The sequence below is a fragment of the Pinus tabuliformis genome, chromosome 2_1 (assembly GCF_031772625.1).
Source record: "Pinus tabuliformis cultivar Carrire ecotype Pingquan chromosome 2_1, CPIR1, whole genome shotgun sequence".
Classification (NCBI taxonomy): Eukaryota; Viridiplantae; Streptophyta; class Pinopsida; order Pinales; family Pinaceae; genus Pinus; species Pinus tabuliformis.
In genome coordinates, this window is record NC_142299.1 from 791,725,942 (window position 1) to 791,870,120 (window position 144,179).

Consider the following 144,179-nt stretch of genomic DNA (forward strand, 5'->3'; position numbering starts at 1 on the left):
AGAATAACATTTTGTGGTTTATCATTGGTTCCTAGGTTTACTAATTCGTAGTTCAGAGTTGAACTATAGAGCTTAGAATTGGTAGACCTTTTAAACCGACTTTTCAAATCATATAAGTCTTCTAACTTAACCACCGATTTAGGTATAGCATTATCAGTGCTATTTTGTTGTATTTGTCGATCATGATGGTCTTCGTCAATTATTTGATTGGAGTAGGATCCTTCAGAAGTGAGGAAATTTACAATGTCAGGATCGTCATTGAATACTCTCTATTTTGTAATGTTGTCAGGGATGGACGGTCTAAAGATTAATTCTATTGAGAATATATCTGGACTAAAATATTCGGAGGGAATAAGTCTAGAGGCTACGTTAGCTAACAGGTCTCCACTCGCATTTTGGAGTCTTGGGATTGATGAAATATTGAATGCTATGAAATGTGCAGTCAGATCTTGTACTAAAGATTGATAGTGTTTCAAATGACCTGATAGGCAATGTATGGTGTTACGTACCTATTTGACGACAATATCAGAGTCTCCAAAGACTTGAAGGTACTTAACGTTCAACCCGATTGCTTTGTATAGGCCTTGCACCAAGGCCTCATATTCCGCTGTATTGTTTGTGCAATCGAATTCAAGTCCGCACGTAAGCATGGTCTTATTTCCCTCTTGGCTAATCAGAACGCATCTTGCTCCTGCTCCCTCGTTAGATTTAGAGCCATCAAAATATAATTTCCAAAACAAAGATGTATTTACAGGTTTATCTAAAAAATTAACACACTTTGAATTATCAGTTTGGGAAAAAAATTCGACTTGGGACAAAACTGAATTTTCTAAGTAAGGTGAGGTATGAGCATTGAAATTGCCGAGGAAAGAATCTACCGAGTAATTGCGTATGATACTACTGTTGTATGCTATTGCTTCATTTTATCCCTCCAATTCCGTTACTATGTACTTCTGGTGTAACTCTCATTCAACCTTTATTTGATTCGGTTTACAAATGTAGGGTAACCACATGTGCGACCAGTCGGTTGAGAAGTATCCATGTAGTTTTTCGGACGAATCCCTGCTAAGAATCAAGCCATAGAATTCTGGGATATCAGCTACTAGAATGTCAATAACCTGACATACCTTCGGGTTAGACGACAATCTTATGGTCACTTGATTAAGTTCACCAATCACTTCGACTTGAGATCGATCAAGCTGAACTATGCGTACTGCGGATTTTTGTGGTTGAACATTAAACTTGGCACATATTGATCTGGGTAAAATATTTGTTGAAGCACCAGAATCTACCAAACAATTATGCACATTTTTATTGAAAATTTCATAAGTGAGAAGAAAAGGGGGAGTGTGAGACCTTGATCTTCCTCCAATCAAGGCAATGTCATTTGGATCAACCTTATTGATCGTGTTGGTTGGAGGTCTTCCCATGTTGTGGGAAGCTACAGCTGTAGGCAAAGATGTAGTAGGCATGGCATGTAATTCTTTCATCATTATCTTCTGTTGATGTTTCAATTTGCTCAATTCATAAAGAGTGATATTAGCCCTAGTCTTTTTCATGTCATCAATAATATTGTACTCCATTTCATCTGACACAATCAGTGTTCTTGATGGAGGTGTTTGATCTGATTGGACTAGGCTAGATTGAGTCACTTTAGCGGTCGTTTTCTTTGTTGCGACTTTATCTTTTGCTGCAGGGCTTGCGCCCTTCTGCTTAGGGGTAGTTTGGGGAGGATCAAGTTGATTTTTTCTTCGTGTGCTAACCGGAAATGCTTCTTGATCTTCTTCTTGCGGGAGGATGAAATCCCACATTCCTTGTAGTTCCACAACTTCTTCGTCATCAGTCTGCACTTCAGTGGTATCTCTTCTTCTTCCTCTTCTTTGGATTCGACGTTTGAGATAGCATTGGGTGGTTTCACATACATTGAAGGACTTCTTCTAAAAGCTCTGTAGGGCTTTTTTGAAGACGTTTCTGCTACTTGTTTTTTTATGTCAATCATCTCATTGGACATGGTTTTTAACTCTTTTTGTAATCCTTCCAAATCGAAAGGGTCTTTCGTTTGTTTCTTCTTGGGGTCTTCCTTGAAGGAGACTTTCTTAGATTTGCGTTCCTCAATCGCAGATCTTTTTTCCAGGGCTATTATGCGTTTCTCTACTGCTATCGCCTCTGTCAAGTTTTCAACTAAGGTTGTCTTATTTGCCCTATCCACGAAGATTGCCAAGTTTGATGGTAACGCCGTAATATACCATTCACATCTTACTTCTTCGCTGGGTTGGGAAGCAGCGGGAATTTTGTTGAGGATTTTATTGAACCGTAAATTGAAATCTTTGATGGGTTCTCTAGCCTCGGCTTTAAGATTGGATAGGTCATTGATTAACGTCGCCGTTGATCTGTCATCACCAAACTTGGTAAGGAATTGACTTTGAAAAATGTCGCAACTTGTGATAGACCCGGAAGGTAATGAAAAGTACCATGACCCGGCTGTTCCTTGCATTGTATAGGGAAAAATCCGGACAACAACATCCTCGTTGGTAACTCCGTTGAGATTGACAGAAAGCATAAAATTATTAATATGCTCTTCAGCTAGCATGCCTGCTTCTAGATTGAATTTGGGTAGCCATTTCTCAGGATGGGCCGGTATTTGGCTCAGGGGTGGAGGCATTAAAACTGCCCCAGGATTGTTCCATGGAGACTGGGCCATCGTTGAGCTACTAGTAAATGAAAGTGCAGAGGATGATCCCTGAGGCTGGGAAGATGAAGATATTATGATCTTTGATGATTGAAGAGGAGGGGTTGTGGATGATGGATGAGTGGTTTGGAATGAAGATGTGGGTGGCTGACTTCGCGGTGAGGGAGTTGAAATGGATGACGTAGATGAAAGAGTCTCACTGTCAGACTCTGGAGGTGTTTTCCTTGCTCTATTCCTGGTGGGGAGAGGGAATTCAGTTGGCTGGATGCCAAATTTTTCACTCTTTAATCTGGTCAGGGGATGAGCAGGATTGTACTGCGAAGTCACGCTGCTTTGAGATTTATCAGACCTCTGTGTAAAAATAGAAAATCCCTAGAGTTTGCGAATCAGAGTTTGAACTTCAGGGGGTTCAATGGTAAATTGGTCTGAAATATTAGGGTATGTAGCAGCGGTTGATACTCGAGCGACTTCTGACTCTAGATTTAAACGTACTGGGGAAGTCGAGGGAGTTGATGAGGGCAATTTACTCTCAGAATGGTATTTAGATTTTGATTTAGGTGTCATTCATAGTTCGGCCCCTCCCTCTAGTGCCAAATATGTTGAAACCCCAAAAATCGGGTCGACAACAAGGGAGATACCCACCCGGTCCGGACCTTGGTTGGCAGCTCCTTATCCATTTGGTATAGCCGGTCCGACTGGGGATAATGGGACCAGTTTCCCAATATAGGGGTGTGTGTGTGTGTAGAGTTGGATGATGCTGATCTAGGAGTACTTAAAGCTAATTTAATTCAAACTTCTAAACTAACTCTATGCTATTGTAATCTAATGGGAAACAACACATCTAATCTACGCTAACCTGGGCTATATTTCTTCTATTATTCGATCTAAAGAGATTTCGAACAATAACTGGTAATAAAGATCATTCAGCTATCACAAGAATAGAAATCAATTAAGATAAACCACTTTGCATAAAAAGTTAAGCAAAACAGTTGTGAACAGCATATCACATAATAAGTTATTCATATATCAAACACAAATAAATGACTCCACCGTACAGAAGTGCCAAATGGTAACCCACACATTCATGCATTAACATATAAACAACTGAAAACTGCATATCACTTTAAGAATATAAGCAGAAATGGTCAAGAGATAAAAGTACCATTTATGACTGGTTCCACTCATAAGCTTCAAGCAACAACGATTTATCTCTACTTGTTCTAACATCTACTAAGAGTACAAAAGTGCAACATCAGTAGCAGATATCAAATGCAAACATTGATAAATCTCGATCCAACCATTCATCAAAAACCCCCTCCGAGGGTGCAGAAGTGCATGTTCTGAGGACAAGTTTTTTGACAAATTTCTGGACCCTTCTCCAAATGCCTGAGAAGGGTTTAAATACTGCTAACTAATTAATCTTAATTACATAAATTTAGGACACGGTTTTAAATGACCGCTCTTCTACTAAAGCAAAATTATTTCTAAAAATTGAATCTAATTCCTAACCGTTTCTGTATTTGCTCCTTAGTGCTGTAAGCATGCAACATTCGCCTGGGAAGAGTCGGTTGGTCGTCTTCTCCTTTTATTTGAACTACGAAAATAGAAATAACAAGCGCTAGCACAACTTTCTGGTAAACTAGAAGATATTTTCGAAAATCTTCCTCTGGCTTGGTGTATTCACTGTGTGTATACTTGGTAATAACCCAAATTTCTCTCAAACTGATTATGTTTTTGCTATTTCGGTTTTCGGCCTTGCGAATGACTGAATAAGTTAGGAACTTTGCTCTTTGAACAATTTTCTATATTGAAAACTGCCTCCGTTCTTTGTTCCGGGCTTTTCTGGTGCGTTTTCCCTCTTTAGCGCCTTCTTTCTTTTTGCTTTACCGGGCATAAGCTTCAGGATCTTTTGCAAACATGCTGCTTTTGTGTGCCTTTGATTCTGAGTTTTGGATGGCCTATTGACATCAGTATCGATTGAGTGATACTCTGGAATCTGTGGTCCTGTGGCATGCGGCATCCGTTTGTGAAGGCATCTCTTCTCTGTTCTCCGAGCATTGACGCTTTCCCCTTTTCCTTAGATGTTTCTTGCACATTGCTTTATGTTATTTGTTGTCTTACAGTTTATGCAAAGGAAAAGAGTAATGATGAAAAGATTGACATGAAAGCTTTAAGCTCTAATGAATGCATAATCATGACACCCATAATGAACTGACTCTTCGAAAAACACAACACAATCCTTCTTGGATACTTTGGCGTATAGTCATTAATTTCTTTTAAGGAGCGCGCCCAATTTTGATCTACAGACAGCTTTCCTTGAATACTGTGCTGAGGAAATTTTGCGATGGGTTATTTCTGGGAATCACATCACAGTATCGAGGATTGCGTCGTCAAGATGTGTCATCGCTGGAATTGATGATCGCATTCATCGCAGATCGCAACATCGCAGATCGCAACATCGCAGATCGCAACATCGCAAATCGTAATATTGCAGATCGCAACATCGCAGATCGCAACATCGCAGATCGCAACATCGCAGATCGCAACATCGCAGATCACAACATCGCAGATTGTGAATCACAGATCGCGAATCGCAGATCGTGAATCGCAAACCGCACTTAGTCATCCAATCATTGTGTGCTGCTTATGCGATGTTGTAATATGCGACGTCGCATATCGGCCGTCAGAGATTCCTTAAGTTTTTCATTTAAGAGTGCTTCATAATATATGCGATGCGATGAATTTCGCGTCACTTCTTCGCAGCTTATTATGCGCATAGGAAAATGTTTCACTCTCTTCTCGCGATGCGATATAGCTTTAGGGAGTTAAAATACAAAAAAAAATGATAAAATGTTTTTTTTGGATTTTTATTAAGGGTCCCCATTTGCTTGGTGTTATCGCTAATACCAAACAAAGAGGGGGGTTGTTGGTGGCCACAACAGGTTCCTATACCAATAGGAGTCATAATTTTGAATATCTAAGGTTAAGCCTTGTAATATTGTACATACCTTTTCTTTCTGCAAATGTTTTCCATATTATAAAAATTAAAAAATGTAAAGAGGGTATGCCTTAAAAGATAAATCAAAGGACAAAAAGAATAAAAGAAGGTAAAAAAAATGAAAATATATGAACCCTAAAAACAAAAATACCATGAGAGTGTGCAAGTCTAAATGCCACTACTATTTACTTTTATGCATAATAACGATTGTGTGCAACTTGTTATTCATGCCACAATCCATGGTAATCAAACTATTTAATCTTGGTTATTCCATGATTTGAATATTATGTTTATAGATTAGAGAGTAAAATCTGACCAAACAGTTTACTCTTTGCAGATCATAGTTAGGTAGAGAAAATAAAAGGAGCTCATAAGCTTAACCTGAGCCCTTGGATGATATAAGGTTAGAATTAGATAGATTTACTTTCCAAAAATAAAAATAGATGAATAAGGGTTTGCTAGCCTAAATACACCCTAAGAAATGAAGAAATATGTTAGAGGTAAGAAATGGGTAAGTAGAAGAAAGGTTGCTGAACTACAAAGTTACTTGGACCAAACAACATGCATCATTCTTAGATACATCTTTCAACGTGTATGATCAACTATGAAGGAAAAGGCAAAGATTTACTAGTTCATGTGATTAACTCCCCCTCATTCACTTTTCCCCTTTACTTACTAATTTCCTATCAACAATTATGTTCTAAGTACTTTTAACCCTACAAGTCAAAGGGGCTCAGAGCATTTCTTTGACTTTTGGAAGGACCGAACCCTTGGCTTAATGACTTATGGATGCAAGTATTAGAATCCCTTTCATAAACATGAATCCCCTTCATAAACACATTCCCCCTTCATAAAATCCATTTCCCTTCATTTCCCCAAAAAACCCCTTTTCCTAAGGTTAAACTCCATTTACCTAGGAAAAGTAATAAAAACCCCCATGTAAAACCCTTTCTTAAGGTTTAAAACCAATTTACCTAGGGAAAGTAATACCCCTCTCATGTAAAACCCTTTCACACAAAACCCACTAAAAATCCTTTTTTCCTAAGTTCAAATCCTAAATGCGCAATCACATGCTTTTTTCCCATTTACTTAGGAAAAAACCCATCCCCTGCCATTTCATTTAATATTAATTAACTAACATTATTATATAAATCCCGACATTTAACCCTTTTCCCGTATTAAACTAATTCCTTATAAAAATACCCCAAACCCTTAGTTTTAATAACAACTATAATAAACTACCCATATCCCACAATAACCCTACTTAGTCTACCTAACCCCAGTAGAACATGACTTAATCATGCATCCGGCTTCACCCGACTTCCCATTCACTCTTTAAGTCCATCCTGATCGATCTAAACTTGCAATTAAGCCTAAACTAATCCTAAACCACCAAGATTTAAATCCCTGGGCCCCCCTCAACTTCTGGTTATTCCCCCCACGCAACTCTCCTACCCGACTATCGTCTGATCGCCTCCCTGTAGATCTGACCTACATCAATATCGGTCGAACCCAATCACCTTCCTTTACCCACCTGATAAGGTGGTTTTGCATCGACCCACAATAGCTACATGTCACGCCCTAAAGTTCATCAAGCGACCCCTCTCGGAAACCATCCTTGCCTAAAAGCGATTTGACGACCACCTAAAACCACCTCCCCTCCATCCCGATAAACCGCCCATCCTTCAAAAATATAAAACTTTGCGCCATATTTCAAAAATCTGCACGTTAAAGATTTAAACTCCAAAAGCCCGTGTTTTCTCGCTTTTCGCCATTGTTACAATGTAAACCCTTGAAACCCTTCGTCACCACCCTAAGCCTCTGTCATGTGATTTCCCCTCTGTTTACATCCAAAACGCTTCCTTAAGACCTTTCCCAAGCATCCATGCACTAAAGAAGCTACCAATCACCTTCCATAGCCGACCAGAGTTTTCTTAATTATTATTGTATTTTTCAGGTTATCAGATGAGTCAGAGCTTGCATAAACAGTTCTAATACTAGTCAAAGAACCTGTTTACTCCAAGAATCAACCAAGAAACCTGTTAAAATACCAAATTCAAATGAAGAAGACTGATACACGAAGAATGAAGATGAAGACTAATAGACACAGAGCTAAGAGGAAGACAGTTATACAGAGCAGTGACAGTTCAGAATAGGGGAGAAATACCAGAGATGCAGTCAGAAGCCAAACAAACCAAACAAACTGAAACTTGATCAAAATCCACTTCCGATTGCTGATACACATTAAAAACATAAGAATTTACTGTTGGAAAACACAATAAAAGGTTAATTGTAACAGTAAAAGGAAGAAACACAGTGAAGGATAAAGATAGGTCATCAAAGTGAAAGAGTATCAGTGATAGAGAGTATCAGATGAAAGACATAAGTGAACACAACCTCTAGCGTAAATGATTAAAACAACTAGAGCATAAAGAGATAGAAATAAACCATAAAAGCCAACAACACCATAATAAAAGGGATAGCATGAAATCAGTTCATTGGATACCTCTATCTTCCTGGGAGAAGATATTTTCTATTTCCTAGATTAAATCTCAAATCAATTTGAGATATTTGTAATAACACCTTAGTATAAATACATCACATATTGAAGTATGTGCGGTGGATTCTTAGACATTTCTTTAGACTTCTTTATTGAAAGACTGTAAAATCTATTGGAACATTGACTGAGCCAGCAAGATGGATTGGTGAATAAAGAGAAGATATTTCAAAGGATTCATGTGTAGGGAAAAGTGTAGACAAGTATTTTCTCTCGTTATTGTTATCTCTTTAAGTTTTCATACTGTTCATCTAAATCTGGATGCCATAGATGGAAGTATTATATCAGAATTTGTTTAATTACGCTCTGCTATAACAGTTAGGCAAATCTTTGTTTTCTACAAATAATCTAAGTTATGGAATTCTTAATTGCTCCTTAGTTTAGGTTGTTTCTTTTAATCTATAGCAAAGGATTCTTAATTGCCCTTTGTTTCCGATTGCCCCCTGTTCTTCGTTTCAATCTCGGTTTGAGAATTTTTAATTGCTCTCTCACCTTGGTTAAAAACTTTTCCATCCCTCTGGCCTAAAGTCCTGCACTCTACTTTGCTATCTTTCCCTTTGAACATTCCCTTTAGTGATTTGATCCAGTTTTGTTGCCCTTATTTTGACTCCATATGCCCAATGGTCGAGAGACATCATTCTATCCATCTATTTAAAGATCCCCACCACCCAATTCCCAATACAAATAAAAAACCCCTTGAACCTTAGGAACTAGCCTAATATCCCAACAAACAAAGCTAAATCATATAGAGAGAGCCCTCTCTGGACTTAGGTTGGCTAGAGCCTAAGCCTAAAAGTTTGTTTGTGGTTACCTTGGTCATTTTCTTTCTTCTTATAACTTCAAGAGAGAATTTTGAGTGATAACATAGTGGCGACTCCACTGGGAAGCTAGCAATTCCTTAGTCCTAATAAAGCTCTAAGTAATTTATGATTTTGTATTTTAAGCCTCTTAAAGTCATTTGTTTGAAGTTATATTGAAAAGCCTTACCAAAAAAATTACAATTTTGAAATTCTGGCTTCTAGGAAGACTCATTTTACTAGGGCTAATCCAGATCCCAGTCCTCCTCTAGTAGTTGATAATCCCAACCTGATTTCAAGAAAATCCAAAAAGGAAGAAAGTTTAGCTAGTCACACACCTTTAGTTAAAGCTAATTCATGTCCTGATGAGTGGTTATTTTTAGAAGATCTTCCCTTTGATGAAAAATTTGGTCTAACATTATTTAAAGCAAGGTCTGAAAGTGAAATATATGATATTGTTCTAGAACCTGAGTTCATTGTAGACCTTGAAGTCCAACAGGCCAACAGATCCATTGATGAGTATATTTTGAAATCTCCACAATCATCCACTAATACCATTACTACCCGTGAGTTTTCTGAACATATCTCCACTACTTTGAGTTCACCATTATTCCCTTCGACTTCAGTACCTCCTGAATCCCATTCTGCACCACCATTTACACCTTCACTCCCTCACTAGCCTATCATTACATATTAACCACCTACTAGTCCCGATTCTTCATCCACTACTACATTAATCCCAATTATATCAACCCCACAACTTATCCCATCCCAATCAACAACAATGGCAAACAGATATGCTCCTCTTGTTTTACCTGCCCAACTTCATGCTATGCCTGTAGATTATCAGAGTAAAATTCCCTTGTTTGATGTTATTGGTCAGTACATTACCCAGCATGATGTAAACATGATGTCTGACTTCTTTGAACTACATGAATTAGATGAAGCCAATGTTCAGATGATACTTTTTGCTCAATCTTTGACTGGGGATGTCAAGAAGTGGTTTAAATCCTTCCCAACCAATCACATAACATACCTAGCAAACTTCCAAAGGTTGTTTATTGATAGGTGGGAAAAGAAAAAGAATCCTTTACAAATCCTTTCAGAATATGAGAATATTAAGAGAGGACCTAATGAAACAATTCAAGATTATTGCACTAAATTCAATGGCATATATAATGAAATCCTAGTTAACCTTAGACCCCCACCTGACTTAGCCTTAATAAAGTTCCCTAATGGTTTTGATAGTGATATGTCATACCAGCTTAGGGAAAGAAACCCCCCTACTTTAGAAGAAATGCAAAGTGTAGTTGTTAGTGTAGAAGCAAACTTGTTAGCTAAAAGGGCTAGTGTTAGAAATGAAGAAAGAAATGCTATGGAAGAAACTTCACCATCTGCTCTAAAAATAGATAACTTGGCTAAAAACATGGAAAGGAAACCCCAATGGGATAACCAACAACCACGTCCAATTAGAAACCCATATTTCAGAAATAACCAAAACACAGGGAAAAATGGACCAGATTAGAACATAAGGCCTCCTTTTCAAGAGAATTATGTAGAAACATCCAATCCAGAAAATCGAGAGCATGATACACAAATTAACCTAATTGGAGTAAATGATGAGGACACTATTTTTCTAACCCAAGATGAGTAGGAATTGTATATGTTGCAGCAACTATAGGTACAGTCTGGTGAATCATTTTATTACAAACAAGGGTATGACTATGCTATTTCGAAGTCCACAAGCAATACAATTTAAGAAGAAAAAGGAATTTGGATGTCCCTGACCAAACAAGGGAAACTGCCCAAAATCAGCCCAAGAAGATAAAAGAAGCCCCTGTTTCAAAGGTCCTTCAAATTCTCCCTAGGCAGAACCCAAATTCTTCTGGCCCCACAATTGTAGATATAACCCCTGACCAACCTTTTGATGATCAACCATCCACTTCAATTCCACTTTTAAATACAAAGAAAGAAATTCCCAATAAAGAAAAAGAAAACAATCCTACTCAAATCCCTGCTGCTAAGACTCAAAATCCTCAATCAGAATAAGCCTCTTTTCCTTTCAATTTGGGAGAAGAGATAACTAAGCTAGATATTCCAGTCCCTTCAACAAAACTAATCAAGAATGAACCTTACAAATCACAAATAAATCAGACATTAAACTTTGCTGAAAATGAAGATTCAGTTAATTTGTTTGATGATAAACCAGAACTTATATTTGGTCCTGATGTTAGTGGCAAACCATTAGAAGGAGGAGTTCCACCTTTTTATATAAGCCTTAATATCAATGACAAGATTTTACACAATGCAATGTTGGATTCTGGAGCCTCTCAAAATCTAATGCTCAAATCAGTAATGGAAAAGTTGAACCTAGACATAACTAGGCCCTACAAAGACGTTTTCTCTTTTGACTCTACTCAAGTAAAGTGTCTAGGATTAATCAAAGACCTGTGTGTTGCATTAATCCAATATCCTACCAAGAGCATCCTAATAGACATTGTAGTTGTTGACATCCCACTGAAGTATGGCATGCTTTTATCTAGATCATGGGGAGCCAAACTTCAAGGATCTCTTCAACTAGATATGTCTTATGCAACAATTTTTGTTTTTGGAAAACCTAAGAAACTATACCGAGAAACCTTAATGAAATATATGGTAATTAGCGAGGATTGGCCTCAAAACTTTCCCATATACTCTATACACTCAGATATTGATTCCTTTATTTTGTATAATGTTGATCAAACTCAAGAAACACTTTTAGACAGTATTGATACAAAACCAAAAGAAATTGCAGTTTCTACACAAGATGAGACTAATCAGACTATAGAGATATTCAATGAACAAGAAGGTCTAATTGCTATGAATGATGAAGAGTTTGTTCCACCAGATAGTGAAAAATATGATCATGAAATATTATGGCATTTAGAGTTTGATGGATTAGTAAATAGGTTAGGAGTAGGAGTAGGAGTGTGGATATATAACTTAGAGAATAATTATTCAGAAGGCCATGCATATAGACTAAATTTTAAATGTACAAATAATATAGCTGAATATGAAGCATTAATTTTAGGTCTTAAGTTAGTTAGGAATTTAGGAGCTAAAAGAGTTTCTATTATGGGAGACTCTGAATTAATTGTGAAACAAATAAATGTTGTATATATGACTAAAGACCCTATATTAAGCTGCTATAGAGATACTATTATATAAATTCTAAATGCTTTCTTAGAAATAAAGCATGCGACCATCCCTAGGAAACATAACATGTAAGACCATAGTTTAGCAATGTTTGCCAGCACTTGTAAATTACCCTTCGAACCTAACTATTATTACACTGCTGAAGTTAGGCACAGACCTCCAATTCCTAATAATTTGAGGAACTATCAAATATTCACTAATGATAAACAGATAAATAACTTTTTACTTTCAAAAGAAGAATTTGTAAATAATAACATAGATACTGATACTTCCATAGATCCTGACCCTAAGGATAAAATAGAAACGAACAAGTTAGAAGATGATAAAATAGATAGACTTAACCCAACTAAATTTAACAAATCAGATGTAGATAACTTAGAGCTAACGGAAATTGATGAAATGATCAACGAAGAAACTGAATTAATTGATCTTAAGGATAACTTCTTACCATAGGGATTAACTCCTTTGGAAGATTTATTTTATTCAAATAGTGTTCCTAAGAAACCTAAAATGGAACCATTAAGATTTGACATTGAGGAATGCAGCATAGGCACTAATGAAAGTCCAAAATTGATCAAGCTTTCAAAATCATTACCTCCTACTGAAAAAGTAAAGTACATTGAATTGTTGAAATAATTTAGGGATGTTTTTGCATGGAGTTATGAGGACCTCAAATGCTATGACACCAACATCATCCAGCACACTATTCCTATAAAAGAAAATCAAAAGCCTTTCAAACAAAAACTGAGAAGGATTAATCCTATCTTATTTCTTGCTATAGAAAAAGAAATCCAAAGGATGTATGATGCTAAAATAATTGCACAAATTAGATTCACTGATTGGGTATCAAACATAGTGCCAACAAGAAATAAAACAGGTGAGATCAGACTCTGTGTGGATCTTAGAAACCTCAATAAAGTATCACTGAAATACAATTACCCTCTCCCCAAGATGGATCACATTTTGCATAGAGTAGTTGGATAAACCAGAATCTCATTGTTGGATGGGTTTTCTAGTTATAATCAAATCTTAGTTCATCCTGATGACCAACCTAAGACTGCCTTTACTACTCCTTGGGGAACTTTTATGTATTTGAAAATGCCTTTTGGTCTAATGAATGCAGGAGCTACTTTCCAGAGGGCTATGGATATAGCCTTTACTAAAGAAATTCATGATTTCCTTGTGATATATCTAGATGATATTACTATGTTTTCAAAGTCAGACAATCAACATTTAGATCATCTAAGGCAAGTCTTTATAAAATGCAGGAAGTGTGGAATATCCTTGAACCCAAAAAAGTCCTTGTTTGGGTTAGAGGAAGGGAAGTTATTAGGTCATATAATCTCAAAAGATGGTATTAGAATAGCAGCAAGAATAGAAGCCATCTTATAAATAAGACACCCCAGGAACATTAGAGAATTACAAGCTTTCTTAGGAAAAATCAATTTTCTTAGAAGATTTATATATAACCTAGTAGAATTAATTAGATCACTTAACAATATGCTAAAAAAGGACTCCACAATAAAGTGGACTGTTGAGGTTATGAAATCCTTTGAAGACATCAAACTAGCCTTAACTAAAACACCAGTACTAGTAAGTCCCAAATTTTATAGAGATTTAATTTTATTTTCCTTTGCCTCAGAGCACACAATAGTTGCAGTCCTATTACAAAAACATGACCAGGTCTATGAACAACCCATTGCTTTTTTTAGCAAATCCTTGAGAGATGCCCCCTTGAAATACAATATAATGGAAAAAGAGGCTTTGGCTTTGGTCAAATCTATTAAATATTTCAGCATATACATCCTATATTCTCACATAGTAACCTACATTCCTAATTTAGTAGTAAAAGACATCCTAAGTCAGGATGGTCCAGATCGAAAGAGAGGGAAGTGGATTTCTACTATCTTAGAATATGATATAGAGATTAAACCAACAAAGTTAATCAAGAGCCAATGTTTAGCCAAGCTAATGGCTGAATCGAATTGTTAGGCCTTGGATATTAACTTTATTGCAACAATAGATAATGAAGAGGAGATGGCGACTCCACTAATCAGCCAGGCCTTTCTTGAATCACCATGGTATGGTGATATTTGTTATATTTTACTTAATTTACAAGCTCCTCCTGAATTATCTAGGACTAAAAGCAGGTTTTTAAAGATGAAATCCTTAAGGTTTTGTATATTAGACAAGGTTTTGTTTTAGAGAGACCATGAAGGTATTCTTCTCAATTTCTTATTAAAATAAGAAGCTAACAAAGTTTTACAAGAGTTTCAAGCAGGTGACTATGGAGGACACCTTTACTAGAAGACTACAATAGATAAAATCCTTAGAGTTGGTTTCTACTAGCCTACCTTGTTTGCTGATGTCAAGAAATATGTGACCTCCTGTCACAAATGTCAAATCTTTGAGGGAAAGAAAAAGCTCTTACCATTACCCCTCAAGCCAATCTCTGCTGAAATACCTTTTCAACAATGGGGTCTAGACTTCATTGGTGAAATTCACCCACCCTCCTCTGCCCAACATAAATGGATCCCTACTGCCACTGACTACTTTACAAAATGGATAGAGGCCATACCCTCAAGGAAAGCCACAAATATTGTTATCATTACCTTCCTTCAAACCAATATTCTATCTAGATTTGGATGTCCAACGAAGCTAATTACAGATAATGCAGCAGCCTTTAAATCCAAAAGAATGGTGGAATTATGCAATAAATACCATATCACCCTTGGCCACTCCATAGCATATTACCCTCAAGGTAATGGATAGGATGAATCCTTAAACAAAATACTAGTAAATATCATCAAGAAGTTACTAGAGGACAATAAGAAAACTTGGAATAGAAAGCTAGTCAATGCCTTATGGGCAGACAGATTGATTACTAAGAAATCAATTGGTACTTCTCCCTATCATCTAGTTTATGGAATGGAAGCTATCTTTCCATCCTCTTTGGGAGTGCCAGTAATGAACATACTTCAAGAAATATAGGTTGAACCAAATAGTATCCAAAGAAGAATCAACCAAGCTATAAATCTACAACAAACAAGAGAAGAGGTTTATGTCAAGTCCCAAGTTGTGCAAGAAAAGATAAAGAATATTTTTTATAAGAGAACTAAGGCTGATGATTTCTACATTGGTGACAAAGTGCTAAAGTGGGACTCAAGAAGGGAAGATAAAGGAAAACATGGGAAATTTTATTTCCTATGGAAAGGTCCCTATGTCATTTATGCTTATAGAGGAAGTAATGCTTTTTTTTTAAGAGAAATTGATGGTACAAATGCAGAAGGAGGGCCAGTGAATGGTCGAATGCTCAAACACTACTTTGAACCTAATTACTAATTTTCATTTGTATATATTCTATTTTCAAAAGTATAGTTTGTATTGGATAATGATCTTTGATGTTGAAGCCTGAACAGAAGGTCGTATGCTTCAAAAGAGTCACTATCATCAGTATCAATAATGCAGATTCACAGAAAGACACTTTACAAGGCAACATCAATGAAAATTCAAAGGCTACTAATCTACAAAGTTCTTGACATTTCACAAGGAAATTCCATCCCCAAGTGGATCCACTGTTAGGTTCCTATACCAATAGGAGTCATACTTTTGAATATCTAAGGTTAAGCCTTGTAATATTGTACATACCATTGCTTTCTGCAAATGTTTTCCATATTATAAAAATTAAAAAATGTAAAGAGGGTATGTCCTAAAAGATAAATCAAAGGAAGAAAAGAATAAAAGAAGGTAAAAAAAATGAAAATATATGAACCCCAAAAACAAAAAGACCATGAAAGTGTGCAAGTCTAAATGCCACTACTATTTACTTTTATGGATAATAATGATTCCGTGCAACTTGTTATTCATGCCACAATCCATGGTAATCAAACTATTTAATCTTTGTTATTCCATGACTTGAATTTTATGTTTATAGAATAGAGAATAAAATCTGACTAAACAGTTTAACCTTGGCAGATCATAGTTAGGTAGAGAAAATAAAAGGAGCTCATAAGCTTAACCTGAGCCGTTGGATGATATAAGGTTAGAATTATATAGATTTACTTTCAAAAAAGAAAAATAGATGAATAAGGGTTTGCTAGCCTAAATGCACCTAAGAAATGAAGAAAATATGTTAGAGGTAAGAAATGGGTAAGTAGAAGAAAGGTTGTTGAACTACAAAGTTACTTGGACCAAACAACATGCATCATGCTTAGGTACATCTTTCAACATGTATGGTCAACTATGAAGACAAAGGAAAAGATTTACAAGTTCATGTGATTAACTCCCCCTCTTTCATTTTTCCTCTTTACTTATTAATTTCCTATCAACGATTATGTTCTAAGTACTTTTAACCCTACAAGTCGAAGGAACTCATAGCATTTCTCTGACTTTTGGAGGGACCGGACCCTCGGCTTAATGAATAATGTATGTAAGTATTAGAATCCCCTTCATAAACATGAATCCCCTTCATAAACACATTCCCCCCTCATAAAATCCATTTCCCTTCATTTCCCCAAAAAACCCCTTTTCCTAAGGTTAAACTATATCTACCTAGGAAAAGTAATTAAACCCCCTATGTAAAACCCTTTCCTAAGGTTTAAACCCAATTTATCTAGGGAAAGTAATACCCCTCCCATGTAAGACCCTTTCGCACAAAACCCACTTAAAAACCCTTTTTCGTAAGTTCAAAGCCGAAATGCATAATTGCATGCTTTTTCCCATTTACTTAGGAAAACACCCATTCCCCACCATCGCATTTCATATTAATTAACTAAAATTATTATATAAATCCTGACATTTAACCCTTTTCCCATATTAAACTAATTCCTTATATAAATACCCCAACCCCTTAGTTTTAATAAAAACTATAATAAACTACCCATATCTCGCTATAACCCTACTTAGTCTACCTAATCCTGGTAGAACTTGAATTAATCCCACCTCGGGCCTCACCCGACTGCCCAATCACTCTTTAAGTCCAGCCCGATTGATAAAAACCTACAATTAAGCCTCAACTAATCCTAAACCGCCAAGGTTTAAACCCCTGGGACCCCCTCAACTTCCGGTTATTTCCCCCCGTGCAACTCTCCCACCCAACTACCATTTGATCACCTCTCTGCAGATCTAATGGCCTACATCAATATTGGCCAAACCTGATCACCTGCCTTTACTCGCCCAATAAGGGGGTTTTCCATCGACCCTCCATAGCTACGTGTCATGCCCTAAAGCTCATCGGGTGACCCCTCTCAAAAACTGCCCACACCTAAAAGCGGTGCGATGACCACTTAAAACTGCCTCCCCTCCATCCTGATAAACCATCAATCCTTCAAAAATATAAAACTTCGTGCCATATTTCAAAAATCTTCCCATTAAAGATTTAAACTCCAAAAGCCCGTGTTTTCTCACTTTTCGCCAGTGTTATAGTGTAAACCCTTGAAACCCTTCATCACCACCCTAAGCCTCTGTGATGTGATTTCCCTCTGTTTACGTCCAAAATGTTGCCCTGATACCTTTCCCAAGCATCCTTGTGCTAAAGAAGCTATCAATCACCTTCCATAGTAGACCAGAGTTTTCTTAATTATTATTGTATTTTTCAAGTTATCAGATGAATCAAAGCTTGGATAAATTGTTTTGATACTAGTCAAAGAACGTGTTTACTCCAAGACTCGACTAAAAAACCTATTAAAATACCAAATTCAAATGAAGAAGACCAATACACAAAGAACGAAGATGAATACTAATAGACACGAAGCCAAGAGGAAGACATTTATACAAAGCAGTGATAGTTTAGAACAAAGGAGAAAGACCAGAGATGTAGTCAGAAGCCAAACAAACCAAACACACTGAAACTTGATCAAAATCCACTTCTGATTGCTGATACACATTAAAAACATAAGAATTTACTGTTTAAAAACATAGTAAAAGGTTAATTGTAATAGTAAAAGGAAGAAACACAATGAAGGATAAAGACAGGTCATCAGAGAGAAAGAGTATCAGTGACAGAGAGTATCATATGAAAGACATAAGTGAACACAACCTCCAGCGTAAATGATTCAGACAGCCAGAGCATAAAGAGCTAGAAATAAACCATAAAAGCCAACAACACCACAATAAAAGGGACAACATGAAATCAGTTCATTAGCTCCCTTTATCTTCCTGCGAGAAGATATTTTCTATTTCCTAGATTAAATCTCAAATTAGTTTGAGATATTTGTAATAACACCTTAGTATAAATACTTCACAAATTGAAGTATGTAGGGTGGATTTTTAGACATTTCTTTAGACTACTTGATTGAAAGCCTGTAAAAGCTATTGGAGCATTCACTGAGCCAGCAAGCTGGATTGGTGAATAAAGACAAGATATTTCAAAGGATTCATATGCAGAGTGAAGTGTAGACAAGTATTTTCTCTCGTTATTGTTATCTCTTTAATTTTTCATACTGTTGATCTAAATCTGGATGCCATAACTAGAAGTATTATATCATAATTTTTTTAATTACACTCAGCTATAACAGTTAGGAAAATCTATGTTTTCTACAAATAATCTAAGTTAAGGAATTCTTAATTGCTCCTTAGTTTAGGTTGTTTCTTTTAATCTATAGCAAAGGATTCTTAATTTCCCTTTGTTTCCAATTGCCCCCCATTCTTCATTTCAATCTTGGCCTGAGAATTTTTAATTGCTCTCTCACCCTTGTTAAAACCTTTTCCATCCCTCTAGCCTAAAGTACTACACTCTACTTTGCTATCTTGCCCTTTGAACATTCCCTTTAGTGAGTTGATCCAGTTCTGCTACCCTTCTTTTGAATCCATGTGCCCAATGGTCTAGAGACATCATTCTATCCATCTGTTTAAAAATTCCCACCACCCAATTCCCAATACAAATCAAAAACCCCTTTAACCTTAAGAACTAGCCTAATATCCCAGCAAACAAAGCTAAATCATATAGAGAGAGCCCTCTCTGGACTTAGTTTGGTTGTAGCCTAAACCTAAAAGTTGGTTTGTGGTTACCTCAGTCATTTTCTTTCTTCTTATAACTTTAAGAGAAAATTATGAGTGATAACAAGAAGAAAACATGCAATTTAGTACATGTAGGAAAATATGATGTAGTTGTTGATATTGATGCCTTCTTGTGTTTTCCTACTCTTCATTTGCCTTCTTGCTCCAAAAATCCAAGCATGCCACACCCTCCAAGAGTACTGCAAGAAAACTCTATGTCTCCAAGAGTATGAGAGAGAGAGAGAGAGAATAATGAGAGAGCTAAAAAACTAAACTGACTAAATGTTACCAACTGATCGTCATAAGCCTTTTTATGAATGAGGCCTCTATTTTCTTCATTTTCCATTATTTTCCTTCAATTTCCCCCCCACGTGCAACCTTTGACCTTTCACCTTCATTTTCTCCTAATTTCCATTATTTTCATAAATAAATGTGCCAAAAATGTTGTTTTTCCTTTCCAAAGCCTTAGGCATTGCCTTTTCCAATTTCCTTAACCATAAACAATCACACATGATCCCCATCACTATGATTTTTCCCAACATTCAGCTTGGGACCCATCATCTGTGGTTATTATTTTTCTTCTATTCACTTTTATTACATGGAATTTTCACTAGGGTTGTTACAATACCTTCTCAAGTTGAGATCGAAACTGTTAATATTATAGGGTTATTTGCTGGTCAATGCATTTGAACCCTAGTTTTGAATCCCTATGCCAACATGAGGTTATGAGTAAGTTGTAAACTTTGCTACTATGTAACAAATTTATAATTGTTACATCAGACAATCCCTCTTGTGGACAAGAGAGATCTCCCTAGATCCTAAATGGAAACTAGAAACAACCATCACAATTGAGCTAACTCTTTCCCTAAGTTGAACTTGTTTGAATTATAAGAAGTATAGCTAATGGATGAGCCTATTACCTATTTCATGAAATTCTTGATCAAGATTCCTTGTTGTGACTTGATGCAGTTCTTCAATTCTTGATAAAACCTGCAAACATAAACCATAAAAGGATCAAAAGAACATGGGATATAATAATCCAAAAAACTTAGCCTAATTAGCGATTGAATTTTCCTTAATAAACATTATAAACAATTGTAAACCATTCATCATTCATATAAGACAAAATGAATGGGATAAAGTGTTCATTTGTATTATTCAGAAAATGAGAGGAGCCTTACAACCTTCGCCTTGACGTCATGAGGTCCCTCCCAAATGCCTTCAATCTCCTTCTTAGATTACAAGCTTTCCAATCTCAAACCAACAACACAAGTTTATATTCTCTTTATTCTGACCTCCTCAATCCCTTTACCCTCTAGTCATTTTATAGGCTAGGAGGAGGAAGTTTTAGATCCATGAGAGGAGGATGAGACTGCATTATTGAGGGATTAGGTTACCATGAGAAAAGGGATGGAGATTCATCTTCTGAGGGTTATGGTTTGAATAGTCATTGCCTAGAATCTTTTAGTTGGGAAATACTAGACCAACTATGTTTCTAGAATGTATTTTTTATTTTTACTTTCTAGAATTCACCTGCACGGGTTTATAGTCATAGATAGATCGCAACTCTATGATGTTTTCAGAGCCAATTTTAGCACATGCGCGAGAAACTCTAGAGAAAAAGGTGTAGGGGAGATTAACAAGGTGTGACAACTATTTGACTCAAATTTCTCATGTAATTAAACATATTTTGGGTTGTCTGACTTCTGAGGGAGCTAGTTCAAACATGTTCACGGATGGTAAAAATATCCATAAACTGATCAAGTGTCATGGGGACAAATTGACATCTGACAACACTTGAATACTCTTTTTTTTTTGGATGATTAGAAGAACTAGGTTATAGTTAAATGGTTTAAGATATAAAAATAATGAATTTCCATAATGAATACTGAGTGCTACCTATTGCAACAACGACCAAATTCTATGAAGACAAATCTTGTTCTGATCAAATTTGGTTTCCTTGATTAAACAAATTTGGAAATAGAATCGATGACACAAACTCCAAAAATTGTAGTTGAAAATTTCTCTAACAACATTTCACTATAATTGTATGTACATGGCACATGTGAAATGAATGTTCTGTATGGGAAGATATATTGTGGAAACTATGATAGAAGGTGTGCAAATGTGGGAATTATTAAGACATGATAACCCTATGGTATGCCATAATTGTCTTTCTAATGAGTTGTTCTATGTTTGACGAAGTTAGGGGATTCCTTGTCTTGGCATTTTGTATAGTCATACCTAGGTTAATGCATGAAGTGTAGCCAAGAAGACCCTACTAGATACCAACCCTTTCAACATCACCTACAAAACAAGTCAAGTCTCACCCGAGGCATCGATGGGGACCGTAGGAACTAGGATTCTGTAGTGAAAAAGGGAATTAGAATCAAATGTATATAAAAATTTTACAGCACTCAACCCATGATTTATATGCTAACTCATGTTGGATTAAGCAGTCCTAACCCAGGTTCAGAGTTAATTGTGCCAACGAACAAAACCCTAATTGTCAACCCTTTTGGTAACAACTCGCATAGCGTAGGTTGAAATCTCACTTGAAGCAGTATTGGGGGATGACAAAACTAGGTTTTTGCATCAAGAGGTTAGTGTGATGGGTTCTTGTGGTTTCTAGGGTTTCTTTCAGTCTTTGCAAACCCTAACCCTTAAAATATAAATAATTGCAGTAACTCGCAGAAACAGAATCTAAACCTTCAGGAAATTCTATAAACATTCATAACAATAAGTAAATAAACAGATCTTCTACTTTCGCACATTAATTAAGCATTACTTCATATAAATTAAGAATAACAGAGAGAATATATAGAAATTTCATAAGTAATGATAGATGCATAGATATAGAAGTATGGCTAAAAATAGTCTTTATTAGGTGTATTATTTCTATTACAATCTCTTCTTCCCTGTGCACATAGCTATAGGGGCCTGTGCACTCAGCATGTAGACTTACCAAGGTCTCCACGCACTCAGCAATAGGAGCCTTTCCCTTCACCTAAGTATAGGAAACAAACTTTCCTACCTTATTTTAATTACCCATACAATGATCTTCTATTCTATCAATTTTTCCTCCTATACTCGCTATGACTCCTTTATATATCTTTCTCTTTTAGAATACCATGTTCCGCAGATCATGAGAGGGTCACAAAACTCCCTATATTTTAACAAACTAAGGGACTAAAACCTCTTTTGACTCCTATGACCTTCGCGCTCTTCTCCCACAAAATGCGAAGACTTTATAATTATAACAAAATTAATGACAAAATTTACCCTAGGGACCCTATCCCAACAGGTCCCCAACACAATTTTTGTGACTCATCCTCAAGTCACTTTACTGGTGGCACCTCGATCTTCGCTTGTAGCTCACTGAAATCGATCGTTAAAGCTTGTAGGTCCTTTGTTTTTTGCGTAGTATCTTGTTTCACATCTTCGACCAACTTTTCACTAGTTGGGCCTTCAACTGCAAGGTCCATGGTCCTTTGAGTCTACTTCATGTCCTTGAGCTTACTCTACACTCATAGAGTCAAATGACTTACCTCATCTTTCCACGGCTATGTCCTTTAAGATATGATCACTTCCATGTGGTGCATCTTGTCAACCTTGTTCTGAGTCAACTTTCCTTCCTAGAGTCTAGCGAACCTTTGCACTAGGGCTAAGGTTTGCACTATTGATCTAATCTCATCAAACTAGCACTTATTTTCCCTGATGTCTACATCGATCCTTTGCAGAGTTGGATCCTCCTATAGTGAGATCCATAACCCCATGGCATACTCAAATAGCTCAGTGCAGCCCTTGACTGCATCTTCCAAGGTTGCCATGCCTGCTTTGATAGCAGCTCTGCACTACTCTCTAACTTCTAGAAGTCGTGGGCTACAGTTTAAGATGTAACTCTGATATCTGCAGCTCAAGCTCAAAGCAAACTCGATCGATTTCCTCATTGGACTCCTTCACGGTAGTGGCGAGTTTCTAAATATTCTCGACTGATGCTACGTCTGCTAGGATCTTGAGCTCTAAAATTGCATTGCAAGCCTATGCAATGGCCACTTCAAACTATTGGCTTCACGTGATGATATCCTCTTTTTCTTTAAGTGTTTGCGCCTTCTCTTCAAAAATATTTTGATTGTTTTTCTTGACTTTGTTGGTGCACTAAGATGTCTTTTTACAGGCAATCTTAATTCTTACATTAATTGTCAACCCAAGGTAATTCTTTTTATCTCAAGAGTGTCAGCACAATCTATCAATGAATTTAGAGGTTACCTAAAGGTAAATCATTGCAATCACTAATAACTATCTCTTCAACTTAATTCACACAACTCTTAAAGAAATAACTAAGGGAGAAATGACTCTGAAATAACTCTTAACACACTCTGCAATTTCGTCTACTTATTCCAAAATTAAATGAATCTAAATGTGAATGCAAAGAATCACGCTTGGCAATCTTCAAATAGAATTAAAGCTAACTCACTCGATCAAGAAAGAGAATTGTAACAACTAAACAACAATGTTAATCTATCACAAATCAGAATTGAACGGCAAATCCTAATTGAACGACAATCTCGATTGAACAACAATTCTCAATTGAACAACAATCTCGATTGAACGACAATTCTTAATTGAACGACAATCAAGCAAATACGATAAATGACTTCTAAACAACAACTGTTTTCTATCAGCAGATTATGGAAATTAATTGACACTATCTCTAAGATCTATGATATCATAACTCAAAAGGAACAACAATCTACTCTAAAACTAATATAACCAATCAAATCAAAGCATTATTCATATATGTCACACGACTAAGTATGAATCGAAATGAACAACAATATGAATTGGAATTGTCAATCCTTACAATAAGAGAAATAATATTAGTTGAACATTAATGATCAATAAAGATTCAAATGGAAAGATTATAACACAAGAAAGTAGTAGAACTTCTCTTGACCGGGCCCAAAGTCACCAGAAGTCTCTGCTAAGGAATACTCAGAATATAAGTGAAGATCAAACACAGTCTTTCATTAATATGAGTAACCAGATTACAAGATCATTCATATAACAGTAGCATATGTCTCAAAAAGAATAATTATAAATTACATAAGTCTGAACTGCACTTTGTTTGCCTTTCGGCCTTATATATAATAGTAAAAGAGTAAACTAGATAAAAGCGAATCCTTAGGATTAGGGGATCCTGAGGATTTCACAATACATAATCTGATTCTGTCATGAAATAGTATTGGTCTACCTGGTCTCTCACTACCTTTCCTGCTTCAGATGTTGTCTTTCCTTTACGACTTGGTGTTTCTCTGTCAAATGAATAGTGATTGACCAATCCACCTCTTCTGCACACAAGGATAGTAAAAACCCAGTTTACCATGCTAGATTTATCTAATTTGTTACAAAGTGCTTTCATCCAACTTTAAGTGTAATTTTCTTTATTTCAATTCATAAACAGAGATAATTGTGTAAGGATAAATACAAAATAAAGCAATTACTGAGGAGAAAATATAACTTTTTCTTGACCCAACATACTCCCTAGCTTACCTTGTTGCATGTCCTCATGCAATTAAATAGTTGATGTGTAGCTGAGTTAGGGAGTAGGCAGAATATACCTCCTCCTTATAATGTCTAAAGCCATTTTTCTTCTTTAATATATCAAAAGCCTAGGTCACATCTTGATCCTTCAAGGTGTAATCATAGCGATACTTATCTAGAGGATACCATATGATTAGAGTCCTATACCGACATCCTATCCATTCATGTCCCATAGTTAAAGTCATATTACTATATTTATAGAAACAAGAGGAGGTGGCTTTAATGTTCCAAAATCCAAATGATTCTTGATTTCTTACAGTAATGTTTGAGGCTTCCCACCTTTATCTAGATGCAGACAAGGTTTCCTCCTCAATCTCTTGGAAGTACTCCTTTCCAGCTTGTATAACATCTGTATAGAATGGCCCGAGTTGGCCTATAACAAAAAATCATTTCATGAATTGCTTGTGTTCACTCAAGGGTTGTAGGGGTTTGGTTGGTTCCCCTCTCATCCATAGGTCAATTCCTTCTTCATGCCTCCTAAAAGTATTGTGGGCCTTGGCCCACTTGAGTTTATTAGTAGCGAAAGAGAGAAATGCCTAGAGTTGTACATCCCCTATAAAGGGGCCAGTTTTGTTGTCCCTGTCATCCTCCAAAAAGAAATTGTGCATATAGATCTCATAAAGGAGGCATTGTACATGTTCGTTCTATTGTCTAAAGCATTTGACAAAATCGGGGTGGTTTTGATTTCCACATGCTTACCAGCCTTAGCAACTTTGATTTTCAGCAGGAGTAACCTTTCTAGGAGGTATAAGGCATAATTTGTAGTAGGGGCTCTACATGACAAGGTGTCTGAATAGAGAGAGTAGACAATTTCCAACTACTCTTTAGCCTTCTGTAATTTCTCCCATTCTTTCTTAACCTTTTTCTATTCAGCCCTGAACTGAGCAAAGGTTTCATCCTGAGTTATGGTTAATGTCCCAAACTTTTTCTTTAATTCTTGATGTATCTTTAGGGGCACTACCTCCTCCTTGTACTGGGCTAATTCCTACTGCACCTTCAGTAATTCATTTTGTATTCTGCTAATAAATGCTTCCCTGATTAGGGAATATCGAAAAGTGTTTCTTTGGTTTGGGTTTCTTCTTCCTGGGTCTCCATGGGATTGGTCTGAACAATAGCTTTAGCTGCCTCTCGAATCATGCAATGACCAATTGGAATGTCCTCTTCAGCATCTGTTTGAACAAAAGTATCCATGGTAGGGTGGTCTATTTGGGTCTCCCGTGAGAAAACACAGGGGTCCTTGGTTTGCATTTCAGTGTCTTGTACAAGGCACGGCTCTGTCTAAGTTTCCTTTGGATAAGTAAAAATATCCTTAGTTTGGGTCTCAATGTTACTTCCAGAATAATGTTCTGTCTGTGTGCCTGTGGTCCATTTTTCTACTTTCAAATTCGTGGCTCTAATGGCCTCCTTTAACCACTACCTTAGTTGCCCAATTATTCGCTTCTATTTCCTATATTTCTTAAAGTACTTTTCTAAGCCTGTCCCTGTAAGACTTCTTTATCTTGGGACTTCCAACCAGTGATGGGTTAACTGCATTATCCTCTAGTTCCTATATAGGTGGTAATGTGTTGGCATCAGGGAAGGTTCCATCTAGAACACTATCTCCTGAGGGAGCACCACCTTCTAACTCTACCTTATCAAGGATTTCTCTTTCAAGAGATCCCAATGCAACGATGTTTCCCAAACAATTATCATTCTCTAGGTTTTCTTCTGGGTAGGCCTCGTCCTCAGGGGACTTAGAAAAAATAGTGTTACCTGGTTGATTTTCATCTCCCAAGGTTTCATCTATAGGGCTTTCTTCCACTGGGGGGCCCACTGGACTGGTGTCTACTACCTGATTTTCTCCTTTAGTGACATCTTCTTCACGTATCTCCGCTTCAATGGGTTTTCCCACAGAAGGAATTGGTTCCCTCTACTCTTAAATAGAATCAGTGCATGGCAGGTTTTGCTCATGAATAGGGTTGTCAGCAAGGACAAACTGGTTGGGGGTGCAATTCTTTTCCTTAGAATTCCCGGATTGTTCTTCACCTTCTCCAAATATTCCCATGTTTTCTAATACCTTGGCCAGTTCCTCCTCATAATCTTGCAAAGGGGAATTTTTCGGACTTTCAGGTGGTGTGCGGGATGGTCCAGTATCATTTGCTTGAATTGGGATGCTTCGCTGGGCTCTCACTCGCACAGAGCGCCGACGTTTTGCTGGGTTCAGGGGCACAGAGGAATTATTTCTTTTTAGTGTCTTTCTCGGACCTAGGGTTCTTGGCCCTTGCTGCTCTGTTACTGTGTTTTTTGGCAGTGGAGCCAAAGTAGGATTTATAATATTATCCCAAGTTAACTACTGCTGGGCCAGTCCATTCATAATAATTAATTTAATCAATCAGTGATGACTGATTACTTTGTGTGGGTCCTTGGCTGTCCTAACTTGACAGGCAACATCATGTAATAGGGAATTCAAATAAAATGACAAATTAACTAAATTTTTCTCTTTTAAAATGGCTAGAAGTTTTAGTTGGCAGGGCTTTACCACATCGTGTCGACCGTCACAGGTAATGTATTTTTGCATGATGACGTCCAATTCTTGTCACGGCTGCCTTAACATTGTGGGATGGATCCACTTTCCTACTTGCACTAGTTTCTCTCCTGGATCCTGGAATACTTCAATCACATTGTGTAGAAGGACATGCTTTTCTGTCCATTTGGTTCCTTCAGTCAGAAGTCCAGTGAATTTGGCTATGACTGCTTCAAAAACTATTATACTTCTGCCTATGACTGTGGTTCTACCATTCTGCAAATTCTGTAGAAATTCCAACGTCAGCTCCTCATGATAATCCTGCAACCTATTTAGATATTGCAGCCATCTTGCGCGCTCAAAAATTTCACGAGCTTGATCTGATACCATAAGTACTGGAAGTTCATTTCAAATAGCTCTTCCTCCCATGGTTGTTGTACCTATAACTAGTTCGCTTGTATGTAATTGTTTTACACTTCCACAATTCAGAATAGCAACAGAAAACATTACAGGAATTAATAGAGAAATGATGATATTTTGGGAATTAATATCATATTTATTTAAGGCATTGGTCCCATCAACCATACTTAATGCAAGATCATGAGTCTACATGCCAACCATAATGGTTGCCATCCTTACCCCAATTAGAAATACTTGCTAATTATTACTCATTCATAATCATCATTGAGTCCTTCCCCCAAAGTTAATTCAAATGATTATCACACATTTTTTCTTAATTGTCACACATGTCGTGCGTACGTAGACCATCCCCACTCTGACGAGTAAAGGGCGTCCATGTACTTTCAACATGTGAAAAGCAAGCGAAATCATTAACAAGACATAAATTCCAGAAACCAATTCTAAAAACAGTGTGTTAATCAATAAAGCAATTAAAGCAATACACGTCATTGGATGTGAAATGGCCGAAAAGAAATTAAAATAGAGATTTTAATACATTATGTCAAAATATTTTCAGTGTAAGTGGTATTAATGACAAAGGCATAATCGGCAGTATATATTAATGATAGATGTAAAATGATTGGACAATTTGGAATATAATGAATATATGATATAAGTTTACCATGCAGATCGACTTGTAAGAGTGTTGTTCAAATGGAAAATTCCCTTTAGAAACAAATCCATAGGTGATAGGAGCTTAGAGAACATTTGGCAGTGTAAGATGATACCTCAATACCATAAGCAGAGTCATTGCTGCCAAAAGGCATTCATAACCTCGACAAGGTTGCTTTTTACCCCGAGAAATGAGCCAGAGTCCTCCTTTTAGAATGTAATTGGTTCTTCTTTTTCTTGTCATAAAGAGACCACTTTGTTGGCAAGGTGGCCAAATGACCATAGTGCCATTCACCAGGATATAACAAAGTGATAAGTCTGGCTTGTGATGAGACCCCCTGCCCTTCTGACAGTTTTAGGCATTAAGAAGGTCATTACCTAGGTTTGGTAGCCAAATTGGAATGTCACTTGTTAGATCCTGATGATCATGGTAGGCTAGCTCGTGCTGAGACCCCCTATCCTTTTTAAGACAATGTTTGATTGTTTTTCACATCTCATTATGTCCATTTTTCTAGTGGAAGTTTTATTTATTAAAGAAAGGGAGGCTCATTTTCTCCTTAAGAGTCAGGGATGGTGTAAGAAGTAAGAAGATGCCAATGAAAGTTTATACTCTTACCCCCATATCATCATGTCAATGAGATTTATCCAATTGATAGTGTAAAACATAAGCCAACATGGTTTGAAAATAATGAATCATTTTATGATGTTTCCAAAGAAGAGATGTTTAGTCAGTCATTATAAAGATACATCGTATCAGCTTTGGAACAAAGATAACCATCAAAAGGCTACATGAGTCATAATGGTATTGTCATTACTGTTTTTCTTCTTATATCAAGCACAAATCCATTCAAATGGTGTTTATTCACAATACAAAGGAGAAAGAAAGAAAATATGGCATCATGATCATTAAGAAAAAATCACAATTTATTCTATTAAAAAGACAAAAGGCGTTGTTCAATCGATTGAAACAAAAATGTTGTTCAATCGATTGAAAATCAATCGTTCAATCGTTTGAATAACAAAATTGCAAACAAAAGTGTTTTTCAATCGATTGAACAGAAATCATTCAATCATTTGAACAACAAAAATCACAAACAAAAGTATTGTTCAATTGATTGAACGACAATTGTTCAATCATTTGAACAGTAAAAATTCACAAACAAAAGTGTTGTTCAATCGATTGAATGACAATCGTTCAATAGTTTGAACAACAAAAATCACAAACAAAAGTGTTGTCCAATCGATTGAACAACAATCGTTCAATCATTTGAATAGGGAAAATTGCAAACAAAAGTGTTGTTCAATCAATTGAACAACAATTGTTCAATGGTTTGAACAAGAAAAATTGCAAACAAAAGCGTTGTTCAATCGATTGAACGACAATCGTTCAATCGTTTGAATAGCAAAAATAAAAAACAAAAGTGTTGTTCAATCGATTGAATAACAATCGTTCAATCATTTGAACAACAAAAATCGCAAACAAAGTGTTGTTCAATCGATTGAATGGAAATTGTTCAATCATTTGAACGACAAAAACAAGAAACAAAAATGTGTTATTCAATTGATTGAATGACAATCATTCAATTCGTTTGAACAACAAAATAAAAAATGAAAATGTGTTGTTCAATCGATTGAATGACAATTGTTCAATCGTTTGAACAACAAAATCAAAAAAAGAAAATGTGTTGTTCCATCAATTGAACGACAATCATTCAATCATTTGAATAGAAAAAAAAATAATAATAATAAATAAATAAATAAAAATAAAATAAAAAATAAAAAATAAAAAATTGTTCAATCGATTGAACGACAATCGTCTAATCATTTGAACAGTGAAATCAAAAAACGAAAATAAAATGAAAATGTGTTTTTTAGCCGATTGAACGACATTCGTTCAATCGTTTGAATGGAAAATTCAAAAACAAAAATGTGTTGTTCAATCAATTGAATGACAATCATTCAATCATTTGAACAGAAAAATCAAAAAATGAAAAAAAGCGAAAATGTGTTGTTCAGTCGATTGAAGGACAATAATTCAATCATTTGAACAACACTTATCAAGCACACAAAGCAATAAAAATTCTCATATTTACATGGTAATGTCTACTCTTAATTGCAACTAATCGAAAAGAGTATATACATTATTTATGATTTCTAGTGAGATCTCAATTTTTTGAAAGAAAAGTTGTTGGGTCCTTGCATACCTACTCACAGAAAGACTACTTAGTGAGTGGTTTGTGATAGAGACGTACTCGGTGTTCGTTCACCTTAAAATAATGGCCAGATCCGTCAATGGTAACCAAGGTAAGAGTACCATTATTATGCACTTCATTAATCTCATAAGGGCCAAGCCATCTTATGTGCAACTTGCTTGGGAAATCTTGGAATCTGGAATTGTAAAGCAGTACCCAATCGCCTTTTTGAAAGATTTTCTTCTTGATAAGGCTATCATGCCATTTTTCCCTCAGTTGTTGAATAATTTCAATCCATTGCAAATCAAGTAGTCGAGCCTCATCTAGTTCGTTAATCTGCTGGAGTCGCTTGGTCTGGGCTTTTGTTAGATCCAACCCTACTTCCTGGGCCGTCCTTAGAGTCTTTATTTCAAATTCGATCGGAAAAATAGGTTCTTTTCTGAACACGAGCTGGTATGGAGAGTATCCAGTAGTATTCCTCCAAGTCGTGTGATAGGCCCACAAGGCCTCTGGCAGTCTAGCAGCCCAGTCTTGTCGGTGTGTTGAGACTGTCTTGGTCATAATTGCTTCAATGACCTTATTGGTGCTTTTGACCTGCCCGTTTTCCTGTGGGTGATATGGGGAAGTGATCTTGTCTGTAATATGATGATTCCTTAGAGTGGCAGTAATCTTATGTCCTGTAAATTTCCCTCCCTCATCTATGATCACTTCTCACGGTAACCCATACAGCACAAATTTCCAATAAGGAAGTTAATCACGGCTTCCTCTATGGCTCTTAGTAAATCTATTGTTTCCACCCATTTTGTCAGATAATCCATGGCAACTAGTATGTAGGCCTTTTGATTGGATGGCAGATGGAATGGGCCAACGAATTTTAAAGCCCACCTTTCGAAGGGTTCTATGACTAACTGGGGTTGCAGAGCCATTTCATCAGATTGGCCAGGTCTGCCCATCCTTTGACAGCTATCACAAGCGTGGGCATATTTCTTAGTGTCCTTAAAAATAGTGGGCCAATAATAGCCCATCTGTAATACCTTATGCCTTGTCCTTCGATCTGCAAAATGTCCCCAGAAGGGATCATCATGGCAAGCTTTCAGTATGTCATGAATCTGATCCTTGAGAATGCATCTGTGTATACACATGTCGGCCCCTATGTGAAAAAGATATCCGCCTATCCAAGAGAATCAGGTGCTGCACTAAATGATCAGCTTCCTTTCTCTTGTTGTCAAATGCCTAGGTAGCTTCCCAACTGTCAAATAATTTTCCACATCTGCGTACCATGGAATCTTGACTACCACAACAAATAGATTTTCATCCAGAAATTGGTCGTCTACTGCCAGTGGATCATTCACCTTCGGAATTCGTGATAGAAAGTCAACAACCAGGTTTTCCTTCCCTAGATGATCCTTGATAGTAGTACTGAACTCCTACAAAAGAAATAGCCATCATGTTACTTGACCATTTGTGATAGGTTTATTAGCTATATACCGAATGTCAAAGTGATCAGTGTACAAAAAGACTGGGTAGCTAGTTATATAGTGTCTAAATTTGTTTACTGCATAGATAACAACTAAAAATTCTTTTTCTGTCACTGTATAATTAAGTTCTACAGAAGTGAGATTTTTTCTAATATAATATATAGCATAAGATTTCATTTCCTCCTCGTTGCCAAGGATAACACCTATAGCTACATCTAATGTGTCTGTGGATATGTGAAAAGGCAACTCCTAGTTTGGTCCACACAATACTGGTGTTGTTGAGACTAGTTCCTTTAAACCTATAAAAGTTGTGTCACATTTGTCAAACCAATTGAAATCAACATATCTAGTCAAAGCATATAGAGGCATAGCAATTTGTGAAAGGTTTTTAATAAACCTACAATAATAGCCTGCATAACCTAGTGTCGGGAACAGGATCCCCCAAGGATAGTTTTGGGGCTAAAATCCCATGTTTTGAGTCAAATTTTGTAATAAAATAGTAAAGAGTAAGATAGTCATATCTATGAAGTAAGAAGTCTAAGTTTCAGGTAGTAGCATAAGTAGAGGCTCTGCAGCTGAGTGCGCAGAGGCCTAGGGTGGAAGTCTGCAGCTAAGTGTGCGAACCCCTGCAGCTGTGTGAACAGGGTGGATAGAGTCTATAATCACTTGAAGATATCAATAAAGAGAGGTATTCTGCAAATTCTATGTCTCTGTTTCGATTAATGTATCTTGTCGCATTGTGTATGAACTTCAATTATAATGCTTATATGATGCGTGAATGTATGTAATTATGTTGTTTAAGTGAACGCAAGTAAGAACATATGTTTACTCGGTGCTAACTATACTTGTTTAATAAGATAAGTAAGACACTTAGACTAGTTTGGGAATCTCAACGGTATGCTACCCTAGTAGCGTGAAAGTACCTAAGCAGTAGGTTAAGGCTGCGCGAAGGTCAATCGTACCTTTTCGCGGAGGTACTGAAGGGCAGAATCGCTAGTCTGACAAGCCCTAAAGCTAAGTAACCTGCACGAAGGCAGGAATAGAAGGAATAATCTGACATCATGACCATCTCAGGGTGTGGAAACTTGGTTCCAACATCCCCCCATACTGCTTCAGGTGAAACTTCGGTCCGTGCTCCACGGGCTGATGTTGAAAGTGCCAGTAGTGTAGGGATTTGTTTGGCTAACTAATGCTAAACCTGGGTTAGGCCTCCTTAAGCCAACAAATGGTTTCATTGCTGGGAACGAAATCTGCATAAGAGATGTTTCATGTTGTGTCACTGGAATCTAACTAAGAAAGAGATTGGAGACTAGTTGGATAGGAAGATCCACGAATTAGTGGTGCAAGGGAACAGAAGTTCGCAACTAACAAAGGAATAGTGGCTAGACAGGTACCTATATACAAAAATACATGAGATTTTTTTCTATTCCTTTTTGGTTGAGCTATACAAGTGGATTGCAAAGCTAGCAGATAGCTAAGAAAGATGGAAACTTGACGGTCCTATTGCTTGGACCCTAGAGCTAGTACAGAATTTGGAAGCATCTAAGGATAAGATCACCCACGCTGTTGATCATTGGCTCAATCACATCATAGGAGGATTTGTGATTGAGTTCACAGTTGATACCTCAGTTATCTATAGTGAGGCAGATTAGCGTTTTTTAAAGGACTGAGAGGTAAGTACTTGAAATCTTTGAATACCTAGATTAAAATGTTATTGTGCGAAAAGAGGGTTATGAAGCTACCTTGATGTTGGGGGCTACGCGAAGTGGAAAAAAATTACTGGAACGAAGGAAAAAAGGGTCCTGAATATAGTCCATTAATTTCACCTCCGCGAGGTGACGAAGAGGGAGTAATGTAGGCTTCTCCACAAAGTGTTATTCAATTGATAAGATAAGGATTCCCCCGACTACCACCTCCACCCACACCGCCTCCAACTTCACAACCATCACCAGCAACTTCACCCATGTCACCTCTACCTCCACTGTAGTTCAATATGGAAAATTCAGTGAAGCTGCCTTTGTTCAAAGGCTTGGGAAATGAGGACCTGGACCAGTTCTGGTTCATCATGAAAGCTGTATGGGAAGCTCAGGGTGTTGCATACGATCACATGAAGAAGGTGACATTGGCTAGTGTTCTGTAGGATCACACGCTAACCTAGTACATCAAGTACTCTAATTATAACCCAAATGATGGAGTAGCGGATATCGAGACAACACTGAATAGAGAATTCAGTAGGCCTAAATCTGAGGCATAGTCTATTGTGGGGTTCAAAGAAATCATGATGCAACTAGGCGAAACACCTTGGGAACTCAATCAGAGGTTGAAGTGTAAAATTCACGAAGCTAACATGAACCTAATAGACGGAAAACATTGCGAATGGTTTGTGGCTTTGCTCTTGCCACACCTAAGGGTTGTGTTGTCACAACAAAAGATAACGACTCAGGCAAAGGCCTTAGAGATTGAAATGAGACTGTATGAAACACTGATACAAGATCCAAATCTGGTAGTCCAGTAGATCCACGTGCATTTTGTAACCCGAGAACCCACAGTAAAAACCATTTTGCTATCAACGTTTCAAACCCCAACAGGGATCCATCATCAGGACTCTTATTGAATAAGAGTCCTGATGATGGATCCCTGTTGGGGTTTGAAACGTTGACAGCAAAATGGTTTTTACTGTGGGTTCTTCGGTTACAAAGTTATAATATATTAACCACAGAAGTCTTAAATCCAAGATCCACGTGCAATTGAAAAATCTTTGCCTTGAGATGTAAACTTTGAAGCAGGACAGAACAATTTGACCAGAGGTACGCGAAGAGGTATGGTGCCTGAAATGCAAGGGTCAGGGGCATGACAAAGACCATTTCTCGGTCTTTGTGAACTACCTAGCAGGAGGAGGATTGATGCCTTCAAGGCTGAAAGCTCAGGTAGGACCAAGCGCGAGGCTTGCATTGTGGTGCGCTATATGTCAAGTAGCAGGAAAACATGCCACAGATAACTGTCATTTGTTGCAAAAGTTTGTACAGACACCGCAACAACTATTCTGTAACTTATGTAGGTTGATATGACATAATGAGCGTAATTGCAGAAGCTATGAATTGATGATGGGTAGAACTCCCACCTATAGAGTACAAGTAGAAATGTGGCCCCCTGACCAGAGCGCGGGGATGACGCAGACAGGCTTTTAGGGGCATAGATGAGGACGAGGTGGAGGAGGACCTAGTAGAGGTTGGAGATAGCTGATCTACTACAATTACAGAGGACCAGGACACTATGCCCTTGATTGCACTAACCCAACATGTCCGTCATGAAAGTATTTCACTCTGTTTGATCATGAAACAGAAGATTGTCCTACGCTGATAGCGATGATACGTGACAAAGGGGTGCTACCACCTTAGCCTACTTAGAACCTGTAGATAATGAGGTTTGAGCCATGTGAAGAGGATCTAAATGTGAATATAGTGCTGCAAAGTGGAATCACAACAGGAGATGACAAGGGGAAACAACCCTAAGATAGTACATGGGTTCGCAAAGCTCTAGCGAAGGAGGTTGAGTTTGACTTGGAGCGCGCACGCGAAAAATTCATGGAAGCAAAGAAGAGATTCGCTGAGGCCTCCACCTCAAGAAGCAAGGATAAACCTGATCAAGAGATGGACCCTTCTATGCTTACAACATTCCTGGAAAATTGTATGAAGTTACCGCATGATAGCAAGGCTGTGAAGGGCCTATAGGAGCTTATAAACAGATGCGCCAAAAACACCTCGAGTGAGCCGCACGTAGTACAAAATATTGGTAAGAATAAAACAAGGACGGGACCAGAGATGATACTGACCGTTCAGATAGGAGAGTATGAAATGGATCAGGTTATTTTGGACCTGGGGTTAGATGAGAACATCCTACCAAAGTAGACATGGGAATGGATGGGGAGACCTACGCTATAGTGGTCTCTGATTCATGTAAGGATGGAGAATCAATAGAAGATCATCCCCATGGGGCGACTGCAAGGGTTCACAGTAGATATTGAAGGCACAAGTGTGCTAGCTGACTTCAAAGTAATAGAAATTGTGGATGATAGCAACCCCTATCCTCCACTCCTGGGAATTGATTGGGCTACTAATATGAATGGGGTAATAAATCTAAAGAAGTGAAAGATTATATTTGAGAAGAAATTGCTCCACATAATAGTACCCCTAGATCATGTTGAAGGATCGCGCTATACTAAACTAGTATGCGATTATGAGAGCGATGAAGATCTAGATTGTATCTATAAGATAACAGTGCGAGACCAATATTGGGTGAATCCAATGGCAGATGGACAAATTACACGGGATCACGAGAGTTCCTACACCTTGGATTCTAATGAAGAATTAGAGCGTTGGAAGAATCAGTTACATGAAGTAACTACACTGAGTTGTAACATGATGACCAGGTCGCTGCGCTGCGTGTCATCAGAGGTAAGAAATATTCCCACTTATGATGGCCTGAATGATGTAGATATTTTTTTAATGCATTTGAGAGGGAGGTACCAGAGAAGCAGTGCTTCCAAGCATTGTACTGGGCACTACACACTACACCCGCAAGGTGGTGGGGTACACATAAGAGAAGCTTTGATGATTGGCATGAATGTAGGAGGATGATGAGAACACGCTTTGGGAAGTTGAAGGTATGAATGACACAGGCTGGTAGAGGATACTTAGACCATCCTATCGTGCTTGCAAGAAGAAGGTTATCCAAGGTGGAGAAGAACTATTCCACCACCAAGCACGAAGGGTTAGCTGTGGTATATGTGCTCTAGAAGTTTAGGCACTACTTGCTGGGAGGCCACTTTAAGATGTATACGGACCACTCTGCGCTGAAGTACCTGGTCAATAAGCCTGTGTGGGGGGGGGGAATCTACAAATGGCTATTATTGTTCCAGGAATATGATTTTGAATTTATTGTGAATCCTGGACAACTAAACGCAGGACCAAACCTTCTGTCACGCATCGAACCAGGGGAAGAGCCCACTAATTTGGAGGAAGCATTGCCTGACATGCAGCTATTTTTAGTGCGCATTGTGGATGATCATTTTGAGGATATAATACACTTCTTGATGATAGGAACTACCCTGGAGTGATACACCATGCAACAGAAGAAGGAGTTAGTGGTGCGCACGGCATATTTTTCTGTCATTGCTGGGAATCTATACAAAATGTGGTCTGATGAGATATTGTGATGATATGTACGGGAGTTTGAAAGAAGTAGCATCCTCGCGGACACTCATGGGGGTGTCGCGGGAGTACATTACATAGGGAGAGTGACTGCACAGAAGATTCTACATGCAGGGTTGTGGTGGCCAACCCTCCATTAGGATTCAAAATCTTACTACAAAGCGTGTGATGTGTGTTAAAGGACTAGTAGGCCATCATAGAGGAATGAGATGTCTTTGAATCCATAGACGACATTGCAACCCTTTGAGAAATGGGCAATAGATTTTGTGGGACCCATTCAACCCCAAGGAAAGACAGGAGCAAGGTACATTATCACCGCGACATTGTATTTAACTCATTGGGCAGAGGCATAGCCTATGAAGGATTGCCCAGACACAACTGTCGCAAAGTTCCTCTTTGAGGATGTACTGACATGTTTTGGTTGTCCAGAGATCTTGATGAGTGATCACGATACGCACTTTTTGAATGAGACGATTAACGCGCTAATGGAGGAATTTCATGTATATCACCAGAAGAGCACGTCTTATCACCCGCAGGCTAACATGACGGTGGAAGAATTCGATAAAGTGCTAGAGAACACGCTGACCAAGGTTTGCAATGGTTAGCAAAGTGATTGGGACCTACGCATACCTGCAGTACTATGGGCCTATCGGAAAACATGCAAGAAGTTGACTGGACAAACACCCTTTAGGCTTGTCTATGGTGTTGAAGTGGTAATGCCTATGGAATATATTGTGCCTAGTCTACGCATAGCGGTGCTCATGGGTATGACGGATTGCGGAGCCCTAGAGGAAAGGCTCACACAGCTGGATGAGCTTGAGGAAGAGAGATTTCTAGCTGGATCTCACCAACAGGTCCAAAAGCAATGCGAAAAAGCATGGCATGATCGACACATTAAGCTATGCACCTTTAAGGTAAATGACTTGGTTTTGTTATATGATAGCAAGTTTGATAAATTTCTAGGGAAATTCCGAATGCACTGGCTAGGGCCCTATGTCATTAACGAGATTACCGATGGAGGGGTGGTACAACTGGTCAAGTTGAATGGAGATCCCTTCCCAGGAAAGGTGAATGGCAGCTGATTGAAGCCATACACCGACGGTCCAGCCATGTGACTAAATGAAGGTAGCACAATCTTAGTGCTCCAGGCAGCTAAAAGGAGGAAGGGGACTATAAACTACACTACTTGAGTTGGGGCAATATGTGATTGGAGGATTGTGCGAAGCAAGGAAGTGTCATAGGGTTCACGAAAGCACGAAGGGAGCTATGCTACCCAGGGAGAAATCGCACAGGTCAGCCAGAAAGTGATCGTTAAAGTCACTGTTCATGATTTGATAGTAGAAATGTGGCCAAATGGAGTGGACGACTGACATTTAAGATGAAATTTATGGCTCAGATCCTTGAAAATTTGTTCCCAATCTAGCCTTAATGAACCGAATTTGGGGGGAACGGTCAGATTTGAATTCAAAATGCCCTATAAATTACAAGTGGCTGTCCAATGAAAAACACTTGGCATTTTGAGAATTGAGTTGTTGAGCTCTCAGGTGCACATGAATCGCGAGCACTACGAACTTCTGATAGCCAGTAAAGTATTTGAGACATTGTTAGAGGAGACACAGGAGTTCCTGTAGAAAACCACGTCGACGCCCATAGAAGCCTTAGATACTGAAGCGGAGGAGTCAGTGTAAAAAGTTGAGATGGAGGCAGAAGTAGCTACCCAGAGGTCACTGAAGTGCTAGTCGAAGTCCCTAAATCACTGAAAACACCGAGGCAAAAGCCGATCCCAACCAAATAGATCACTAAGGATAAAAAGGGCAAGTAGCATGTGATACTGATGTACGCATCGCCAAGGAGAAACCCACCAAAACCCACCTCATAAGAGAAAGAAAAGGCCATAAATTTGGATTCGGAGGAGTAAGACATTGAATAAATCTCGATGGATGATGAGGATGTGGGAGTTGAAGTGGACGACGTTGAAGCCTAGGCTGTAGACCCTATTACTCAATTGTATGAGTATGTCCCTGCATGAAAACCCAAGCCCAAGGTGATGAAAGACATTGATGAAAGCAAGATCCCCTTGCAAACCCCTCTACTGCTGGATGATATTATTTTTGATGGAATGCGCTTGGCATGAGTGCTGCTATTAAAACTTGAGGATTGGGACTTGGTTGATCACGAGAAGTTCCCACACCTAGCGATCGAGTAGCTGATGTGCCACATCATTGATAAGAATACGAGAATGACCGCATTGGAGCTACGGAGGTGGCTTAGAGGAGTAGACAAGGCAGGGTTTCTCAACCGGCCTTGGGTGTCGCACTACAACCGCACCCCGGTGACAATATTGGTCATCAAGCAGCTGTTATGCTTGGTGCATGATGGGTGTCTGTGGCTAGAGGAGCCAATACACATCACGGATAGATTAATTCATCAGATAATGTGACTTCCTTACACAGGAGAGAATCGAGCCATGATATTTGGTGGAAGAGGTGGTGAACAGGCTCTTGTGGAGTATATGAAGAAAAAACTTAAACGAGTGAAGAATTCATGTGGATATGCTATATCTAGCATCTACGACCCTGCTGTGAAGGTAGCCACACAGATCTTAGCAAGGAAGGTGATGGATTTAAAGCAAACTTCCATCATGTATCCATCAGGGAACAGAAGGACCCTATGAAGAAATGGTACGACTTGTATTATCTGGAAATAGATGACACCATTGATGCAGTACTTGATAAATTGCCATCAGAATGGCGCTTTACAACAGACTTGGCGAAGGGAGGAAGCAAGTCCATCGAGGAGAAAAAGGAGGAGGATGCAAAGCTTAAGATCACATAGCTAGTCGAAAAGAGGTAAAAGGAGGTTGTTTATAAGGCCCAAGTGAAGTGGAAGGCTGCGTAACAAACAACAAAATAGACAGGTGGGATAGAGCGAGGCTTTGACAAAGGTGCAAGGTCACCTTCACCTGAGACAGAGGAAGAGACAGATGAGCAGCATGGCGCAGACCCACAGGAGGCATCCGCCCGCATCAAGCGCCCAAGGGAGTCAGAGAAAGGAGGGTCCAGGAAGAAATCAAAGGCTACCAAGACATCATTTGACCCCATCACGCTAAAAAAGGTTGTTCTACATGATATCAGTGACACAGTGAGGGATGTCACCGCGAAGGCCCTGCAACAATTTGAGCAGTAGCAGCAGACAATCTTGGGGGCTATCCAGACAGGTTTTTGGAGCTGCAAACTCACGCATTGTAGGTTTGCATATTGTTTACCAACCTTTCTATTGACACTTCAGAGGCTACTGAGATGTTGTGCGCAAAGGCCTCCAGTGTGATAGTGTTGCCCGATGGAGCACTAACCATAGAAAATGAAGTTCACAGACCAATTGTCAGTGCCCTAAAGGGATTAGGGTTGAATCTAGTAGTGCTCCCACGTGAAGTTCTCCACCTCCTGCAGGATGGAGTGATTGTAGACCTAAGGGCCCATGAGCACCATGCCCTCCAAGTGATCAGTTAATAGCGGATCAACAATGAGAAAATGGCACTGCAACGAGATTCTTACATCACCGTTGAGACCAAGGCGACCAATCAGGGCAAGCACATTATGTAGGTCATTGAGGAGGAATGCCTAATGGTCCTAGAGTTGGCCATTCCTGAGGAGGAGCCAGTCGAGGTGCACATCCGCAAGCTGGCCACAAGGGTGCTGACACTCATACTGAGATGGTGGGGGTTCAGTTGGAGTTGAACTTGCAAATCACGAAATTACATTTGAAGGCCCAGCCTTCAACTCTTTTAGAAGTGAAGGAGCAGTGGGCGACCACTGTCACAGAAGCAGTAGTGGTGGTGGATAGTGTAGCAGGAGACTGCACACAAATTTTTTAGCAGTCCTTTGAGGTCATGACAAGCTTACAAGAGGACCCCAATGTCCAGCAATTAGAGATGGAATCACGTGAGCTACAACAACGCTATGCTGAGGTTAAAGGCACAGCGCAAACTATCACACTGACGCAAAGACTAGAAAAGTTGCAAGAGGCCAAGCTGTTGAAGGAACAGGTGGATGCAGCGTTGCACAAGGAAGCAATGCTAAAGGCAAGCCTGAAGCCCTGGCCAGATGAGGCTTACATGCTGAAAGGATCTATTGAAGGCTAGCTTGCCACTCTGCAAGTGACGTAGAAAAAGCTTCAGGCCGACAATTCAGGAGCAGTGAACAGGCAGATGTTCGAAGACGCGAAGTAGGCAGCAGCTCAATGCACTACCGAGGTTGCATTCATACGGGTTGAGCTAGAACGGCTTTGCTTAAATATCTCCACGCCTGTTGAGTGACTCAAGGGCGAGTCATGATTTTTGTGTTGAGGGCCTGTTGGGAACAAGATCCCCCAAGGAAAATTTTGGTGCTAAAACCCCATGTTTTGAGTCAAATTTTGTAATAAAATAGTAAAGTCTCCGCATTTTATGGTCATGGAGTGCAAAGGTGTCATGAGTCATAAAGGGTTGCCTACCCTTATTTTTGTAAAGTAAAGTTGGCTGTAAAAGATCTACCCATGGTCCGCGAACCATGGGATTGTATAAAAAGAGCTAAGCTCTAAGTAGTTTACAGTAATGACATGGAGATAAGAATAAGATAGTCATAGCTCTGAAGTAAGAAGTCTAAGTTTCAGGTCGTAGCGTAGGTAGAGGCTCTGTGGCTGAGTGTGCAGAGGCCTAGGGTGGAAGTCTGCAGCTGAGTGCATGGACCCCTGCAGCTATGTGTGCAAGGTGGATAGAGTTTGTAATCACTTGAAGATATCAATAAAGAGAAGTATTCTACAAATTCTGTGTCTCTGTTTCGATTAATGCATCTTTTCATATTGTGTATGAATTTTAATTATAATGCTTATATGATGCACGAATGTATGTAATTATGTTGGTTAAGTGAATGAAAGAAAGAGCATCCATTTACATGGTGCTAACTACACTTCTTTAATAAGATAAGTAAGACAATTACACTTGTTTGGGAATCTTCATGGTACACTATCCTAGCAGCGTGAAAGTACCTGAGCCGTAGGTTAGGGCTGCATGAAGGTCAATCATACCTTTTCGTGGAGGTACTGAAGTGCGGAATAGAGGGCTATTCTGGCAAGCCCTAGAGCTAAGTAACCTACTCGAAGGTAGGAATAGAGGGAATAATCTGACATCACGACCATCTCAAGGTGTGGAAACTTGGTTCCAGCATCCCCCCATACTGCTTCAGGTGAGACTTCGGTCCGCACTCCGCGGGCTGATGCTGAAAGGGCCGATAGTGTAGGGATTTATTTGGTTAAGTAACACTGAACCTCTGTTAGGTCCCCTCAAGCCAACAAATGGTTATGTTGCTAGGACTAGAATCTACACAAGAGATGTGTGTTGTCGTATCACTGGAATCCAACTAAGAAAGAGATTGGACACTGGTTGGATAGGAAGATCCATGAATTTGCAGTGTAAGAGAATAGAAGTCCACAATTGATAAAGGAACAGTGGATGGATAGGTACTTATATATTCTTCTAGTGTTTCATTATCTTTTGTAGTCATCTTAAAAATTTGATCTTTCAGCTCCCTAGTCTTACAAAAGTCCTAGTATCTTTTGAGGAAGGAGGTTTTCATCTTATCCTAAGAATTAATAGTTCGCCCACCTGGACCCAGGAACCATCTTAAAGCTGCTCCTTTCAGAGTGGAAGGGAACAACTTTATCATTTGGGGGTGATCTGATAATGAGATCTATGATAATAATAAGGTATTACAGACTTATGTGCGTGGATTAGTCTATGTCATTTTATGCAATGGATCGATAAGATTGTGAAATGCACAGACAATGAAACATTAAACAGAAAACATAATAGGCAACACATGACACAACAAAATTTAATAAGGATTTCACCCAATACTCCTGGGCTACATCTCCTGGTCCAGCCTTCAGTGGTGGCCTCTCTATTATGTCTTCAAGCAGAGTTCTTTTTACAACAGCGAGCTTGATTTGAGTCTCACACACAATAGATTACAATAACAAGAGCTTTACTTGATCCTCTCAAGTTTCTCTATGAGTACACAGACTCCCTCAGTTCTCTTTGTCTCTACATAAACTCTGTCTCGGCATTTTCCTGAAATACTCCCCCCTTGCTGTGCTCTTTGTTTGTGGCTTTAAAGCCAACGCTGCCTGTTCATTTTGGTTCCTATCTCCCAGTCTCCCCAGCCTCTGCACGCTTTGAATTCCTCTACCACTGTTATACCATCATTGCTTAACGCATGGAGAGGAGGTGGCCACCCATTCTAAAATGTAAAAGTGTCGTAGGCCTCTACAACTCCTGAAATGGTCGCGCTTTGTTTTCACAGTGAAAATGTAATTTCACAGAGAAATTCTGCCAAAACTCAATATCTCGGACTTTAAAAGTCCTCAACTATGATTCATTCCTCTTATCGGGTCCGCCTATAAGTTTCTATCATATATCAGAAGGCTCTGTCCCTTTATGTTTTGGAAATACAATGAAAATAACGAAAATACATTAAAAATGGCTCTGTTACGGACTTGAAATTATATAGAATAGCCTTAAGGTACTCTTTCGGGTCTAGCTTATTGCATCGATGCTTTCCTCTTCACTTCTCATTTGGCAAATGAAACTACGAAAACATATAAAATCACTGCAAAATCCTGCATACTAGACTTCAAAATATATACATTATCACTTAATTCCCCGTCGGGTCCAGTTCATCGGGTCACTCCGATTGTGATATTGCAATCGCTCATCGCAATACCCCCAGGCTGTTATAAGAACTCCTATGATTCCCCGATAGTGATCCTGCGATGTAATATGGGCCATCGATCTACGCGCTTGATCGACGGTCCATATTAACTCCGTCAATTGTCGTCACCATATGCTGATATTGCTTTTCGCCATCACAATTCTTAAGTGGGTTCCTTCAATAAGCACTGATAGCCACAGCTGATAGTGATCTACTGATCAGATTTGGACCATTGATTAGCCAGATCTGACGGCTACTGTGTATTTCCCCATTCCACCTCCAATAGCTTCATTTTCTCTGTTTTCACGGGTTTTGGGCCTCTCGATAGTGTTTCTCCGCCCTGCTAAGGGTGTCCCTTTTGTGATACTTTTGATCTTTCAAAGGATTTTTGGCATTGGGCATGATTTTTAAGGGGTTTATGAAGACTTAGAGAGTTCTCTCGGATCCATTTGGATCACACCTTCCCATTGAAAGAGGCTTTTGGACCACCAAAAGTTGGTTTTCAAGCATCGCTTAAGTGAGGATACAACTACCTCACTTGCCCAATCTCTATCCATTTGGCACTACTGGGTTTTAAACATTTGAGTCCAATTCTAAGGTACTCCATGTCCCCTCTGCAAGTTGTCCTTACCTTCCTGTCTAGAACTATATCTTCCTGCATCTCATTGAGGTATTCAAGCAACAGATCATCAATGGAAGGCAATTGACTTTGCTCTTCAGGATCTTCAATTAAATAAGGTTCAAATAGTCTTAAATTTTCTACATTTACTATTGAATAGATGTGCATGTATGCTGGCAGATCAAGGTGGAAAGAATTCTCACCAATTTTCTCAAGTACCTTAAAAGGCCCATACCTTATTGGCTTTAGCTTCTTTCCTTCACCTTGCATTCTATCCTTGCTGATATATAGCCAGACTTGATCACCAACTTGGAAGCTGTGCTCCATCTAATGTTTATCAAGCCTTGCCTTGTATTTGGCTTGGCACTTTTCCAGCTGTTCTTGCACTGCCTGGTGAATTTCTTGGATATATTTAATGAATCTGGTTGCTTTTTCCACATCGCTGTGTCCAACAACTACTATGTCTTTTTCAAAGAAAAAATCCAAGGGAGACCTTGGTATGAAACCAAAACAGGTCTCAAAAGGAGATCTCTATGTAGAAGAATCTTTAGCATCGTTATAAGCATGTTGCATATAACATAAGTGCTCATCCCAAAGCTTGGGATTCTTGCTGCAATAACCGTTGAGCAACTAGATCACTGTCCTGTTGACTACCTCTGTTTGGCCATCTATCCGTGGATGAAATGCTGTGCTTTTCTTTAGTCTAGTGTCCATTAATTCACACAGACTTGACCAAAACTTCCCAACAAATTGGGGGTCTTGATCAAATACTATGGAAGTGGGTAACCCAAAATGCACCAAGACATGCTGAAAGAACAATTTTGTTGTTTGTTCAGCTGTAATTTGCTTATTACAAGGTATTAAAATACACATTTTGTTGAACTTGTCCACAATAACATATAAATAGTCATGTCCCTTTCTAGATTTTGGCAACCCCCCCACAAAGTCCATGGAAACACTTTCCCAAGGATGGGAAGGAACTGGCAGTGGAGTGTACAAGCCTAGTTTTCTATTGTTGGGCTTGCTTTTAACACACATGGTACACCCTCTTTCATATCTAGAAACCGTTTCATTCATTTTTGGCCAATAGCAGTATCGTTGCAGTTGTGCAACTATTTTTCTTACACCAAAATGACCTGATATTAGGGAAGTATGCACCTCCCTATTTATGTTAATTCTCTCTATTTGTGGAATGCATAGCTTTCCCAAATGATTCAAGAGTCATTCCTTAATATAGTAATCCAATTCTTCTACCCTTTTTCCATTACTTAAAGCTGCATATACATCTTTAAAATCTATATCTTGAGCATATTGTTCAATGTAGCTTTCATGCATTATTGAGTTATGCTTAAGTATAGTAGATGAATTTATGATTGGTCTGGACAACATATCTACAACTTTATTGTGTATGCCCTTTTTATATCTGATGACTAAGTGAAACTGTTGTAGGAAACCCATCCACCTATAGTGTCTTGATTGCTACAATTTAGTTTGTGAGTGCAAGTACTGAAGTGGATCCTGATCAATATGTATTATTGTTTCTTTGCCCATTAAGTAATGTTTCCAATTCTTCACACTCTGAACTAATGCATACAGTTCTTTATCATATGTAGGATAATTAACTACTACAGAATTAAAAGTCTCAGAATGGTAGCATATGGGTTTACCTTGTTGAATCAACACTACTCCCATGGCATAATCACTGGCATCTGTTTCGATCTCAAATGGTTATTGAATATTTGGCATTGCTAGTGCTGGTGCTGTACTAAGTTTTTCTTTCAAGGTGTCAAAGGCTTTCTGCTATTTGCATCCCCACTGAAACACCTTGTTCAATCCTATCAAAGCATGTAAGGGAGTTGCAATTGAGGAAAAATTAGCAATAAATTTTCTCCAATATTGTGTTGCCCATAGGAAGCTTCTAACTTCTGTAGAAGACTTGGGTTTAGGCCAGTTTACAATGACTGCAACCTTAGAGGGATCTATCTTCAGTTCACCACCCCCTACAATATGACCCAAATAATTCAAAGATGTTTTACCAAACTCACACTTTGATAATTTAACATAAAGATTTTCTTTTTTCAACACATCTAGAGTTTGTTTTACATGCTTCAAATGTTCTTCCCATATTTTACTGAATACAAGAATGTCATCTAGACATACAATTACAAAATCATCAATAAAAGTCTTGAGTACATCATTCAGTAGTCTCATGAAAGTGGCAGGATCATTAGTTAAACCAAAAGGCATAGCTAGCCATTCATACAACCCTTGCTTTGTTTTGAAAGCAGTCTTCCATGCATCTTGCTCTGCTACTCTGACTTGATGGTAACCACTACGTAGATCCAACTTGGAAAAGTAAACAACCTCTTTCAGCTGATCCAATAGATCATCAATGCGAGGAAGGGGATAATGATTCTTGATCGTTATTTTATTCAGTGATCGGTAATCAATGCACATCCTCCACAAACCATCCTTCTTTCTCACCAACACTATTGGGGATCTGCATGGTGATGTGCTTGGTCTTATGAACCCTTTCTCGAGTATCTCTTGTACCTACTTCTTGATTTCTGCATTCTCTAAAGCAGATAACCTGTACATTCTGATGTTAGGCAATGGAGCATCTTGCTGCAAATTAATATCATGTACAATTTCCCTTTTGGGTGGCAGACCTTTAGGTTCTTGAAATAAAATATCATATTCTGAAACAATTTTTTCTAAATTATCTTGCTCTTTAGCATCACAGCCTTCAAATACATTTGTTTTGTCAGGTTTCTTTTCCTTTACAACCATCAGTAAAAATTTCTTGCATGAATTTACAATCCTTTTCATCTGCACCGAGTTTATGAGAGTATAATTATTTTTTAGTTTGTGAGCTCTTACAGTATATTCTATTCCATATTTAACAAGTTGATACTAATTTTTAGCTCTATAGAAAATGGATTTTCTATCATACAAGTAAGGACTTCCTAAAACAATCCCACATATATCCAAGGGAATTACATCTAACTCAACCTCATCTACAAATGTTGAACCAATGGCAAACCTAACTTTGCATTGTCTAGTCACTTGTAGCTTTGCTTTATCACATAACCAACCTAATGGATATGGCTTCTTGTGAGGTGTGGTTATTAATCCCAGCCTCGTTACAATTGCTTTAGAAATTAAGTTTACTTGTGAGCCACTATCAAATAAAGTATCAATCTTTTGATGCTTGGAAATAACTCTAATATGAAAAAGCTAAAGTCTTCTTCTCTCATTTTCTTCACTATCAATAGTTTAGGCAGAATTACTAGTAGATGCGTCAGAATTTTTACCTTGTATACCTCTGGCTGTGATGGTTTTCTTATCACCTGAGTCTGACCCCAAATCTCTCTGAACAGCAGCAGCAGCCTTCTTCTTCTTCCCATCGAACTTCTTGGGTTTTAGCTCTAGATGCAAAGACCAGAGATGTTCACCATCCTGTCCATCCTTCCTATAGTGAGTGAATGAAGGTTTGGACTTTTGTACAACATTTTTCTTCCTCTCTTTCCATTTCTGCTTCCTCTTTTCCTTGTTCTTTCTTGTAGTGGGTTTTGATGATCCCCCAATCTCTGGGTTCACATTATTGCCTCTAGCCTCTAGATGGGTAGTTTGAACAGATACCTCATCTATGCTAGTAGGGTTAAACATGAGAATGGTGTGCCTCAAATAACTATGTAGACCACCTATATACTTCAGCAAAGTTTCAGGTGAGTCTAAATAAATTCCTAGAATCAAAGATCTTTTTCTAAATTCTTGAGTGTACCTTTGTACACTTTGCTCTTTTAATTGTCGAAGAGTTTGCCAACTCATCATAGCTTGCTGCATATAAGCTAGTGGATAGAATTGTTTTTTAATTGCAGAAAAAAATTCACTCCAGACAGAAAGAATTTTACCATGCTTCTTCAAGTCAGCTTGTGTCCTACCTTCCCACCATACCAAGGTAGTTCCTCCAAGGCATAGGCTGGCCAACTGAATTTTACTTATGTCTGAATCAATGCTCTGCACCCTGCAATACACATCAATCTGTCGAATCCAGTTATCTAGCTTCTCTGCATTTAACTCTCCATCATATATTGGAAAATCAAATTTAACATCTAATTTAATCAAATATGTCTTCTTCTTTGTTTTTTCAGGGCTATCAGGAGGTGTGGATAGAGGAGCCTTTTTTCCATTCCTTTTGCCTTTAGAATGGCCATCTATAAGAGATTCTTCTATTCCTTTGTCTTGTCTGGAAGTTGAGGAATCTTCACTTCGATATTTCTTAAATTCTCTATACATTTCCTCTACCATGGCTCTCATGCCCATGAAACTGTCCATGAACTGAGAGTCTAATTCCAAGGGAATTTCTTCTGTCATTTTCCTCTTAGGATAGACTCTACCAATTTCTGGGTTAGTTTCAACCAGTTCTCATTCTCCTAATTTAAGCTTTGACCTAGTTAGCATTCACAAATAGTCCAACACAAGCTTGTCTAACCTTAGCAACCTAAAGCTTTGATACCACTTGATCTGATAATGAGATCTACGATAATAGTAAGTTATTACAGACTTATGTGCATGGATTAGTCTATGTCATTTTATGCAATGGATCGATAAGACTGTGAAATGCACAGACAATGAAACAGTAAACAGAAAACATAATAGGCAACACATGACACAGCAAAATTTAATAAGGAGTTCACCCAATACTCCTGGGCTACATCTTCTGGTCCAGCCTTCAGTGGTGGTCTCTCTATTAAGTCTTCAAGCAGAGTTCTTTTTACAACAGTGAGCTTGGTTTGAGTCTCACACACAACATATTACAATAACAAGAGATTTACTTGATCCTCTCAAGTTTCTCTATGAGTACACAGACTCCCTCAGTGCTCTCTATCTCTGTGTAAACTCTTTCTCGGCATTTCCCTCAAATACTGCCCCCTTGCTGCGATCTCTATTTGTGGCTTTAAAGCCAATACTGCTTGTTCATTTTGGTTCCTATCTCCCGGTCTCCCTGGCCTCTGCACACTTTGAATCCCTCTACCGGCATTATACCACCATTGCTTAATGCATGGAGAGGAGGTGGCCACCCATTCTAAAACGTAAGAGTTCCACGGACCTCTACAACTCCTGAAACGGTTGCGCTTTGTTTTCACAGTGAAAATGTAATTTCACATAGAAATTCCGCCAAAACTCAATATCTCGGACTTTAAAATTCCTCCACTATGATTCATTCCTCCTATCAGGTCCCCTTATAAATTGCTATCGTATATCGGAAGGCTCCATCCCTTTGTGTTTTGGAAATTCAATGAAAATTGCAAAAATACATTAAAAATGGCTCTGTTACGAACTTGAAATTATATAGGATAGCCTTACTGCACCCTTTCGGGTCTGACTTATTGCTCGTCGCTTTCCTCTTCACTTTTCGTTTGACAAACAAAACTGCGAAAACATATAAAATCACTGCAAAATCCTACATATTGGACTTCAAAATATATACGTCATCACTTAATTTCCCATCAGGTCCAGTTCATCGGGTCACTCCGATTGTGATATCACAATACCCCAAGGCCATTATAAGTGCTCCTGCGATCCCCTAATAGCAATCCTGCGACGTAATACGGGCCGTCGATCTGTGTGCTTGATCGACGGTCCATATTAACTCCACCAATTGTCGTTGCCATATGTTGATATCGTTGTTCGTCATCGCAATTCTTAAGTGGGTTACTCCGATAAGCACTGATAGCCACTGCTAATAGTGATCCATCGATCGGATTTGGACCGTTGATCGGCCAGATCGGATGACTACTGTATATTTCCCTGTTCCTCCTCCAATAGCTCGATTTTCTCTATTTTCACGGGTTTTGGGCCTCCCAATAGTGTTTCTCTTCCCTTCTAACGGTGTCCGTTTTGCAATAATATCGATCTTTCAAAGGATTTTTGGCATTGGGCATGATTTTTAAGCGGTTTATGAAGACTTAGAGAGTTCTATTAGATCCATTTGGATCAGGGGGTCAATGGTGTAGTCATACCCTCTACAAAGTACATCAAACTCAAACAGGAAAGCATCAGGATCCTATGTGATCATCCCATAGAAAGTTGGGATGCTCTACAGAGGAATAGACTTCATGGGGGAATTGACCACTTGGTCGACTATGGGGTATTCTAATGTCAAGGTTTGACCTTGAGGTGGATGATCTATCATTTGGTCAAAGATGTGCTAATAACCTTCAAGGATTTCAAGGGGTTCTTTTTTAGTAAGCATAAGATTAGCAACCCGAGTTGGCTTTATAGCACTACCTAGATTTGGGATCAGAGGAGATCCATGTTCAGACAGCTATGGTTCTTCCTTAGCAGTCCGATTGGTTTCTCCTTCTCCTTATCTTAAGTTACGGGATTTTCCCTCTTGTAGAGGATCAGAATGTAAACTTATTGTAGCTTGAAGACTCTGTTCTGATCCTCCAACTTGGCTTTGAATCTTAGTGTAAGCTGCAGATGGTGAGCCTGCTGCTTGAGGGATAATAGTAGAACTTTTTCTAGGTATTTCCTAGAATCCTACTAACGCTTGAGACTCTGCTTTTCTTACAATTTCGTCTATAAAGGTCATTCTCCCAAGGTTCACTGATCCTTTAGGTTTTGTAGATTTTGGTGGGGGGTTCTACTCTTTTTCTATCTTTCTATTCCTAGTCATTCATAAAAACCAATTCTGATTTAACCTCTAAGCTTTTTCTGAAAAGAGTGTTGGTAAGCAAGAACTTTACTTGCTAGGTACGCAGGTTCTTACCTTCCGTTTTTAGAACCCAATTCTTTCACATCAAAATAAAACAAAATCACTTGAAACACTCTCCCCAAAAACATCGCCAAAATGTTGGTGCACTAATATGTCTTTTTACAGGAAATCTTAATTCCTACATTAATTGTCAACCCAAGGTAATTCATTTTATCTCAAGAGTGTTAGCACAATCTATGCAGTGAATTTAGAGGTTAGATAAAGGTAAATCATTGAAATCACTAATAACTATATCTTCAACTTAATTCACACAACTCTTAAAGAAATAACTAAGAGAGAAATGACTCTAAAAGAACTCTTAACACACTTTGCAATTTCATCTACTTATTCCAAAATTAAATGAATCTGAATGCGAATGCAAAGAATCACACTTGGAAATCTTCAAATAGAATTAAAGCTAACTCACTCGATCAAGAAAGAGAACTGTAACAACTGAACAACAATGTTAATCTATCGCAAATCAGAATTGAACGACAAATCCTAATTGAATGGCAATCTCGATTGAACAACAATTCCCAATTGAACGACAATCTCGATTGAATGACAATTATTAATTGAAAGACAATCAAGAAAATACAATAAATGACTTCTAAACAACAACCATTCTCTGTCAGCAGATTATGGAAATTAATTGACACTATCTCTAAGATCTATGATATCATAACTTATAAGGAACAACAATCTACTCTGAAACTAATATAACCAATCAAATCAAAGCATTATTCAGATACATCACACGACTAAGTATGAATCGAAATGAATAGAAATATGAATTGGAATCATCAATCCTCACAATAAGCGAAATAATATTAACTGAACATTAACAATCAATAAAGATTCAAATGGAAAGATTATAACACAAGAAAGTAGTAGAACTTCTCTTGACTGGGCCTAGAGTCACCAGAAGTCTCCACTAAGGAATACTCAGAATATAAGTGAAGATCAAATGCAGTCTTTCATTAATATGAGTAACCAGATTACAACATCACTAAGATAATAGTAGGATATGTCTCAAAAATAATAATTGTAAATTACATAAGTCTAAACTGCACTTCGTTTGCCTTTTGGCCTTATATATAATGGTAAAAGAGTAAACTACATAAAAGTGAATCCTCCAGATCAGGGGATCCTGAGGATTTCGCAATACATAATCTGAATCTATGATGAAATAGTATTGGTCTACCTGGTCTCTCTCTGCCTTTCCTGCTTCGGATGCTATCTTTCCCTTTTATGACTTGGTGCTTCTTTGTCAAATTAACTGCTATTGACCAATCTGCATCTTCTACACACAAGGATAGTAAAAAGTCAGTTTCCCATGCTAGATTTATCTAATTTGTTACCAAGTCTTTCATCCAACTTTAACTATAATTTCCTTTATTTCAATTCATAAACAGAGATAATTGTGGAACGATAAATACGAAATAAAGCAACTAATGAGAAGAAAATATACCTTTTTCTTGACCCAACTGAATTCGTTGATTATCAACAGTGTGCATTTCTCCCACACCCTTAATTCATCAGACACCCCTTGGTGTAGTTCATCCAGGGTCTGGATGGGGAGTGCCACGAGATTTAAGCTCAGGTTCTTCATCTGCATCATTTGGGCCCTTTCTTCCTCTATCTCAGCATGTAGAGATCCTTCTGGTAATTGAATGGGGCAGAGATCTAGATTCATCTTTGCGTTTAGAACTAACTTGTTTGCTTGACTCAAGCTCGCATGCTTCCCACTCACCTATCCCATGCTCGCTTGTACCCTACCTGTTTGGGTCTGCAACTCGCGCAAGTCTTGTTAAACCTTTTCTAGTGCTTAGTGGCACTATTCCTCAAAGTGTCACCAAACATCTGAGGTCGTGTCATGGAAGACATCACTGAATTCATCTAAGTCCCCCTTAGTGAGGTCCAAAGGCATCTTGCCCACTGTTTTGTTCGAATATTTCTTCCTACGCTACCCTGTGGCAGTACTCTTCTTCCACTTTTTCACCACGAAGGGGGGATCCCAACTCTGTGCCCCTTCTTCGTCTGCCTCAATCTCTTCCTCCTCCTACATTTTTTCGGGGTCTAACTCTTCAACCTAAATCATAGTTTTGGCCTAATCAGATTATCATTCCTTGGCCACAGCTTCATCAACTTCCCTTGCCGCAGCTGCTTTCTCCTACACAACCTTTTCCCGGGTAGCTTTCTGAGCCTCCTTCTTCGTTTGTGTTGTCGTGGTCTATACTACTAACCATTCAACAACCATTCTAGTACTTGCTCTGACATCTAAATGGATGATCCAATCACTTGGACACTTGCTAATGACCCATATGACATCTTCTTTGGCAATCAAGTAAGGTAACTTGTGCCATATTCCCTGGGTATCCTTCTTCACTCGAATATGCAGATTGTGGAAATATTCCTTGAAGTCTGCAATGTTTGTGTACTATTCATGCAAAGTAGGTGATAGCCTTGGTCGCTGGCTAATCACCGTTTGGGGGTCCATCTCTAAAAATACCCAAAACATTTGGGTCTCCATGATGCGTGTAGGGTATTTAGTAGCCCATAGTGAAGCAAAGTTTGCTACCTCTGGTGGGTTTGAATCCTGTTGAGGAAATTGACTTTATTTAGGTGTCCTCCACACCACTAAAGCAATCAAAAACAACAACTAGGTGTAGTGAAACACCTTGCCCTCATCTCGGGCCTCCATGCAATCCTCCAAAAACTCCTTACACAAGTATTGAGCCCAACTATACTGGGCCCCTTGCGCGCACTACATAGCTAAGGAAACAACGGGTGCTAGTAATTCATTAGCGAGGCACTTTCTCATGATCTTACCAGCCATGATCTATGTTTCCAACTACACTATGCCATTTGATATGGATTGCATAGAGTATCCACATGAATTCTTGACTAGACCAATTTTTTCCTTGATCTGGTCAGCCAACTTCTTTTCCTGTAACTTTCCTATGAAAGCATTCGTAGAGTCCCCTCCTTGGGATGGAAGCAATGTCTGATGCATTAGCATGTTTGTAATTGGGATGGGCTCTACCATCCAGAGACACCCATCATGCACTAGTGTCAGTAGTTGGCACACACAAACTGTGTTGATGATGGTGCGGATGATGTGCAGCACCCACAACATGTTGAGGAGCCTGACGCCCTCAACTCTAGGCACCCATTGGTTCAAGGCACATAATGCCTGACTCCTCATAATAGACCTTTTTGAGGTACTTGTGCAATGCTAACTAAGGAAATTTCTCATGGTCCCCAAGGTCCCTATCCTCCATTTTTAGATTTGGTATCTGACCCAACAATGGACCCTCAAACAACATATCCTCTGGTACTTAGAGACCATGAACTTCTTAGCATCCAGATATTTGGAAACCTTCGTTGTGGATTTTGTAGGTGGTATGTATTCATAAATCCGAGTTATAGGTTTAACCTCTTCTCCATCAAGCTCCTCTATTCCCCCTCCATGCAGTTCTTCCTCATCTAAATCGATTGGCTCTATTGGTTGTTTGGATTTGTCCATTTTCCCTTTTGGTAGATTTTTGTGGGATTTTTCCTAGGTGATTACCACACCGACACTTTTTGAGGGTTCTTCTACTTCATAAACGTGGATGGTTTAGGCCTAGTCGACCTAGGCATGGTAGTAGCCAATCTGGTAGGCATAGGTTCGACTGGTGTTTCCTGTGCTAGGGATGGCTCCATTTCTGGTCGAGTTGTAGTCATATTCTCAATGAAACTCTTTCAAAAGAATTCAGGCACATTTGCTAACTCTGGTCATAAAAATAGTGCTTCCTAATCTGGCTCAAACATATAGCACTGCCCTTGGAACAAATCAAGTTGAAAATTCTTAAGGAAAAATCTCAGGAAGAAAAGTGTTTGAATGCAAAGAAGTATGATGTATTTATAGACTAATTTGAATTCAAATCCAACTGTTCTCTCCAATTCTTTCTCATTAATGCACATTTGGAAACATATTTCTAAAGACATGCATCTTAAATGCTCCCCCCCGCCTTTCCTTTAAATGGAAAATTCTCTATCCAATCAGCTACAGTGTTGTCAATGGTCACTTTTCAGCCAAGCTGCATGGGGCTCACCCACCTAACATAGCTCCTTTAGCATAACTCGCTTCGGCATCATCCTTCTACTTGTCGCGCAACCCCTTCGCTTTTCCTTTCTAACTGTCGGGCAGTGTAGTTTAAAGTCCTGTACCTCCTTTCAAGTGCTTGGAGTACTAAGACTATCCCCCAATCATATAGTCATTGCGCAGGGGTGGGATCACCCCTGTACAGCTTCAAGTGACTTCCATTGACCTTTCTCATAGTTAATTTGTCATTCATCTTCGTGAGCTGAATTTTGCCACCATCTGTAATTTCCTTAACAACATAGGGTCCTAGCCAATGCATTTGAAATTTTCTAGGGAACATTAAACTTAATGTCATATAGAAATACCAAATCTTCATTCTTGAAGTTGTTCTATTTGATATGGTGATCGTGTCAGGCCTTTTCATGGTCCTTCTGCACCTGCTGATGAAATGCTGTCAAGAAGGGATCCTCTTCCAATTCTATGAGATGTGTAGGTCGCTTCTCCAAAGTATCGTGATCGGCCATGTTTGTAACTACTGCAATCTGCAAACTGGGCAAAATATATTCCATGGGCATTACAGCCTCTTACCTGTACAACAATCTGAATGGGGTTTGTCCTGTCAATTTCTTACAAGTAGTCCGATATTCCCAAAGGACTGCTAGTATGCACACATCCTAGTCATTCCGCTTTGCGTTGCAAATCTTTGTCAAGGTGCTCTCGAAAATTTTATTGAAGGCTTCCACCATGCAATTCGCTTCTGTTATATACCTAGGGGGGATAATATGGGGTACCAAGGGAGGTACCCAAGGTAATAATGTAATAATGGGATGGGCCATAGTAATAAATAAGGTGGTTAACCCATATCATGTAAGGGACCGCAAGTAGTTAGTAATAATGTAATGGGCCCATGGTATTAGTTGATTGTATGAGGGAACCATGGTAATGACCCATGGTATTGTATGTATGAGGCCTATATAGAGGCTAGAGACTCCATGTGTCAAGGAATTATGTCAAGGAATATTGTATGAACAGGCATATGGCTTGTGGAGTGCTCTCCTTCCTTAAGGAGTGAATTTATGGTGTTGCCCTACCTTAAGGGTTTGATAAATAAAGAAGAATTTCTATCTATTTTGATCTTGTTATTCTTGGGTTATTCTCTATTCTCATATATTTTTATATCAGATCTACAACAAGTAGTATCAGAGCACTTTCTTGGGCACAAAAGTGGAGAATTTTTTATTTTTATTTTTTGCAGGATTTCAGGGGTGGCAAGTTTTCAGATCAGATATGTATGTTTTGGTGCAAGATATGCTAAATCTAATTTCAGATCTGGATTATTTATGAAAAAATAGCCAATTTCAAAAAAAAAAAATCGGTTGAATCGGAGTCCGGATGAAGGAGATATCGCTAATTTAAAAATCAGTGGGGTTGCAGACAATTTTTCGGGGCAGCGAATTTGCGGCACAAATCTGGACGTCTTGGTACAAGATCTGCAAAATCTAATTGTAGATCTGGATTCTGTGTGAAAAAAACTCAATTTCAAAAAACAAATCAGTCAAATCGGAGTCCGGATGAGGGAGATATCGCTAATTTAAAATCAGCTCTTTTTTGCATAAATTTTGGTGACGGTGGAGAGTTGTAGCACAGATCTGAAATTCCAAGTGTCTGGATCAAGATTTCTATCACATGGGCAGATGCAAAATGATTGTTCCATTTCCGAAAATAGTTCATAATAGGGATTTTGAGCAATATTGACTAAACTGTGACAATTTCAAATTTTCGCCAAGTAAGTGAATTTTTTCCAAACCTTCATGGCTTCTAGCAAGGAATTTTTTACAGGGAATGATAAGGGTCCTACTAATGAAGAATACATAAATGAATACAAGAGTTTATTTAGACACAATTGGAAATGGGTGGAATTGGCTAATTTTAAAAATGAGGCAGCCACATGGTGGGGATTACTTAACCAAAAGAAGTGTTTCAACCTGCCCGATGAAGAATTTGAAAAATTACTTTTAGACAGATGGTCTCATGCCAGAAAACAAGATAAGGAGAAACATGTGGGTCTATTTTCTACTGGTATCTCCTTATTGCAGGTTCATGGATTGATGCGGAAAGAAAAGATCATTGTTTCTATAAATCCTAGTTGCAAGCATAATTTCATCAATGTTAATTTGGCAAAAAAATTGCAAGTTCCAGCAAAACAAATTGAAAATACACAGGTTGATGATGAGGATGTTCAAATTTATAAGGATTTGAAGCTTTCTATGGATAAGTATGTGTTGCATGGTGATTTTTATACTTCAGAGATGGATAATATGGATGTTGTTTTGGGATATCCTTGGATGGAATCTACGGGTACTATCAATATTAATGTGTAGAAGAAATTCCTGAAGCTCTGGTATAAAAAGAAGAAAATTACATTACAGGATATTTCCATCAATAAACAGGCAGAGTACATTGAGGCTGAAGCAGAAGATGTTCCAGGGAATGACATATCAGATGATGAGCCTTTGATGATTGACAATCAAACAGAAACAGAGGTTGAAGCAGAAAAGGTTACAGGTACATCAGATGAGGGCTCAGTGGTTGAAGTCATAATGGAAAAGAAGACACCACAACAGGCACCATAGCAGGATGAGTTAAAGAAAAAGACACCGTGGATTAAAACTTCAACATATCATCACCCACATCACCCCGCAAGAAAAAAACCAACAACATGGCAACCAATTAGCCACAAGGACAACAACCCTCATATGACGGGTAGCGAGGCGCGAAGATCCACCTACTACACATCAACACGGGAAGACCTGCCATGGTCAACTTCCATCTCAAGCGAGCGCGGCACCAGCGAGATCGAGGGTTCACCTTTCTCTTGGATGGCTAGATGCATGTGCATGGTACCTGTGGACTACTCTTTTGAGTAGATCTTATTATTTGTGTTCTTCCCATGTTTAGAGGACAAAACATGCTAAGGGGGGTGGAATGTTATATACCTAGGGGGGATAATATGGGGCACCAAGGGAGGTACCCAAGCTAATAATGTAATAATGGGATGGGCCATAGTAATAAATAAGGTGGTTAACCCATATCATGTAAGAGACCACAAGTAGTTAGTAATAATGTAATGGGCCCATGGTATTAGTTGATGGTATGAGGGAACCATGGTAATGACCCATGGTATTGTATGTATGAGGCCTATATAAAGGCTAGAGACTCCATGTCAAGGAATTGTCAAGGATTATTGTATGAACAAGCATATGGCTTGTGGAGTGTTCTCCTTCCTTAAGGAGTGAATGTATGGTGTTGCCCTACCTTAAGGGTTTGATCAATAAAGAAGCATTTCTATGTATTTTGATCTTGTTATTCTTGGGTTATTCTCTATTCTCATATATTTTTATATCATATCTACAACAGCTTCAGGGTGATAAGCCATACTCTTCTAATGAAATACCTGGAATTCCTCAAGCAACACAATAATTATTTCATTTAAGAAGTGTGTACCCCTATCACTCATTAAAATGTTAAGGCAGTCAAACCAAGACAAGATGTATTCAAAGATAAAATTCGTGGTTGTAGTTGCGCTATAGTCTTTCACAGTTTGTGCCTCCACCCACTAGGTCAAGTATTTAGTTGTAGTGATAATTCTATCGCCCATTTGTTAAACACCTGCAATGTCACTTGTGGATTTAGTGGCAATTCATCTCTTCATGATGGTTTCCCCATTCTTTGAAAAACATTGCACACCCTGCAATACGTCTTAGAGTCCTTATGCACAGTAGGCCACCAAAGTCCTATGCGTAGGATTTTCTGTGTAGTCGCTCTGCCTGCGTAATGTCCTCCTGCTATTCCTCCATGTGTTTCTCCCAGAATGGTTGGTTGTTTATATTCTAGGACATATATGCAGAATATTTCATCAGATCCCATTTTGTATAAATGTCGGGCAATCATAGAAAAATCAGCCGCCCGAACTATTTCTTCTGTTGCATTGAATATCCTTCGGCGGTTGTACCTATAGACAAAAATTTAATTATATCTGTGAAGTGATTGTCTGCAACACGAACAATGAATATTTGTGCATCAGGCAACCCTTCCTCCAAACTTGTAGGCTCATCACCAATCTCAATCCACGAGAGGTGATCAGGACCAACATTCAGGCATCTTTGCTTCACAATTACCTCAAAATCATATTCCTCAAACAGAAACAACCACCTGCAAATCTCTCCCCCCAACACAGGCTTGTTGACCAAAACTTTCAAAGAAGAATGGTCTGTATGCATCTTGAAGTGCACTCCTAACAAATAGTGTTGAAATTTTTGCAACACATAGACCATCGTTAGTCCTTCGCGCTCTATGGTCGAGTAGTTATTTTCTTCCTTCAACAACTTCCTACTCGCAAATGCTATAGGGTGGTCAATATCTCCTTTGCCTAGGTGGGTCAGTACCACACCTAGCGCAATATAGTATGCATCTACATGAACATGAGTAACCATTTTCTCCTTCAAAACATCGAAACTTTTCTTACAATCCTCGTCCCAGCAAAATGTTGCACCCTTTTTCAACAGTCTTTCCATCGGCGTATTTATTTACGCATATGCCTTAATGAACTTCCTATAATATCTGGCATGGCCCAACATTGTGAAAAACTAGTTGATATTATTCAGGGCCTCCAAGTTGATGATGACTACCATCTTGGTAGGGTCTACCATCAATCCCTACATGCAAACCACATGACCCAAGTGTATCCCATACGGTTCACAGAATATGCACTTCTTTAGGTTAAGGGTGATCTGATGTCTTCAACAAGTATCCAACATGAGGCCCAGACTAGCAACATGGCTCTTTACCAATCCTAACATTGTCTAGTCATCAAAGTAGACCTCCAAAAATTTGTGAATAAACTCCTTGAAGGCCACAATTACTATGAGCGAAAAGACTGCGGGTGCATTCTTGAGTCTGTTATCACTCCTCCGAATCTCCAAGGCTGAGGAAGAGTCCAGTTGAGGTAACCATAGACCAACCTTTTGACTTGGTACATAGCCCTACCAAGTTGGAGAGAGCTCTCTCCAAAGAATCACAGCCAAGAGGGCTCGATAGATTAGGGTTTTAGGCTAGATATAGTAGCTCATAGTTTGTTTGATTTGATTGGGTTGGGATAGTCACTCGAAGAGTGAATTAGGTTAGAGAGTGAACTAGGTCAGGGAAAAAGAGAATTAGAATTGCATACATCTAATGGGCCAAGGTAGGAAATCTACTTTAACACCTTGTAGTGTAGTGATGAGACGATTTAGACTAGTGAGGTGCTAAAAAGAGCATGAGACCATGAATTCTTTTTAGACTGAAGAAATGAAACAATCTATGATGATTTTCCCAAAACAAATCATACATGATGAATTCTACTTATCACACCTTGAAAATAAAACATACCTAGAGTGAAAAGAATCATGAGAGGCACAAAACATTCATACATATGAAACTGAAGAAGAAACAATATCAAAATACCATGCCACAGGAATCCCACCAAAATAGTTGCAACTCATCCAATATATTTCATGCCAAAGTCTGAAACACTAATACAATATCCAATGGAGTCCAACCTATAGAATGATTGATAAATTATATAATATAGGCCTCAAACCAACTCAACCTAGCCTCAGGGTTTGAATCCATGAGAGGAGGAGCAGTTTCTACAAAGACTGAACTAATAGCTAGAGTGTATGGTGGTCAAAGTGACTCATCCCTAACTTAAGAAAACTGATTCATTTCAAGTAATAAAGTCCATCTACCTAATTTATTTACCCTATGTAATAGTAAAAACATAATAATTACATCATCCTTACCAATTACATCAATAAAACACTATTTTCTCATAGGAAAAAATCAAATTGGAGAGAAATAGTGAAAATATGGGTTAACTGTCAAACACGCAGCACCATCTTCAAGATGACTTTTACCTACCTTCCTGATGTCCAAATCTAGCCCAGGATAGCTCATTGGAAATATTATCCTGTCTAGTTTTCAAAAACTCCCTTATTTTTAAAAATGGGCTTTATATTCCACTCCAAAATTCCTTTTTCCCAAGACTACTCAAATGCGTAGCACCTGGTCTAGAAATGAGGCAGAAACATGATTTTTAGGTTGTTTTTTTCCTTTTTCACCCACCCGTTTTGCTTTCCAGGGCTGGAAACAAGGTTTTCCTAGATGTATTGGTCCTTCTAAACCCAATGGTGGTGTCCATTCCTCCAAAACGTGCCTCCAAAAGGTGTGCATCACCTAAGACACTGCGTGTTTGATGAAACTGCTGATATAAAAATTTCCTTAAAAAGATAGGAAAGGAAAGATGAGAAAAATTGCCTCAAGGGTCTTCAAAATTGTTCAAGAAGTTCATATATGAGATGGCTAGGCATGGAGTGAAGCCTTTGAAAGTATATTAAGCTTCTTCTTCTCCTCATGGTGAGTTAGGGCTTCAATTCTTGCCCTAACAACTTTGAGAATTGCCCTTGCTATTCGGTGTATTCGGCAATAATACTTTGCCATCTTTCTCTAAATATCAGTCTCTATTTTGGACTTATTTAATAGGATTTCAAGACGGGTGTTCACCCTCTCACACCAATTCTCCCGGTTCTCATTTACTATTTTTTCAAATTTCTCATTTAGGGTGAGCTCATTAGCTAGTTCAACCTCCTTTTGTTTTTCTAGCTCCAAAGCTCTCTTTAGGCCTCTAGTCCTTGGCATTTTTCTTGGAACCTGTTCCTCTAGCTGGTCACTATATTCTCCAAATGTTTAATCATGTAAGGCCTTAGCCCTTTCAGCCTCCCTCTTTGCCTTGATGAGCTAAATCTCTGTGAGATCATGTTTGGTCTCAAACTACTTGTTTTCCTTCTCATAGTATGAAATGATGTATTTTTCCATTTTCAAATTGACCTGGAGCTCTCCTATGAGTGCATTATTCTCTTTTATGAAAATGGTTGTGATTTCAGTATCATCATTTTCACTTAGGTTAACTAAGTGAAAATCTTGCTCTGTTTCATGGAGGTCCTCCTCCTACTACCGGATCTCTACCTCTGTTACCTCTTCCTTGCCTTTTTGTACGTAATTTACTGATGAAGAAGGCAAGGCCCCTCCCACAATTTGTGGGTAAAACACTTGCTTATGCCCTCTCAAGCAGGTATGTGTCAAGGTACCCAAACCATCCCCTTTAGGCTTGCTGATCTCACCATGTTCAATGTGCTCTTACTCTCTGCCTTCATCTCTGCTAGGTGAATGAATAGGCTCATGAAATGGTGATGATGGAGGTGATGGTGAGGCTGACTCATCAGATGAGGATGAATGATGTATGGGCTGAGATGGAGGAATGGAGGTGGATGGATGAGATGATGAAGGGATGCTTTGAATATTTTGAGTATATGCATGAGTGAATATGGGATTAGATATGAAGGTACTCAATGCAATGTTGAGTTCCTTGAGATGGTAAAGGACTATGATTTTAATGAGGGAATGATGAAATAAGCTCTTCATTTGATCTTTGTACTCCCTCGTTTGGCAATGTTGGCCATCTTCTCAACACTCAGGAAAAGATAATAGGGTATAATGAGCATTTTTATCCTAGTGAAATGCATTAATAGTTGGGTATGATAACAATAGACCCTTGAGAATCTACCTTCACATGAAAAATATTTCATAATAATCTTCATAATTGGGGTGTATCTATCAAGTAGGTGTTGAAAAGGAAAATAGCCCTTTCTTTCATTTCGGTACCTTGGTTTCATGTAAGCCTCATAGAAATGCCTCTCCAAATCACCTTGCTTAAACCATTTTTCCTAAACATCTACAATCCTGGTGGTAGCTGATATATTTGCAGTAGATAAGGTGAAAGTTATACATGCAAGAGTGACTTGGTTTTCTTGGAGTTTAGAAATGAAGAGCCTAGTAAACTCAGGATGATGTTGGGTTGCCTACACTTGCTCATAGAAATCATAACATACTAGCCATTTGAACGATGTCATAACCATAAGGGATGCTAAGAGTTCCTTGAGATCCATGGGTTCAAACCTGTTTATCCGGCCTCCTTTGTGTGGCCACCTCTGTTCCCTGTCTTCTTCTCTATCTGTTTCCTCTTCCTCACTATGTGGTCTATATTCCTCCTTTGCCATGGTGTTTAGTATCAAGCCCTAGGGAGGTGTAAGGTAGGGGGAATATAGTTTTTAGGGAATAATAAATGGGGAAGGATAAATATGAAGATGACAGGTGAAGGGATATATGTATTGGAGAGGGATACAGGGTAGTAGTATGATAGTTTGTTGATGGGGGAAATTGTTTGCAATATAGGGGTTTGGGAGCCTAGGTAGTTGTATCACCTAGGACTTAGGGTTTTGGGACAAAGGGTTAGAGGGTATATTTGATAAAAAGATTTAGGGAAAGGGTAGGAGGGTGGAGGGAAGTGTGCAAAAGGGAATGAGAGTGGAAGGTAGTTTTTGGGGAAGATCTAGGGTTTGGATATAACAATTAAACCAAATTTTCAATGAAACATTTCAAACACTTAGGAATTGACACGGCGAGGGGGAAAAGCACATCCCTTAGCTACTACTTACTTGTTGAAAGAATTTTGGAGGAGCTGAGGAGGTGACTGGAGCATTTTTGGACAAATGCATAGTGCCAATGCAGAGTGCGCAACACCTCAGGAAAACATGCAGAGTCTTAAGGGAACATGCAATGCCTTACTGAAACACACAACACTAGGTAAATGTGGAGCACCAGAACAAAATGCGCAGTGCCAGAAAGAAACACGCAGCGCCTGCCCTGTTTCTGTTGATTTCTCCCAGAACTATGAAAAGACTCTCTTGGGGTTTGCTCAATGAGTTCTATGAGGAAAATGAAGCTAAGTTTGAAGCCAAGAAGTCCTTTATACTTCAGTGAATTTGATCTTTTGCGTTTCAAACCCACTTTCTATTATTACATTTGACCCCTTTTTTAACCTCTTTGATAATTTGCTTTCTGACCTTTTTCTTTGTAGGTGCATGATGCTTAAGGTTTGGCAATTTTTACTTTTGAATTTTGTTTGGAGGATATTGGTAAAAAATTATTACATCTCTCTTTTGAAATAAAAATTAAAAATTGGAATGAATTTCTTGCTTAAAATCAAAATTGGAATTTTAGAAACCATGGTTACATGCTTGTAAACCCTTATTTAATTGAAAAGGGGATATTATTTTCTTCTCTCTCATACTTTTCTGGCCTTATGTAATGAAATGGTGTTTTATCGGACCTTGGAAAATGAAACCTAGTGACCTAATGGGACCTTGAATGACTGAACTCCAAGTGGACTTGACTGACACAAAACATGATGAAATGAGCTTTTATAGTCAATTTATGTTCAGTAAGACACATGAAGGTGGGCCAACAAATATAAATTTTTGAGTGGGGATGGGGTTTCAACTTGGGCTACCATCAGTGAGTAAATTTTTACATGATGACCTAGGTGGAAAGATAAAAATTTCAACATGGGACACTAATATGATATAAAATAGGAGTTATGATCACTGGTGGTAGTATGAAAATACTAACTCTAACATCAGCCTTATTTGGGGATGGAAACTCCTTAGAGGTGCCAAGAACACCATAGACCAGGTGCCTAACCATATAGGCCAATACGGTCAAAAAATTACAACTAAACTGAACACTGAAAACACACACACTGCAAACTGTAAACCAAATGCTGAAGGATGCTTGTCCAACAAGCTTATTGCACACTTATCCTACACTAATCTACTACAAAATCATTTAATCAAGTGATACTAAAGTGCCAAACCAACCAATTAAGAAGCCGTTGTAATGATTAGGTTATTTGACGGTCCTTGAACTAGAACATAATTAGAAATTCTACCAACAATATTTACACATAATACCTCTGGCTCTTTAAAATGAAATCTGTTTTTTCATTCAAACTAAGAAATATTCCATATATGCGGCTATAGGATCATAAAAACCATATTCTATCTGCTACCCCAACTCATTAACATATGCTCTCGACTCGAAATTGTCACATCCTTGTTGTAAATCAAAACATCCATCAATTCAACCATCCAAGGGAAGGCTTACCTTTTCTTCTTTGGGAGGAGGGAGAGTTTCCAAGAACTTTTTAGGATCTCAGAAATCATATGATTCAATATGAAGATCCAATAGTTCAATTTCATTTTCTAATATTTCAGCAACTAAAGAAAGAAAACAATTTTTTACTTTCAAGTGTTAGTTGGCTAGATTTCAAACAACAAAATACTGATGTTGAGAAATTCTGATCAATATGAAATTCTGCTAACTCATTCCTTAAAGTTAGTAATATTTCACCAGATAAAGGATTTTCCAGCTACCCTATCATCGGTGATTACCATCAATGCTATGAAATCTGAATTCTTTGGCAGTGAAGTCGCTATAAACTTTCCATCTCGGGATCTTGAAAAATGGAATTTCTAGGTGGATGATTCAACCTTCTTGTGTCTCACTTATATCCACCATCAACAACTAGATCTAAGTTGTTTTCGTTCTTTCTCGAGGATGATAGAGGTTTCGTTCCCCAGCAACGATGCCAATATGTTATCACTCCTCCGGATCTCTAAGGCAAACGAAGATTCCAGTTGAGGTCACCACACACCAACCTTTTGACTTGGTAGCTAGCCCTACCAAGCTGGAGAGGGCTGTCTCCAGAGAATCCCAGCCAAGAGGGCTGGATAGATTAGGGTTTTAGGCAAGATATAGTAGCTCAGGGTTTGTTTGATTTGATTGGGTTGGGGTAGTCACTGGATGAGTGAATTAGGTCAACGGGTGAACTAGGTCAGGGCATAAGAGAATCAGAATTGAAAACATCTAATGGGGAAAGGTAGGAAATTTACTTTAACACCTTGTAGTATAGTGATGAAATGGTTTAGACTAATGAGGTGCTAAAAAGAGCATGAGATCATGAATTCTTTTTAAACTAAAGAAATGAAACAATCTATGATGATTTTCCCAAAACATAGCATGCAAGATGAATTCTGCTTATCACACCTTGAAAATAAAACATGCATAGAGTGAAATGAATCATGAGAGGTAAAAAACATTCATACATATGAAACTGAAGAAGAAACAATATCAAAATACCATGCCACAGGAATCCCACCAAAATAGTTGCAACTCATCGAATATATTTCATGCCAATTTCTGAAACACTAATACAATATCCAATGGAGTCAAACCTATATAATGACTGATAAATTACATAATATAGGCCTAAAACCAACTCATTATAGCCTCAGGGGTCGAATCCATGAGAGGAGGAGCAGTTTCTACAAGGACTGAACTGATAGCTAGAGTGTAGGGTTGTCAAAGTGACTCATCCCTAACTTAAGTAAACTGATTCTTACAAGTCAGAGAGGCCATTTACCTAATGTATTTACCCTAGGTAATAGTAAAAGCATAATAATTACATCATCCTTATCAATTAAATCAGTAAAACACTCATTTCCCATAGGTAAAAATCAAATTGGAGAGAAACGGTGAAAATCTGGGCTGACTGTCAAACGTGCAACACCATCTTCAAGCTAACTTTTACCTACCTTCCTATTGTTTGAATCTAGACCAGTATAACTCATTGGAAAGCATATCTTGTCTGGTTTTCAAAACGGTCCTTTGTTTTCAAAATGGGCTTGATTTTCCCCTCCAAAATTCCTTTCTCCCAAGGCTACTCAAAGGTGTAGCGCCTAGTCTAGAATTGAGGCAGAAACATGATTTTTAGGTGGTTTTTTGCCTTTTTCACTTGCCATTTTTTCTTTCCAGGTCTAGAAACATGATTTTCTTGGATGTCTTGGTCCTTATGAATCCAATGTTGTTGGCCATTCCTCCAAAAAGTGTTGCACGTTTGACCAAAATGCTGATATAAAAATTGCCTTAAAAAGAGAGGAAAATCAAGATGACAAAAATTGAGTAAAGGGTCTTCAAAATTGTTCAAGAAGATGATGTATGATGTGGCTAGGCATGGAGTTAAGCAGCTGCAAGTATATCAAGCTTCTTCTTCTCCTCATGGTGAGTTAGGGCTTCGATTCTTGCCCTAGCAGCTTTCAGCTTTGCCCTTCCTATTTGTTGTCTTCGGCAATAATAATTTGCCATCTTTCTCTAAATGTCAGTGTCTCTTTTGGCCTTGTATAAGAATATTTCAAGATGGGTGTTCACCCTCTCAAGCCAATCCTCCTGGTTCTCATTTACCATTTTGGCAAATTCCTCATTTAGGGTGAGCTCATTAGCTAGTTCCGCCTCCTTTTGTTTTTCTAGCTCAAAAGCTCTCTTTAGGCCTCTAGTCCTTGGCCTTTTTCTTGGAACCCCTTCCTCTAGTTGGTCACTATATTCTCGATATGTTTCATCAAGTAAGGCCTTAGCCTTTTCAGCCTCCCTCTTTGCCTTGATGAGCTAAATCTCCATGAGATCATGTTTGGTCTCAAACTGCTTGTTTTCTTGCTCATAGTATGAAATGCTATATTTTTCCATTTGCAAATTGACCTGGCGCTCTCCTATGAGTGCATTCTTCTCTTTGATGACAATGGTTGTGCTTTCACTATCATCATTTTCATTTAGGTCAACTAAGTAAAAATCTTTCTCTGTCTCATGGAGGTCCTCCTCCTGCTACTGGATCTCTACCTCTGTCACCTTTTCCTTGCCTTTTTGTACCTGCTTTGCTGATGAAGAAGGAAAGGCCCCTCCAACAATTTTTGGGGAAGACACTTGCCTATGCCATCTCTGATAGGTATGTGTGAAGGTACCCAAACTAGCCCCTTTAGGCTTGCTGATCTCACCATGTTCAATGTGGCCTTGCTCTCTGCCTTCATCTCTGCTAGGTAAATGAATAGGCTCATGAAATGGTGATGATGGAGGTGATGGTAAGGCTGACTCATTAGATGAGGATGAATGATGTATGGGTTGAGATGGAGGTGGATGGATGAGATGATGAAGGGATGCTTTGAATATTTTGAGTAGATGCATGAGTGAATATGGGATTAGCTATGAAGGTACTCCATGCAATGTTGAGTTCCTTGAGATGGTAAAGGACTATGATTTTAATGAGGGAATGATGAAATAAGCTCTTCATTTGATCTTTCTACTCCCTCTATTGGGCAATGTAGGCCATATTCTCAACACTCCGGAAAAGATAGTAGGGTATATCGAGCATTTTTACCCTAGTGAAATGCATTATGAGCCTGATATGATAAGAATAGACCTTGGAGAATCTACCTTCACATGAAAAATATTTCATAATAATCTTCATGATTTGGGAATATCTATCAAGGAGGTGTGAAAATGGAAAATGGCCCCTTCTTTCATTTCGGTACCTTGGTTTCATGTAAGGCTCATAATAATGCCTCTCCAAATCACCTTGTTTAAACCATTTTTCCCCAACATCTGGAATCCTAGTGGCAGCTGATATATTGGCAGTAGATAAAGTGAAAGTTATACCTGCAAGAGTGACTTGGTTGTCTTGGAGTTTAGAAATGAAGAACCTAGTCAACTCAGAATGATGTTGGACCGCCTGCACTTGCTCACAGAAACCATAATAGCCTAGCCATTTGAAGGATGTCATAGTGATAGGGGATGCTAAGAGTTTCCTGAGATCTCTGGGTTCAAACCTGTGTATCTGGCCTCCTTTATGTGGCCTCCTCTATTCCTTGTCTTCTTCTCCATCTATTTCCTATTCCTCACTATGTGGTCTAGATTCCTCCTCTACTATGGGGTTTAGTATCAAACCCTAGGGAGGTTTAAGGTAGGGGGAATATAGTTTTTAGGGAATAATAGATGGGGAAGTGTACATATTAAGATGATGGGTGAATGGATATATGTATTGGAGAGGCATACACGGTAGTAGTATGATAGTTTGGGGATGGGGGAAATTGTTTGCAATATAGGGGTTTGGGAGCCTAGGTAGTTGTATCACCTAGGACTTAGGTTTTTGGGACAAAGGGTTAGAGGATATCTGGGATAAAACCGTTTATGGAAAGGGTAGGAGGGTGGAGGGAAGTGTGCAAAAGGGAATGACAGTGGAAGGTAGTTTTTGGGGAAGATCTAAGGTTTAGATATAACAATTAAACAAAATTTTCAATGAAACCTTTCAAACACTTAGGAATTTACTTGAGGAGGGGGAAAGGCACATCCCTTAGCTTCTACTTACTTGTATTGAGGTTGAAAGTGTTTTGGAGGAGCTGAGGAGGTGACTAGAGCATTACTGGATAAACGCGTAGTGCCAATGCAGAGTGTGCAACACCTCAGGCAAACATGCAACACCTTAAGGTAACATGCAATTCCTTATGGAAATGCGCAACACCATGTAAACGCACAACACCAAAGGAGAACACGCAGCACTAGAAAGAAACATGCAGCGCCTACCCCGTTTCTGCTGATTTCACCCATAACTATGAAAAGGCTCTCTTCGGGTTTCTGAATGAGTGCTAGGAGGCAAATGAAGCTAAGTTTGAAGCCAAGAAGTCCTTCATAGGTGAGTGAATTTAATCCTTTTCTTTTCAAACCCACTTTCTAATGTTTCATTTGACGCCTTTTTTAACCTCTTTGATAACTTGCTTTCTGACATTTTTCTTCGGAGGTGGATGATGCTAAAGGTTTGGCAATTTTTACTTTTGACTTTTTTTGGATGATATTGGTAATGGAGTTTGAGTAAACAGCTAATAATAGTAACTTATTACATATAATAAACATAAAATTACATAAATAAAAAAAATTATAACATCTCTCTTTCGAAATAAAAACTACAAATTGGAATGAATTTCTTTCTTAAAATCAAAATTGGAATTTTAGCAACGATGGTTACATTCTTGTAAACCCTTATTTAACTAAAAAGCAGATATTGTTTGCTTATCTCTCATACTTTACTGGCCTTATGCAGTGAAATGGTGTTTTATTAGACCTTGGAAAATGAAACCTAGTGACCTAATGGGAGCTTGAATGATTGAACTCCAGGTGGACTTGACTGACACAAAACATGATGAAATGAGCTTTTATAGTCAATGTATGTTCAACAAGACACATGAAGGTGCACCAAAAAATATAAATTTTTGAGAGTGGATGGGGTTTCAACTTGGGCTACCAACAATGAGTAAATTTTTACATGATGAGCTAAGTGGAATGATAAAAATTTCAACATAGGCCACTAATATGATATAAAAGAGGAGTTTTGATCACTGATGGATGTATGCAAATATTGACTCTAACATCAAACTTATTTGGGGATGTCAGTGCCTTGGAGGTGCCAAGAACACCATAGACCAAGTGCCAAACCATATGAGCAAGTATGGTCAAAAACTTACAACTCAATTGAACAATGAAAACACACACACTGCAAACTGTAAATTAGATGCTGAAGGATGCTTGTCTAGCAAGCTTATTGCACACTTATCCTACACTAATCTACAGCAAAATCACTGAATCAATTGATACTAAAGTGCCAAATCAACCAGTCAAGCAGCTGTTGTAGAGATGAGGTTTTTTTACAGTGCTTGAATCAGAACATAATTGGAAATTCTACCAGCAATATATACACATAATACCTCACGCTTTGTAAAAGGAAATTTGGTTTTTCTTTCAAACTAAGAAAATATTCCATATATGTTGCTATAGGATCATAAAAACTAGATTCTATCAACTGCCCCAACTCATTAACATATGCTCTCAGTAGGCGATTGTCACATCCCTGTTGTAAATCAAAACATTCATCAATCCAACCATTGAAGGGAAGCCTTACCTTTTCTTCTTTGGGAGGAGGGAGAGTTTCCAAGAACTGTTTAGGATCTTGGAAATCATATGATTCAATATGACCATCAAATAGTTCAATTTCATTTTCTAATCTTTCAACAACTAAACCAGGAAAACAATTTTTACTTTCAGGTGTGAGTCAGCTGGATTTCAAACAACAAAATATTGATGTTGAGAAATTCTGATCAGTCTGAAATTCTGCTAACTCATTCCTTAAAGTTAGTAACATTTTACCAGATAAAGGATTTTCCACATACCCTGTCATCGGTGATTACCATCAATGCTCTGAAATCCGAATTCTCTGGCAGTGAAGTCACTCTAAAATTTCAAGCTCGAGATCTTAAACAATGGAGTTTCTAGGTGGATGATTCAACCTTCTTATGTCCGACTGCTATCCATCATCAACAATCAGATCTAAGTTGTTTTCGTTCTTTCTCAGGGAAGATAGAGATTTTGTTCCCTGGCAATGACGCCAATATGTTAGCACTCCTTCGGATCTTCAAGGCTGAGGAAGAGTCCAGCTGAGGTAATAAGAGACTAACCTTTTGACTTGGTAGCTAGCGCTACTAAGCCGGAGAGGGCTCTCTCTAAAGAATCACAGCCAAGAGGGCTGGATGGATTAGGGTTTTAGGCTAGATATAGTAGCTCACGGTTTGTTTGATTTGATTGGGTTTGGGTAGTCACTGGATGAGTGAATTAGGTTAGAGTGTGAACTAGGTCAAGGAAAAAGAGAATCATAATTGTAGACATTTGATGGGGCAAGGTAGTCAAGTTACTTTCACACCTTGTAGTATAGTGATGAGATGGTTTAGACTAGTGAGGTGCTAAAAATAGCATGAGATCATGAATTCCTCTTAAGCTAAAGAAATGAAACAGTCTATGATGATTTTCCCAAAACAGAGGATACAAGATGAATTATGCTTATCACACCTTTAAAATCAAACATACCTAGAGTGAAATGAATCATGAGAGGTACAAAACATTCATACATATGAAACTGAAGAAGAAACAATATTAAAATACCATGCCACATGAACCCCATCAAAATAGCTACAACTCATACAATATATTTCATGCCAAAGTCTGAAACACTAATACAATATCCAATGGAGTCCAACCTATAGAATGACTGAGAAATTACATAATATAGGCCTCAAAACAAATCAGCCTAGCCTCATGAGTCGAATCCATGAGAGGAGGAGTAGTTGCTACAAAGACTGAACTAATAGCTAGAGTGTAGGGTGGTCAAAGTGACTCATCCCTAACTTAAGTAAAATGATTCATTACAGGTCATAGAGGCCAATTACCTAATATATTTACAAGAGGTAATAGTAAAAACATAAAAATTACATCATCCTTAGTAATTACATTACTAAAACAATAATTTCCCCTAGGTAAAAATCAAATTGGAGAGAAACAGTGAAAATCTTGGCTGACTGCCAAACGTGTAGTGCCAGTGTCAAACATGCAACACCATCTTCAAGCTGACTTTTGCCTTCCTTCCTAATGTCCAAATCTAGACTAGGATAGTTCATTGGAAATCTTATCCTATCTATTTTTCAAAACTTCCATTGGTTTTAAAAATGGGCTTGATTTTCCCCTCCAAAATTCCTTTCGCCCAAGACTACTCAAACGCGCAGTGCCTGGTCTAGAAATGAGGCAGAAACATGATTTTTAGGTGGTTTTTTGCCTTTTTCACCTACCATTTTTTATTTCCAAGGCTATAAACATGGATTTCCTGGATTCTAGGTCCTTATGAATCCAATGGTGGTGGCCATTCCTCCAAAATGTGCATCGAAAAAGTGTTGCACATTTGACCAAACAGCTGATATAAAAATTGCCTTAAAAAGATAGGAAAAGAAAGATGACAAAAATTGAGTCAAGGGTCTTCAAAATTGTTCAAGAAGCTGATGTATGAGGTGGATAGGAATGGAGTGAAGCCTCTCCAAGTATATCAAGCTTCTTCTTCTCCTCATGGTGAGTTAGGGCTTCAATTCTTGCCTTAGAATCTTTGAGCTTTGCCCTGGCTATTTGGTGTCTTCAGCAATAATACTTTGTCATCTTTCTCTAAATGTCAATGTCTCTTTTGGCCTTGTCTAAGAGGCTTTCAATATGGGTGTTCAACATCTCAAGCCAATGCTCCTGGTTCTCATTTACCATTTTTTCAAATTGCTCATTTAGGGTGAGCTCATTAGCTAGTTCAACCTCCTTTTGTTTTTCTAGCTCCAGCGTTCTCTTTACACCTCTAGTCCTTCACCTTTTTCTTGGCACCTGTTCCTCCAGCTGGTCACTATATTCTCCATATGTTTGAGCAAGTAATGCCTTAGCGTTTTCAGCCTCCCTCTTTGCCTTGATGAGCTCAATCTCCATGAGCTCATGTTTGGTCTCAAACTTCTTATTTTCCTACTCATAGTATGAAATAATGTATTTTTCCATTTGCAAATTGACCTGGAGCTCTCCTATGAGTGCATTATTCTCTTTAATGACAATGGTTGTGCTTTCACTATCATCATTTTCACTTAGGTCAATATAGTGAAAATCTTGCTTTGTCTCATGGAGGTCCTCCTCCTACTGTTGGATCTCTGCCTCTGTCATCTTTTCCTTTCCTTTCTGTACCTACTTTGCTGATGAAGAAGGCAAGGTCCCTCCCACAATTTGTGGGGAAAACACTTGACTATGCCCTCTCTCATAGGTATGTGTCAAGGTCGCCAAACCAACCCCTTTAGGTTTGTTGATCTCATCATGTTCAATGTGCTCTTGCTCTCTACCTTTATCTCTGCTAGGTGAATGAATAGGCTCATGAAATGATGATGATGGAGGTGATGGTGAGGTTGACTAATCAGATGAGGATGAATGATGTATGGGCTGAGATGGAGGAATGGAGGTGGATGAATGAGATGATGAAGGGGTGCTTTCAATATTTTGAGTAGATGCATGAGTGAATATGTGATTAGCTATGAAGGTACTCCATGCAATGTTGAGTTCCTTGAGATGGTAAAGGACTATGATTTTAATGAGGTAATGATGAAATAAGCTCTTCATTTTATCTTTGTACTCCCTCTTTTGGGAAATGCAGGCCATCTTCTCAACACTCCATAAAATATAGTACGGTATATTGAGCATTTTTAGCCTAGTGAAACGCATTAAGAGCCGGATATCATAAGAATAGACCCTGGAGAATCGAGCTTCACATGAAAAATATTTCATAATAATCTTCATCATTGGGGCATATCTGTCAAGGAGGTGTGAAAAAGGAAAATAGCCCCTTCTTTTGTTTCGGTACCTTGGTTTCATGTAAGGCTCATAATAATGCCTCTCCAAATCACCTTGTTTGAACCATTTTTCCCCAACACCTGGAATCCTGGCGGCATCTGATATATTAGCAGTAGATAAAGTGAAATTTATACCTGTAAGAGTGACTTGGCTGTCTTGGATTTTAGAAATGAAGAGCCTAGTCAGCTCAGGATGATGTTGGACTGCCTGCACTTGCTCAAAGAAGTCATAATAGCCTAGCCATTTCAAGGATGTTATAGTCATAGGGGATGCTAAGAGTTCCCTAAGATCTGTGGGTTTGAACTTGTGTATCTGGCCTCCTTTGTGTCGCCTCCTCTATTCCCTATCTTCTTCTCTATCTATTTCCTCTTCCTCACCATGTGGTATGTATTCCTCCTTTGCCATGGTGTTTATTATCAAACCCTAGGGAGGTGTAACGTAGGGGGAATATAGTTTTTACTAAATAATAAATGGGGAAGTGTAAACATGAAGATGATGGGTGAAGGAATATATGCATTGGAGAGGGATACAGGGTAGTAGTATGATAGACTGGGGATCAGGGAAATTGTTTGCAATATAGGGGTTTGGGAGCCTAGGTAGTTGTATCACCTAGGACTTAGGGTTTTGGGAGAAAGGGTTAGAGGGTATCTGGGATAAAAATATTTAGGGAAAGCATAGGAGGGTGGAGGGAAGTGTGCAAAAGGGAATGAGAGTGGAAGGTAGTTTTTGGGGAAGATCTAGGGTTTATATATAACAATTAAACCAAATTTTCAATGAAACCTTTCAAACACTTAGGAATTTACTTGAGGAGGGGGGGAAGAACATCCTGTAGCTGCTAGTTATTTGTATTGAGGTTGAAAGAATTTTTGAGGAGTTGAGGAGGTGACTCGAGCGTCGTTGGACAAACACGTAGCACCAATGCAGAGGGTGTAGTGCCTCAGGAAAACGCACAATGCCTTAAGGGAATTCACAGTGCCTTAAGGAAATGTGCAGTGGCAGGTAAATGCACAATGGTAGAAGAGAACGTGCAGCGCCAGAAAGAAACATGCAGCGTCTGCCCCGTTTCTGTTGATTTCGCCTAGAATTGTGAAAAGGCTCTCTTGCGATTTGCTCAATGAGTGCTAGGAGGCAAATGAAGCTAAGTTTGAAGACAATAAGTCCTTTATAGGTGAGTGAATTTTGTCTTTTGCTTTTCAAACCCACTTTCTAATGTTTCATTTGACCCCTTTTAACCTCTTCGATAATTTTCTTTCTGACTTTTTTCTTTGCTAGTGGATGATGTTGAAGGTTTGGCAATTTTTACTTTTGACTTTTTTTTGGATGATATTGGTAATGGAGTTTGAGTAAACATCTAAAAATAGTGACTTATTACATATAATAAACATAAAATTGCATAAATAATTAAAAGTTATTACATCTCTCTTTTGAAATAAAAATTACAAACTGGAACGAATTTCTTGCTTAAAATCAAAATTGGAATTTTAGCAACCATGGTTACATGTTTGTAAAACATTATTTAACTAAAAAGGGGATATTATTTTCTTCTCTCTCAGACTTTTCTGGCCTTATGCAGTGAAATGGTGTTTTATTGGACCTTGGAAAATGAAACCTAGTGACCTAATGGGACCTTGAATGATTGAACTCCAAGTGGACTTGACTGTCACAAAACATGATGAAATGAGATTTTATAGTCAATGTATGTTGACCAAGACACATGAAGGTGGGACAGAAAATATAGATTTCTAAAAGGGGATGGGGTTTCAACATGGGCTACCATTAGAGAGTAAATGTTTACATGATTGCCTAGGTGGAATGATAAAAATTTCAACATGGGACACTAATATGATATAAAAGAGGAGTTTTGATCACTAATGGCAGTATGAAAATACCGACTCTAACATCAGCCTTATTTGGGGATGGCAGCTCCTTGGATGTGCCAAGAACACCATAGACCATGTGCCTAACCATATGGGCCAATACAGTCAAAAACTTACAACTAAACTGAACACTGAGAACACACACACTGCAAACTGTAAACCAGATGCTGAAGGATGCTTGTCCAGCAAGCCTATTGCACACTTATCCTACACTAATCTACTACAAAATCACTTAATCAAGTGATACTAAAGTGCCAAATCAACCAATCAAGTAGTTGTTGTAATGATGAGGTTTTTTTATAGTGCTTGAACTAGAACATAATTGGAAATAGTACCAGCAATATATACACATAACACCTCTGGCTTTGTAAAAGGAAATCTGGTTTGTCATTCAAACTAAGAAAATATTACATATATGCTGTTATAGGATCATAAAAATGAGATTCTATCTGCTACCCCGACTCATTAACATATGCTCTCGACTGGAGATTATCACATCCCTACTATAAATCAAAACATCCATCAATCCAACCATCCAAGGGAAGCCTTACCTTTTCTTCTTTGGGAGGAGGGAGAGTTTCCAAGAATTGTTTAGGATCTTGGAAATCATATGATTCAATATGAACATCCAATAGTTCAATTTCATTTTGAAAATCTTTGAACAACTAAACCAAGAAAACAGTTTTTACTTTCAGGTGTGAGTCGACTGGATTTCAAACAACAAAATACTGATGTTGAGAAATTCTGATCAATCTGAAATTATGCTAACTCATTCCTTAAAGTTAGTAATATTTCACTAGATAAAGGATTCTGCACATACCCTGTCATCGATGATTACCATCAATGCTCTGAGATCTGAATTCTTTGGCAATGAAGTTTCTCTAAACATTCAAGCTCAGGATATTGAACAATGGAGTCACCAGGTGGATGATTCAACCTTCTTGTGTCCGATTGTTCTCTACCATCAACAACCAAATCCAAGTCATTTTCATTCTTTCTCGTGGAAGATAGAGCATTCATTCCCCGGCAACAGCGCGAGTATGTTATCACTCCTCTGGATATCCAAGGCTAAGGAAGAGTCCAGCTGAGGTAACCACAGACCAACCTTTTGACTTGGTAGCTAGCCCTACCATGTTGGAGAGGGTTCTCTCCAAAGAATCACAACCAAGAGGGCTAGATAGATTAGGGTTTTAGACTAGATATAGTAGCTCAGGGTTTTTTTGATTTGATTGGGTTGGCATAGTCACTGGATAAGTGAATTAGGTCAGAGAGTGAAATAGGTCAAGGAAAAAGAGAATGAAAATTTCGAACAGCTGATGGGGAAATGTAGGAAAGTTACTTTAACACCTTGTAGTATAGTGATGAGATGGTTTAGACTAGTGAGGTGCTAAAAAGAGCATGAGATCATGAATTCCTTTTAAATTGAAGAAATGAAACAACCTACGATGATTTTCCCAAAACAAAGCATACAAGATGAATTCTTCTTATCACACCTTGAAAATCAAACATACATTGAGTGAAATGAATCATGAGAGGTACAAAACATTCATACATACAAAACTGAAAAAGAAACAATATCAAAATACCATGCCACAGTAATCCCACCAAAATAGCTGCAACTCATCCAATATATTTCATGCCAAAGTCTAAAACACTAATACAATATCCAATGGAGTCCAACCTATAGAGTGACTAAGAAATTACATAATATAGGCCTCAAACCAACTCATCCTAGCCTCAAGGCTCGAATCCATGACAGGAGGAGCAGTTGCTACAAAGACTGAACTGATAGCTCGAGTGTAGGGTGGTCAAAGTGACTCATCCCTAACTTAAGAAAACTGATTCATTACAAGTCATAGAGGAAATTTACCTAATGTATTTACTCTAGGTAATATTAAAAACATAAAAATTACGTCATACTTATCAAATACATGAATAAAACACTAATTTTCCATAGGTAAAAATCAAATTGGAGAGAAACAGTGAAAATCTGGGCTGATTGTCAAATGCGGAACACCATCTTCAAGTTGACTTTTACCTACCTCACTGATGTCAAAATCTAGCCTAGGATAGCTCATTGGAAATCTTATCCTGTCTACTTTTCAAAACTTCCCTTGGTTTTCAAAATGGGCTTTATTTTCCCGTCCAAAATTCCTTTCTCCAAAGACCACTCAAACGGGCGACGCCTAGTCCAGGAATGAGGCAAAAATATGGTTTTTAGGTGGTTTTTTGCCTTTTTCACCCACCAGTTTTTCTTTCCATGGCTAGAAACATGGTTTTCCTGGATGTATTGGTACTTTTGAATCCAAAAAGTGGCATTTGACCAAACTGCTGATATACAAATTGCGTTAAAAAGACGGGCAAAGAAAGATGACAAAAATTGAGTGAAGGGTCTTCAAAATTGTTCAAGAAGCTGATATCTGAGGTGTCTAGGCATGGATTGAAGCCTTTACAAGTAATTAAGCTTCTTATTCTCCTCATAGTGAGTTAGGGCTTGAATTCTTTCCCTAGCAACTTTGAGATTTTCCCTTGCTATTTGGTGTCTTCAACAATAATACTTGGCCATATTTCTCTGAATGTATGTGTCACTTTTGGCCTTCACTAAGAGGTTTTCAAGATGGGTGTTCACCCTCTCAAGCTAATGCTCCCAATTCTCATTTACAATTTTGGAAAATTTCTCATTTAGGGTGAGCACATTAGCTAGTTCAGCCTCCTTTTTCTTTTCTAGCTCCAAATATCTCTTTAGGCCTCTAGTCCTTGGCCTTTTTCTTGGCACTTGTTCCTCCAGTTGGTCACTATGTTCTCCATATGTTTCATCAAGTAAGGCCTTAGCCTTTTCATCCTCCCTCTTTTCCTTGATGAGCTGAATCTCCATGAGCTCATGTTTGGTCTCAAACTACTTGTTTTCTTGCTCATAGTATGAAATGATGTATTTTTCCCTTTGCAAATTGACCTGGAGCTCTCCTATGAGTGCATTCTTCTCTTTGATGAAAATGGTTGTGCTTTCACTGTCATCATTTTCACTTAGGTCAACTAAGTGAAAATATTTCTCTGTCTCATGGAGGTCCTCCTCCTGTTGCTGGATCTCTGCCTCTATCACCTTTTCCTTGCCTTCTTGTACCTGCTTTGCTAATGAAGAAGGAAAGGCCCTTCCCACAATTTTTGGGGAAAATGCTTGCCTACGCCTTCTCTGATAGGTATGTGTCAAGGTACGTAAGCCAACCCATTTTAGCTTATTGATCTCGCCATGTTCAATGTGCTCTTGCTCTCTGCCTTCATTTCTACTACGTGAATGAATAGGCTCATGCAATGGTGATGATAGAGGTGATGGTGCGGTTGACTCATTAGATGAGGATGAATTATGTATGGGCTAACATGGAGGAATGGAGGTGGATAAATGAGATGATGAAGGGATGCTTTGAATATTTTCAGTAGATGCATGAGTGAAAATGGGATTAGCTATGAAGGTACTCCATGCAATGTTGAGTTCCTTGAGATGGTAAAGGACTATGATTTTAATGAGGGAATGATGAAATAATCTCTTCATTTGATCTTTGCACTCCCTCTTTTGGGCAATGTAGGCCATTTTATTAACACTCTGGAAAACAGAGTAGGGTATATGGAGCATTTTTACCCTAGTGAAATGTATTAAAAGCTTGATATGATAAGAATAGACCCTGCAGAATCTACCTTCACATGAAAAATATTTCATAATAATCTTCATCGTTGGAGCATATCTGTCAAGGAGGCATGAATAAGGAAAATATCCCCTTCTTTTATTTCGATACCTTGGTTCATATAAGGCTCATAATAATGCCTCTCCAAATCACCTTATTTAAAACATTTTTCCCCAACATCTGGAATCCCATTGGCAGCTAATATATTCGCAGTAGATAAAGTGCAAGTTATACCTACAAGAGTGACTTGGTTGTCTTGGAGTTTAGAAATGAAGGGCCTAGTAAACTCAGGATGATGTTTGATGACCTGCACTTGCTCACAGAAATCAGAACAACCTTGCCATTTGAAGGATGTCACAGTCGTAGGGGATGCTAAGAGTTCCCTAAGATCTGTGGGTTCAAACCTGTGTATTTGGCCTCCTTTGTGTGGCCTCCTCTATTCCCTATCTTCTTCTCTAGCTGTTTCCTCTTCCTCACTATGTGGTTTGTATTCCTCCTCTGTTGTGGTGTTTTGTATTAAACCCTAGGGAGGTGTAATGTTGGGGGAAAATAGTTTTTAGGGAATAATAAATGGGGAAGGGTAAATATGAAGATGATGAGTGAAGGGATATATGTGTTGGGGAGGGATACTGGGTAGTAGTATAATAGTTTGGGGATGGGAGAGATTGTTTGCAATATAGGGATTTTAGAGCCTAGGTAGTTGTATAACCTAGGACTTAGGGTTTTGGGACAAAGGATAGAGGGTATCTAGGATAAAAAGATTTGGGGAAAGGGTAGGAGGGTGGAGGGAAGTGTGCAAAAGGGAATGGGAGTGGAAGGTACTTTTTGGGGAAGATCTAGGGTTTAGATATAAAAATTAAACCAAATTTTCAATGAAACCTTTCAAACACTTTGGAATTGACTTGAGGAGGGGGAAAAGCACATCCCTTAGCTACTACTTACTTGTATTGAGGTTGAAATCATTTTGGAGGAGGTGAGGAGGTGATTGGAGCATTATTGGATAAACATGCAGCACCAATGCAAAGTGCGCAGTGCTAATGCAGAGTGCGCAACGCCTTTAGGGAATGCGCAACACCTTAAGGAAACACGCAGTGCCAGAAAGAAACATGCAGCACCTATCCCATTTCTGCTAATCATAAATTTTTGGAAGTTAGGATTAATGATGGTAGTATGCAAATACTAACTCTAACAAATTCCAAAAGGCATCACTTTGTATTGAAAATAACCCCACTAAGTTTCAAAGGTGGTCTTACTCCAATCCTCTGGCGCGATCTTGATTTGATGGTACCCTGAGAATCCATCTGTGAATGAGTAGGCTTCCTGCCCTCCATCATTATCCAATAACTCGTCTATAAATGGCATAGGGAATGGATCATGGACGTTAACATCATTCAGCTTCCTCGAGTCTATGCCTATTTGAATTTCATCCTACTACTTCTTTTCTTGAACCACCATGGGACTAACCTAGTCTGACTCCTCCACAGGTTCAATGATCCTAACTTCCAGCATATTATCCAACTCCTTGTGCACCTTTTCTTTATATTTTGGATTTAATATGTAGGGGCGCTTCTTTACTGGCTTCACATCTAGTTTTAAGGTAACCTTCATGATGCCCAGATCCCCTACTATCCCTTTTAGGTCAGAGAACTTGGTTGGAAACAAGTCCTGATATTCACGCAATAGCTCTGCGACTTTATCAAATGTATCTTCATCGCAATAGTCACCTATATTCATAAAATTTGGCTATGCTTCTGATCCAATATTCACATGCTTGGTATTTAAAGGCTCTAATATATCATGGATCTCTGCCTTAGGTCCCTCGACTTCATGTTGTCCTTCAAACTCATGGATGTTGATGTTTCTAGGATCTTCTTCACCCTCCTCTACGACCATATTATAACATTCGAGCACATGGCACAACTACATACTCCAATCTGGTTGTACCCACGCAGCCAGTTCTTTAGGCATCTCTAATATCATAGCTTTGATCATTTGCAATGCTTCATCCGTGCACTAAAACCCATACTCAAAGCTTAAAGTCAACAAAAAGTGTTCCTTCAGGATATCCCATTTTACTTTCCTGTGTCATAGCTCATTTTCCAAATACCAGTTCATTGTGATGGGGTCCAAAGTATGAAAATATATGTGAACCGACTTCAGTTGTGGTTCTTCTCCTAGACTTTCATCCATCACACCAAATTCTCATGTGGATCATCCTTCCCTATGTATTTCTCCGCCAAGCAGTTATTGGAGTACCCAAACCTCAACTTCATCATTCTTCGGTACTCCTTCCAATCGACGAAGTTGTCCTTATGCATACCCCACCAATGGGAAGGCGTAGCTTGTAGCAAAATATCTAGGGCTTGGAAGCGTTGTTCCTCCAGCACATCCCTTTCAAACTTATCCAAAAACAAATTAACATATTCTAAAACATCATAATAAGATAAATTCCTTACCTCTATGGATATGCATCGAAGTGACTTTGTAAGTCTGTTACAACACAACGATGATACTTCATGTAGCCAGTTTTGCCAATGTTCAAGATCCTCATCAGAATCTGGCATGCAGGAACTATGCCTATCCCACGTGATTCGTCCATTCATTGTAGGGTTGATCCAGTCCTCATCACGCTTAGTGATCTTATAGATCTAATCTAGGTCGTCTTCTTCTTCATAATCACAGGGTGGTTCAATATATCATGCACCCTCAGTCAGATCTAGTGTAACAATAACCCTGAGATCATACCTTTTGAATGCCATGCTGCACTTTTTGAGATTGATTACCATGTCCATGTCGAAGGCCCAATCAATGCCAAGAAGCACGGGGTATGGGTTACAATCATCAACTATCTCAATTACTTCAAAATCCACTAGGGTGCTTTCTCCTTCAATATCTATCGTTACCCCATATAGGCGGCCCATAGAAATCATCTTTTACTGATTTTTTGTTCATAGCTGGATAGGAGACCATTGTAGCATAGGTCTCCCCATTCACTCCCAATCTTTCTTTACAAAAAGCTCGCATCAGATCCTAGATCAAGAATTACCTGATCCATTTCTTACTCTCAAATTTTCACAGTCAGTCTCATCTCGCAACCGGTTGCTTCTTGCTTTTGCTTACTTTGTGTATTGTTCATTGTTTTGGCAGAGGTTTAGTTTTACTCTTACAATTATCTATTGGTTTCTGTAGCCCTTCCACTACCTTCCTATCCCTTAGAAGCTTCATATAAGTCTTCAAAAATGTCACTAACAATGAAGGGTCTACGTCCTACACAATATTGTTTCATTCGGATTTTCCCTGACTTCATTAATTAGAGGCTTTCGTGAAGCTATTTTTTGCCTCCATGAAGGTTTTTTTTGCTTTTCTTAGCTCAAACCCCACTTCTTTTTTAGCATCCTTACATACCCATCCATCAACTTCTAGGTGCTTCCCCTTGTCTTCTCTAGTGGCGATACTGCTTCATGTAATGATATTAACACTAGGCTCATCCTTATGAGGCTCTGGCCTCACAATTTTTATCTTCTGCGTAGGTTGTTGGGTCTGAGTCTTCTTTTCTTACATCTTCGTTATAAGTATCGGGAAATATTCTATGACATGGTAAAACTTCTTACAATACTGACAGGAAAGGTGTGTTTGATTTTTATAGTCACACGCAAAATGACCAGCTTCTCTGCAGTTGTAACAGATGATCTGACTATGACCCCTTCCAGCTCCTCCTTGCCTTCTTCCCCGACCTTGAAATGCTTCACATGCCATAGTCACACTCTAATATTGAGGCTGATTTTCTACCTGCATATTATACATAGGGGTCCCTTCCATCATCAATTCATAGCTCCAGCAGTTGCACTTATCATGTCCTACCAATTTGCAGAAAGTGCGAAACAATTGTTGTGTTGTTTGGACAAATTTTTGCAGAAGATGACAGTTATCAGTTGCGTGTTTCCCAAAAATTTGACAAATAGCACACCATAATTCTACTCCCTCACTAGACCCAACTATTTTTTCTATCTTCAGGGGGACATGGATTCCCCCTATAAGATAATTCTGATAGACTGGGCAATGGTCCTTATCATGACCATGGCCCTTGCATTTCAAGCACCAAACTTCTATGCGCACCTCTGGTTGGACTTCCTTTCCTTTCTTAAGCTAGCCAACCATGATTGAATTTATTTCATCCCCATATTCATATCCTGCATGGGTGAAACCTCCAAACTCATGGAAATCTCCTAGGCTTCAGCTTGCATTCCTATTTTTTGTTGAGACAGTGGCAATCTTAGATGAGGAAAAAATGAAGCAATGTACCAGTATCTTTGTTGGTAATTCATGATTTCCATATTAGCCTGCTAAATTAGACACTTCAGTCTTTGATCAAAGTCCCACACAAACTCATTTACCCTCAATTGGATCTCTTTAAACTCCATCACTGACTGGGCTTTCAATTTAGGCTTCTTAAACATATTTTTCAGTGCTTGTTGTGTTTCCAGCATAGTCCCATTGGGTTTACCCAAACAAAACTTGATATACCAACTCAGCGCTCTGTCTTGTAGCACCGTAACCAATTGTGCTTTCTTCATGTAATCATTTGTAATCTGTTGTGCCTTCCATACAACATCTGTGACAAACCATAATTTTTTATGGTCTTTAGTCCGTAGACACTTAAACACAGGCATCTTCATTGCGTTCACCATATTGAATGATGGAGGTGGAGGTGGAGGTAGAGGTGTAGGTGTGTGAGGCAAAGGTGGAGGAGGAGATGGAGTGGATGGTTGTGGTATCCCTGTGATACCCTGGCTCATAGTCTACAACGCACTTCACAGTGTCTTCAGAATATTCCTTTCGTCATCACTATTAGACGCTCACAACATTGGACTATACTTAGCACCCAAATCTAGGTTCCTTCTAAACGCTCTTCCACTTCACGTAGTCCGAAACATCAATTCAAAGGCATAACCCTGTTTTCGTACAATAATGTTTTAATCCAGGTCTTCAAGGATTTCATGTACTTACCTCTTGGCCCCTTAAAAAACTTGTGGTCCACTTCATTATAAATCTTGGATGTATCAATCGTGAATTCGGTAATGAACCTTCCCAGGGAAATGGAAGCAATTTTTTGATTGAGGGGTCCTAACCCAGTTTCAGTGTTAGTTGTACTAACCAAAAAAACCCTAACTATGGGCCCTTTTGGAAACAATCCTCGTAGCATAGGCTACAGTCTCACCCAAAGCAGTATTGGGGGGTGACAGAACTAGGTTTCTACATCAGAGGTGAGTGTGATGGGTTCCTACAGCTTTTAGGGCTTCTTTCAATATTCACGAACACTAACTCTTAAAATATAAATAGTTGCAATAACTCACAGAAATAGAATCTAAACCTTCGTGAAATGCTTTAAACATTTATAACACTAAGTAAATAAGAATATTTCTTACTTTCACACATCAATTAATCATTACTTCATATAAATTCAGAATAACAGAGTGAATATATGGAAATTTCATTAGTAAAGATAGATCCACAGATACATAAGTATGGCACAAAATAGTCTTTATTAGGTTTATTCTTTCTGTTACAGACTCTTCTTCCCTGTGCACATAGCTGCAGGGGCTTGCACACTCAACCTATAGACTTACTAAGGTCTCCGCACACTCAGTAGTAGGAGCCTTTCCCTTTGCCTAAGTATAGAAAATATATTTTCATGCCCTAGTTTAATTTCCCATACAATGATCTTCTATTCTATCAATTTTTCCTCCTATACTCGCTATGCCTCCTTTATATATCTTTCTCTTTTACAATACAATGGTCCATAGACCATGGGAAGGTCATAGAACTCCGTAGCTTCTAACAAAGTAAGGGACTAAAGCCCTTTTGACTCCTATGAACTTCGTGCTGTTCTCCCACAAAATACACAGACTTTACAATTATAACAAAATTAATGAAAAAATTTACCCAAGAGGACCCTGTCCCAACAGTTTATTATCGATCCAGTAATCGACAGTCTGCACAATTTTTTTCTGAAGCCTCTACGCACTTCACTGGTTCTAGGGTCCACCCAATAGGGTTGTCTAACTTCCATGTGCCCTCACTATCTGCCAATTTTGACAACAACTGGTGTAATTCACATGGAAAACAATAGAGTAAAATTTCATGCTAGTCGGTATACAGGTATCTATTAAACCACTCTCCCTTTGACAGATGCGGATTCCTATTTTCTTGAGCCATGAATTCGTTCAACTTCTGATCTATCCACTTCTAGATTTCTTTCTTAGTTTGGAAGCATTTATTCCACATCACACATTCATCAGATAGATCCTCATCCTGGAAAGGGAACCATTTGTTGGGTTGAGGGGTTCTGACCCAGGTTCAGAGTTAGCGGCACCAGCCAACAATGCCCTAACTGTCATCCCTTTTAGAAATAACCCAGTAGCCTAGGCTGCAGTCTCACCTGAATCAATATTAGGGGATCACAAAACCAGGTTTCTGCATCTGGAGGTCAATGTGATGGGTTCCTCTAGCTTCTAGGGCTTCTTTTAGTCTTAATGAACCCTAGCCCTTAAAATATAAATAATTGCAGTAACTCATAGAAACAAAATCTAAACCTTCTTGAAATTCTTTAAAAAATCATAACTTTAAGTAAATAAGAAGATCTTCTACTTTCATGCATCAATTAAGAATTACTTCATATAAATTCAGAATAACATAGGGAATATACCGAAATTTCATAAGTAAAATTAGATGCCCAGATACACAAGTATGGCTCAAAATAGTATTTATTATGTGTATTCTTCCTATTACAGACTCTTCTTCCCTATGAACACAGCTGCAGGGGCCTGCGCACTCATCCTACGGACTTACCAAGGTCTTCGCACACTCAGCAACATGAGCCTTCCCCTTCGACTAAGTATAGAAAATAGACTTTCGTGCCTTAGCTTAATTTCCCATATAATGATCTTCTATTCTATCAATTTTTCCTCCTATACTCACTATGACTCCTTTATATATCTTTATCTTTTACAATACCATGGTCTACGGACCATGGGTGGGACACAAAACTCCCTATATTCTAACAAACTAAGGGACTAAAGCCCCTTTTGAATCATATTACATTCACACTCTACTTCGACAAAGTGTGGAGACTTTATCATTATAACAAAATTAATGAAAAAATTTACCCCAAGGGACCCTATCCCAACAACTCATATGGTAAATACTTGAGATAGGCATTGAAGCTCCTACAAACAAAAATACTTTTTTTTTTTAAAAGGGGTGCCTGAATTATTCATTGTGTGTTAATATGCATAACATCGAGCCATAACCTACCATAATCACATGTAATTAAAAAATCATGTAAAAATTTCATAAAACACAAGAGAATGGGGCACAACAAAATTCAACTCTCTTCTATTACTGATAAAAAGGAGTGTTGTGTGCAAGGTTACAACATTACAATATCACCCTATCTCATCTCACTAGACTAAACATCATAACACTACACTACTACAACAAGAGTACTAAGCCAACAAGGACTAACCATGGACCAACCCAAAATTACCCAAACTAACCAAAACCTTATCTATCCAAGTATACAACCCAAATCCCTTCTACATCCACCTATTTATACATAGCTTGACAATCACATGTTGACATTAATACCATGGGAAATACTAGGAAATGTAATTTCCATTGGAATTACCATGGTAAAATAGATTGCCATTGCTAATATGGAAAAAATTAAAAACGGGTTTGAAGATGCAACCAAACTTAACCATTAGCTCGCATTCACTTTGTACATTTCTCCTTGCTGTGTGGTTCTCATTTATATGCCAGTTCTGTGCACTACTCCTACCCTGAAAAATTTGCAAGTAGATCTTCTCTACATTGTTCGCTTCTCCACTTTTCTATGCACAACTCCCAAAACTACCTCAAAAATTCAACATTTCTTCAACTTTATTACTTCCAAAATTGGTCATAGCAAGCCCCCAACACTCACATATGGCTCATCCTGATCCAGTAAGCCATTATGTTATGCCATAATTCTCTCAGAACCCCTTCCTTCACTAAGATCAACACTTCTCAAATCTAGTGCACAAATACATCCGTTATTGTTGCTTCTTCCTGAAACATGGTCTCCTACAAAAGCTTACATTTCTTCTCTTTTACAAAGATTTGCATGCCACCTTTCAATGCATGAAGGGTGGATTTCTATTGGATATTGGAGTCAGTACAATATTGACCAAGACAACATTTCCATTTAAAATCCATATGCAAGTGTGGGTTATGGGAATCATCCCTATAAGCTATCTGAACCAATGTTCAACTTGGATTCCTTGGTGTGGCTTCTCCATCTAGAACTTCTTTCTAAGCTACCTCAATCATAACTAACAAGTTATGAAAATTCTCCACCAACTGCATAACCTTAATCTAAACTCCTAACACCTCATCTTTAAGCATCCCTATTCTCACTTCTTACTTCCTTGCAACGAACTGAAATTTCCAGTGACGCCTTACATTGTATACTCTAACAATGCTAAATTTCTCACTTCTCACACTATCCTCCCTATCTATATGATAGAATGAAGTAGGAGGAGAGCTCCACTATGTTATATAGGCATCTCGACATGTTCTAACATAATTCAAACATATATCCTTAGATCTAATAAAGTGCAACAATTAATGGCACTGAGATAAGGACTCGTATGGCACATGGTAAAACCAACAATCATCCCATCCACAATTGTAATTGTCATACCCACTCACATAAAGATATTCTTAATATGTTGATTCATTCATAAAAGTGTTGAGAATATGGCTAGTCATTCCTCCCACAGGTGTGTCATCATGCTAACATAATCGAAATTGTCACTTTCTTGTACTTTGTCAATGTCATGTTGTAGGTTGCTACAGTAACCAATCAACTCAACACGTATTTGTTCTAGTCTCGTCCTTAGTCTCTTCTCTATTAAACAACTATTTTCCACTTAGTGGAATTAGCCCCCAACATTGCGCATTGTACATCAAACCCTCAACAATGCACATTGTGACAAAATATTGCAATATACTCTCCTGTTTGCAGTAATATCCTTCATGAAATAACTTGATTTTTCTATGATGATACACATAACTATTTTTATTTGATAGGCCATTAAATCTATCTAGTTTCAACAAAAAATAAATTAAAATAAGCTCTAGCAATTTATTAATATACAATTTTTTTTAGAGGTTCTTTCTTAATTGTGTATGGAATATTGATTATCCCATATAGCTTGGTTGAATCCCATTTATAAATCCTTCCAAAGGTTCACCATTTAACTTCTCCAGCTACACTTCTCCATAATTTGTCATAGTATTTATCATATATGGTCCAATCCAATGCATCTAAAGATTTCTTGGGTGCTTCAAGAACTTATTTTCATAGAGAAAAAATAAATCCCTTGGTTGAAATTGTTTTTTTGTTGACGCATCTATCCTGTCAGGATTTTTCACATACCTTTGAAAGATTATGATGGAATCGTGCAAGTACTTGACATTCTTCCAACTTCAACAATTCTACAAGACTTCATTCCATGGCACAATATTTACTCATCTATGTAAAGGTATTGAGGTGTATATTAGGTACCAAAATTTCCATTGGCATCATAACATCTGTCCCATGTACTAGCTTGGAAGGTGTTTGTCTTGTCAACCACTTGTAGGTTGTCCTATAGACCCAAAGTACTATAGGTATCCTTAGGTACCAATCATATCTATTCATATTTCAAAATTTGGTTAGATAATTCTCAAACATTTTATTAAAATCCTCTAATGTACCATTGGCTTGATGATGATAGGGTATACTTTTCTAGCACTAAATCTCAAATTTATGAGTCAACGCAATAATTGACATATTTAAGAAATGAGTACCTTGATGACTCATTATGATTCTGGGACACCCAAATATGGTCACTACATTATCAAATAAGAATTGTATAGTTTTTTATGTGCTACAATCCTTCATAGGTGTTGCTTCTTCCCATTTGGTTAAATAATTTGTTGCAATAATGATATACCTTGCTCCTGATCTTCTTGTTGGTGGGTTAATATGACCCACAAAATCTACTACCCATTTATCAAAATCTTGAAGTGTAATATATGGAAATGAGGAAGTCTCATCTCTTCTATAAGGCTCTTTTACTATCTATCAAACATCACAACTTTTACACATAGAATCTTTTGTGAAGTACCTCTTCTTACATAATGACCTCCAACAACTCCTTAATGTGATTTTTTCATAAACGTTAGCCTTTCATGATGTAGCACATATTTACATAATATTCCATCATCTCCCAACTCATATAAAAATCATACAATCAAGTGGTAATCCATATACTTCACAACAAGTTATTTTTCTATTCAACACTGTATTATGCTAGAGCGACCCCTATACTAAGAAACTCAAAATCTCAGAAAAGTAATCATCTACCATTGTGACTTAAAATAATTGTGAATTAGGAATACTATCCTCTATATTATGAGCATATTCTCTAGTAGTGATCTTGGTTAGATGCTCTAGGCCTACATTCAGACACCCAAGTGTTATAGACATATTTGGGCACTTCAACCTCAAACTTATATGTCGATAAAGTAGGGCTCATAAACCCCTAAAAAGAGTTGTTTCATACCCTAAAATAACATGGTTATCTGATTACATCATTCCCCAAAATTTCCACCTAAGAAACCATCTAGAAATGGCCTAAACTGAACCATACTGACTGCTACACTAGCCAGGTGCGATGCATACTGAGTGGTACATTGCTCAGGTGTGATGCATACTGATTAGGCCTTCTATAGGGTACAATGGGCGAGGATGGACAAATGTCCGAAATAGTTTTCTAAGTGGTTGCTCATGGAATATTCTAGAAACTTCTCCTATGACACTTGCCTCTCTGAATTCCCCCAAGGATGAGTAAGGGATCTAAACTTCAGTTATCCCTTCTCTTGTGGAACCAAATGTAACAAGTGGAATGACACTAATCAAACCCCAGAGATGACTCACACCCTTGCACACATCTATAAATGGATCCTCATCGAAGAGATCCAGGGGGCTGGAATGTTGTGAATTACAAGGAAGTGCTAATAGTTGGTAATTGAGGAAAGAGCATTGTATTGTTGGTGTGATCTTGCTATTTCATGAGGTGAAGAGGGCTTGATGCTGGATCAGACAACTGGGTTGTAATTCTCCCTTCTATTTAATAAAGTTCTTCAAGTTTTCTTCCATATGATTGTACAATTGTGAATGTTATCAATTGTGAATGCTATTATATGTTCGTTATATATCTGATTCTGTAATGTGTATGTTGTAATAGATCAAGATGATTTGACAGTTCTTTGTTACTGTGTTTCTACAGGTACTCTCCAAGTAGGATAAGTATGAAGAGGAGTTGAAAGCTCTGTCAAAGGGGAGAGAGATCAAACAAAGGATTAAGAAGAAGTTCTAGGCTGGTCCCATTATCTTTCTCTTATCTATTACATATAGAAGAAATCGTTGAATTTCTTTAAACTGTTGTTTCTAGGGTAGCTGCCAAACCTAGAGGGCTAGTCATTCGACAAGACACTAGTTTTCCCGGAAACAAAATGGCGACTCCACCAGGGAATGAATAGATGTTTGTTTGTTTTATGTTCAATTTGATAAGCTATAGATAGAGCTTGAAGTCAGCCAGATAGCCTTCGAACTGCTCTTGCTTTGCAATTGCATAGTAGATGAATGCTACTTCAATAAATCTCTGGTTTAGTTTATGAATTGGACATCTTACTTGCAAGCACATCTAGATGCCCTTTTGATAGCTCAGTAACCTCTCAAGACGTTCCTTCATACTTTGCTCTTTACTATTCATCAAAACCCACCTTAACATATTTAAAACAGTTGCACATTTGAGCTAAAACCCATCTCAGTTGCGCTCCCTGGACCATCGTACATTCTCCCACTATGACTCAGTATGCATAGCACCTCCCGAGTGTAGTAAGTGCGATGCATCTCAATTTATGTGAAGCCCATGTGCGATGATTGAGTGAACTCTTTTTCCATTCTAGAAATTGAGGGTTTTGACCTTGTTTTCAGTTTTGTTTGGTTGTTTTGTTGCTTATGAACAGTGCCTCCTTACTGAAGCCTACTTGCATCACATAGATAAGCCTCCTTTAGATTAGGATTAATAAATGTTTTTGTGTATTTTTTCATCATTTACAATCCTTTGTCGAAAAGTTGTTTAAATCAATTTGTCGCTTTGGTACAAAAAGTGTCATAATTGTCATTTTTTGTCGAAAAGAGAAGTGTCGTGGATTCTTCCTTCCTTTGACAGTTGATTGAACTTTTCTTCATGCATTTGATTTGATTTGTTTTTATTCAAAGTGTTGAAAGCATTTTTTATTCAAAATTGAAAAGTATTGTTTAGTCTTCCTCTCTCCTTTGAAGAAGAAATTGTCGAAAATGTCATTTTGAAAGAAATATTTCAAATCTTTGCTGCATTCAATTTTCCTTTTTAGCATTTTCACATTAAGGAGAATGAAAAACAAATGCATGCATTTGCATTTGTATTTAGTTTGTGTGCGAATAATGATTTAGGAAAATGCACTAGTGTGTGCTCTTTGCTCTTTGTTTGAAAGAATTGTAGTCTTCTTTCCCTAGTAGCTAGGATTCTCATTGCTCAAAATAAACAACAATTGATTATCGTTGTAGATTGCATTTTAGGGATTTCAAAACCATCATCATGCGGTGAACCATTGAAAGGCAAACTTTAAACAAGATCAACTCTAAAATAAATTTCAATGAACTTAACAACGCTTTGGAACTTAACGCAACACATCTAGAGGTCTAAGCTAGAGACGTGTTCGGCGTCGTAGAAGCTAGTAACTATCGTTTTCATTGAAGGTTGGGTGATTCCTCCTCCTTGATATGACAAGTGCTAGAACGAACTTGTGCTCCCTATACCGTCGCATATATATTGGAAGACCACAATAGGCTTATATCCTTTATCCTTAGGAAGCTAAGTCTACTGCCTTATTGATCGTAATGCACTGAACACAGAATTCGGGAAGATTGACTATCATACATAAGTCCTTAGTAATTTCTCTTTAAATTATCACCAAGGTGTATTTTGTAGTTTTGCGATTGGTTTGGTAATCCCTCTGTCTAGATTTTCCAGAGTAGTCACTTTCGTTCCTTTTCGACTCTTTAAAAGAAAAGGTCCATCTGAGCACTTGTCACTTCAGGCCCATTAAAAATGAAAGGGTACTAGAGTCATATTTAGCTTTTTCTCGACTCTTAAAAACTAAAAAAGAAAACTTGTGTCAAAGCGTCATTAAAATTAATTGAATTCGAAATAACGTCCCTGTTCCTTAGTTGATCTTAGGTTGAGATATATGGAGTCCACCAATCAAGCAATCCCTTTTGAGGGGATTGCTAGTCCTTTTACTTCTTAGGGGAATATTGGTGCTCCTCATATGGCCACATTGTCCCTTCCGAGACTTACCATTGGCCTGCCAGTATGGATGTTCTCAACCTCTGTGGTTCAAAATACTGTGATTCCTTTGCAATCAAATCAACCTGTAGTTGATACTGAAGTTGACCCTTCACCTTCTTCTTCGTTGGTTTCTCCATCCCCTTCTTCCTCTTTGCTTGGTGAAAGTAGTGATGCTAGTAACCAGGTGGATGAGAAGAAGAAGAAGCCAATTCGGCAAGGGGGCAACCAAGCAACCATTGCTTTGAATGCATCATCTGGTGAAAATCTGCACATTAAAGCTCCAAAACCCAAATTTCCTTGCATAATTTGTAGAGGAGACCATTTTCATCGAGATTTTCCTTGCTTTCCTTGGATCTTGAGATAATAGTCTCCCCGTTTGCACCATCTAGTGTCATCAACATCTGGTGATCATGTTGGTAACACTCCTTCGACTAGTGATAGAAAAGTTCATGGACAGAAGGGAAAGGTAAAAGTTCCATGTAGGTTATGTTAATGTAATCATTCCCTTCACCGTTGTCCTTTTTTGGTTGAAGCCAAAAGAGTGCTGGATAACCGTCCTGCTTCACCACAGCGACTTCCATCTGGTTACTAGAAACTCTCCCCAAGTTCTTTACTAGTTGAAAAACTGACTGACTTAAATCAACCATCGGTCAAAACCACTCTCTCTAAAAGTGAATCTTATGAGTCTATACTCGACCAAAGTCAATAGGTCGAGGTGATAGTTGACCCAGTTTTACCTTCAGAAAATCGTACCCTTCCCGAAGAGAGTGAGAACAATACTATTCAAATTCTTTTTGTTACTTCAGAGTCCGATGAACTTGGGGGCAATCCACCCGTTCCTTCACAACAAGAGGAAAATCCTCTAGTTATCGTAACTCAAGAGGTTAATTCACCCATTTATTCGGTACCCCCTCCAAGTAGTCTAGTCGCTTCCTTTGATTGGAATCAACTAGCAAGATCCCACCTTCCTTATCATGTACCTTTCTGGATCATAGTACAAGTTCGTAAAATGATTGTGTCTGGCACTATTCTAGATGAAGGGGCATCAGTGAGTATCCTTTCCTCAACTGATTGGAAAGCACTTCATTCGCCATCGCTTATGCATGTTACACAAAATTTGTTAGGCTTTAACAAAGGAACTAGTCGAATGTTAGGGATCCTTCCTAAGTTACCAATCACTTTGGGAGGGAAAACCATTCATCTGAATGTGATGGTAGTCCCAAGACCGTTAGATTACAATCTACTCCTTGGACGTGACTATGTTTATGACATGGAGGATATTGTTTCAACACTCTTCTGAGTGATGTTTTTCCCACATGAAGGAAAAATTGTCACCGTTGACCAGCTTTCATTTCCCGATCCAAGCATAGCTCCAAGTCAAACATCATCCCTAAACAATCCTTTTGCATCAAAAATATCTTTTGAACCTTCATTCCATCCACCTGACTGCCATGAGTAGTTTGGTGAATGTAACGAAGCTTAGGGGGCATGCGCGCTTGTCTATTCTGCGGATGAACCTAGTTGAAAAGATAAGTTTCTCTATAGGTTATGTGATTGGTCTGACACACCATTCACCTTTGTCTATTCTGCAGACAAAGCCAAGGAAGTGTTTTGTCTTCTGGATGAAACCATCCTACCTAACCTCAGTAGTTTCCATATGGTTACTGGAGACTCTCCTTTTCATCATGCTGGGGGCATGCAAACCTTTTTCAATTTTCATTTTCTAGCTTTTTAGCTTTGTCATTTCTAACTTTTTAGTTTTGTCATTTCTAGCTTTTTAGTTTTGTCGTTTCTAGCTTGTGTAAAAATGAAACTAAAAAAAAAAACCCAGCATAGTTCCCCCATGGTTCAAGCTCGTTAAAAAATGAACCCACCTTCAGGTAATTAACCTTTGTGATTGCCATTCTATCAGCCTTTTGAGCCTTGGTTGTGTACCTCTCATCACCTCCATTCTTTTCGTTGATCATATGCTTCCACTTGGTTGTTTACCCTTTTTGAGGAATAGTTGTGATGAGTGGTCTTATTAGCTAGCCTCTTCATAGAATTCAACATGTTTTGAGAATTTCCAAATTCACCAGAACCAGTTGCTACCCTAGACACCACTCGTTCCTCAAAATCGAGTCTCCTTTAAACCCTTTTAAGACTCGTTAAATATGAAAAGATTGTCGAGCAATTGACCTTTCCAGCTCGTTAAGGCGATCAGAAGTGTCATCCCTCCTGTATATTTTAATCCTTTTCAGACCTGAGGGATTATCTCAAGAAAAAGTTCGAGCGCTTGTCTTTTTAAGCTCATTAAAGTGATCGGAAAAGTCATCCCTTTTGTATTATTTTAATATTTTTCGAACCTAAGGGATTATTCTACGAGAAAGAACTTCTCGAGTTTTCTTTTTGCCCCTTTTCAAACTCTCTGAACATGAAAAGGACTGAGTTATCCTTGTCGTTAAACTCGTTAAAACAATAGCGACAAACTTGTCCATCCTAGACAAGATCGAGTTTCACTGTCGCTAGACTCCTTAAAAAATAGTGACAGGTTTGCCTGAAGGGAAAATTATAGATCAAGCATATGTTATCCTCCTCAAGCTTGACAAAAATAAATAGGTACTGGTCAGCAATGACTAGGGAAAAGGGGAAAAAACTTGAAGAAATTTATGGTAGCAGGTCACTCTTGAACATGACACTTTTACTCCATCACCATTATTAAGTCGGGTTGGGTTATTCTGTTCACCGGTCATCTCACCATTGGTCTTTCACACCATCCATCTTTTGGGGTTAATGATACCAATCCATCTCAGTGTCGCTGACATGTTCAAGAGAAGTCATTCAGTTGAGAAACCACAATCCAGTTAATGCCTCATCTACTGCAATACCTCCAACCTTCATTCTTTTCATGGCCGCCATTCTTGAACCACGTGTCGTCAGATCGTTTTCACCTCTAGAAAATCATTTGCTTCGTTTCGTGTCGTAGATGTGGGATACATCAAGGCCCTCCTATGATGAGTTGCTTCTTGTTGGCATTAGCTCATTACCCAAGAATTTGAGTTAGAAACACCCTTTTCAGTGCTTTGAAGCTTGCATGCCTCAATGGCAAGTTTCTCACTTTCGGCGACAAGTTGACATCAATGGCCTTCGACTGAAAGATTTTGTGTGGTGTTCGACATCGAATCATATATTCACACCACGTGAATTGTAATGTAGTACCTTGAGGGTCATTATCATTATCAGTGATTCTTCTCGCATCTGTTAACAACTCACATTATTGGCTGGTAATCAGGCGATGTCTTTCCATGTTCGACATTAGAACATCTCTTCACATGGATTGACTTGTACATTGGGTGAATATTGAACAAGTTTGGAGAACCCGAATGTAGTTTCATCCATCTGGGCTGCGATATATATTCAGGGATATAAAAACATCAAATGTACAAAGATGCTGCACAGATGGTCATCTGAACCAAGGATGATGACTCTACATCTAAAGAATCACTAATCTGCATCTACAGATGACTATTTGATCTATGTACATGAAATGAATTTATAAAGTTGAGCATGGGAATACCCGCCTCAGCTAGATCACGAAAATTATATGATGATGATGCATTGTATTGTAACTTATGCAGGTCACTTTCCAGTTCGAAACCTCGGATCCTCATGATAAAGCATTTCACCCGACATCAAGAATTACGACTTCATGCTTTAGGGGGAAATTGTTATAGACAGATTTGGGCACTTCAACCCCAAACTTATATGTCGATAAACTAGGGCTCATCAACCCCTAAAAATATTTGTTTCATACCCTAAAAGAACATGGTCATCTGATTATATCATTCCCCAAAAGTTCCACCTGAGAAACCATCCAGAAATGGCCTAAACTGAACCATACTGAGTGGTACACTAGCCAGGTGAGATGCATACTGAGTAGTACACTACTTAGGTGTGATGCATACTAATTAGGCCTTCTGTAGGGTTCGATGGGCAAGGATGGAAAAATGTTCGAGATAGTTTGCTAAGTGATTGAGCATGGAATCTTCTAGAAACTTCTCCTTTGACACTTGCCTCTCTGAATTTGCCCAAGGATGAGTAAGGGATCTAAACTTTAGTTATCCCTTCTCTTGTGGAACCAAATGTAACAAGTGGAATGACACTAATCAAACCCCAGAGATGACTCACACCCTTGCACACATCTATAAATGGATCCCTCATCTAAGAGATCCAGGGGGCTAGAATGTTGTGAATTGCAAGGAAGTGCTAATAGTTGGTCATTGACGAAAGAGCATTGTATTGTTGGTGTGATCTTGCTATTTCATGATGTGAAGAGGGCTTGATGTTGGGAAGATGATGCTGGATCAGACAACTAGGTTGTAATTCTCCCTTCTATTTAATAAAATTCTTCAAGTTTTCCTCCATATGATTGTACAATTGCGAATGTTATCATTTGTGAATGCTATTATATGTTCATTATATATCTGATTCTGTAATGTGTATGTTGTAATAGATCAAGATGCTTTGATGGTTCTTTGTTACTGTGTTTCTACAGGTACTCTCCAAGCGGGATAAGTACGGAGAGGAGTTGCAAGCTCTGTCAAAGGGGAGAGAGATCAAACAAAGGATTAACCAAAAGCTCCAGGTTGGTCCCATTATCTTTCTCTTATCCGTTACATATAGAATAAATCATTGAATTGCTTTAAAATGTTGTTTCTAGGGTAGCTACCAAACCTGGAGGGCTAGTCATTCGACAAGATACTAGTTTTCCCAGAAACACCAAGATTAACAACCACCTACATATGTACTCCCCCAACACTAGATTTTTCATGTAGTACCTTAGTGTAAAATGGTTTGTATATGGCTTAAAATTATTCCTTAGGAGGTAATGATGATACTTATTCAAAGCATAAACCATGGTTAATCCCTCTCGCTCGCTAGTCGTATAATTTTTTTTTGTTATCGACAACATTCTACTAGCAAAAGAAATTATATGATCCAAGTCTCCTTCTCCTAGATGTGCTAGAGTTACTCCCAAAGATATGGATGAGGCATCGAAATTCACATGAAACACCATGGTTGAATCAGGAAAAGTTAGAATGGGTGTAGGACCCATATTCTCTTTCAATGTCTCCATGGCCTAATGACACACTTTTGTCCATTGAAACTATACATCTTTCTTTAAAAAAATATCCACGAGAATTATTATACACACATATCATTTAATAAATTTACGATAATACCCAGTATGACCCAATATTGCACACGACTTCCTAATAGAAGTAAGAGGAGACAAATCTAATATGATGGAAATATTAGTAGGGTCCACAAATAGTCCTTTCTTAGAAACAACGTGTCCCAATAAAATACAAAAAGGAGAACAAAAAATTCATTTATTTAAATTTAAATAAATCTATAGTTGTCTACACAGATCCAAAATGAAGCGTAGTACCTATATATGCATCTTTAGTAGGTTGAACATGGTCCAATCATCTATATACACCTCCAAGAACTTATAGATGAATTCCTTTAATGATGTGACCATGATCCTAGAAAGGATAATAGGGGAATTCTTCAGTTCAAAAGGCATCATTGTATATTGAAAATAGCCACACACAAAAGAAAAGGTAGTCTTATGTCAACCTTATTTGGTAATGAAGATATAATGGTATCCTAGAAACCCATCACTGAATCAATATGTTCCTTGTCCACCAAAATTATTAGTGACCTCATCTGTCAACGGAGTGTTGATGAATCAAAGGCAAGATGACATCAGTGATTCTTCTAACTATGATAAATGGTTATGATGCCTTTGTACTTATTAGGATTATCTTCTTCTTATTATTATTATACTATGTTCTTCATCATCAAACATCTACCAAAACAAGAATATCAACAAGCTACAAGTACACAAGATGTAGGGCCCAAGCTAAGGAAAAACCTCTCCTCTTGAGAGGAAAACCCTTGAATCTCTTCTTATAGATTCTTTATTGATGAATACCAAGACCCTTGATCAACACTGAATCCCTTCCAAGACCAAGATCATCTTCTCAAGAATGTGCTTATTTTACTTCCTTCCAAACCCATCAAAATAATTTTTGGCAACACAACTTCGACCTCCAACCACAACTTTTTGGCCCTAACTACAGATCTACAACTTTAGGCCCCTGGCAATAGAAACTACTTCACACATGTGGACTAGAACTACCTCTTCTTTACCTCGAGTTGCCTTGCTTGACCTAATTTGTCTTATGAATCTAGAAGGGGACTTTGTTGGACCTTCCTTAATCTTGTTTTTACCAAATCGAACCTTGATAATGAAACCTTAGCCTGACAACAAAAACCATAGCAAACAGTTACAGAATTTCTACCCTCTTCTTCGCACGTGTGGAGAGAAAGGGAGAAAGAGGAACCCAACAAATTTCTTCTCCTTCTTCTTCCTTCTTCACTTGTGTCAAACACATACATGGTGGAGGCAATATGAAAGATAAACATTAGATTGCTTTTCTTATTCACAATGATACATATTTATAATACAAAGGAGTGACCCATGGTTTCATATTCCAAGTAGTCCCTTGGACTGCTTTTGGTTGTTCAGCTTCCACACCAACCCTTAAAGGATTAGGCATCCAACATTCCCCTCCTTAATCTGAAGGGTTATGTACGAGTCCAAGAAGAGAGTTGTAATACAAAATGTGCAAAAAATGCATGGCAGCACTAGGTTGAATGTGCTCTATGAAATGTTGGTATAAGGGAGGTGGTTTAAGGATGACCACCAACACTGGAACGCTTAGTGCAGTTCCCAAAACTCTTCCAAGTCTGGCATGAAGCTCAGCTCTTCTGCAATAGGAAGTGCTCTTAATGTTTTGAAGAGGGAAAATTTCAACCATGAAAGGGAGGTCTCACCCCACATAAAAGCAAGAACCTCAACCTAAAAAGGGAGGTCTCAACTTGTGATGGTTTAAGGATTACCACCAACTCTGGAATGCTCAATGCAATTCCTGGAACTCTTCCAAAACTGGCAAGAACATGAAGTCTTCTGCTAGAGGAAGTGTCCCTGATTCTTTGAAGAGGCATCACCAACTAAAGGCATGCTCAAGGACATCTTTGTCTATGGCTAGAACTCTGAATCTGGTGTGGTAGGTTGTGGCTTAGGATCACTTGATGTGGCTTTGAATCTTTGTAGATGACCATCATTTCCCCCCTTGTCAGATACAAGGTGAGAAGATGAAGAGATCTCAACTGCAAGACTTTTCAATATTCGAGAAAAAATCCTATTGTATAAGTGAAATATCTTCTTAGCTATTGAAGCCCATTGCCAAGAAGCTATCCGTTCAAGATAAATCATTGTTCTTACAGGATGTTTATTTTTGAATCATCTGTTTGAAGAATGACTAGTTTCATGACAGTGCTTACATGGATGAATATCAAAACAGTGATCTTTCATATGGCCAACTCGGTCATAGTGTTGGCATTTCACAATCTATTGTTGTTGCTGTGGAAGAGGAGCACAGGCTGAAGGTGAACTATCATGAAAGAATCCAGCACTCTGAAATTGGATGGGCTTTGAGTAATTTGGAATATTAAAGGACACGTCCTTCTCATATCTAAGACCTATTTTGTGCTTGTTATGGACAAGCTCTTCCCAAGGTCTAATGATTGGCTTGGGAAGTGTTGGCTGAATTTCTGCATCTGCATGCAATTCTGCTACTTCATTGGGCACTAGATCTGAATCAACTTGCTACTTATGGGAGTCTATTTCAATGTTTTGAATAGAAACAGGTTCAGAATGATGACTCCTCTATTTTAATTCTTCTTGCTGAAGCTGAGATTCAAGCTCCAAAAATTCTACCTTTTCTTGTGTATACTGCAGATAGGTTTTAATATCACATAGAGTGTTCTTGCTAATTTTCACTGTATCATGATCAGTAGAATGCATCAAAGTTTTCAAGAATTCTAATACTTCAGTAATTTGAGCCATATTATCCATTGTCAAAATTACACCTTTTAAAAACTAATCACAACTATGACCTAATGCGGAAAAGTAACACCCACTCATAGTACAAAGACACAGCAATATCCTCTATAAATGTGCACCAAATGACTAGTGTGCAACCAGCAAGCACCAATTATGCAAGTATACAAACTTTAAGCCTTCTCGAAATGCCCCTCCAGATATGACCACGCACTGACTATTCCAAATTCAACCTAGCATGACTTTTCAAGAGCCTTCCAATCATGCACAGTTTTCAAAATTACAATGTATAGCCATTTCAGAAGAACTATTTAACGTTGTATTCACACCATTCACTGCAGACACAAACAGTAGTAATGAACCAGTCATTCAACGCACTGAGCTATTAACACCAACACATGAATCAATACACAATACAAAGGTTCTGACTGCTTTGACTCAACATATATATGACCAGTGTAAAACTACCAAAAGTAACTCAACGCACAACATATAGTTTTAGAGAATGCCCAGGTCCATTAGCAATGCCTCAACTTAGTGGGAGTTTAACTCACAGTCGCTTATGAAACAACAACGCAAAAATAATTCCATGCATAAAATTGAATGGAGACCTTCATCCACATGAACCATGCTCCTTTGCTACAACTTGACAAGCATTCCCTCAATTGATCTACTTCAGCCATCCCATCAATGAAATTTCTTCTCGCAGTCTAAGGAAGACATCGATTCCAGTTAGTTTCAATGTAGACCATGTAAAAGCCCTCACTCAACTAGAATGATTTCATTTCAAGAAGATAACTCCTCCTCTTCACCAGGAGTTTGATAGCAACAATAATCTGATCACTCGATCTGATGGTAAATAACATTGCACCCTATATCTCGGTGCCACTGGAAAGCTCCAAAGTCAGGGCATACCTCAATTTCATATTCAGGACTTGGACTTGTGTTCTATTCGTAGATGGCGAAGCTAGCAACGCCCTTTTGGTGCTTAGCAACGATTTGAAACATGATTTTACCATTTGTTGAAGAGTCGAAGAGATTTTCGACTGGTTGGAGTTCCTAAGTTTAGGAAAATATGGATAAGAAATCCACAATGCAACACATGTCGATTCAGTACGATGTAACGCCTTATCAGGCTGCACAGAATCTAGCCCCTATTGCTCGTGGAACGTTTCCACAGCCCCTGACTTCTTCATATGTTTGAGCAGCTCACGGTTTCCCTCAGTCTGCCCATCATAATCAATTGGCCTACCGACACCAACTTCACCAACACCAACAACAGCAACTCCACCACCAACAGAAGCAGAAGATTGAGTTTTTCTGGGGCAACCAGATGCAGGGAATCGAGCAATTTGTGGATTTCAGAAATTACAGCCTTCCTCTAGTGAGAATCAAGAAGATAATGAATTCAGACGAGGATGTTAGGATGATATCTGCAGAAGCTCCGGTGGTTTTTTCCAAAGCCTGCGAGATGTTCATCAATGAACTTACTCTCAGGGCCTGGTTTCACACTGAAGAAAACAAGAGACGGACCCTGCAGAAGAACGATATAGCTGCGGCCATAGCTAGGACTGATATTTTTGATTTTCTGGTTGATATTGTGCCGAGGGATGAGTTGAAGGATGATCGGTTTATCAATCTTGGAACCCCTACAACTTCTCTCTCAGTTGGAAGCAGTAGTTCTAATGCTGGTGGTGCTAATTCTTTCCCTTTTTATTATCTACCTAACCAGTTTTCTCGATGGCGGCGCTGTTCCAGCCAATTGCTATGATGGCATGAGGAAGGTCCTCAGACGTGTGATAGTTTATGAAAATGTGTCCACGTATGTCTCGAGTTCAATCTACCACACGCTCAACCATAAAGGAAGTCAACGAATGCGGTGCTTCAAATCACTCTAAGACAAGCATTCGAACCTTGTTAAGCTTCTTAGAACGAGTGATTATTCTGAATATTTTTGCTTACTCTCTACCACTCAATCACATGAATATTTTCATGAAAACTAGCTCAACCCATATCATACGACCTTCATAGCTCACGATTTCCATCAATGTAATATTCACGTTGCTTCAAACTTCAACACAGGGGCATTGGAGTTTTTTTTTTTTACCAGCATTCAGGTGTGAATATTTTTTAATGATCACAAAAAATCCTCAAAATAGAAGTTTAGGAATGAATCAACATATACAAAACATATCACATTGCTAGACAGTCACACTGTTAGACACAAAGTCTAATAAATGTCTGCCTCCAACACTCAAGCTAGCAATCACATAAATATTGCGTAATGTACAAAACAAACAGTCTGAAAGTTGACAAGTGGACGGAGTTCACCTCTCGATGCATACCATGTCGCTTGAGCCTCCATGAGTCCTACGCTCGGGCTCCCCATTTGCTTCATGATAATCTCATAAACACCAATAGTGTAGGGTTTGAAACCAAAACTAGTAGAAATACCACAAATCGAGATAACGGAAAGGAAAACGTTGAGCACTAGGAAACTGCAGATGCAATACTATTGGCGGCCTCTTGTTTTGCAAAAAACTAGATGATAGCTACCACCTTAATTTGGAATAGAATATCAAGCTAATGAAAACGCAGAGAAGTTCCCACTCTAAGAAATCCAAATCATGTGTAACTCAGACCAACGCCAATTTTTCTATTTCAATACTATGGAAAAACGTGCAGTGATAGGTGACAGATTAAGCACTGACAGGATTCGCTCACGCTAAATGTAACGTTTTTGCAAGAAGGACAGTGCAGAAGGTAGAGAGGACAACTAAAATAGTGCACAAAGAGTTGAATATTTAATGGTCGAATGGAAGAGCAGCTAGTTTGAAGAATACCACACAACTAAAGGTGGGAGAAGGCCACACATCTTGGCTCTGATACCATGTCAAACACATACATGGTGGAGGCAATATGAAAGATAAAAAGATAAACATTATATTGCTTTTCTTGTTCACAATGATACATATTTATAATACAGAGGAGTGACCCTTGGTTTCATATTCAAAATGGTCCCTTGGACTCCTTTTGGTTGTTCATCTTCCACACCAACCCTTAGAGGATTAGGTGCCCAACAACTTGCTCTTTTCTGATTCTTCCTTCTCATGAGAGAGAGAGGAATGAATATGTCCAAATGAGGTTGAACTGTCTTCTATATATAGGTATTCTAGGGGTATGAATTTTAGCTTCTAGGCTAACTTGATAGGTTGGTAGGCCGAGTTGGTCTTGAAAGGCTTAGTAAAATACAAAAATAATTATTTTTACAATTTACAAGATGCCCGATGGGGTCTTCATATTATGGCAATGTCCCTAGTTGACTTCTTGACCCAAGAAAATCCTAGAAGCACTTTAAATTAGTCCCTGACCTATAAAACAAATTTCTTGGGAAAGAAACCCAAGCTCAATAATCATAATAATCATTTTTCTTTATTTTACAAAATACAAGAATCAAAATTACATTTCATATTTATGAAGATTGAACCTAGTTACACTTTTTTCAACACTCCCTCTTAACTATGGAGGTATTCATAAATGGTACATGGCTATTCTCAATATTGAAGAGATTTCATAAGAAGAGTCAAACTAGTAATCCATCTATATATCATCATTATAACCAACATTGTCACATAGCAAGGCCTTGACTAACAACTCTATCTCTCAATAGATCATAGCACAATGATGGTGAGAGCAATGATTATAGACATGTTAATCATTATCTCTCATGATACGTACCCACCCTAGTGTTCACCGAGTATGACCTTCTAGGACTATTCTTATATTGGGTCCCCAACCCTCAAAGAATATCGGTCCTCCTTCCTACTCTTATCTTGGATGTACTACCACATCCTCAAAGAGTATCAGTTGCTAGATGATTACTCAATCCTTTATTATTTCTTCCAAAATTAAGACAAGAATGATGTGTCTATCTCCCCCTCTCAGCTAGGGAAGATATCTCAACCAATCCAAGCTTGTTTCTAAAATGTACAAACTTCTTGTTGGGAAGAGATTTTTTCAAAATATCAGCAGTCTGATCATCGGTGGGGATATACTCCAGCTTTAGTACACCATATTGTACCAACTTTTGACTGTAGTGGTACTTTTTGTTTATGTGCTTCACCTTTACATGAAACACCGTGTCCTTAGACAGTCTAATACAATTGGTATTATCACAATGTATTATGGTAGGATCCAACAGTTTTACAAACATATTAGATAACATCTTCCTTGACTAGACCACTTCCCTGCTCACTTGACATGCTGCAATGTACTCAACTTAGCACTACTCAAAGCCACTGTCTCTTGATTTCTTCTCATCGAAGATACCATTGAGGATCCCAAGCTAAAACATCCTCCTGTAGTGCTTCTTCCATCCTTCTCACTGCGTCCCTAATCAGAGTCTATAAATCCTTCAAGATGAACATATTTTCCTTTTCATACTTTAGGCAGTAATGGATAGTTCCCTCCATATATCGTAGTATATGCTTGGGAGTTATCCAATGATCACGTCTCGGTTCCATTTGAAATTGACTGAGAACATTTACTACAAAACATATGTTTGGTCGAGTATTCACTAGATACATCAGGGTGCCAATCAATTTTCTGTACTTAGTAGGATATACTGGACTGCATTCAGAATTTCTTAACATTTTCAAGTTTGTGATCATGTGAGTTGTCATGGGTTTGCATTCCATCATATCAAACCTTTTCAATAGGTCGATCACATACTTTCCTTGTCCCAAGAAGATCTCATTCGGTTCCTACTAGACATGAAGTCCCATATAATAATGCATAAATCCTAGATCCTTCATATCAAATTCAACTGCCATCATTTTCTTACACTCTTGAATTATTTCTTCATTACCAGTTAATAGAAGATGTGTTACATATAGAATAATGATGACAGGTTCATCAGTCTCTACTTCGATGTAGAGATTGGGATATGTTGTTCTTTTCCTGAAACCCAACCTTTGCAAGTATGCATCCATTCTAGCATACCATGCCCTAGGATCTTGCTTGAGGCCATGTGATTTTCTCTATCCTTTACTTTGAATCCCAATGGTTGCTCTATGTAGAATTCTTAATATATGGTACCATTCAAGAATGTTGTTTTGACATCCATTTGATGTACCTTCCATCCCATTGATGCTACCAGATATATCAAAGATTGGATCATGGTATACATTTCTATGGGTTAAAAGGTCTCTTCATAGTGAATGCCTTCTTCCTGAGAGAAGCCTGGAGCCATGAATCTAGCCTTGAATTTAGCTATGCTTCCATCTGCAACATGCTTGATCTTCTACATCCACTTAGAGTTTACCACTAATTTGTTTTTCGGTCTTGGGAAAATTTCCCAGTCTCCATTCTTCATAATATATTTGTATTCCCCATCCATTGAATTCTTCCATTCTTGGTGTTTGGATGCTTATTCAAAAGTGGAAGGTTCATATTCAATGAGCTTCGACATGTATGCTACATATCCTGAGTCTCTTTTCATTTCTTTCTCTCCCTGAATCTTCCTATTGCGGTGTAACATTTTGCTTCTTGAAGTGTCGAAGCTAACCAGTTAGGTCTCTTTCTTATTTTAGTGAGAGAGAATGGTTCACTCAGACCTTCTTCTTCATGATGAGAGACTTCTTCTTCCTTATTAAATTGTTCCTGAAACATAAGAAGATCCTCCTCATCAGAATCAGATGCGAGATATTTAGGTTTCTTGAAGGAAATTTTCTCATAGAAAATTACATATATTCTTACTTGTATTTCATGTCCTTCTTTTATGTAGATCCCATAATCCTTGGAAGAGTTGCTATATCTAACAAATATTCCTTTCTTTCTTGCAAGATCTAGCTTCTTTCTTTTGTCCTTGGGAATGTGAATTATACAAGACACCCAAATATCTCTAGATGATCATATTTTGTTTATTCCAAGTGAAGACTTATTCTGGAGTTATATTACCAAGTGACCTATGAGGAATTCTATTTTGAATGTATATTGCAGTCTTTATTGCTTCTCCCCATAGGAATTTCAGTAGATCTTGATCGTGGAGCATAAATTTGAAACTTTCTTCTATACCTCTATTCTTTCATTCAGCTACTCCATTCTGCTTGGGATTGTATGGAACTATAAGCTCCCTCTTAATCCTAGCCTCCTTACAGAAAGAAATGTGTTCTTTGGAAGTATACTCACCTCCATTGTCTGACCTTAGAACCTTTATCTTTCTTTCTGTAAGATTTTCTACCTCTGCCTTGAATTCTTGAAATTTTATGAATACTTTGTCCTTGGATTGAAGTAAGTAAGCCTAATTTTTCCTTGAATGATCATCAATGAAAGCAACATAGTATAGATGACCCCCAAGTGATTTAGACATGGGACCACATACATCAAAGTGGATGAGATCTGGAATCTCTTGAGCTTTATATGTGCTATTTTCAAATGGTTTCTTTGCATTCTTTCCCAAATAACAACATTTTCAGAATCCTTCATGGTCTTATATGAGATTTGGCAAGATATTGTAATGAATATGGCCAAATATTCTATACCAAGTTTACACAGACTTATCTCAATGTGGACAAGTTCTTGATTTAGAGGAGATGAGAGTCTGTAGAGTCTTCCTTCTCAAACTCCAATGGTTCTAGATTTTTGAATGCTAGAATATTTAACCCAAACCGCTACTTTACCATCTATAAAATAAAGTATATCTCCTTTTTATTTTAATGATGAAATAGAAATAAGAAATTTTCACAAACCTGGAACATATAGAATGTTGTTGAGAAGAATTTTACCTCCTCCTTCCATCGCAATTGATGTAGATCCAATGCCTTTTACTAGATATCTTTTATTGTCACCAAGCTCCATAGAGTATGAGGACTTTCCTTTGGATAGTGTTTTGAAATGTACCGGTGAGAGCTACGAACAATCCTTCATTATTTGAAGATTTGAGATCTTTGGAAGAGAACAAACTATTACATACTGCTTTGAAACTCTGCTTGATGAGACTTGCTAATGATGAACATTTCTTGACAAGATTTTTCTTAATAGAGTTGACCTTCTTGATGCCTTGTGCGAACCATAGCTCTAATACCATGTTGGAGAATCTAAGGCAAGATGACATTAATGATTCTTCTAACTATGATAACTGCTTGTGATGTCTTTTTACTTATTAGGATTATCTTCTTCTTCTTATTATTATAGTGTGTTCTTCAATCATCAATCAGATACCAAAACAAGAAGATAAACAAGATACAAGTACACAAGACGTAGGCTCCAAGCCAAGGAGAAACCTCTCCTCTTGAGAGGAAAACCCTTCAATCTCATCTTCTAGATTCTTTATTAATGAATACAAAGACCTTTGATCAACAATGAAGCCCTTCCAAGACCAACATCAACTTCTCAAGAATGTGCTTGTTTCATTGCCTTCCAAACCTAGTATAATCTCTTTTGGAAACATTCCTTTGACCTCCAACCATAGTTTTTTAGCCCTACCTGCAGATCTGCAACCTCACCCCATGGAAGTATGAACTGCTTCACACGTGTGGACTAGAACTCCCTCTTCTTTACCTCCAGCTACCTTGATTGACATAAGTTGTCTTCTGGATCAATAAGGGGACTTAGTTGGCCCTTCCTTTAACTCTCTTTCACCATATTAACCTCCATAATGAAACCCTAGCGAAAAGTTACAAAATTTCAACCCTGTTCTTCACACGTGCAGAGAGAAAGAGAGAGAAGAGGAACCCAAAACACTTCTTCTCCTTCTTCTTCCTTCTTCGCTTTCTATTTTCTTCTTCTTACTTCAAATGAGAGAGAGAGGAATGAATGTGTCCAAATGAGGTCAAACTGTCTTCTATATATACGTCTTCCACGGGTACGAATTCCATCTTCTAGGCTGACTTGATAGGCTGGCAGGCCAACTTGGTCTTGGAAGGCTTAGTAAATACAAAAATAATTATTTTTACAATTTACAAGATGCCCAATGGGGTCTTCATATTATGGCAATGTCCTATTTGACTTCTTGACCTAGGAAAATCCTAGAAGCACTTCTAGTTCATGCTTGACCTATAAAACAAATTTCTTGGGCAAGAAAACCAAGCTCAATAATAATAATAATAATAATAATTTTTCTTTCTTTTACAAAATACAAGAATCAAAAGTAAATTTCATATTTATGAAGATCGAACCTAGTTTCACTTTCTTCAACATGGGGTGGGGAATAGATCATGAACACATGCTTCAATGATTTTTCTCATATAAATAGAAATTCTAATTTATCTTTTCTTATTGTTTTTTCCCCACCATGGTATTGATCCTTTCCTCTAAAATATGTACCAATTCCTACTTTACCTTCTACTTATGGTTCATATTCTCTCTGTAGGCTCTCTCCTTTACAGGCCTAACATCTAGATTTAAAGGAATCTTCATTTCACCTAGTTTTCCTACTATCCCCTTCATCTACACAAATGTGGTGTGGAATAAATCTTGACACTCCCTTAGTAGATTAACTATATTCTCCGCTATCTCATCATCCCTATAATCCCCTATCAAATCCATCTTTGGCTTATTTTCACTTCCAATGTTTACTGTCTTCATCTTAATAGGATTTGAAAATCTTCTATTTTTAATTCAGGTCTTTATATGGAGCACTCTCCTTTTGTCTATGAAATGTGCAGTTCATTGGATCCTCTTCATCATCAATGTCTTTCGCAATGTTATAGGATTCCATAAATTCTTGTACCTACTATAAATGTTTATGGGTTGGACAAAAGGGTACCATCTTGTGTACAATCTAAAAGTTTGACGAAACATGTTTTCCTTCAAAAAATTGAGTACTTAGTCTAGTACATCATCCTCAACTACAAAAGGAAATGTACACTTAAAATTATGGGTCATCTCCTCCCATTTTACTGTGCCTTGATGCACCAAAAATTTGATGTACCAATTTCTAGGAATGATATCTAAAGTGTGCACACACCTAGGGACCCATTACTCTTGAGGTATATTCCTTCTATTCCAAGTGGAAACAAAGCTTTTTACATGGATTGTTGGATATTCCATCCCATTACTTGACTCCTTTAACTTCTAAATCATACTCAAAACAAATACATAGTATATGCTTACACTTCAACCAGGTATCTGCCGAACTGTAAAAACGGTCTTTTTCACCTCTATTTACCTCACATTAACTCATCAATCCAGGAACAATTTGTTATCTCAAAGAGTGTACTCAGTTTGAGGCAATAATTTGTTAGAGTAATGCTAGTAGTATACTGCTCAAGAAAATACAAGAGTAAATGGATGCTTAAAATAAGATCTACTTACAACAAAGCACTTTAAGAATTAAATCATGCATTTAGAAAAATAAGTAAATTATCAGTCAAGGGTACAGTAACAATAACTCATCCCTTTGTAAACTGATGTAACTGAAGACAATCAAGGAACAGATCATCAACCTCGGAACTAGACAATGAATGTCAATGCTCACTGCAAATAATAGGAAATGGAACAACAACTACAATTGAAACAGCAACTAGGAAATGGAGCAGCAACTAGTCTTGATAAACTTTACTCTAAGGAAATAAAGGCAGCAATTGTATCCTACAGAAATCAGATGGAAATCCTTACTCTAAGAATAAATCAGACAGCAAATGGAAATAGAACGACAACCAATTAGCAATGAGATATAGAACAACACTTAGAGCCAATTATGAATGTACAGTAAACCGAAATCAAGAACACACACAGCACACCTTGATATTGAGAGAAACAGTAATCTGACTTCGATACCATAAATATTAATCTCAGTTATAAAGGATAACGATTGCAATTCGTAATGGGATAGCAACGTCAATTGAACAACAATCATAATTAAGTAGAAACCATTGATGAATACAGTAATACCGACTTAAGAATGTTACAGCCCGCTTACTCTGTAATTGAACAGCAATAGCATTCTGTAAAGAATAGTAATGTTACATCAATGATTTAAAGGAACAACAATGCGTTATAAAGTCAGAATGAACAATACGACATTCCTGTTATAGAGAACGATATTGTAAATATAACAGAGCTGTGATATAAAATAAAAAAACACACCAGATTATCAAACAAAGTTGATAATGAAAACCACGCCAGAATTAAAGATAATGGTACAGGAGTAAGTGTTCCACCAGGGCCGGGCCCTTAGCCTCTAGGGATACACTGCTTGAGATTATTTCAGGATCAAAGATGGAACAACAACCAGATTTATATTAAAGCATCCAAACAAAGTTACAGTGGATCACTTCTCAACGAGAGTCGATGATCAAAGTTTTAAATACAAAGAGAAATTACATAGGAGTAACAACAACCCGTCCCCTGGGCTAGTAGTGCTACCCCTTTTTATAACAGCCGAGCATAGATATCAATGATGCAAAAATAGTTAAGATTTCAATCTCTCAAGATCAAAGGATCCTGAGGGATTCACCAAACTGTTAATCCCAATTATCCCTTTGTTCTCTTGCGTTGATTCGATATCTCCTTTTCCTTTCCTTGGCTGATATGCTTCAGTTTGGATCGCCTTGTCTGCATATGGTTTCTTGCCACAGGGACAGTAGTTAACTCTGCCTTGTCTTTTTCCTTGGGATGACAATCTTTCGTTTTTCCCTTTTTCTGCATAAGAAAATGGTGAATATTATTTATTTTGCGGTACATACAAATCTCATATATTTTTCCATAATTCTTATTATTTACCTAGTTCATGATGCAAACGAATTATGAGTTTTTAAAGAAAAGATGACAAAATAATCAATAAAACATGCCCTCTTCAATGCTCCACACACCCCCGTGCTTACTCTTTTTCATGCCCTCATGAAAACATTGTAGTTGACATGTAAGGCAGTGAGAGAGTAAGCTGGAGACGGGATCTCATGTGGTGGTCTATAGCCATGATGCCTAACTAGGTGTTCAAAAAGATGGCTTGTCTGGCCCTCAGGCATCTCATACAGGGCTTGGTACCCAGGTGCAGGGTGCCAAATAATCGGACTCCTGAACCTATATCCTAACCAAGATGGCCTTGCCCTCAAGATAAGTTCACCATAAAGGCTCAAGCAATCAGTGGCTAACTCAAAGTTTTCATAATTAAATGGTTCCCTGAGTTGGATATTCAGATTAGAGGTTTGATATCGAAATTTAGCAGTTGCAATGGTAAGGTCCTTGATGGTAAAGAAGTATTCTATCCCTTGCCGATTGATTGCTGTATGAATGGGTCCTAATGCTTCAATCACGCCCGGAGCCCTCATAAGACTCCTATGTTTACTCCATAATTGTAATGGATCTCTAGGCTCAGCTCTTACCCATAAGTCTAATCCGTTTTCTTGTCTTTGGAAGGCATTATAGGCTTTAAGCCATTTGATTTGATTAACTCCAAATGAAACAAATGCCTGCAGTTGGATATCCCCAACGAAAGGGCCGAGGTTCTGCTCTGTCTCTTGATCTAACACGAGGTTATGTAGATAGAATTCACACAGTAGTCTTTGAACCTTTACTCCATAGTGCTTACAACAATTTATAAAATCATCAATAGTATTAATTTGTATAGGGGCTCCTGCTTTGACAGCCTTAATTTTCAATTGCAAATATCGTTCCATTAAAAACAAGGCATAATTCTTAGCAGGGGCTCTACATGCTAGGACGTCAGTGTACAAAGAGCATAAGGTATCCATCTACTTGATAACTACATCTAACCTATGAGTTACCTTTGCAACTTTCTCTTCTTCCTTTCGCCATCCTTCAAAAGCCTGGCTTTCGGATAGATTGACATTCCTTAGCTGTTGTTGTAATTCTTCATACTTTTCTCGAGAAACCGTTTGTTCTGTGATTTTTTCTACTGCTTGTTGAGCTTGCATCAAACCCTCTCATAGGGTTACTGTCCTTGAATCACTGTCCCACGTAGTACTGGCAAGTGGAAGATTTACTTGAATCTTCTTATTGCGTTGTCTCATGTTTATTGTCTGCATTCCTTCAGAGGATTGTGCCTATGTCTAAACTTCTTTGTCACGGGACGATATATCATCTGTTTGCACTTCAACATGGGCAACAGTTGAATGTTGTTCCTTTTGCTTTTGAACGGCAGTCTGCACTTCAGCAGGGTTTTGAACAACAGATTGTTCTTCAACAATGTCTTGAACAACAAACTGTTCTTCAACAGGGTTTTGAACAACAGGCTGGACCTGGGTCCTTCGAACTTTTTTCTTGGGGGGTCTCACCGGAGTGGTTGCATGTCTTACCCCCGATGTCCTTTTTTCTCTTTTTCTCATTTTCAAGACCGTGATTTGCTATCGAAGTCGTGCTATCACATTCAACAATCTTCGTTGTTCGTTCCATAGTCTTCTAATTTCTTCTATTTTCTTAGAAAGAACAGTTGTCTGCTTAGTCGGGCCTGGGCTGTCACCTTGGCCAATTCCCTGGTTTTCTTCTTGGGGTGCTCCTTCGTTGTTTTGTTCGGGTTGCTCAGGAGTAAAAACCCTAGCTAGCTCTGTTATTTCCTGGGTGACTTCTTTTTCCACCCCTTCTTCTTCCTGGAATTCTTCCGGTGTAGTCTGGCTGGGAACAAATTGTTCCTCCTCTATATCACTTTTCTCTCTTGTCATACTTTCATCATGAATAGGATGATTCTCTTCTTCTACTTCCTTGTTGCGTAATTCTTCGGGTGCATTTTTGTTCTAAGAAAAATGCTCTTTTGGTTCTTCTTCAATATGGAGGCCTAGCGGGCTGAGAGGTTGGGCATATTCACCCATATTGGCCAAAATTTTGGCCAATTCATCCTCTTGCAATGGATTTTGCAATGGGCTATCTTCGCGTTGCTCTGTTTCTTCCTCCTCCTGCCCAGGCTGCTCGGCCTCTTCCTCCGTTTCTCCTTCCTCATTTCCTTCCAATCCTTTCTCATTCTCTTCTCCTTCCAATTGCAGGGGTTGCTCATCCCTTGAATCATCTATCTCCACTGGTTGGCTAGTATCCCCTTGGGAATTTTCCAGCCTCCCTCTAATCTGTGCCAATCTGACTGATTTCCTCCGTTTCAATGGTCTATCTGGTGTACTGGTAGCATGCTTACGTTTTGGGGCCGGCATAGTCAGTCCCCCTTCTATCATGGCAATTAGCTCTTCCCAACTGCTCTGTTGCTGAGCAAGAATATGGCTAACTATTGGTCGTATCAGCCCATGGTGACTTACTACCGACTCTACATGTTGTGATTTCATCTTACTTCGGGCGACATCATCAAGTAATGAATTTTAAAATGCAGGTAAGTTTACAGCACATTTCTGTTTTAATACAGCTAAGAGTTTAAGGTGTCGTGGTCTTACCATGTATTTTGTGCCTTCACAGGTGATATAGCTCTGGATGATCTTTGCCAATTCTTCCCACAGCTCGCCCAATGCTGCTGGTAGGACTCCCTTTCCTCTGACTGTTAGGTTCTGGCCTTCATCTTGGAATATCTTCATGATCTTTCACAGTCTCTCCTTCTTTAGAGTCCACACAGGTCCAGTGGCTGGCAGTCCCAAAACCTCTGCAATTATGTCATCAGTGACTGCTATGTGCCTCCCCCTTACTATCAAGTGATATCCTTGTAAGTTTTACAAGAATTCTACTGCTACGGTCTCGTTGGATTCTTGTAAATGATTAAGATAAACTAGCCATCCTGCCCTTGCCAGGATTTCCTGTGCAGCATCAGAAACTGTCAATACCTGTGGTTCTCTCCAAATTGATCTTCCTCCCATGCTTTAGCTCACTATAAAAACATAGAAACGGCAATGGAACAGCAGGCTATTCAAACTATTAAAAATACAGATAAAATAACAAAACAACAAGGCTCATTCAAATCCTGGGTTACTTACTAATTGCTACAGAGCATAATACGGAAATGGCTTAGGAACAGCAAGCCATGTAGATTGAAAAACAATATACCATTGAGCCTTGCTATTTCCAAGTAAACAGTTTTCCGAATAATAGTCTGACACGTATACCGGTAAATTATGAGGTCACCTGCCTCCCCCCTGCCATGCGATAGGCCACCCTCGGCCGTCAAATGAGGGAGCGACGTGCCGAATTGCCATAGTACAGAGTCATAAAGGAACAACGTATACCGAAATGCCATGTTTTACAAAAGGAGCAGATTGCCGAAATCAAGGTGTATAGTAGGATCGCTTAACAAATAAGAGAATGCTATGATATGATGCGAGGCTGGGAGGATAGGATAGCTGACGTGCACCAAAAAGTCTGATGCGGTCATTATCAACTTCTTCCGTCATGATTGGTTGTAATATATTTTCATGTGTTTAATGGTTTGCGGAATGATATACATAATCTTATGTGACATATTACAAAGGTATAAGACAAAAAACGATGTTAATGATTATTATTGGTGTATAAGGAATGTGACTTCAATACCATTAACAGAGCTCTGCTGCCGACAGGTGTCCATAACCTTGACAGAGTTGTTTGTTTCACCCCTGGAACCATGATCTTTTGTGTATGCTTAGGAAGTGTTGTACAATGTTAAAATGGAGGCCATTATGCTGGCTTGGTAACTTGTTAAACCATAATGCCATTCACCAGGAAGGAGTGAAAGGTGGGCAGGCCAGCTCGTGATGAGACCTCTTGTTCCAAGGACTCTTTATTTTTTCTGATGTGTCTCTTGGATCATATCCCTAGTCTGGTGGCCATAGTGGGAATGCCACTTCACTTTCTTCCTTATGATCATGGTAGGCTGGCTCTTGATGAGACCCCCTATCCTACATTTGAAAACCCATAAGTGATATAAACATTTTTCTCTCTTTTTTTTTTTTTATAAAGTACTTTCCTATGTATACACAAAGGGTGGTTCAACACTCCTTAAGAGTAGGAATGGTGGAAGAAGTATTAACATCTCAATAGAAAAATATACCCTTTGTTCTTATTGCTTAATAATGATGAAAGAAGATTATGGGATTTAAAAAAAAAAAAAGAACCACCATGATAAAGATAAGCAATCATATCAGTGTTAGTAGGATAATGACAGCAAAAGTGATGGACAATTGTGTCCTTTCCTCTTTCCTCTTATCAATTCAAAGCAATTTCCTGCAAAAATAGCAATTTCATATGATTTACTGATTTCAGTATGCTCTAGTTTTGTATCCATTGCATAAGTGTATAGCTGTGTTTCCAAAAAGACTCGAAATTATCATATATTGAAAGGAATAGCAACTGTCTTTTAATTGGAACAACAAGGAGAACAAGAATCAATAAAAGGAATACGAGAATGTTGTTATTTCAAAAAGGAAGAGAAAAATTACAAGTGTTGTTCCTTTGGAAAAGGAACAGCAGAAAATGCTATTGTCGTTCCTTTGGGGAAGGAACAACAAACCCCAAAAGTGTTGTACCTTTGGAAAAGGAACAACAAAAAAATGCAAGTGCTCTTCCTTTGGAAAAGGAACAACAAAAACCAAAAGTATTGTTCCGTTGGAAAAGGAACAACAAAAACACAAAAGTGTTGTTCCTTTGGAAAAGGAACAACAAAAAAGCAAAAGTGTTGTTCCTTTGGAAAAGGAATAGCAAAAACACAAGTGTCATTCCTTTGGAAAGGGAACAGCAAAAACCAAAAGTGTTGTTCATTTGGAAAAAGAACAGCAAAAAACACAAATGTCATTCCTTTGGAAAAGGAACAGCAAAAACCAAAAGTGTTGTTCCTTTAGAAAAGGAACAACAAAAATGCAAGTGCTATTCCTTTGGAAAAGGAACAACGAAAACCAAAATTGTTGTTCCCTTGGAAAAGGAACAACAAAAACACAAGTGTCGTTCCTTTGGAAAAGGAATAGCAAAAACCAAAAGTGTTGTTCCTTTGGAAAAGGAACAACAAAAAAGCAAAAGTGTTGTTCCTTTGGAAAAGGAACAACAAAAACACAAGTGTCGTTCATTTGGAAAAGGAACGGCAAAGTGAAAAAGGAGCAGGTAATACAAAAAGTGTCGTTCTTTCGAAAGAGGAAAAGCAAAATGAAAGTGTTGTTCCTTTGGAAAAGGAACAACAGAAAAAAAAAAGTGCACACAAACAGTGTTGTCCCTTTTGAGAAAGGAACAGTAGAAAAATGCAAGCTAAAAGAAAGGAATCAACAAGATAGTGAAGGTGTTGTTCCTTCTAAAAGGAACAACAAAAACAATAGAATTGTTGATTCTTCGAAAAGGAATGGCAAAGTGCAAAAAAAAATATGTACAGAGAATAATTTATGCTAACAAAGAAAAAGAATTATGTACAAAATGTAAAAATAGTTGAATCACTTTAATGAACCAGAGGTGAGGAAGATTTCTCTTCCTCCACCAAAATTTGCATGTCGGAGTCTTCGCGGAGTTACTGGTAGAAGGATTCCCGAGTAAGTGGTTTGCGGTATAGTCGAATTCGGTGGCCGTTTTCTTTGAAGGTATGTCTAGATCCATCAATGGTGATTAGGGTAAGGGTGCCATTGTCATGTACCTTTTGGATTTCGTATGGCCCCCACTAACGAGTCTGAAGCTTCCTAGGAAAATCCTGAAACCTGGAATCGTATAAGAGTGCCCAATCTCCTTCGTGGAAGACTTTATTTTTAATGAGAGCATCATGCCATTTAGCTCACTGCTGTTGGATTAATGCAGTGTGCTGAAGGGCAGAGAGCCTGATCTCATCTAGCTCATTGATCTACTGTAATCTATTAATCTGTGCCTTGTTTAGATCTAGACCAACTTCTTGTGTTGTTCGCAATGTTTGGATTTCGAATTGTATGGGAAAAATGGGTTCCTTTCCGAATACTAATTGGTATGGTGAATAGCCAGTAGTGCTTCTCCATGTTATTCTGTAAGCCCACAAGGCTTCTGGTAATCTTGTAGCCCAATCACGTCTATGTGATGCAATGGTTTTTGTCGAGATTGCTTCTATTATTTTATTATTGCTTTCTACTTGACCGTTTGCCTGTGGGTGGTATGGAGTAGTAATTTTATGCTGGATATGATAGTTTTTTAGTGTTTCGGCAATCTTGTTACCAGCAAACGGTGGTCCACCATCTGTAATTATGTCCCTTGGAAGCCCATATCGCACAAATATATGGAACAGGAACTATATGATGAAATCGTTTGTAGCTCTTGGCAATGCCTCTGCTTCAACCAATTTGGTGACATATTCTGTTGCCACCAGAATATATGTTTTCTGGTTCGAGGATGGGTTAATTGGACCAACAAAATCAAGTTCCCATCGCTCGAATGGTTCAATAACCAGTTGTGGATTCAAGGGAATTTCCTCAGACTGACCAGGGCGTCCTGTTCGTTGGCAACTGTCACAAGCTTGAATGAACTTCTTTACATCTTTGAACATTGTGGGCCAATAATACCCTGTTTGCATCACCTTATGTCTAGTTCTCCAATCAAAAAAGTGTCCACCACATGGTCTGTCGTGACAGGCTTTCAAAATGTAAAAAATTTCATCCTCCCAGATGCATCTCCTGATGTGTATATCTGCTCCTACATGGAACAGGTAGCCCCCAATCCAGGGAAATTGAGCACTTCACTGTACAATCTGTTTTCGTTCTTTGGGGGTCAGATGTTTCGGTAATTTGCCTACTGCTAAGTAATTCACAACATCAGCATACCAGGGTGTTTTAACAGTGACAGCGAACAGATGCTCATCTGGAAGTTGATCTTCAACTGCTGATGCATCCACAGGTTTGGGCATCCGTGAGAGAAAGTCACCTACAGGATTTTCTTTTCCAGGGCGGTCCTTGATTGTGATATGAAATTCCTACAATAAAATCAGCCATCTGGTTATTCTACCATTTATGATTGTTTTATTTGCAAAATACTTTATGGCAGAGTGATCTGTATACAAGATAACAGGGTATCCGGTAATGTAATGCCTAAACTTATTGACAACATGTATTACAACTAGAAATTCTTTTCAGTAATGGTATAATTCAATTCACCAGGGATAAATTCTTGCTAATATAATAAATTGCATATGGTTTTTTATCTTCTTCCTGCCCAAGGACTGCTCCAATAGCTGTATCTGAGGCATCTGATGAAATTTGAAATGGCAGGTCCCAATTTGGTCCTCTAAGGACTGGGGTTATTGACACAAGCCTCTTCAGATCCTGGAAAGCACGGTCACATTTTTCTATCCAAAGAAAGTCAACATTACCTGTCAATTCATATAGAGGTGCAGCAATATGCGAAAAATGTTCTATAAATCTTCTATAGTAACCAGAAAATCCAAGAAAACTGTGTACCTCTGTTTGAGAGGTGGGAGTGGGAATTAGTAAAATTATTTGAATTTTGGCTAGGTCTACCTGTATGCCAGCTGCTGAGATATAATGGCCTCAAATAAGTCCTTCAATCATCATCATATAACATTTTTCATAGCTCAAACAGAGCCTAGTGGAAATGCAGCGCCGGGGAACGTTTTCCAGTGTGTCCAATGCTGGGTCAAAATCGTCTCTGTATGGTGTAAAATCATCCATGTATACTTTGAGTCCTTCACTTATTAAATCTGAAAAGATGCTAAGGATAGCCCTTTGAAATGTGGCAGGAGAATTGCATAAGCTAAAAGGTAAAACTCTATAGGCAAATGTTCCCCAAGGGAAAGTAAAAGTGGTTTTGTCTTGGTCTTCAGGGGTAATTTGAATCTGATCGCATTTACTGAAGCCATCTATGAAAGAAAAGAATTTCTTTCCTGCCAGAGTTTCTAATACTTGGTCAATGAATGGAAAGGGAAAGTGGTCTTTCTGTGTTGCTTTATTTATTTCTCTATAATCTACACAAATCCTCCACTTCCCATTCTTCTTTGGCACCATGACAAGTGGAGAGACCCATTTACTATCATAAATAGTGTAGATGAAGTTCACATCTAAAAGTTTTTGAAGTTCAGCTTTTACAATGTCTTTTAGGTGAGGAATAACTCTCCTTTGTGGTTGGCGAACAGGTCTCGCATCTTTTTCTATGTAAATGTGGAGTGTACATAACTAGGGATCAATTCCTTTCATATCAGGTTAGTCCCATGCAAATGCTTCTTTATATTTCCTCAGTAGTTGGATGAGCTTCTCTTCTTGTTCAGAAGTCAGGTTGGAATTAATGTTTAAAGTCTTTCCTGGGTCAATTTCTACAATTTTACTATTTGAGACAGAGCTAGTAGGTATTGTTTGATCGTGCGTATCTTTAATAGGATCATCTTCTAATTCGTTATCAAATGCTGCTTCTATCATGTGACATTGTATGCAGGATCTGTTTCAGTTTGGCTAATAAAATTGTTAATGGCATCGTCTTCTGTTTGGTCTTTGAAATCGAGGGCCTCTTCTATGGTTAATGGAGATCTAATATTTTCGGTGAGGTATGATACAGGATGCTTGTTAGTTTTTATTATTGTGACACTTGGCTGCGTTGGGGGATATAAAGCTAGATTCTTGATATTTTCCCCCCTAGCTATGGTCATACTGCCTTGTTGGCAGCCAATATAAGCATCGGTAGTTGCAAGCCAAGGTCTGCCTAAAATCAATGGATGTCCATCAAGTTAGTTTTTGGGGTTTATTATTAGAAAATTGGCTGGATACTCCCAGGAGTCAATGGATACCATGACATCATGTAGTGTGCCTTCTGGCCGAACCACAGATCGGTCAGCCAATTCTAATAAAGTGGAGGTCAGTTCTACTGATGTAATGCCCAGTTTTTGGCAAGTGGTGGTTGTTAAGATATTAATTGTAGCTCCTAGATCAACTAAGGCATTTGAGAAGGTTTGTCCATTGATTTGTACAGTTACAATTGGATTTCTTGGGTCTTCGTATTTAACGGGTGTTTCTTTCCCTGATAATAAATCGGATAGAGTGCCAACTACTTGGACTTTTGGGTTGTTTGTTATTTTCCTCCTTGGTTTCTTTATACATAACTCTTTGATAGTCTTTGAATATATCGGAATGTCTTGAATGGCTTGGAGGAGTGGGATTTTTATGTACAAGTTTTATAGTTCTCCCAGAATGTCAAAATCAGAGTATTGTATAGGTCGAGGTATAATTAGGCGTTCTGGAAATGGAGGAGAGGATGTGGTTGCTGGATTATGAATTTGTTGTCTGGTCACTTCCTCTTCTTGTGGCAGTTGTTCCATAGGTAATTGATTTTCAACTTGAGATGTTTTATCTCCCTCTGTTTCAATGATACGCCCAGATCTTAATTGAAGATCATTACACTCCCTTAGATTGGTTCCTATCTCTGGTGTCTCAATTATTTGCATGGATTGGACCGGTCTATTATTTGGATTGGGGTTGGGTTGGGCCGGGAGTTGCGGTATTAAGTTAGGCTGGGGGTTTTTTTGTAATGCTGACAGTGTAGGTTGAGGGAGTGGGATGGTTCCTACTGGCTGATTCACCGATCTTTGCCAGCTTGTTTGCCAGGCTTGACTCTATGAAGTAGGAGGAGCCCATTGTGTTGGATATGCATTGTTTTGCCAAAATGGTGGGATATAGGGAAAATTTGGCCAATTGGGTTGGCTTACTTGATTCGGCCATGGAGATGATGAAGGAAATGATTGTTGTGACCAATTTAGGAAGGGAGGTCGTTTTTGCCACATTGTATTATATTGTTGAGCATGATATTGTGGAGGGTGAAAAGAAGAATCTAGGTCTGAAAACATACCTGATTGTCGCAGCTGCCATTGACGACGTTGAATAGGTAGATACACCGATTCTAGCTCTTCTTATGCTTCCTTGTATACTACTTTCAATCCAGGAAGTGAAGGGCAGCTCTCTATGGAGTGGTCTTTTGTACAAATGGCGTAAATTTTGACTGCATATAATGGACACTCCTTATGGCTGTGTTTCTTTCTGCATCTGGGACAGAAGATTGCCAAATTCTGTTCTGCTTCTGCTTGCTTTTGTTTGGCCTACATAATATCAAGTTGTGTTGTCGGTGTCCCCAATATGTCAGTTTTAAAATTTTCTAATAAATTTCCAATTTCTGCACGAGTTATGCCTTCTGCCAAAGTTCCGTTATCTCTTGCAAACCGATCATGTTCTGCTGGTTTTAGTCCCGTGCTGCCTCTCGAGCTCCTGATACATAAATTTTAATGTCAACAAAATTTTCCTGATAAATATCTCCTTTTCCCATAATATTTAGTGTTTCCATCCATTGTTCCTTCATCCCCTAATTAATGTTGTTTTTAATACATTATCAGGTAAGGGTAATGATGAATAAGGAGATCTTTGAAGATTGTACTGGAAATGCTCTACATATTCTTCTAATGTTTCATTTGGTTTAGCTACCATCTGAAATATTTCATCTTTTAACTCTCTAGACCTGCAATAGTCCTGATATCTTCTTAGAAAAGACTCTTTCATTTTCTCCCAGTTATTTATAACACCACCACCAAATCCCATAAACCATCTTAGAGCAACTCCTTTTAATGTGGAGGGAAATAATTTCAGTTTCTGGGGGTCGGTGGTATAGTCATATCCTCTACACAGCACGTCAAATTCGAATAAAAATGCATCCAGATCTTCTGATGTAAGGCCATGGAATGTAGGGATATGATGGAGAGGAATTGCTTTCATAGGTGCATTAGCTGCAGTATCCATAATGGGGTATTGCAGTGTAGAGGTTTGGGTGTTTGGCTGGTTCTGGACCATTTGTTCAAATATATGCCAATAACCTTTTGGGATGTCTAGGAGCGTATTCCTAGGTTGTCGAGGGGGAATGGCTCTAATGGGAATGGCCTTAACAACACATCCTTTATCTGGGATGATGAGAGTGTATAGTCTTTGGGAGGGTTCAAGTTCTTGAATTTCTTCAACTTCGTTATAAATGATTTTTGCAACACTTCCCTTATATAGGCTGCTTAATCGCTGTATTACCCCAAGAGGAGATTTTGGTTCTTTGGTTTCTCCTGTTTCACCTCTTCCTTCACAAAGATTGCTAAGGTTCCCTTCTTGCAATGATTTTGGGCTAGAATTTTCAATTTCTTGAAAATTTTGCTCTTCGGTTTGACTATGCACCTCAGCAAAGGCTACAGATGGTGATCCTGTGGCCTGAAGGGAACTAGTAGGCTATCTAGAAGCGACTTTTCTAGGTCCTACTGAAGGCTGAGATTCTTCTCTTTTAAGGATTTCATCTATAAAGGTCGATCGGCCAAGGGTCACGGACCCTTTAGCTTTATCGGGTTTGGGTAGAGATTTGGGATTCTTTTCAGGCTTTTTCTGCTTAGTCATGCACCCAAATCAACTGCTAAGTTCTACCCAAACAAAATAGCAACAAATCTGCAGGAAAGCGGGCAGGGGAGCAGGGCTATTACATACTCCACACGCAGGTTCTTACCTTTCGTTTTTAAAACCCAGTTCTTCCCTAACAGGTTCTTACACTACTCTGGAAAAGAAACAAATGGCTACACTCTTCCCCGGCAACGGCGCCAAAACGTTGAACCGTAAAAAGGGTCTTTTTCACCTCTATTTACCTCACATTAACTTATCAATCTAGGAATGATTTTTTATCTCAAAGAGTGTACTCAGTTTGAGGCTGTCATTTGTCAGAGTAATGCTAGTAGTATAGTGCTCAAGAAAATACAAGAGTAAACGGATGCTTAAAATAAGATCTACTTACAGCAAAGCACTTTAAAACTTAAATCATGCATTTAGAAGACTAAGTAAATTATCAGTCAAGGGTACAGTAACAATAAATCATCCCTCTGTAAATTGATGTAACTGAAGACAATCAAGAAACAGATCATCAACCTGGAAACTAGACAACGAATGTCAATGCTCACTACAATTTCAGATCATTCAACGCAATGGCAATGAAAATAACAGGAAATGGAACAACAACTACAATTGAAACAGCAACTAGGAAATGGAGCAGCAACTATTCTTGAAAAAATTTACTCTAAGGAAATAAAGGCATCAATCGTATCCTACAGAAATCAGATGGCAATCCTTACTCTAAGAATAAATCGAACAGCAAATGGAAATAGAACGACAACCAATTAGCAATGAAATATAGAACAACACTTAGAGCCAATTGTGAATGTACAGTAAACCGAAATCAATAACACACACAACACACCTTGATATTGAGAGAAACAGTAATCTGACTTCGATACCACAAATATTAATCTCAGTTATAAAGGATAACGATCGCAATTCGTAATGGAACAGCAATGTCAATTGAACAACAATCATAATTAAGTATAAACCATAGATGAATACAGTAATACCAACTTAAGAATGTTACAGCCTGGTTACTCTGTAATTGAACAGCAATAGCATTCTGTAAAGAACAATAATGTTACATCAATGATTTAAAGGAACAACAATGCGTTATAAAGTCAGAATGAACAATATGACATTCCTGTTACAGAGAACGATATTGTAAATATAACAGAGCTGTGATATAAAATAACAAAACACACCAGATTACTGAACAAAGCTGATAATGAAAACCACGCACAAATTAAAGATAATGGTACAGGAGCAAGTGTTCCACCAGGGCCGGGCCCTTAGCCTCCAAGGATACACCGCTTGAGATTATTTCGGGATCAAAGATGGAACAACAACCAGATTTATGTTAAAGCATCCAAACAAAGTTACAGTGGATCACTTCTCAACGAGAGTCGATGATCAAAGTTTTAAATAAAAAGAGAAATTACATAAGAGTAAAAACAACCTATCCCCTGGGCTAGCAGTGCTGCCCCTTTTTATAACAACCGAGTGGAGATATCAATGATGAAAAAATAGTTAAGATTGCAATCCCTCAGGATCAAAGGATCCTGAGGGATTCTCCAAACTGTTAATCCCAGTTATCCCTTTGTTCTCTTCCGATGATTCGATATCTCCTTTTCCTTTCCTTGGCTGATACGATTCAGTTTGGATCACCTTGTTTGCATATGGTTTCCTGCCACAGGGGCAGCAGTTAACTTTGCCTTGTCTTTTTCCTTGGGATGACAATATTTCGTTTTTCCCTTTTTCTGCATAAGAAAATGGCGATTATTAGTTATTTTGCGTTACATACAAATCTCATAGATTTTTCCATAATTCTTATTATTTACCTAGTTCATGATGCAAAGGGATTATGATTTTTTAAAGAAAAAATGACAAAATAATCAATAAAACATACCTTCTTCAGTGCTCCACAGTATCTATACTAGACTTATGCATAGTCTACCATCATGTTGGTGTTTCTCTAAAAACAACATCTAATGTTAATAGCCTTAAATGTTCAAGTATTTTCTACTAAAATTCTTGGAAAATATACACAACATCAGTTAAACTATCATACCTTGGTGAATCTTGCACTTATGTTATGATCCAACACAATGAACAAGTAATATGTATACACTACCTTGTTGAAACTGCATGTAATGAATTCTTTCAAATCTCCAGCCCTTCTTCAAAGCCTAACAAATAGGAACTGATGTTATGCCAATTGAGTATGTCATATGGAGTTGGATTAACATAGTATTCCATTTATGATGTTATATTATAGATATTTTCCAATGCTTCAGCATCCAACTGTTGGGAAAGGGTCCCTAGGTCAGTTTCAGGGTTAGTTAACCCAAGTATTATATAAACTTTTGTAAAAGATGTAAAGTCTTCGTGAAATGTGGATGTGGAGCATGCAGGTAGATAAGAGTCAAAGGGGTCTTAGCCCATTGTTTGGGTCAGTTTTAAGATTCTCCCATGTTCCACAAACAATGGTATTGTATGGAAGAAAGCTATAAATAGCTGAGTCATATCGAGTCTTAGAGATAACTTAGAAGGAAGAATTGTGGACTTTCAATGGTTTTTGTTGTTTTGGGAAAGTGCTAAGGTAGGAATGCTTTGCTTCCTGTACTTAGGTGAGAAGGGAAGGCTCCTCCAACTGAGTGTGCAGGAGGCCTTGGTAAGTCTACAGTTGAGTACGTAGACCCTTGCAGTTGAGTCCGCGAGGTAGAAGAGTTTGTAATCTGAACATTAAGGATCAATAAAGATTGATTTTGAAGAATTATTGTACAATCTAAGCATTTATATTGATTTTTTTTATGTTATATTATGTCACTCAATGATATGGTTTCATGAAATAATATATGAATGCTATGCAAAACTACAAAATCTATCTTATTTATGCATGCTTTGAGTAATTATCTGTGTTCACGAAGTTAAGGGTTGATTCTACTATGTTTTCTAATGAATTGCATAAATTTGTGCAAAATCAGATCTAAGGTTATTTCTTGATGCGCGAAAGTAGGTAATTTTCCTGGTTAAGGTACACAAACATTGATCACAGACCTTTGTGAAGGTCTTGAAGCCATTTACGTAGAATTGCAGTAGCAAACCATTGGAGACTACCGATCTGCGTGAAGTCAGACCTAAACTATAGGATCTTAAAAACCACTTATCACATGTCCCTCAATGCATAAACCTAGTTCTAGCATCCCCCAATACTGCTTTAGGCGAGATTGCAGTCTATTGTATGCAGGTTTTTGCCGAAAGGGCTAGTAGTTAGGATTTTGTTAGTTGGCGCAAACAACTCTAAACCCGGGTCAGGCCCCTTTAAGCCAAAAAATGGTTCCGTTGTCAAGACTGGGATCTATCTAAGAGATGTGTAGTAAATGGTTTCCTAAGAAGAAAGAGCTTGATAAGTGGATTGACTGAAAATCACACGTTTTTTCAGCTTAGGACAACAGGAGCCCTAAATTATCCAAGGAGTAGTATTTGCCAAGATTTTTGTACATAGACAAGACCGATGTTTTCTTCTGCTTCTTCCCTGAAGAACTATACAAGTGGTTGTCTAAATTAGTTAATAGCCAAGGGACGTGGAGGCTCAAAGGACCTATAGTGTGGACCCCTAAACTGGTGTGACGCCTAGAAGAATTAGAAAGAAATATCACATGGGATGTGGATCACTAGATTGACCACACATTGGGAAGCTTTCTGACCTATTTCGTGATTGATAGGAACATTAGCTATAGTGAAGGACCTTTAAAGGACTGCAAGGTAAGTATTTGAACTTTCTGAAGACTTGGATTAAAATTTTGTTATGTGAAAAGAGGTTTATGAAGTTACCCTGATGTTTGGGGCTACGTGAAGTGGGATATGCTTTAGAAGAAATAGAGGATCTAGCCTAGAATATAGTGTGCTCATTGAACCCCCTTCAAGAAACGACGAAGGGACGGTGCTGACTACGCCATGAAGTGCAGTTCTGTTAATTATATAGGGTATTCTGAGGATATCCCATCCATTCACTCCACCTCCACCTCCACCTCCATCTCATACACCTACACCTTCACCGCATCCACCTCCACTTCCACCATTCAACATGGCAAACGTGATGAAAATGTTGATTTTTAAAGGAACAGGGACTAAAGATCCAGAACTGTTTTTGTTTGTTGGAGATGTTATTTGGACAACACAATAGATCACAGATGATAATATTAACAAAGCATGGCTGGTTACATCCTTACAGGACCATGCATTAACATGGTATATAAAGTATTGCACTGATAACCTTAACATATCGTTGGAAGATACCCAACTAGCTTTGAACAAGGAATTCAGTAAGCCTAAGTCAAAGGCGCAGTCAGTAATTGAATTTAAGGAAATCTGACAGAAATCGATGAGACACATTGGGACTTTGATAAGAGGTTGAAGTGCCTGATCAAGAAGGATAATATGCAAATATCGGATTCCCAACATCACGATTGGTTTATAGCGTCACTCTTGCCACATTTAAGAATACATCTTTCATAATAGAAAATAGCAACGCAAGCGGAAACCTTTGAGATCGCGATGAGATTGGATGCCTTGCCTATCCTAGATACGAATTTGGGAGGGCAAAAAAATCATTCACAGCTGGAGAGCCTACACTTGGAGTTCCAAAGCCTCAATAAAGGAAGGGAAGCTCAGCCGAAGGTGCGTGCTGAGATCTGGTGTCAGAAATGTAAGATTCATGGATGTGATAAGGATCATTGCCCGTTCTTTAAGAATTATATTATATAGGGAGGGCCTGTACCCCTGAAACGAGAGAATAATGTTGGGACGAGCGCGGGAGCTGTGATGTGGTGCACTATTTGTCGAGTTGCAGGACAACATGCTATTGATAATTTCCATCTATTGCAGAAGTTTGTACAGGCCCCTTAACAGTTATTTTGTAATTTATGTAAGTCTATAGGAGACGATGAACACCATTGCAAGAGTTATGAGATGATAATGGATAGAAACCCTACCTATAGAATACAAGCAGAGAACCTGCCTCAAGATCAAGGTGCAGGAGTAGTGCGCAGAGGATTCCAAGGCCGAGGACAAGGAAGGGGTGTTGGACCAGGTCAACGGCGTGGGCAAGTAATTTGCTATAACTGCAATGAAGCAGGGCACTTCGCACGAGATTATACAAACCCCATGCATCCTTCATGTCAGTATTGTTGAAAGTTTCACCATGTCATAGAGGAATGTCCGCTCCTTATGGAAGAGATGCAAGAGAAGAAGGCACAGCCCTAGAAGCCTACACAGAACATTTAGATGATGAGGGCTGAGCTTCGCGAAGAGGATCATAACATAAATATTGTGTTGAGAAGTGGTATCACAACTGGTGCAGATAAAGTTAAGCACCTTGAGGAAGATGAATGGGTGCACAAGGCTACTAAGAAGGAAGTCAGTTTCGATCTCATTCGAGCTAAAGATACTTTCATGGAAGCCAAGAAGAACTTCGTTGAGGCCTCCACCTCAAGAATCAAGAAAGAGTACCAGAGACTAATGTGATGCAAGAATTAGATCCTTCAATTCTCACTACCTTTCTGAAGACTTGTATGAAGCTTCTACGATATTAGAAAGCATTCAAAGGATTGCAATACTTAATAGAAAAATGCGCTAATAAGGAAAAGACTCCTACGGAGCAGTGCACAGTCAGAAAGATTGGTAAACATAAGGCACCAATGAGGCATGAGATTTGGCTAACTGCACAGATAGGTGATTATGAAATGGACTAGGTAATCTTGGATCTAGGGTCTGATGCGAATGTCCTACCAAAGCACACATGGGTAAATATGGGGAGACTTGTGCTGCAGTGGTCTCCTATTCAGTTGCACATGGAAAATTAGTAGAAGATTATTCGAATGGACCGCCTATATGGTGTTATGGTGGACATTGAGGGTGCAAGTGCATTGGGTTATTTTGAGGTCATTGAGATAGTGGATGATAGTAACCCATACCCCACGCTACTAGGAAATGATTGGGCTATTGATATTAACAGGGTAATCAACTTGAAGAAGCAGAAGATGTCCTTTGAGAAGAAGTCACTTAGGGTTACAGTGTCAGTAGACCCTGGAGAAGGAGCATGTTATATTGAACTAGTGCATGACTATGTAGAAAGTGGCGATGACCTAGATCATATATATAAGATAATGAGATGAGATGAGGATTGGATCAATCCTACAATCGATGGACGGATTGCATGGGACAGGGATAGCTCCTGTTCCTTCGATTTAGATGAAGAGCTTGAACACTAACAGAATAGGTTGCATGAAGTATCTATGCTCCGCTGCAACATGATAACCAAGTCATTAGGGTGTGTCTCAGTTGAGGTAAGAAATCCTCTGCATTACGATGGTTTGAATGATGTGGAACTATTTTTGGATGAATTTGAAAGAGAAGTACCAGAAGCGCATCGAATACAAGCACTAGAATTGGTGTTGGGTGCTACGCCTGCCCATTGGTGGGATACACACAAGGAGAGCTTTTTTCGATGGAAAGAATACCAAAGAATGATGAAGTTAAGGTTCGGCTATGCTAATACTAGAATGACAGAAAAATAGAGCGGAAAGAATGATCCGTGCGATAATTTAGCACGATGGACTAAGGCCTAGTGGATAGAACCACAACCAGAATGGGTGCATATTTTTTGTCATACACTAGATACAATCCCAATGAACTAGTATTTGGAAACAGAGCTTTGCCATGGCACTACAGAATGGGTCATTTTAAGGGAGGGCTTTCTATTAACATTTAACTTCGAGGATGGTTTCAAGAGCATTGATGAGGCACAAAAAGAAATTAAATTAGCTATATTTAGAACTCTGAAGGAACAAATATAATGGAATCAGCCGAATTGGAGTACACAATTGTGCCATGCGTTGGAATGTTATAATGTGACTATTAAAGAAGAGGATGATCTGTGAAACATTACCATCCCTGAAATTGAATGACAACACGAAGTCGAAGGACCGAAGGTGGCGAACCTGGATATATCAAAGCCTTTGAAAAATTGATAGGTAAACATTAAGACTAAGGAAGAACCTAAGTTCGCAAATATAGGAGACTAATGGGACAACGATACAGTTGATAAGGTAGCTGAGTTGCTTCACGAATACTAGGATTTGTTCCCAACGAAGTTTTCAAACTTGAAAGGGATTATCACATATTTAGGTGTTATGAAGATCACATTGAAACCAGATGTGAATCCTATTAAGTAGTGGCTTTATCGACTGAATCCAAAGTATAAGGAGAAGGTGCGCCTAGAACTAGATAAAATGTTAGAAGGTCATATTATTGAGTTGGTAGAAAAATCAGATTGGGTAAGCCTAATGGTGGTCCAAGAATAGAAATAGAAGGGCGAGATCTGCATATTTGTAGATTTGCAGAAGTTGAACGATGCTTGTGCACATGATCCATTTCCAACACCGTTTACTGATGAAGTGCTAGAAAATGTTGGCGGACAAGAGGCATATTCGTTTATTGATGGATTTATGAGATATCATCAAATAAAGATCGCGTCAGAATATCAGAAAAAAAAAATCTTCCTGACTGAGTGGGGTTTCTTTCAATATACAGTTATTCCATTCAAATTTAAGAACACACCTGCAATATTTGCCCGGGTAGTGATCACGACATTCAAGGAGTTCATTCATAAGTTCCTGGAGGTATATTCTGTTTCGGTTGGTAAAGAAAAATGTTATGAGTCTGCGCCTAATGTTGGATACATGTCAAAGGTATCAGATTGTGCTGAACTTAAAGAAATGTATATTCTATGTGCCCTTTTGGATATTGCTCAGCCATGTTGCCTGTAAGAAGAGATTGATGGTGGACCCTACGAACATTGTTGTAATTTTGAATTTGGAAGCACCTAGGAACGTGAAACAACTGCGTGCAACATTGGGACACACTGGGTACTATAGGAAGCTTACCAAGTCACATGCCCATATAATCATGCCAATGGAGAAATATTTACAGAAGGATGCAATGTTTTTTTGGAATGAAGATTGTCAGCGCAACTTGGATTTCTTGAAGGAGAAAATGGTGAAAACGGCTATTTTGGTGTTTCCGAACTGGAAAAAGGAATTTCATGTGCATGTTGATGCCTCCTACATTGCACTAGGAGTTGTTTTAACAGAATCCAATGAGGAAGAGATTGATCATCTAATAGCTTTCGCGAGAAGAAAGTTGTCCAAAGCTAAGAAGAATCGCTCCACTACAGAACAAAAAGGGTTGGCGATGTTCTATGCGCTGCAGAAGTTTTTACATTATTTTTTGGGCGAACACTTTAAAATGTATAATGATCACTCCACACTGAAGTTCCTAGTAAATAAGCCTATGTTGGGGGTGAAGATATGCGGTTGGTTACTATTGTTCCAGGAGTATGACTTTGAAGTGATTGTGAAGCCTGGAAGGTCGAATGCAGGCTTGGACCATCTATCAAGGATTGAAACAGGTGTGGAATCAAGTATTTTGGAGGAAGGAATACCCGATGTGTAGCTCTTTATGGTGCGAACTCTGGACGATCATTTTCCAGATATTATTCAGTTCTTAACAACGGGATCAACTTTGGAAGGTTATTCCACTCAAAAGAAGAAGGAGTTAGTAGTTCATGCCACAAATGTTTTGGTAATTGTGGGTCATTTATATAAGATGTGGTTGGATGAAATATTACGAAGGTATTTTCTGGAGTTTGAATGCACTAGTATCCTAGTTGAAGCCCATGGAGGAATGGCCACAGGTCACTATGCAGGTAAAGCAACCGCGCGGAAGATTTTGTGTGCTGGGTTATGGGGGCCAACGTTAGACAAGGATTCTAAGGCATACTGCAAGGCATGAAATTCTTGCCAAAGGATGGGGCGACCTTCGAGAAGGGATGATTTGCATTTAAATCCATAAGTTTCGTTGCAGGTTTTTGGGCAATGGGCCATTAAATTTATAGGTCCCATACAACCACCAAGAAGGAAGATGGTGCATGGTATATCATTACTGGAACTAAGTATTTAACAAGGTGGGCAGAAGCACAACCAATGAAGGATTGTGCAAAGGCCACTGCTGTAAAGTTTCTATTCGAGTATGTCTTAATGAGGTTTGGATGGCCTAATATTTTGATGAGTGATAGGGGTACGTATTTCTTGAATGAAACGATCAGCGCAATGTCGAAAGAATTTCAGGTGTATCATCAGAAGAGCACATGCTATCACCCACATGTGAATGGAACAATGAAAGCTTTTAATAAAATTTTGGAGAACACAATTAAAAAGGTATGCAACATGCGGAGGAATGCTTAGAACATGCGCATACCTATTGTATTATGGGTTTATAGGATGACCTGCAAGAAGTTGATAAGACAGACACTGTTCAAGTTGGTCTATGGAATTGAAGCAATAAGCCAATGGAGTATATTGTGCCAAGTTTACGAATTGCAGCCTTGACTGAGATGGCAGACTGCAAGCCCTTGGAGGACTGACTCACGTAGATCATGGAGTTAGAAGAAGACCACTTCCTTACAAGATTTCACCAGCAAGTGCAAAAAGGAATGGGAGAAGGCATGGCATGATTGACATATTAAGTTGTGCATGTTCAAAGTAGATGATTTGGTGTTGTTATATTACATTAAGCTCACAAAGTTTCTAGGAAGGTTTCAAATGTAATAGTTGGGGTCCAATGTTATTAAGGAGATCACGGATGGTGGTGTAGTTAAGATCGCAAAGCTGAATGGAGAACCTTTCCATGGAAAAGTGAATAGAAGTAGGCTGAAGCTATACACAAAGGATCCTACCCCTGTGTGATGACTATATGGAAGCAGGATAGTCTTAGTAATCTAGGAAGTTGCAAGGGATTACAGGACTATAAACTACGCTGATTGACTAGGTGACAAACGTGGTCAAAAGGTTGCGCAACGGATGACCGGGTTGTGACAGGTGGAGCTGCGTTGGATGGGTTGTGTCATGAAGGATGGTGCTGCACATATGGGTCCAAAAGTAGCCGTTGATATTAATATTCATGACTTGATGGCAAAAGAGTAGTTAGGAGGAGTGGGTAGGTCCTATTTATGGAAAACATTTTTGAAGATGTGCCACTAAAGATGCATTTATTATCATAATTTGGGGGGAACAGTCGAATTTGAATTCAAAAATTCCTATAAATCATTCATGTTGGATCACTGAAGAACACTTTGCATTCTGATATTTCTCTGGGTGATTTGTTGTCTGATGTTTATTAGTCGTCAATTTTGGGAGGATTTCGTTGTAACCCCGCCATTTGTTTCCTTACCTACGTGGAACCAGAAGGTCATTCTCCAACAAATGACTGCCACCAACCTTGTCGAAGCCATGAGTGACGAAGCCACTATTTCTGATGTTATAGGCCTTGAGATATCAAGTAAGGAAGCTACAACCCCTATGCCTACCATGCCAAGGTCGTTGAGGCTGAAGAAATCTGCCACAAAAAAGAAGCAATCAGCTGTAAAGGAAAAGCAAAAGAAGCAGATGCGGGTGAGAATGTCACCAAGGAAGAATTTGGAGGTGCGAGAAAAGGAGAAGAAAGACAAACAATTGGAGAAGGTGGCTGATTTAGAGAAGGATGAATACCAAGGTATAGACAAATTGGATGCCAAAGAGGTCGAGCCCATATCATGGCTTTCTGAGTATATCCCTCTGTGGAAGGGAAGAACCAAAGTTACTAAGGACCCCGACTCTAGGAAATTCACCGTTTCGATATCCCTGTTTCCTAAACACATGGAATTTGAAGGTCCGACATTAGCACACATTTCAGTACTCAAATGGAGGATTGGGACCTCGTGGACCATGAGAGGTTCCACACTTGGAGACCAACAAGTATATGACCAAAAGATACTATGAGGATACTGAGCTTATGCAGTTAGAGCCCATGAAGTGGGTTCGAGGTGTTGAGCAGGATGGGTTGCTACACATGCTCTGTGTGTCACATTATCATAGATCTACTATCAACATAGTGTGTGTGCGCCACCTCCTTGCGTTGGTGCATGATGGATGCCTTTGGCTTGGGGAGCACATCCTGATAATGGACATGTTAATCCATCGCATAACGAAGTTGCCTTATAAAGGAGCAGACCCTGCCAAGGAGTTTGGAGGGAAAAGTGGGGGAAAATAATTAGCCACTAAAATGAAGACTGAGTATGGGCTTGTTAAGAAGTCGAACAGATATTCAATCCGCTCTATTCATGACTAGGTGGTGTAGTTCACTGCACATATTCTTGCAGGAAAAATCATGAGTAAGTGCCGCATAGCCCATTGCGCGAAAGGTGTTCAATACACTTGGGAAAAATATCTATGTAATGAGTTCCTTGCGAACTACTGGGAGGCTTCAAAAGAGATCACGTCATTCCATTACGCATTCCTTCTGTTATCTATTGTTTTAGTAGCTTGGAGGTTGTTGGAGGATAGTCAGTTCTCTCTACACAAGGAAGATTTACACGAGGTAGTGCGGTTCACTTCAGTGTGGTCTACAAAGGATTCGACAAGAATCAAGGAGTCAAAATTTTTCTATATCCTCATGGATATGGACATTCAGATGGTTATCAAAAAGAGGCCAAGGCTATCCCCAAACTTGTTCAAGAAATTAACAGCCTACGTGGATTTCAAGGTCGACTTCCATAGTGTGTCGATCAGAGCACAGAAGGATGCAAAGCACATCTGGCACAAGTTTACCCATTTGATATCTGAGACGAACATACAGGAGAGTGTGGGGTATTGGCCAGAAGAGTGGTGCAAATCCACGAGGATTGATATGGGAACAAGTAAAGGTGCAGAGAGCTCAGCTACACAGAAATGTAAGGAGGCTGCTCAGAAGGTCACACGAACTCTCGCTGAGTAGAAGAAGAAGGAAGATGCTACTAAGGCAGCTGCGGAGAAAGAGCGGGTGGAGAAAGAGCACGCTGCTATAGAGTAGGATAAGAAAGAACAATAGGATACAGAGGAAGGCAACCAAGTGGTGAGCTCCAGTATTGCAGCAATAATGCTGCAACTCCTGGGACTCCCTTCTTTACTTTTATCAACCTGGTAGTTTGTAACAAACTTGGAAGCGACAGTGCTGTATGCACAAGTACTAGCTCTTGCCGCAGCTGTCACTTGGTCAGCTGGCACAAGTCCACTAGGAGCTTAAGCCAACTTCTATGAGCTCTAGGAAGAATCTTTTTAACTGATCGACGAAAGCTAACTTAAAGAAGGCTGATCTACTTGCAGAAAGAAACTGGAAAGCTAAAAGGAAACGTAAACCCTAGCAAACCCTAATTTTACCAGCTATCCCTACCGATGCAAGAAAGAGGATGCAAGCTACTGAAAGAGATGCCATTGTCTTCTAAGAAGGTAAAATGCATGTGTCTAAGCTAATTCTATGGTAAAATATGAAAGAGACATCTTTTTGTATTTTTGAATAAGTTGTCAAAATTATCATGCATGCGATTTAACTGCTTTTACTGTGCAGAGGTGGATTGGTGAGAGGAAATGCTTGGATGAGGTTGGGAAGGTTCAGAGAGGGCCTAAGGGGTCCCTAACACCCTTCCAAAGAGTCTCACAGAGTTTGGCTATCAAGAAACCTCATTCATGAGCTTCTACAGGAAGTTTGCAGGGGTTCTACAGGATGTTCTACAGGAATTTTGCTGGGGTTCTATAGGAAGTTTGCAGGGGTTCTATAGGATGTCTGGAATTTTTCTACAGGATGTTCAGAAATGCGGTTTTGGAGGATGGATGGATGAAGAAAGATGAAGGAGTGGGTATGGAGGTAGGATAAGGGTTGGAGGTGGACCAGGACTTGGTGGATGGAGTTAAGGACAGATGTAGAGGGCTGGATTTGTTCAAGGAGGACTGAAGCAATGATGCACAAAAACTAGGGTTATGTGAGCAAGTGGAAAATGTAAGGCTAGAAGCTGAGGTGAGGGATAGAGAATATGGGTTTGATGGTGTATGGGCAGGTAGAGAAGTGGTACAGGTGCTCTGCAAGTCGTTTTTCCAACTGAACCGATGAAGACTTGTAAAATCAAAAACCTAGTTACGTTGACCTAATCTGATCTAGCTGTCAGTAAAAAGAATGAACAGAAGTTTGAACTGCAATGAAACCATGTATACTAACTCATGCAACTGAGCAAGAAAAAGTCTAAACTTGTAACCAACTTCTACAAATGAAAATCAAACACTAGTGATTGCATGGCAAAGCAAAATCAGTGTTTTTGTGGGCAGCAAGGTCACCCTGATCCCAGCTCCTGATCCCACTGAGGGAGAGGTGAAACCAGTGATGTTTGATGGCCCTTTTTTGAAGATTTTCCCTATTAACAACCTATCAACTAAATCTGAGCATCAAGAGTCTTTCTAACCATTAACAGTGACCTAGTTAATCAGCAAGATTTAATCTACTTAATAGAAATGATTTTGCAAATGCATAAAGAACAAATATCAATACATAAAGGAGGCCTTAGCACTCGGGTTGGGCCCAACCCCAAGGACTGCAGGCTCCTATAAAGAACTCAGATCTAATGCCAAGTAAAGCTGCTTCTCATTACTAAAAAATAATCATCACAAGAAAGTTGTACAACAGTAGCTAAGAACAACGAGCTGAAAAAGGACACCACTATAGTGCAAATACCAACAGTTCGAAAAGTAAACTATTAAGGCTGAGGCCTTCTTATTTATACAATACGAGGGGGCTAGTAGCCCTCCTAGATTCAAGGGACTCGGCTGTTCCAACTGCTAGTAGATAGTCACTCTTTCCAAAGCTGCTTGGCTGCCTTTAGAACTCGTTTTGGTGGCCTGTTGAGCTTGGAGTTGAGGTTGGAGATTTCGAGGAAGGGCCATTTAATGCCACAGACAACCTTCCTATGAATCCTCACCTCAAGCTTGGCTGTCTCCTGGGCCATAATTGCTTGGTTTTGCTCCAAAATTTGTCCAAAAAACCTGAAATGACCACGTATTAGCCTCCTTGGTAGAGTGACCACCCTTATTCGTTCAAATAACATAAACATACTAGAAAAACATGCATAATCTATGAAAAATGGAGGATTGAACAAGGACAATTAGGCAAAATGAGCCCAATAAGTTACCCAATTTGGGGCTCATCATCACCCCCCTGCTAAATGGGTTGCTCATCCTCTGAGCAACTAGTCTAGCTCATCATCCTTTATGGCTTTGATCGCCTCCCTCACGTCCCAAGCCTCGGCTATGATATCCTCTTCCTAGTCGTGGAATCCTGCCTTCCTTTCCACTTCCTCCCATTGTCTACCTTCCTCCTCTTCCTTCACTCCTTCTAGCAATCCCAAAAGTAAAGGAGGACTGAATTTCAAGCCAATCCAATTGGCCTGCAAGTTCTGCATCAACTGTTTGTAGAGAGGTACCCTTGCCAAGGCTTCCCTCATCCTGGTGGGAGAGTGGTATTCTTTTATCTTCAGGCTGTGAGGCAGTGTGTTCCACCGCCTTGTGCAGGCATGCATGCAGTTTTCTCCCAACAGTCTCTCCATGTCCTCAAAGTGGGCAATGGCTTGAGCCTGTTGCTCAATGTATTCTGGTAGATCCTGAGGACTATTGGCCAAGTGCTGGTGGGCGCTTATCACTGCTGATGGGTCATCCGGCTCTGCTCTGATCATGAGAGGCTCACTGAGCTCTCTGCCTATGATATTGTGGACCTTTGCTACTCTCTTCTCCTCATGGCTCATCCAAGAGGCCATGGCCATAAGCTGGACATCTCCTATCACTGTGTTGGGATCACATGCATTCATGTCCAGAAGGGAAAAGTTGTGCAAGTAGAACTCTGATAATTTGGCCCTATCCTCAAATGAACTACTGCCACATAGAGCTGCAAACTGATGATAATTTTGGAATGGGGTGATGCCCCTTTGAGCCAAGGTATTGATCTGAAACTGTAACCACTGATCCTTGAGGTATAGGGCATAGGATTGGGCAGGCTGCCTACACTATAGAGCTTCCATTGCCCAGCTAGCCATGCAGGCCAGTTGGGCCTCCTTTTCTTGTACCTGTTGTTTTAGAGACTGTGTCTCCAATTCTTTTTCCTGTAGTTGTTGATTCAGTGTCTCAATTTTAGTCTGCATCCCTTCCTTTCTCTGCTGTTCATCAAGGGTATCATTGGCTATTGTGGGCTCCTCCTGTTGTTGTTGTTCTCCCAAGATATGAGGCCTGTCTTCCTTCCTCTGTCCCTATAATTATAGCTGCTGTCTAAGTAGCTCATTTTCTTCCTGTAGCTTGACCCGCTGGCTGCTCTCCACATGTTGTACCATAACCAATTCCCTCCTTGCCTCTTTGATTTGTTCCTCCAGAGGACCTATATCCACCACACCCTTAGACTTAGCGATTTTCATCCAAGTGTGGGTCCTCACTCTCTCTCCTTCTAGTGCAAGGAAAAGTGGCACTGTGAATTTTTGAGGAATGATCTTTCCAGCCTCCAAGAAGTTATGGTAGGAGCCCAAGCTGGGCTGGGGGCTAGGTTCCACATTGTTCTCCACCTTTTCTTCCTCCTGTGGTGATTTAGGTGCCTCACCTTCCATTGCTTTAGTCTCCTTCAACCTAGCCAGTGTTTCCTGTAGATTAGTCTCAGCATCCTGTAGAGAGGCCTTGGTTTCCAACATTTTCATTCTCTCCCTCCAGGTGGATGTCTTCGGGCTTCCCCGTTCATAAGTGATGGATGCCTTGGAGGGGGACCTCTCCTTTTGTGTGGTAGGGGTGTCTACAATTGTGATTGGTTCTTTTGACGGTGGCTGGGGTCTTCCAGTCTTAATCCTCACACTCCTTCTTGCTTTAAAATATAGGGGAGGCTCCCTCTTTCAGTTTCCCTTCTGCTTGGGAGATGTGCTTAGGGTGGCCAGCACAGTTGCTGCCTCCCTAGCTAAAATTTCCGGTGATTTTTCCCTCTGTTGCTCTGTCTTTAGACTTCTTGTAGAAAGTTCTATGCTGAATGTTTTCTATCTTCCTATAGAAACAATTTTCGGGCTTCCTGTAGAAACAGTTTTCACCGTTTTGGCCTGCTTGGCTGGGGGTGCCTTCTCCATCAATTTTTCTGTGGTTTCCTTAGATGTGCCCTCACTTGCTTGGACTTTTTCAGTCCTTTCTGCCCTGATTTGCAACTATTTCTCCCTTGGCGTTTGTGCTTTTATTCCACCCACATCTTTGGCCTCAGTAGCTTGGTTTTTTTCTCATTTCTCTTCTTGCTCACCCTGTGATGGTCTGTCCTAGGTTTCTTTACCCTTAGTTTATTTATCCTTAGTTTTCTTCTCTGCCTCAGTATGCTCCCTTTCCTCACTGCTAGATGAAGTGAGTTCTTCGGCCAGAGTTCGGATATCATCATCCTTGGACATATTGCAAAAAATCTCCCAGGAGAGAGGGACAATATAAGTATGGAGGGCATCTTCTACTAGAAGCTTGATAAGCCCATGATGGGCCAACTGGTCTGGTGTCCCTTCCTTCAGTTTTGTGCCACACTTAATTAATGACTGTAGGAGGAAATATGGGAGGCTTAATTTTTGTTCTGTGGGTAAATCCATCTTATGCCTGAGTTCAGTTAACAATCGGAAGTGATAACCATATACAATACTAAACTGCCCCTCGCAGGTAATGTATTTCATAATCTAAAGGCTGACCTCGCTCCAAAATGGATGGAGGCTAGCTCTCCGGACCCCATTTTTATCCTCTAAAAACTGTTGTTCTGATAGGAAGAATTCCTTTCTGGCCTTCTGGCCCAATTTCCTTTCCTCTTTATCTCAGGGTATCCCCAATGGCAAATCAGTGATCCGACTAAGGAGTTGTGGGGTGAGTTTTAAGGTCAATCCTCGGAAATTTACAGTGGCCAGTATCTTGGATTTGGGCTGCAGAGACCTTAGGAACTCCTCTATTATCTCATCATCGTGACCTTGAATTCTATCACAGAAGGTCATCCAATTTGCATGGGTAAATAGGTCTACCACCTCAGTAGTTTCTCTCAACTTCTTGTAATATGAGGGTCCTTTCTGATAAACCCTCCTGGCATAGTGAAAAATACTCTGTTTTGGCTTGTGTTCTGATCAGAAGGGGAATTCTATGTATGGTTTCCTCCTTTGATTCTCAGGACAGGGTTTCTCAGATGTTTGTATCCCCCTTTTCACCAATTCCCTGGTTATAATGTTGTTGCTGCCCCAAAAACTGACTGTCAAAAGGAAATTAGGCTCTCACAGACAGAGTGCAGAGCTTAAATTTCACACCAACCATATACAAGTCACATTTTTTATGCATAGATCAGTCCTTACAGAGGTTTATCGTTTCTACAGGAGGAATTTGTTAACAGGAACAATGGAGGAGAATGTGACGTAGCATCATTTGAAAGAAATTCCGTGTATCATACAAGCAAACCACCATTCTTGACCCACAGGTAGACTTGTTTTAACTTTCCCTACTCCAAACAGTTTAATTTACCACCTTTTGAAATATCATGCATGGGTATGACATTTTTTGAGCCTACCTCTCTTCAAAACTCCAATTCTGACACAGAAGATCTGGATTTCTTTGCTTCGGGAAGCTATGCTATGCTTCCTGTAGAGCTCCTTCCTGTAGAGAGCTTTGCCGACTTTGGGAACACGTCACGGTGCTTTTCAGCAAGCTTGGGACACGGGAGGAGTTTTCAATGGGCCGAGAAGCTTGGGCTAACGAACTGCAGAGGAGGAGGAGGCGTACGTTGCTGAAAACCGGTTGCAATATTAAATGACAGTGGTAAATGTGAGTGTTATGGCCAAAGAATTTTGAATTACGACGCAATTCATGGCGCGGGGGTGCGGTGTCCAGGCCGATCTGTTGGCCAACGTCATGGCCATCATTATCCGGCATGTCTCTGACCACCATTTTTCTATCTCTACCATTACCCGCCGTCATCACTGCCCATCCGCTGATTTCACTGCAAATCCGCCAATTTTCCTCGACTGGACACTTCCCATGTGTCGGCTCCACGTCCCTTTGGCGGATTCAAGCGTAACTGAGCTCATTTGGATCCCACAAGGCCATTCGATTGACCGTGGGTGGCCAGTTGACTGGCCACCAAATTTGTTCAATCCGCACCATTCACAGACATGCAATTTTCATAGTATAGTCTATGCAATTTGACGAAATAAGGTTAGGCACTTACCTGTGTGGCCGTGGATGTGGATGTGCGCTGGAGTTCCTTTGTTCATTGGCTGATGCTGCATGAAAGGCTTCAGGATTCAATCCACTGGTGGTGAACGTTGCATGCCAAGCTCTGTCTTTTCTCAGTTGTCGAGGAGTTGTTCACGTTCAAGCGGAGCTGGTTACATGCCTCCTGCATTGATTTCAACTGCTATTGACTCCATAGTGTGTATTCCAGGCGGATCAGCTGCTACAGGATTCCTGTAGGACATCCTGTAGCTGCTTCTCCTCCTGGGCTGCATGCTGAAACGAGCAGGGTTGCATTCACAATTGAAGGGTCCTGATGAAGCTTTAATAGGTAGAGTGTGTGGGCCTTCATGTACTTGATTTGTCCCTTGAAAAAAAATTGCAATCTGAAGAAAACAAGACTCTTTGCATGACTGTGCAGGAATACAGGACCAAATTGTGGTAATGGCAGTGGAAAGAGATGAAACAGGTGATGGATGGGAAAAAGGGGTGGTTGCATGCCTCATCAATAGATTTCAAGCTTTAAATCCCTCTTCAGAATTGATTTTGGCCTGCCCAAAGGTTCTACAGGATGTTTCCTATAGAAATGCAGAACTTCCTATAGAAAGCCCTGAAACTTCCTGTAGGAGGTTGAATCTTGACCCGAATGTGTCCAAATCCTGGAAAAAGTGAGTGGCCATGGAGGGAGTGTCTGTGAGGATGTCTGGAACTTTGTCCGAACCCCTATCCTTGTTTTGTGCGACCTCCTTTATCTGCATTGTATTCCCTGCAACCTGCAATAATTCCAGAGATTAGACCTGTTTATTTTTCTTTTTTCTTTCTTTTTTCTTTTTCTTTTTCTCTTTTTTTTTTGAAAGACAGCAGGGGTGCCTTCATGAGGTTTTCACCCCCACTATCTGCCCTGGGCACCTAAGAGAGGTTTTCACCCTAGGATCTTTTTATTCAAATTCTTTATTTTCTGAGAGACAGCAGGGGCGCCTCCCTGAGGTTTTCACCCTTACTGCCTACCCTGGCCGCCTCAGAGAGGTTTTCGTCCAGGATCTTTTTATTCCTCTTTTTTTTTTTTTTTTTTATGATCAAGGTGTGGCTGGAACAGAGGCAGAACCCTGCTCTATTACCAGCACTGATTTTTCCACAGTTTCAATGAACTCCTGCCTTGAAAGGGGTTTCTTGTAGATTTTCAATCGATGCCCATTGACAAGAATGGGGATGGCTTCTTCATCAATGGTACTGATAAGGACTGAACCATTTTCATTGCATTTCTCCGTTGTATATGGTCCTAACCATCTTGTCCTCGGCTTTCCTTTGAAATCCTTGTATCTTAAGTCATACAACAACGCCCAATCTCCCGACTAGAATTGCTTTTCATTAAGGTGTCGGTCATACCATATCCTCTGGAGTTGAACTACTTCTGAGTGGAGGAGGGCCTGCATTCTTTGTTCATCTAATCCATTCAGTTGCAATAGTCTTTCACGTTGAGCATGGCTGAGATCTAGGTCCAGCTGAGCTACCACCCTCAATGTATTGTACTCGAACACTATGGACAACAAAGCTTTCTTCCCGTAGACCAGCTCATAAGGTGTGAAACTGGTTGTAGTCTTCCAAGTGGTGTTGTAGGCCCAGGTGGCCTCAACCAGGCGATCTGCGCAATCCTTTCTGCTGTTGCTCACAACCTTCATCAAAACCCCTTCCAATGCTCTATTAGTGACTTCCACCTGCCCATTTTCTTGAGGATAATAGGGGGTGGAAGTCTTATGCTTGATCTTGTGATGAGCGAGCAAATCTTTAATCAAGTTGGAGGTGAACTGGCTTCCTTGATCTATGACTAACTCTCTTGGGTAGCCATACTTGTAGAAGATATTTTCCCTCAGAAACTCAACCACCTTTTCTTCTATTGCTGCTTTGATTGCCTTTGTTTCTGCCCACTTGGTCAGATAGTCGGTGCAAACAATGATGTAAGACCATTGCTTCGAAGGAGGGTTGATAGGACCCACAAAATCCATGCTCCACTTCTTAAATGGCTCGAAGGTCACTTGAGGTTGGAGAGGCATTTCATCCCCTGGAGTCGGTTTCCCCATCCTCTGACATCGGTCACACTGGCTGATGTATCTTTTGACATCTTGATGAAGAGTAGGCCAATAGTAGCCTGCCTGTAGAATTTTGAAGGCAGTCCTTTTGGCTGCAAAGTGGCCTCCGCAAGGTCTGTCATGACAGGTTAGGAGGATGTTAAAGACTTCCTCCTCCCTAACACAACGTCTCAAGATCTGATCTG

The 144,179-nt window shown here is 38.8% G+C and overlaps 1 pseudogene; it reads left to right on the forward strand.

Moving 5' to 3' along the window:
* The first annotated feature begins 60,133 nt into the window (after positions 1-60,133).
* LOC149202978 (nuclear transcription factor Y subunit C-2 pseudogene) lies at positions 60,134-103,327 on the forward strand (annotated as a pseudogene).
* The last annotated feature ends 40,852 nt before the right edge of the window (positions 103,328-144,179 follow it).